This window comes from Sarcophilus harrisii, chromosome 5 (assembly GCF_902635505.1).
Source record: "Sarcophilus harrisii chromosome 5, mSarHar1.11, whole genome shotgun sequence".
Classification (NCBI taxonomy): domain Eukaryota; kingdom Metazoa; phylum Chordata; class Mammalia; order Dasyuromorphia; family Dasyuridae; genus Sarcophilus; species Sarcophilus harrisii.
This window is the reverse complement of record NC_045430.1, coordinates 287,741,894-287,886,072: the sequence shown is the minus strand read 5'-3', so window position 1 is coordinate 287,886,072 and position 144,179 is coordinate 287,741,894. Positions and strand designations below refer to the sequence as shown.

Sequence of the window (144,179 nt, the reverse complement as noted above, 5' to 3'; positions counted from 1 at the left end):
CAGCCCAGCTAGGAATGGAATAAATAGGGAGGGAACCTCAGAATAAAGGGGAACCCACAATTCTGCCCTGAGGCAGCCAGCAGAGCTGATTAGGGGGCCAGAAGGGACAGAGTCCAGCAGTAATCTGCTTTCCTCACACCCAGGTCACAAATAGACCTGAGAGCAGGAAGTGAATGAGCAGACCACTTTGGATGTAGGCCCCCTTGCTGCCCATGGGGGAAAGTCTGTAATAAAGCAATACTCAGCACCCCAGGAAAACAGCAACAAGAGCAGCCCAGACCTTCCCTCCAGGACTGATGCAGAGCCCAGCTCCATCTTCAAGTCTGACCTGAAGAAATGGGCCAGAATGGGCGAACCAAGGAGCAAACAGACCCTCCCCATGATCAGCCCTAATGTTAATTGAGATACTGAGGCAGAAATGCAGAGGAGGGACTCCTGTCTCCAAGCCCTGCCCCTTTGTTTGGCCATAAATCCAAGTAGCTTCTTAGAAAATGAAGAGCAGGAGGAGACATGGTGATGATGCAATGGAAGTAAGTATCCAGGAGTTCCTAAGACCTTGCCCACACATCAAACTCTCTACAGATTTGTGGGGGCCAAAGGGCAGCCACGAGGCCAGGACAAATACTGAGGCAAATTAAGGAGACTTAAAAGGGAAGACAGTAAAGGGAAAGCTTCTCAGAGGGAAAACAAGTCAGCCAGAAGAGACCAAGAGCAAACTTCCCTATCACCAGACTGTGAGAACACCATTAAAAAGCAGCTGAGACACAAGACTGCAAGCTTTAGTCCCCACATACTTGTTATTATTTGCTTTTGGTGAGGCAGCTGGGGTTAAGTGTCTGCGGCCATATTTGAACTCGGGTTGTTGAGGTGTAGACCACATGTTGAGGTGTAGATTTGGGGTACCTAAATGAAATTAGGGTTTAGTTAAGGTCTAGTGGCAGCTTTGGGGTACAGGGAGTCAGAGTTCCCCTGCAACCCCCTTAGATTCGGCACAAGGATATGGAGGTATTTGAGGTCTAGTAGCGGCACGAATTCCCAATAAAAGCATTTATTGGCCCAGAGAGCTAGATTGATAAAAGAGGTTTATTGAGTTTAGAAGTAGGAGATAGGTGAAGATAGAGATAAGGAGGGCACTGGACAGAAGGTCCTGCATGGCCCGCATGTTTGGAATCTCTGCAAAGTGGGGTTCCCAGCGTGGCCCTTTTAAGTCCGAGACTTAGCTCCAGGGGCTTTAGGGTGTAGCCCCAAAGTTGGCTAAGATCTGGGTGGGGCTGGGACAGGTCCACATCTTCTATTGGAATTCAAAGGGACCAGGATTTGTGAGTCAAAGGGTAATTTACATTAACTAGGGGGGGTTGGGAATCAAAGATTGGAATCTTTCCCCCATCAGGGTTGTCCTGATTTCAGGGCTGGTGCTCAGTCCCCAAGGTTGCAGAGGAACAATGAGAAGAAACACGCTGCCTGCCATTTAAAGGTGGAAGACTGGTGGACTGAGGAGCATTTTGTAGGATATAGTCACTGGGTTTTGCTTTACTTTTCAGATTCATGGTATGTTGCATGTAATGGAGTTTGTTTTACTTGTTTTATCAGTGGCGGGGAAGCAAATAATGTTAAAAAGGGGAATCTTGATTGATACAAATGTGCATGTATGTGTGTGTGTGTGTGTGTGTGTGTACAGGTGTATCCATAGGATATGCATTCTTGTATGTATAAAAATTCTGATCAATGCAGTGACCAATCATTTCCTGAGAACTCAGGATGGTTTGCTGCCTACAGCCTGATAGAGAGCTGATTCGCCAGATATTGTTAGTGCTACCGAGGGCCTAGTGGATCAGCTTGCAACACAGAACTGAGGAGTGTTGTTCCTACAGTGTTATACCTAATAAAGGATCTGTACATAAAGCGTTGCCAGCTTCACACACCATCATCTGTATCTGCGGAAATGCTTGCGACTGCTTATGGTGCTCAGATCATGGATGGACTGCACTCACCTGAGGAAGAGGTCTGAGGCTTCCAGGACACATTCCCTCTGGGTCCCTATGGAGGTAGCAAAGTGTCCAAAGTGACTCCATTTTGTCAAGTTCCTCCACCTGGTCCCTGGCCTTTACCTCAGAGACCACTGCCCCCACCCTTTATAGGGGCACTTTCCACTTTTTCTTTTTTAAAAGTATCAATTTATATCCCAAAATCCTAGTTGTTCCCAGTATAGGAAGTTTGTCCCTGATCTGCCTTCCCCTTGCCCTCAAATTCCATCATGAATAGTGGGAAAGAGGTGAAAGGGAATAAGCATTTCTTTTCAACTACCATTGCCAAGTCTTGTGCCATCTGTTTTCTTTACAATATATTGCCAACAATAGTATATAAGAACAACTTACAGGAAATGAACTATTTGACTATTGTAAGTCCCCAAATTATAGATAAAGAAGGAAATATTCTACTTACATCCAGATAAAGAACTAATAGGTAGAAAGAAGTATAGTAAAATTTTACACATTTATATGTGTTTTTATATATATATATATATATATGTATGTATGTATGTATTTGTGTGTATATTTATATAATGGTAGCCATCTCTAGCATGGGGATGGGCAAAATCAAGGAAAAAAATCTACTTGATAATTTGGCAAGTTGTACATTGTAGATTTGCAGTTTCGTGTTCAATCTTCTTGTTTATTGTATTATGTTATAGAAATGCTTGTTTGTAAATGAAAGATAAAGCAGAATTTGTCAATTTATGTCATATTAACCTTCCCAGTTAGATGATACTGTTATCCCCATTGAAGAGCTGAGGAAACTAAGGCAAACAGATTTAATTGACTTACAAAGGGGTATACAGTTAGTAACAGCCTGAGGCTTAATTTAAACTAAGATACATTATATCTATCTCCACTGCACTACTGGCTCCCCTTAAATTTTTAGATAATTTTCAGATAATAGATAATGTAAACTATAGGATGAATTTCTCCTTCTATGAAGAAGGGGTTGTAAGACCAAGGTCCATATTGATCAGCCTCAAGCCATCTCAAGTCCATTAACTCTTTTTACCCAGGATAAAAGTTTCTGCCAGAATGGAGCCTAAAAGGAGAAGTATGGGAAGAGCATTTGGCTCTTTCTAAAAACAAGTGGTACAGTAGGAGAATGGGGCACATCCTATTGGGAGTTCCTTGCTTGATAAGCACTAATGGATGAGTATAGACTGATATGTGTGAATGTAACAGGGCAAATCTCAAAATGGAGGCAGCTCTGGATCTTCATCCTTTCCCTCAGTAGAACTAAATGACAAAATTCTCTCCATCTTCCCTGATTTCCTTCTTCAGGGCTTCTAGTTCCCAGTGAATATGTGATCTCTTATTTTAAGCAAAGAAAATCACAATGGATGCTGGACCAGGAAGGCCTGAGGAGCTGCTCTCCAGGTGAGTGGGTGCCAACACGGCTATGAAAGTTGTGGTGCCTGAGGCTTCAAGGAGTTACCCTGAAGTCAGTGCTACATTTTAGAGAGAAAGACAATGACATTTTTAAAAGAAATAAGTAATGGCCATCTCAAAAAAAAAAAGGGGGGGGGGGGGGAGAAGGAAGGGATCAGAACTAAATCACATATGCCTTAGATAAAAAGAAAAAAAAAAAAACTTGTGAAAAGCAAGAGTGTTAGTATTGTGAATGTGATCTCAGACAATGTAGAAAAAATAAATAAAATTAAAGTGATTACCTGCAAGTTCAGATAATGAAAGGGAAAGGGGTAAATTGAGAGTGGAGATAATTTATCAAATGCAATAGTGAGAGCATACCCATCCACAGGGTGTGAATTCCAGTCTCATCTGCTGGGATTTGGTTCAACTCCCTCAACCATTCTGAGCTGAGCGTACAGTCAGAATGAAGGCACTTTCTTTATCGTCACAGGCTTACTGTAAGGAGACAATGTATTTGAGCACAAAGCCCTTTAAAAATTAAATCATCCTTGGGATGTGAGCTAATATGATTTTTAAGTGACTGATTATGGACATTTAATGGCTATTTTGGGAAATAGAAAATTACTGAGTTTCTATTCTACTGATGGAGGAAAGAGGGTCTGTATTTGTTTTATTGTTGTCTTCTTTTTTTTTTTCCCAGAAAGAAAAATCGGGCTTGAAATGAAAGAATATACTCCAGAGCTAAGTCTTCCTTTATTAGAAACCCACAAGCCAAGATTCATTAATGATGGTCCTGGTCACTTCTCTTGGAGAGATATCTGTGATATACTTGAGAAAATCCACAGTGGAGAGAAATCGAATGAAGATAATCAAAGTGGGAAAGTTTTCACAGAAAGATGGGCTCTTACTGGACTTAAGAGAATCCACATTACAGAGAAATCTATTGAATGTAACCAATATGGAAAGTCTTTCAAATATAAAAATAATTTTCCTCTTCATCATAAAATCCATGCTGCAGAGAGACCTTATGAATATAACCAGTGTGGAAAAGCTTTTATACATAAGGTATCTTTTATTGGACATCAGAGAATCCACACTGGACAGAAACCTTATGAATATAACCAATATGGAAAGGTTTTTAGACATAAGGAAGCTTACTGCACATCAAAGAATCCACACTGGACAGAAACCTTATGAATGTAACCAATGTGGAAAGGCTTTTAGAGACAAGAGAGCTCTTACTGTACAGAGAACCTTATAATTAACCAGTGTGGAAAGCTTTTATACATAAGGTTCTTTATTGACATCAAGAACCACACTGGAAGAAACCTTATGAATTAACCAATTGGAAAGGTTTTAGAATGAATGTAACCAATGTGGAAAGGCTTTTAGAGACAAGAGAGCTCTTACTGTACATCATAGAATCCACATTGGAGAGAAACCTTATAAATGTAACCAGTGTGGAAAGGCTTTTATACATAAGGTCTCTCTTATTGCACATCAAAGAACCCACACTGGAGAGAAACCTTATGAATGTAACCAATGTGGAAAGGGTTTTAGAGACAAGAGAGCTCATATTGTACATCAGAGAATCCATACTGGAGAAGAACCTTATAAATGTAACCAGTGTGGAAAGGCTTTTACAGAAAGTAGTGGTCTTAAGAGACATCAGAGAATCCACACTGGAGAGAAACCTTATGAATGTAAGCAATGTGGAAAGGCTTTCACAAAAAAGGCATGTCTTACTATACATCAGAGAATCCACGCTGGAGAGGAACCTTATAAATGTAACCAATGAGGAATGACTTTTACAAAAAACCAGAATCTCTTACTCAAAATCAGAGGATCCACACTGGAGAAAATGTCACCTCATAAATGTCACCAGTGTGGAAAGGCTTTCAGAAGAAAGAATTCTTTTACTATACATCAGAGATTCCACACTGGAGAGGAACCGTATAAATGTAACCAATGTGGAAGTGCTGCCTTTTTTTTTTTTTTTTTTTTTTTTTTTTTTTTTTTTTTTTTTTTTTTTAAAGAGAATTGGTTCTTGCCAGATTTATGAAGAAAAGTAAAAACATTAAAATAAGGAGGAAAATGGCTTGGGTAGAAAATTGTGAAGACCGTGTATTTTTAAATCAGCAGGAGTCAGGAATTCAGGTTAGGGGAAAATCGTCTATCTTTATTCTCAGTGAAGAAGGATCGGAGGTGGAAGAGAATCGGCGATAGCAATGTGTGCAGCTGAGTCAAGAAGCTAGCTAGACCAGCAACCACACGACCAGCAGCTAGGAGTATGGAACCCAGGCCCAATCTCCCACAGCTTCTCTTCTTGTCTCTCTCTGCCTCCACCCACCAAAATTGTCATTTCCTATACAACACATCAGGACTTGCATGGAGAGTGGGCAGGGACCATTCTTTATCCAATCATGTATATTATTAGAGTATAGCCCAATTACTATTTAGCCTCACAGACTTGGGACCTTAGTGCATCAACTCAAACCTCAGCCCATTACAGAAAACATTGAGGCAAGATGTGTGCGAATTTTAGGGCCTTACTTAGCTATAACATTACTTGGAGGATGAGGGAAAAAAAAATAAAAGATGACTGGGAATGGGTTCTTAGCCATATTGGATCCTTCTTTTCCACCCGGTCACCTACTTGCAAGGCAGCATGATATAATGGAAAGATCCCTACATTTGGACTCAGAAGACTTGGGTTGATATTCTAACACCGCTCTTCCTTAGAACTTCAATTTAAGAAGCATTTATGAGCCTGATATATGCCAGGCCCTGGCATGTAGGAACCAAAAGAGAGTTGTAAAGGGTGTCCCCTGCTCCTATGGAGATCACAAACTGGTGGGACTAACAACACAAACCACTAGATGGAAATTCACTATGGACCAGATAGTGTCTCACTAAATCACTATCAATATTGTCTTACTTTATCCTTGTGAGAACCCATTTTATAGAGAAAGAAACCGAGATAATCAGAGACCCTTTGGCTTGACTATCAAGTTTCTAAGTTGAGATTAAAACTGGGGTCTGCATGTCTTAAGGCCTACCAGTCTATCTACTGCACTATCATCTATATTCTGAATTTTAAAAGAATATTATAAAACCGTTAACACATGTGGGAAGTCAAAAAATAAAAGAAAAATTGGACAAACCCCCACTTAGAGATAGAAATTAATTCTTTTCAACTCTAATTAAAAGCTAATTACTAGATTTATATTTTTATTGATTCATGACATGCATTGGATTAAATGACACATGTACACAAAGGGCAATTGCAAATAATGCTTTGTGTTGTTGGGTTATTTTTTCCCACATTTTTTCATTGTTTTCTTTATTTTTTTTTAAATAAATCTTTTTTATTTACAAAACATATGCATGGATAATTTTTTCAGCATTGACCCTTGCCAAACCTTTTGTTCCAAATTTTCCCCTCCTTCCCCTAACTGGCAGGCTGTCCAATACATGTTAAATGTTAAAATACATGTTAAATCATATATATATATATATATATATATATATATATATATATATACACACACATATTTATACAGTTATCTTGCTGCACAAGAAAAATCGGATCAAGAAGAAAAAGAAAAACTGAGAAGTGTAATGGGCTGAAGCTCGAGCTGATGCACTGAGGTCCCAAGCACATGAGGCTAAATAGTAATTAGACCACACTCTATTAATATATATGCTTGCACAAAGAATGGCAAGCAAATACCAACAGAGAGAGTGAGAAAGCTATATTGTGGTCCACACTCAGTACCCACAGTTCTCTCTCTGGGTTTAGATGGCTCTCTTCATCACTGAACAAGTGGAACTGGTTTGAATCGTCTCGTTGAAGAAAACCACATCCATCATAATTGATCATTGTATAGTCTTGTTTCTGGTTCTGCTCATTTGACTGGGCATCAGTTCATATATGTCCCTCCAGGCCTTTCTGAAATCCTATTGGTCATTTCTTGCAGAACAATAATGCCCCATAATATTCATATACCACAACTTATTCTGCCATTCTCCAATTGATGGGCATCCACTCAGTTTCCACTTTCTTGCACTACAAAAAGAGCTGCCACAAACATCTTGGCACATGTGGGTCCTTTTCCCTTATTTAAGATCTGTGGGATATTATCCCAGTAGAAACACTGATGGGATCAAAGGGTATGCACGATTTGAAAACTTTTTCAGGATAGTTTCAAATTGCTCTCCAGAATGGTTGGATCCATTCAGTCCCCTAACTGCCCCTGTTAGTAATATTCATAAACTAAGGAAGAGTTTAGCATGTCTCCTCTACCTTTAGATCATTTTGACCAATCTGATAGGTGTAAAATGGCATTTTAAAGTAATTTTAGTCTACATTTAATCAATGATGATCTAGATCCTTTTTTTACATATGACTAAATTCTTTTGATTTTTTTCCTTCAAAAACTGCCCATTCATTTCATTCATCAATTGGGGAAATGACTTGTGTTCTCATAGATTTAACAAAGTTCTGTTTACCTTTTGAATCTTCCTCTTATGATTACTCCCTATTTTTCTTTGAAATCTCCCTTTTTGCTCTGTCCCTGCTACTTTCTCTTTGTTTCTTAGCCTCATTCTTTATTTAACTCAAACTTTTAAGTTTACTTGGCTTATCTTCTCCCTACTTTCCTAATTTTATTTCATATACCCTTGAAAAAGCCCCAATCTCATCCTACCCCTCAGTTTTTTTTTTTAAACCTTGGGGAGCAACTGGAATTAAGTGACATGTCCAGCGTCACACAGCTAGTATGTGTTAAGTGTCTTGGGCTGGATTTGAAGTTGGGTCCTCCTGATTCCAGGGCTGCTGTTCTATCCACTGTACCATCTATCTGTCCCAAGTTCAGAAGACTGCTAGACCTTTCCACTTGTGGATGTTGTTTCCTTTTCAGCCCAGATGAGATTAACACTAACATTGCCAGCCTTCCACCCCCACTTCCATTTTTTTTATTAGTTCTTATTTCCGTTTCTCATTTTTATGAGGTAATTGCTCTTTTTTACCTGCTACTACCCAGTTTTGTTCTTTAGAATCACCCCATCCTGCATAAGTCAGTCACAATCTTTCTTTCAAACTACCTTAGTAGTGATAAGTTTGAAAAATACTACCAGCAATAATAACCAGTAATTATTCATATTAATAACATTAATCATACCATAAGCAAACTGTTTGCTCTTAATCAGTGCCTTATAAAAAGTCTTATAAAAAAAAAAGTTTCCCTGTATTTCTTCTCACACCACAGGCAGGAAGCCAGCTTTCAAACTCCTTTTTTTCAAGCTCTCGAGAGCCTTCTTCATTTCTTTTCACTCTCTGCCATCAGAGTGGTTCCATCTGCCTATCTGAGCCTGGCTTTGTTGATATTTCTCCTGGCAACTTTAATTTCAGCTTTGGAGTCCTACATCCTGGCATTTCACACAAAATACTTTGCATACAAGTGAAATAAACAAGGTGACTGTACAACCTTGCAGGGCTCCTTTCCCAATCTTAAATCAATCAGTTTGTTCTACATTCAATTTTAGCTATTGCTTCTTGGCACCCATGAGGGTTCCTCAGAAGACAAGATGATCTGATTCTCCCATCTGTTTGAGGACTCATCACATTTTGTTGTGATCCATACTGTCAAAGGCTTTAGTCTAAATCAGTTAACCAAAAGTAAATTTCCCCCCCCTGAAACTCCCTTACTTTCTCTTTACTCCATTTGTTCTCTAGTTGCTCAGAGTCTTTGAAAACCATCTGGCTCTTCTGTTAAGTCTCAATTCACATGTTGCTGAAGCCTAACCTGAAGAATCTTCAGTCTAGGTTTACTGGTATGTGAAATGATATCTCTAATTCTCTTGGAGAGATATCTTGTCTTTCCCATTCTGTTGTTTTCTTCTGTCTCTTGATTTCTCATTTAAGCAATCCTTATTTCTCCATAATATTCTGGATTCTGAGTTCAGTGAGTTATATCTTAGTCTTTTTTCCTTTCCCTTTCCTTCTTTCCTCAGCTATTTGTGAAGCCTTATTAGACGGTCATTTTCTTTTCTTGCTCTTCTTTTTTTCCTTTGGAAAGTTTGTTCCAGTTGCTGCTGCTGCTGCCTAATTCTTCAAATACTCTATCTACTAGTTCCAGTTCCTTGAGTTTATTCATCATGTCCACAACCATATTCTTAAGTGTGGTCATTTAGCTCACACCTCTATGTTCTGATGATTTTCCCTATTTATAAAACATATTCAGGGAAAAGTTCTGCCAATAGTATCTTTTGAGGATGGGTACAGTTATGTGATCTTCTCAAATCTTATCCTGTCAACTGGCAGTTAGACCAGTTCTGCTCAAGGAAGGAGTAACATTTCAAATCAAGGTTAGGATCTCCTGAGACTAAGGTGGCTCAATGGTATAATTTCCCTATATACCCTTCCAAATTCTGTTTCATAATTTTCACCATCAGTAGTCAATCTGTCATAGTAAAATCATTTCCACATTAGAAATAAACTTCTAAATAAAAATACCCCTGGATACTGAGAGAACTTAGTTATTTATTTAGTACCAGAAAATCTTTTAGCAACGTCTTCCCCAGGGATCATAAGGTTTTTTGACTTTTTCCAAAAAGAAGGTCCCAAGTCATCTATTAAGTCCCCAAAGGGATAGGAGAGTTTTTGAGGACTTCTTCACTTTTGCCAATCAGTAAGTTATCATTATTTGTTTCTAAACAAAGCTTCCCCAATTGAAACTCAAGTTTTTAAACATTGTAAGCCCACTTTGGATTAGCTCAATTTATCGCAATAAAGATATGATTGCATGACCCTCTAGAGACAATTTTTTCATTAGCAGCACCTCCTAGCCAATGGTTTCCCCACGATTCCAAACAAGAAAAATTAGAATGTAATAACTGATTTTATGGATTTGTAATATAAAACAGCTATTTGTTGGGGTTCGCCCCAACTCCCGAGTGAAACAGACCTTATGTGACCAGAACTGCCTGTTCACCTGAGTAATGAAGACTGTGAGCAATGAGGGGTGAGAGTCAGGGTGGTGTGAGACTCCCTTTATTACAAAGACAGCAAGTCCTTTTATCTCCTCAGTGTATGCCTCTAGTTCCTATATCTTAATGTAAGCACACCCTAACCTATAGCAGATACATGATTCTCTACAGGAAGCTGCATGCAGATACAGAGTGAGCGTTCCTTTCCTAATAGGGTACGTGGTCACTATACTCTCCTCCAATGTGTGGCAAGCCTGTCCTGGGAACTGCCACATTGCTCCTTTGGGTGGGACCCCCTTCCTCCCTACGCCATCTTGTTCACCCTTACAAGGCTATGCTCAGTTTACCTGAGCCGTGCCCTGTGTGATGTCCAAGGCTGGGGGAAGGTTAGCAAGTCCTCTTACAGTTATTGACACTCAAATGACATCAGTTCAGTTTATTGTATCACTGCATGCATCTATCCATCTGAAGCCCTGAACTGATTGCCCTCAGTGAGCAGTGTAGCAGACTTTAGATCACTGAAAAAGTTATGCCTAGGGCTTTTCTCACTCCATAAAGCATATGTGTTGCCCAGCTCCTCTCAGTTTCTAGGAGTGGGAGTTAATTAAATACTTGGCAGACAGAATTTATACCTCATGTCTATGGGAAGGGATTACTGTGAAAGGAGCTAACAGAATGGATTCCAGCTGAACTTTATTCTTTTTGTTCCAGATTTCTTCTCAAATGTCAAGTTAGTCTTCCACAGATAATGCATTTTATATTGTATGTGATTCTGGATAGGTCATGGATAATCTCAGGCAAGGGCTCTGAATGAGAACAATTACTGCTTTGGAGGAGATATGTAATTTTTTTTTTTTTTTTAAGGCTTGCTTTGATCAGCCACAGCTACCTAGCTAGCATATCATTGTCCTAATTAGCATGTGTTCAAATCCCACTGGTGTTTCAATCGCCTCCATGTCTAAATTCCCAAATCTATCCATCTCATTGACAGGCCTCTAACTAGAAGCATCCTCCTGGACATGCTGGCCTGTCACATAAAAAGTCCCAGCTTAAAAAGTGTCCCCACCTTAGTTGTAAGCCCACTGTTTTCTCAAGGGGCTAGGCTAAGGGCTACAGTACTCCAAACGTGCCATGCTGGAGAGATTGTGCTTTTGTGAGCCCCATCTCCCCACTTCCCTGTGAGCATGTCAGTCTTCATCAAAAAAGGAATAATCAATGTATGTTCTGATATTACCAGAACACAAGTTTGGATGTGTCTTAGCAACTTACGGAAATAATTGTTCTGCCCCAAGGGAACAGCTGAATCCTCAGCTTTGGAGGGGACACTATAGATAATCTGGCAAAGAAGGAGGGAAAAGGTCCATACTAATACAAGATGCTAAGACTTTGTCATCGAATCCAACAGACAACTACCCAAGTACACACTAACTCTCTGCCATTAAAGCCAACTACCCAACCCAGACATACCAGTTACACAATAATGCTTCCATCAGTGGTAACAATATGCCAATGACGTCTTAGCAACATGACGATTGTATGACCATTACCCGCAGACACACTGGATCCAAGGAATCAGAACTTGCCCTCAGGCAGCTTCCCTACTACTAAGCCAAAGTATTTTGCTGGGGCTGCTGCTGCTACTTCTGCATGGTGTTGGGAGAGTTCTGTTATATAATAAGAAATGATAAGCCAGATATTGTCAGAAAAACATGGGAAGACTTACATGAAGTTAGCAGAATGAGGACAACAGTGCACTTGGTAACAGCAAGATTGTTCAATGAAGAACTGGGAATGACGTAGCTATTCTGACAAATATGAAGGACTTATTGTGAAAAATGCTCTGCACTTCCAAAAAAAGAACTGATGAAGGTAGAGGCATATGTTTTACTTTATTTCTCTTACATTTATTTAATCTGCATATAACTATGTTTTGCATGACTGCAAATGTATAATCTTTATCAAATTGCTTGCCTTTTCAAAAGGTGGAAAGGACAGGGAGGGAAGGTAATAGAGAATTTGTACTTCAAAATTTAAAAAAAATGAATGTCAAAATTTGTTTTTAAACACTAGCAGGGGGGAAATTAAACATTTATAAATAATACTTTCCAGATTTGTTTGTGAGGATCAAGTGAATTAACATCTGTAAAGTACTTTGCAAAACTTAAATTGCCTCAGAAATTCTAGCTATAAGTATAGAACCAGAATAGGGAGCCATTATTAAGCTTATAAAAGGTCATGGGCATTAGAAGAAGAAAGAGATAGCAAAATAGTACAAGAAAAGGGAACCATAATGTGGCAGAAAGAAATAAAGAAATTCAGATGGTTACATTACTCTACTATGCACCAAACTAGTGAAACTCTTTTCATTTCAGTGAATCACCTCTGGCAACAATAGCAAACGCTATGGTTTTGAGATGAAGAGCACACAAGATCTGTCAGATACTCATTATCCTTTACAAGTTATCACTGAATTACTGGCAGGGGATGAATAATTATATTTAAAAAGAACTTGTGTTCCACAGGGTGGACCTTCCCGGAGAAGGTGAGTCTATGGAAGGTTTTCACAACTGCTAGAGGCCATTTAAAGCACTTGAGTATGGTTATCAGTGGTATACTGGTAAATGTTTAAATGGCTCTCCAATGGGAAAAAAAAATATGTGTGTAGTTTGCCAATTTCCAAGGTGTAACTAGTAACTCCCAGGTGTTTTCCTGTAGACCTGGAAATGTGCTGATTAGCCCTACTGGATGATAAATTGTAAACATGGAGAACAGTACAAAAATATTTCCCTGAAATCTCAAGAGCACTCTCAGAACCCTGAGGGCATCTTATAGTTGGAAGCAGGTTTATCATTGGAATTAATTAAGATACTAACTCCAGAGCATGGGCTCAATTCCAAGATTCAGCCCTTTGCCTCCAAGTCACAAAAGTGGAAATCTCCAAATGCAAAGCTCTTTTTACTGAAACCTATTGTCTCTAATACAGTGCAAAGGCATACTGTGTAAGAGTAGCAGATAGCCTAGTAGTCCTAGAGTCAGAGCAACCTGGATTCAAATCCTGCCCCTGATATTAAGTCAGTAGTGGTGTTTATTTCCTCAATGTAGCAGTTAATGACTCTCAACCTCAGTTTGCTAACTATAAACTGGGAATAAGAACACCTGTTACAACCACCACACAGGGAATGAGATAACATCTACTGCTACTTAAATCACATGGAATATTTCTCTGTTATAAGAAATGACAAGGGGTAAGCTAGGTGGCTCAGTGGATAGAGCACCAGCCCTGAGGTCAGGAGGACCTGAGTTCCAATCTGGCCTCAGACACTTAACACTTCCTAGCTGTGTGACCCTGGGCAAGTCATTTAACCTCAATTGCCTCAGGAAAGCAAAAAAAGAATTAAAGAATAAGAAATGACAAGGGGAATGGCTTCAGAAATACCTGGGGAGACTTTCATGATCTGATATAAACTCCAGTGGGCAGAACCAGAACATGGTATACAAAAACAGCAATCCTGTAGCATAATCAATTGGGAGAAAGACTTAGCTATTCTACTCAATGCAATGATCCAAGTCACCTAATGTCCATCTTCTGCAAGAAGTCTGATCACAACCTCTCAGAATCAGAGGTTAGATGACCTCAACTATCTAATCCAAGATAACAGTGACAGAATAATAATCCTATCAGCATTATATACTTAACAAACTGCCATCTTTGCTCTGATTAAAAAATCTCTAGGCAGGGGGATCCTACGACTTCTCCAAATTCCACCTTAGCATATCTCCAAATTGTTAGAAAGATTTTCCCAGACTGGCACTTAAGTTTCCATGTGGTGATGAATGAGTCACCTGATGTTGTGGACATAGTTTCTTCATCATTAGAATGAGAAGAGGGGAGGTGACATGGAAGGGTAGGAGTTGTCACTGAACCTCTTGCCCAAAGTAATGGCTTCTCTCCCCCTGCAGTCAAGACTCCCTCAGCAGACTCCTACTGGGAACCGAGGACTTCTTAATTGCTAAAACTTGAGAGCCCCTTGGAGTTGCCTTCAATTCTCCTCCTCAAGCTCCAGCATCAGGTTTTTTACTCTATCATTTCTTCTTCCTAATTCTCATACATTACAGCAGAGCCTCCAAATATTAATGGAATCATGTTTCCTGCACATATTCACAACTTCCCAAACTTTTCATAATCAATTGTCTTTTAAAAAACATACCTCAATCCCAAAATGTTTATGTCATTTCCTTTCTTTTGAGGTTTTACCCAAAGTTGAAAAGTTACTTACAATTGAACTGAAATATGGACCATGCTGGTAGCTGGGAAGCTTTCCCATGAGCATCCATCCGTTTAGTACCTCAACACTGTCTTCCTATACATTCTTTTATCTAGTTTTTAATAAATGAAAGATCTTTTCCTGCCTACTCAAAATGTGAAACTGCTCCCAAACAAGTGAGGTGTCATTTATATCATTCACAAAGAAATTTGAGTCTTTTTAAATCATGTACCACAAGGTGTTTTTTATCCAAATCTATTTATTTGAAAGCTGTTTGTGCGTGTGTGTGTGTGTGTGTGAGAGAGAGAGAGAGATTGTGTATGTGTGTGTGTGTGAGAGAGAGAGAGATTGTGTGTGTGTGTGTGTGAGAGAGAGAGATTGTGTGTGTGTGTGAGAGAGAGAGAGAGAGAGAGAAAGAGAGAGGAGAGAGAAAGAATGCGTATTAGTGGTATATTTTAAAATAAGATCCTTTTGTTTCTCTTTAGGATCAATCATCACTTGGAACAGACACAACGTCTTACAGCATTTTATAATCAACTTCAGTCTTTTCCTTCACACAGAAATGTTCTCTGCCCTTTTCATCCCCAGATTGCAGTGTATCTTCCACTCTGAATGAGTTTCTAAATATCACATGAACGTACCTGAGTCAGACCTATGGTCTGTATCCATGGAAGGAGAACCCGAAAGGTGGAATGACTAAGCATCATCCCCCACGCTACGCCCACCTAAGACTCCCTATTGTTCATGCTTTAGGACAAAGAACTCTTTTTTTAATGAATTCTTCATGGAAACAACTAAGCTCCTGGAAGGGTCAGCTCAAGAACCACTTGTATTAAGGCCTTTCTGGATTTTCCCTGGGTGTCGGTGGCCTCTCTCCCTGTCACCACAGACTCCAGAAAGTTTCCAGACCTCAGTAGCTCAGTACAATAAAACATGGGAGCCACAACCAGAAAATAAAGTAAGCCCCATTTTAGCATTAGAAGGAATTTTTACTGAGGTCTTGCTCTGGCCTTCCAGCAAGTCAACGAGAGGACTGTGTTCCTTACACAGCACAAAAAACCCTGACAGATTCTTCCCCCCCCCTCCGTGTGCGCTCACCTGGGGAGGACTTGAAGCCCCCGAGAAGCCTGTAAGCTCGCTGTCCCTCTTGACCCTTCAGGTCCTAAGCTGCAAGGACAGCGCCCACAAGCAGGGAAGACTTGGGCAGGGAGGCTGGGGCGGGTTGGACCTGCCTGTGTTCAGTGACTCCTCCCCTCTCAAAAGTCTCTGAGCTGCAACACCTGGGGCTTCCTGCAAGATACAGAATCACCACCCTTCCCTGCCCCCCATCCTGTAAGTGTCTGTATCAGCCATGTAGGGATCTTGGGGAGTCTAGCCTCCACTCCCCCACCTCTGCCACTGCAGCAGCTGCGCACTCGCCGCAGCCTTGCCCACCCAGAGCCAGACTGGAGACTAAACATGATGCCCTTACCTCTTTCTCTACATTTTTAATTTGAAAACCTCTCTCTGGCTCCAATCCTACCCCTGCCCACCCCTGCCACCTATCCTGAGGCCCCAAGAAATGAAGAAGATGCTCACTGTACCTGAGATGACCTATTAGAAATACTCCCATGTGTCCACATCTTAAGGGATCAGGGCAGGGCAATGGTCAGGGAACAAGCGATCTACCCACTGGTTTGGTCCTGGTTTCTCTGAGAAGAAAAAGACAAAAGACCCAAGCCATGCTGCTGTCAACCACCCAAAGAACTTGGGGAATCCTTCCTCATTTTCCCACTGCCCAGATCTGATGTGGAGAAGACAAAAAAAGTATTTTTCTTTTTAATTTCTCTAATATTCATTTCTCTTTTCAGTTTAACAAATCCTCTCTCTACATCACTACTTGCTTCCAGAAACACCCACCACCACCACCACCAATACCACTGAGAGGAATAGAAATAAATAAAATTGATTTGACATAGGGAGCAGAGGAAAATAAAAACATATCCCACATCATCCATGTACCCATGGAAGGGAAGTAAGGGGGAGGGAGAAGGAGGGTCAGAAACAAGTTGGTTTTTCTTTCAGATATGGAACAATGCCACAAGAAACCTTTTTATGCTAAAACGATAAAGAATTATAGACTGATTACTAAAGAATCCAGCACTAACATTTCCCTGTCCAGGTCACTCAAATGAGGTGCCTGAGGCTGGATTTGAACTTCCGGACTGCAGGCTAAATGCTCTGTGCACTGTGGCTCCCCCCAGCTGCCCCATTTATTTTAATAGCTCCCACCGTGGTTTCAGATACCTTGATTTGGATGGCCAGCTGGGTTGCTCTGCCTCCATACTCCCCTCACGCCAATGCATCCTCCATGTAGCCAACAAAGTGATTTCCCCCAGGCGCTGCTCTGCCCCATCACTCCCCTACTCCACATATTCCAAGAGTTCCCAATCCCCTCCAGGATCAAATGCAAAATCCTCCTTCATTCAAAGCCCACCTTGGCTTAGACATGGCTACTTGACCAGCCTTCTCCTCCCTTCCTTCCTGCCCCCCACCCATGGATTTGATGACTCTCACCTTGCTCTTCTGGGATGTAGGCAGTCACCTCTCAGTTCAGATCATTCCCTCTGGCTGTCCCCCGGGACTGGAATCCTCTCTTCTTGGTCCAAGTCCCAGTTAAAAACCTCATTTGCCACAGGAAGCCTTTCCCAATCCTGGGTAATTGGGGGAACTCCCCACCTTTTACCATCTTAGTTATCCCACAGAGCTGGTTTGCACACATTTGTTTGCTTGTTGTGTGGCTCTCCCCCCTCCCTTACCCCTTTAGGCCGGGAGCTTCTTGAGGGCAGGGATTGTCCTCTGCCCCTTTCTACCAACCTAATTCCAATACCTAATAGATAGTAGGCACTGAATAAAACTTTATTGACTGTTCCCATTTGATTCATCTCAAAAACAATTCCTGCTTCCTCCACTCTCACAAACTCCCTCTGTTGATGGGTTCGATTCCACTGCTTTCTACCTGTTTTAACTTTGGCACCTCAATCACTCCATTCCCCACCTCCACCCCCCTCAAGTTTCCCCACTTATGGGTTCCTTTGCAACCTGCCAATGTCCCTCCTCCTTGAAGACACTTCACTGGACCCTAAATATGCACTTTTGAGCTGTCACTGAACAACATGGAACAAATGCAAATGACTGAGCTCTTCTCAGCCTGACCATGAACTAAGGGAATTCCGAAGGATTCCTGGTGGAACGTGTTATCTACCTGCAGGGAAAGAACTGAGCGACTCCAAAGGCAGGTGGAAGCAAGCTATTTTCACCTTATTTTGCGTGTGTTTTTCCTTTGGGCTGCTTCTTCTTTCATAATTCTTACATGGCAATATGTTTCACATGACTGTACATACATAGTCTTTATCAAATTGCTTACCAATTGCTTATTCTTTTGAAGAAGGGAGGGAGAAAAAAGGAAATGCAAAATTTTGTAAAAGTGAACGTTAAAAATTGTCTTTACAAGAGAAGGTCAATGAATTGGGCTTGCAACTAAAAATGCTAGAAAAGGAATAAATTAAAAACCCCCAGTCAAACACTAAACCTTGAAATTCTAAAAATAAAAGGAGAGATCAATAAAATTGAAAGTAAAAAACTATTGAATTAATTAATAAAACTAAGAGTTAGTTCTATGAAAAAACCAACAAAATAGACAAACCCTTAGTAAATCTGATTAAAAAAAGGAAAGAGGAAAATCAAATTGTTAGTCTTAAAAATGAAAAGGGAGAACTCGCCACTAATGAAGAGGAAATTAGAGCAATAATTAGGGATTATTTTGCCCAACTTTATGGCAATAAATTTGACAACTTAAATGAAATGGAAGAATACCTTCAACAATATAATTTGCCCAGATTAACAGAGGAAGAAGTCAATATCCTCAACAGTCCCATCTTAGAAAAAGAAATAGAACAAGCTATTAGCCAACTCCCTAAGAAAAAATCCCCAGGACCAGATGGATGTACATGTGAATTCTACCAAACGTTTCAAGAACAATTAACCCCAATGCTATATAAACTATTTGAAAAAATAGGGACTGAAGGAGTCCTACCAAACTCCTTTTACGACACAGACATGGTACTGATACCTAAACCAGGTAGGCTGAAAACAGAGAAAGAAAATTATAGACCAATCTCTGTAATGAATATCGATACTAAAATCTTAAATAAAATATTAGCAAAAAGATTACAGAAAATCATCCCCAGGATAATACACTATGATCAAGTAGGATTTATAACAGGAATGCAGGGCTGGTTCAATATTAGGAAAACTATTAGCATAATTGACTATATCAATAGGCAAACTAAGAAAAACCATATGATCATCTCAATAGATGCAGAAAAAGCATTTGATAAAATCCAACATCCATTCCTAATAAAAACACTTGAGAGTATAGAAATAAATGGACTTTTTCTTAAAATAGTCAGGAGCATATATTTAAAACCATCAGTAAGCATCATATGCAATGGGAAAAACTGGAATCTTTCCCAGTAAGATCTGGAGTAAACAAGGTTGCCCTGTCACCATTATTATTCAATATTGTATTAGAAACACTAGCCTCGGCAATAAGAGTCGAGAAAGAGATTAAAGGAATCAGAATAGGCAGTGAGGAAACCAAACTATCACTCTTTGCAGATGATATGATGGTATACTTAGAGAATCCTAGAGATTCTATGAAAAAGCTTTTAGAAATAATCCATAACTTTAGCAAAGTTGCAGGTTATAAAATAAATCCCCATAAATCCTCAGCATTTTTATACATCACCAACAAAATCCAACAGCAAGAGATACAAAGAGAAATTCCATTCAGAATAACTGTTGACAGCATAAAATATTTGGGAATCTATCTACCAAAGGAAAGTCAGGAATTACATGAGCTAAATTACAAAAAACTTTCCACACAAATAAAGTCAGACTTAAACAATTGGAAAAATATCAAGTGCTCCTGGATAGGTCGAGCGAATATAATAAAGATGACAATACTCCCTAAACTAATCTATTTATTTAGTGCTATACCAATCAGACTTCCAAGAAAATATTTTAATGATCTAGAAAAAATAACAACAAAATTCATATAGAAAAATAAAAGGTCAAGAATCTCAAAAGAATTAATGAAAAAAAAAATCAAATGAAGGTGGCCTAGCTGTACCTGATCTAAAACTATATTATAAGCAGCAGTCACAAAACCATTTGAGTATTAGGCTAAGAAATAGATTAGTTAGGTCAGTGGAACAGGTTAGGTTCACAAGACAGAATAGTAAATATATAGCAATTTAGTGTTTGACAAACCCAAAGATCCTCACTTTTGGGATAAGAATTCATTATTTGACAAAAACTGCTGGGATAACTGGAAATTAGTATGGCAGAAATTAGGCATGGACCCACACTTAACATATACCAAGATAAGATTAAAATGGGTCCATGATTTAGACATAAAGAACGAGATTATAAACAAATTGGAGGAACATAGGATAGTTTATCTCTCACACTTGTGGAAGAGAAGAAATTTGTGATTAAAGACGAACTAGAGACCATTATTGATCACAAAATAGAAAATTTTGATTACATCAAATTAAAAAGCTTCTGTACAAACAAAACTAATGTAAACAAGATTAGAAGGGAAGCAACAATGATCTCTAGTTCTTCTTTGGTCATAAAGACCTTCCCCTTCCACAGGTCTGAGAGGTAAACTATCCTGTGTTCCTCTAATTTATTAATAATTTCATTCTTTATGCCTAGGTCATGAACCCATTTTGACCTTATCTTGGTGTCAGGCGTTAAGTATGGATCAATGCCTAGTTTCTGCCATATTAGTTCCAATTTTCCACAATTTTATCAAACAGTAAGTTCTTATCCCAAAAGCTAGATCTTTGGGTTTATCAAGACTAGATTGCTATATTTGATTCGACTGTTTTATCCTTGAGACCTAATCTATTCCACTGATCAACTAATCTATTCCTTAGCCAATACCAAATAGTTTTGGTAACTGCTGCTCTATAATATAATTTTAGATCTGGAGAGACTTACACGAACTGATGCTGAGTGAAATGAGCAGGACCAGGAGATCATTATATACTTCAACAACAATACTATATGATGACCAGTTCTGATGGACCAGGCCATCCTCAGCAATGAGATCAACCAAATCATTTCCAATGGAGCAGTAATGAACTGAACCAGCTATGCCCAGAAAAGAACTCTGGGAGATGACTAAAAACCATTACAGTGAATTCCCAATCCCTATATTTATGCCTACCTGCATTTTGATTTCCTTCACAAGCTAATTGTACAATATTTCAGAGTCTGATTCTTTTTGTAACAGCAAAATAACAGTTTTGGTCATGATATACTTATTGTGTATCTAATTTATATTTTAATATATTTAACATCTACTGGTCATCCTGCCATCTAGGGAGGGGTGGAGGGTAAGAGGTGAAAATTGGAACAAGAGGTTTGGCAATTGTCAATGCTGTAAAGTTACCCATGCATATATCCTGTAAATAAAAGGCTATTAAATAAAAAAAAAAAAAAAAAAAAAAGAAGGGAAGCAACAAACTGGGAAAAAATCTTCACAGTTAAAGGTTCTGATAAAGGCCTCATTTCTAAAATATATAGAGAGCTGACTCTAATTTATAAGAAACCAAGCCATTCTCCAATTGATAAATGGTCAAAGGATATGAACAGACAATTTTCAGATGATGAAATTGAAATCATTACCATTCATATGAGTGTTCCAAATCATTATTAATCAGAGAAATGCAAATTAAGACAACTCTGAGATACCACTACACACCTGTCAGATTGGCTAAGATGACAGGAAAAAATAATGACGAATGTTGAAGGGGATGCAGGGAAAACTGGGACACTGATACATTGTTGGTGGAGCTGTGAATGAATCCAACCATTCTGGAAGACAATCTGGAATTATAGCCCAAAAGTTATCAAACTTGCATACCCTTTGATCCAGCAGTGTTTCTACCGGGCTTATACCCCAAGGAGATACTAAAGAAGGGAAAGGGACCTGTATGTGCCAAAATGTTTGTGGCAGCCCTGTTTGTAGTGGCTAGAAGCTGGAAACCGAATGGATGCCCATCAATTGGAGAATGGTTGGGTAAATTGTGGTATATGAATGTTTTGGAATATTATTGCTCTGTAAGAAATGACCAGCAAGATGAATACAGAGAAGCTTGGAGAGAATTACATGAACTGATGCTAAGTGAAATGAGCAGAACCAAGAGATCATTATATACGTCAACAACGATACTGTATGATGATGTAATCTGATGGAAGTGGATTTCTTTGACAAAGAGACCTAATTCAGTCTCAATTGATCAATGATGGACAGAAGCAGCTACACCCAAAAAAAAAACAAAACACTGGGAAATGAATGTAAACTGTTTGCATTTTTGTTTTTCTTCCTGGGTTATTTCTACCTTCTGAATCCAATTCTCCCTGTGCAACAAGAAAACTGTTTGGATCTGCACACATACATTGTATCTAGGATATACTAGGACATATTCAACATATATATAGGACTGCTTGCCATCTAGGGGAGGGGGTGGAAGGTGGGAGGGAAAAATTAGAACAGAAGTGAGTGCAAGGGATAATGTAAAAAAAATTGCCCTGGCATGGATTCTGTCAATAAAAAGTTACTATATTAAAAAAAATTGTCTTTACATATAGTTGGAAAAATAAAATACTATTTTAAAAAGATTTCTGTCACATGTGAATCCTTTGAAAGGAAATAAGGGCTGACTTTTTTTTTTTGAAGCCTGGCTATAATGATTACATTGCCAAAGTTTTTCCACAGTGTGGATTCTGTTGTGTACAATAAAACCACCCCTCTGGGTAAAAGCCATTCTACACTGGTTACATTCACAGGATTTCTATCCAGTGTGGAATGTCTGATGTACAGGAAGCCACATTGGAAAGATTTTCCACATTGATTCCATTCCTAATGTTTCTCTACAGTGTGAATTGTCTGGTATACAGTAAGACCACACTTGCGTGTAAAAGCCTTTCCAGGCTGCCTATATTCATAACGTTTCTCTCCAGTGTGGATTCTGTGATGTACAACAATCCCAGATCTAGTTCTGAATGTCTTTCGACATTGATTACATTCATAGGGTTTCTCTCCACTGTGAATTCTCTGATGTACAGGAAAACTAGAACTATATTTAAAAGATTTTCCACATTGATGTACTTATAGGGTTTGTCTATGGTGTGGATTCTCTGATGTTCATTAAGACTGGAGTGAACACGTGAAAGTCTTTCCACAAGTTGTGAACGAATCCAACCATTCTGGAGAGTAGTTTGGAACTATGCTCAAAAAGTTATCAAACTGTTCATACCCTTTGATCCAGCAGTGTTACTACTGGGCTTATATCCCAAAGAGATACTAAAGAAGGGAAAGGGACCTGTATGTGCACGAATGTTTGTGGCAGCCCTGTTTGTAGTGGCTAGAAACTGGAAACTGAATGGATGCCCATCAGTTGGAGAATGGCTGAATAAATTGTGGTATATGAAAATTATGGAATATTATTGTTCTGTAAGAAATGACCAACAGGATGATTTCAGAAAGGCCTGGAGAGACTTACACGAACTGATGCTGAGTGAAATGAGCAGGACCAGGAGATCATTATATACTTCAACAACAATACTATATGATGACCAGTTCTGATGGACCTGGCCATCCTCAGCAATGAGATCAACCAAATCATTTCCAATGGTGCAGTAATGAACTGAACCAGCGATGCCCAGAGAAAGAACTCTGGGAGATGGCTAAAAACCATTACATTGAATTCCCAATCCCTATATTCATGCCTACCTGCATTTTTGATTTCCTTCACAAGCTAATTGTACAATATTTCAGCGTCTGATTCTTTCTGTAAAGCAAAATAACAGTTTGGTCATGTATACTTATTGTGTATCTAATTTATATTTTAACATATTTAACATCTACTGGTCATCCTGCCATCTGGGGGAGGGGGTGGGGGGGTAAGAGGTGAAAAATTGGAACAAGAGGTTTGGCAATTGTTTATGCTGTAAAGTTACCCATACATATAATCTATAAATAAAAGGCTATTAAATTAAAAAAAAAAAAAAGAAAAAAAAAGAAAGTCTTTCCACAGTGATTGCATTCATAAGGTTTCTCTCCATTGTGGATTCTCTGATGTACAGGAAGACTAGAACTACATCTAAAAGTCTTTCCATATTGATTACACTTATAAGCTTTCTCTCCAGTTTGGATTCTCTGATACACACTAAGATTGGAGCTGTATCTGAAAGTCTTTTCACACTGATTGCATTTAAACAGTTTCTCTCCAGTGTGGGTTCTTTGGTATAAAGTAGGACCACCCTTCTGTGTAAAATCTTTTCTACATTGACTACATTTATAAGGATCCTGCTCAATTCTCTGATATACAGTACAGATTCCTCAACAACTGGAGTCACAAGGCCCATCAGTCATGAATTTGTGTTGTGAGTTTCTTCCATAAAAAGGTTTATCTCTGAAGTAGCCTCTTTCAGTTGAAATCTGATCTTTCTTTCTGAAAAAAAAAAATATACATACAAAGTCACATACATACATATATTTAAGTCCCTTTCCTCCATTGGCAAAATGTAAACTGGCTTACACTCTAGTCCCCTGGACAAAGAAAATCTGCAAACTTAAACAGGCAGAATCATCTCTTTGAAAATGCCACTGGCTCACATCTGATGGATGCTTTCATTTATAAAAAGCTGCATTCACAATCATGTTGGATCCTCACAACAAACCTCAGGCCATGAAGTCAGGAGGGCCCAATGACATTGACTAAAATTCAGTAGCTGAGACAAGAACTGAAGCCAAGTGACTGGGCACGTACAAGACACATTGCTTCCACTTTCAATCTGGTCTCTTCCCTTTCATTGTCCATACGTTAAAAAAAAATTTAATTATGCTCTCTCGTGTACATACACTAGGTATTCACATTATTTTATGATCTATCACATCTATAATCATAATGTATTTTCCCTGGTGATCATTTTCACTTTTTTTTCTTCCTGCTACAGTACAAGATCACATGATGAATGTCAACCCTGTTTTTGTATATGTACCTGAAGCATGAGAGATTTTGTTCTGGCTCAATGCTTTTGGGGGATACACATTACATTATTTCTTTTGGGAAAAAATATCTTTAAATAACTCTCCTCATCAGAATAAAAATAAATCTTTTGTAATAAACACAACTGGAAAAATGCATTTCCCATGTCTGAAAATGTCTTATATGGGAAGTCAAGTTCAGTCTCTTTTTCTAAGGAAATGAACAATAAGCTTCACTATTAGTCCTCCTTCAGCCTACATAATTAATACTCCACATTGTGTGTAGAGCTGTCCATCTTTCTTTTAGGTTGTCTTTTGTTCTCTGCTGTGCACTTTTTACTTTATGCCTTTTTTGTACATGTACACTTAGATGTTCTCAAAGCCTTTGGAGATTCGAGATAGCGGTCCAAAGAATTTAGCATTTAAAGCAGGAAATAATCACCAAATTTTGTTACAAAGATATTTTTCTTTGGGGCAACGAAGCACGTGCACGTTTCAGCCACAAAAGGATTCTTTGTGCAGTGATTCTAAATCATCACGATCAGGTAATAATGCTTTTGGAAATAAAGCAATTATAATGTCAAACTGACTGCTTGCAAGGGCAGCCTAATCTTTTGGTTTCTCATTATGACATCAAATTGTTTCCAGAGTTTCAGAAAAATGGAACATCCATATACAAACATGCAAAGAGTCTCCCTAGCTGTCTGTCTGGTTCCTGCAATCTTCTAATTGTATCTTGTTCAAGCTGTAGTCACCAGATGAAAATTTTATTTGGCTTTTCATTCTGAGTGGAGATGGAAGACTTTTTGAAAACCATGGACTCTGGGCACATCCAGTAGAGCCTCCAATGAAACCATCATGGACCACAACCAGCTTTCTATAAAAATAGACCATAAAGTGCCATTCATTGCAATGCAAAGGCATTGTCTGATTTGAACCTATCCTCTCCTGATGTTGCTATTTGTCTCACCGGCAACTTCTTAGGGGAATTGGTTGACAACACAGATGAATCACTCAGTGGAATTTCAATGTGTGTCAAATTTTTTTTAATGTAAAAAAAATTGTTTTCAATGTAACTGGGGAAAATATTTTAAAAAAGAATAAAACAGAAACTTTATAGTCTAGTTCCCAAATTCATTGTTCAACTGTAAATTCTATCGCTAAATTTACACAGCAGAACACAAAAGCAGATTCAGAATATGAGAAAATAAATTTCCACTTCAAGAAAGAAAGCCTATATAATTAATACTATACCTTGTGTTTAGAGCTGTCTGTCTTTTCTTCCTTTTAGCTTTTCTTTTGTTGGCTGCTGTGCACTTTTTACTTTATTCTTTTTTTTCCCCCCTTTCTCCTCCAAAGCTCCCACAAAATGGCTATAATTAAGCAAGGATATATTCTTATGTACTTATACACAGACACACATATGCCCATAAACACACACACATATATACATATAGATACAGATTAACTATAACAACGAACATACACATGTACATTCATATACATCTATGTAAAGCCATACTAGACTTGTTTGTCCTGTTTCTCTGAAAGTGGATAACATCATCCTTCACAAGTCCAAGTCTTTCCATATTTTTCTAAAGCCAGAACTCATCATTTCCTACTCCACAGCAATATTCCAACCTTATAGTATCTAATGATTTTAAATAACCCAAAACAATATTGATTAATAAGGCTAACATATGGAGTAATTTCCCTACTTTTTGTTTTACATCTATTTTAGCCTTAACTTACAATTCGGGAAGGGCAGACAGCTTATACTGTAGACCAACAGAAAAACTGCTTCACTTGCACTTATGTCTCAGGACACCATAGATAGGAAACTAGAAGCTAAAGTTAATGCTCTTGAAGAAACTGTACTTTATTTAGGAGAACAATTGCAGGAATTAAAAGTTCATCAATTCTCTCGCTGTCATTACCAATTAAAATACATTTGTGTTACACTCCTACCTTATAACTCCTCTTACTCACCTTGGGATAATGTTAGAAACCACCTCTTAGGTATATGGATTCATTCAGATCTCTCTCTAGATATTACCAAATCCCTTGATGACATACAAGGCCTTAAGGACTCACCCTCTGCACTGCTTTCCCCTTCAGCAGTTACTGAAAAGTTTTTGCCAATTTATCCTCCTTCATCTCCAGTAATAGATTCAAACATTTAAAAAAATAAATAAATAAAGGGGAAATGTTAGGAGCCGCAATTTCTAAGCTGATTGGCAAAGCCCAGCACTGAGATCAAATATGCACAGCCCTCATGCAGGAACAACATTTCCTTCTATGATTCTCATTAGTGCACTACTATTTCCTATATTATTTATAATTGGCTTGATTACAGCTCTAAACATTATCTAAAAAAATCTGGTGACAAGGAGAACGACAGTGATTTCTGCTTGCAAATCAGGCGAGATACAATTGATAATATAATAATCTACACAAGTGACATTAAAAACATCTTTTGAAACCTCATATATCACAATGGAGGAAAAGTCATCAGAAATAAGGAGGGCATAAGGAGCTGAAACACAAGAACGAACATAGTAGGTAGAGGCAGGATAGTTTGGCCTTTGAAGTGTAAATGGTGCAGAGGTCATAGCTAGCTGGCCAAGATGTGGTTGGGAAAATAATGTTTTGTTTAAGGAGATAAGTAGTTCCGACATGACCCATCCAGGGCCAATATTCCATCTACTGATAGGTTCTGATTTGGGGACCAATTGGTCTAATGGGGTCCAGTTAAACATTTTAGAATTATTACAACCTCCATAAAGAATGGGTAGAAATGGAGAAATCAGAAATGGTAAAAGTTAGTATATAGTAGGGGGTAGGATATACCTTTTAAAGAAAAACCACAAGATTTCCAATGAGGAAATGCAGTTTGGGAGTGGATGAGACCCCATTCATCATCTGTTAAAGTGAGACCCTTACAATTTGTGATGGAAGGTGGCATTTTTAAAGAAGAAACATGATTATCAAAGCTAATAAAAGAGGAAATAGGCACTTTTACTGTCATTACCCAAACTGCTCTTGGGTAGGAATTAGGGAATTTTTTAGAAGTGGGGGAATCAGTAATAAAATGTCTGGTATCAAAAGGAATGCATGAGGTTACACAGGATTCTTTTTTAAAGCAGAGACAAATGGGGGCGGGGGAAATGAGAAAGGCCAGTGAAGTTATATATCGCTGAATTTTTAACAGTAATAAATGAATCACAAGAGCCACCAGTCAGGGAGGTGTAATTAGTGAAGACAGATACAGGCAATCACCAGGGGTCACATGAAACATAGAAGGCTTTGGGACATAAGTCCAATATACATTAGCAATAATAGGGGTTACCTGATGAGTGGCAATAGCAATCATAGCAATAAAGAGCAAAAGAGGATTTAAAGGTTGCCCATGTGCAATGACCACATTGCATCAGCTGCTTCAGAGTCCCTTGTTTTGTCCCCAGGTTGGTGGCACAGCTTGTCTTGTAGCTGTAGATAAGCATCTGCCTTGGCAAGAGGGCGAGAATGAGTCTTCAAGTGAAAGGTTTCTGATTGTTAATTCGATTTCAGGCAGCAATACAGGATTCGTCAGAGGGGTGGGGGAAGGTCCTTTTGCTCATGGTATCTGATAAGGCCATCAGGAATCCACACAGGTGTGTGGCTGTCCTGTAGAAAGACACAAGCATATCCTCGGCCCGAAGTTAGCAAGACATCTGGCCCTCTCCATGTACCAGAGAGTAAATCTTTCCATTTCACCATCAGTTTGGGAAGAGCACAGGAATCATTCCAGTGCCTATAGGCTGGGGAAAAACCAGAGTCATTCAGGGATAAATGATTCAGAACAAAAAGCACATGAGAGACAATTTGGTGGGGAGAAGAATATTTATAACCATTATCTTGTAACTTATTTGAGCCTTAAGGATTTGATTCGATCTTTCTACTATGGCTTGTCCTTGAGGGTTATAGAGAATGCCAATAATATGTGATATATGGAATTTAGAGCAAAAATCAGAAAAGGCTTTAGAAGTATATGCAGGCCCATTATCTGTTTTGATACCTTTTGGCATTCCCATAATAGAAAAGCAAAGAAATAAATTTTGTGATACATCTTTAAAGGCTTCACTGGTCCTTGGGGAGACGACAATATAGTGGGAGAATGTGTCCACAATAACATGTAAATAAGAAATCTTTCCAAAGGACGAGACATGTGTAACGTCCATTTGCCAGACATCATTGGCTCTTTAGACCTCTGGAATTTACTCCAAATGGGAGGGTGGGCAAAGATGTAGGACATGTGGAACATTTTTTTTTTTTTTTACATTGGCTCCTGCTGTTTCTCTAATTAACCTGAATTATTTTCTTAATGTGGCTGCTGATTGATGGTGGAAAGCATGACTAGAGAAAGCATGACTAGAGATAGAGATAAGTGTGGGTTAAAATCAAGGCTTAGTTAAACTGTCTACGATAAGGTTGCCTCAGTGTATAGGACCAGGAAGGTGTGTGTGTGCAAGGACCTGTCCTATGAAGTAGGGTCCTTTTCTTAATAGCTATTTGTAAAGCTGTAAGTAGGGAGAAAATAGTGGTCATGGCTTCTGGAAGTGAAACTGTTTCAATGTCTGGAAACAATTTAACTATATACAGGGAATCGGTATACAACTGAAAAGAGTATTAGGAAATTTGTTAAACGCTTCTATAACTCACAAATCTCAGCTTTTTGAGCGGAGTTATGTGGAATAGCTAGGATAAAATGATCATTTTCTGTGACTATGGAGGCTCTACCGAAGCATAGCCATCAGTTAAAATCGAGATAGCCCGGGGTGGTAGAGGTGAATAAGAGAAATGTCTGGGGAAAACAAGATCTTGTGTTTTTAAAAAATTGGAGTAGTAGGTGTGAGACTAAGTGAAAAAGTAATTCTCCTGAGAAGCCTGAGAGAAAAATCTGCCAATTAGTATTATAACGGAATAATGAGTCAATTTGCTGTGAAGTGAAAGGGACAATAATGATATCTGGGTCTTTCCCAAAAAGTTCCCTGCTTCTGCGTCTGCCTTTACCCATCAGGGTAGAAACTAGATCAGGGTATGAAGAGACAACTTTCTTGTGTGTGGAGGGTAAGTGAAGCCATTCTAAGGGCCCGTCGCCATAGCATGGCCATGGGCATGTAGGTAGTAGGAAGCAGAATAAGAAAAAAAGGAACCGTATGATCTATTCATTGTAGAAATTGATTAGCAATTGATTTTTCTATTAATGATAAAGACTGTTTAGTTTTTGATGTTAAGGTTCTTGGAGATATGGGTGACTTAAAGCAGGTAAAAGGGGGTTTTAGATCAGAGGTGGGTAGTTTTAAGTAAGGCCTGATCCAGTTAATATCTCCTAAGAACTTTTGGAAATCTTTAAGTGTTTTCAACTTGTCAGTCCTCAATGAAAATGACTGAAAAGAGACTATGTTATCTTTTGGTAAAATTCTCCCTAGGAAGGAAAATGATGGATTTTATCAGGAACTATGATGAGGCCATATTTATTTAAAGCTATAGTGACATCTTGCAGGATATTATTAAGCTGCATTCTATCCGGGTGTGCCATAAGTATATCACCCATGTAATGGCTCTTTATACTAGTTCTAATATCCTTTAATGCAATGTCTACAAATTTTTGGTACAACGTAGGGCTGTTTTTCATGCCCTGAGGTAAAACTTTCCATTGAAATCTTCTGTAAGGTCTGTGAAAATTAGTTACTGGTAGGTTAAGGGCAAAGTATTTCCTCTCTTGTTTAGCTAAAGGGATAGTATAGAAACAATCCTCTAAATCTATGACTATAATTGAAATTTTTTTTGGTATAGCAACTGGTGATGGCAAACCTGGTTGCAAAGTTCCCATAGGCTCCATAATTTTATTAACTGCTCTCAAATCTTGGAGAAGTCTCCATTTTCCACTTTTCTTCTTAATAACAAAAATGGGCACATTATAAGGACTAGAGGAAGGTTCAATATGTCCCAATTGTAATTGTTCCTTAAGTAATAATTCAGCTGCCTGTAACTTTCCTGAGGGGAGAGGCCATTGTTCTATCCATGCAGGTTCATGTAGGTTCTATGATATAAGATCTGCAGAAAGTCTCTCAACAAAAACTATTACAAAATAATGTCTGACTCATCTACAAAGAACATGGTCAGCTCTCCCTCTCATTGTCTCAACTCCCCAGGTAATTATGCAGGATTATTTGGCACATTTACTTTCATTGAGAAAGGCAAATGTATAAATCAGGTGTAAATTCCATTTATGTCTATTATTTTTCTTTCTTTCTTTCTTTCTTTCTTTTTTTTTTTTTTTTGCTTAGGCAATTGGGGTTAAGTGACATGCCCAGGGCCACACAACTAGGAAATGTTAAGTGTGTTGGTTATCTGTCTTTGTTTATTTCTGTGAGATCCAGATAGAAAGCATCAATATATTCAAGAGGACCAGAGGGATTGTTAGGGATTCACATTTCAGACTTTCCATCAGCTGTATTATCCCTGCCCCGTGATGCTATCAGTCCTTAACCATTTATATTGTTTCTCCCCATGTCCCAGCTTCTGTTCTTTGTTCTGGCCTTTAAAATGGGGAGAGGGAGACAGGCTGCCTTTCATTCCCCATGTCTTTAAGCTCAGTAGGGAAGCCACTGGCCCTTTTCATCAGTAAATCCATGCTTAGCTAATAGATTACTAGTGTTCAGAGATTTGTGCTTTACTTGATTTGATTTCACGTGTGACAAGGAGGCTTAGTGGTCTTTACATGTCACAGCGACCACACTTTCCGGGTTCTTGTGGGCTACCTTTCAGCCAGGCAAGACCGCCCACCTTCCATGTCACACATGATCCACTGTATTGTTCTCTCCGGCCCCTACAAAGAACTAAAGACAGATAATGGGCCTGCTTATACCTCTAAAACGCTTGCACTCTTCCTTCAAGAGTTCTCCATCTCCCACATCACTGACTTCTCACAGTCCCACCAGTCAGGCTATCATGGAAAGGGAAAATAGGACATTAAAAATCCTTCTTATTAAACAGAAAGGAGGAGATGGTGATATAAGCAAACAAAGACTACAGCCCACACAGACCGACCTTGATGTGGCCTGTTACACTCACAACTTCCTCCAATTTTCAAAAAATTATACCACTCCAACCATGCGATTTTTCCACTATTTCAAAGGGCCCCCCAATGAAAGAAGAGCACAGGTAAGTATGGAAGGGATCCGTGTGGTCTGGAAAACCTCTCAAGGAACATGGGAAGGGCCAGGTAGAATAGTGGCATGGGGACTGGGGTATGCTTTTGTCATTTCAGAAGCAGCAACAGAACCCGGAGCTGGTACGTGGGTCCTGACCCAGTGTTTGCGAATATTGGGAGGAGAAAAAGAGAGCCAAGTAAAGGAGGAGGAGAAGGAGGAGACGCCCTTGAGGAAGGTGTCAGAGGATAAGGATGCTGAGATCGCCAGTAACAGCATTGGCTGCCCTGTCCTTGCTGCCTCCAGCACACGCTCTCAACTGGACAACCCTCATGGATGCTGAACAAGGAGACAAGGATACGAAGGGACAATGGACATGGGCTCTGCTTCCACATCCCCCCACTGTCCACCTGGTAGGATGGGGAGAGAGAACCTCGGATTTTCCCTTAGAGGGGAATGGGAACTAAACTGGTTGGGGAACAGGCAAGACCGGACCATTGGTGGGAAGGTAAGGTTCCCCTACCCCTCCTGTCTTATTCCCCACCGATATGCCTCTAAAGGTCCAGACACAGCACACGAACCAGGGCGCCTTCCACTGATGCCACAGAACTTCACCAGTGGATGGCAGGCGGCTACTTTGGGACAACATCCCACAGATGTGAACACTACCATGTATACTGTCTCACATTCTGTAAAGAATTGTGGTGAATTCTCCCAGTGGCACAGGAATTATAACACAACCATCAGGTTAAAACTGTGTGTTAGAGGGCCCCCAGATGTGTGGATGCCCTGTGCTCCTGGTTCCACTGGCATCCCCTCCTGTTTAGATGTATCTCAGTTTAATAGCCCTGTGAGCCTCACCTTCTGGGATGGGGATGCTCCTGATATTATCTTCTATGTATAAGCCCCGGCACCATCCCCATTTGCGGGTCCGGAAGGGGTTCCCCACATGGCTCTATGGAAGGTAGGGCTGGCCTGGGGGGGCTAACGCTTTGGTTGCATTGGGTAAATGCCCAGAGGAGGATGTTGGAAGGAATTGCTCTGATTACCCATATGAAGTGTGGAACGCTGTATTTGGGGATGGCCTGAATTATACCAGAGACCACACATCTCATTGTGATATTTTTAGATACAATTTTACTACCATTGTTCTTGCTGCACACCCATATGCCTTTTCAGTCTGTACTCAACTTAACATTACCCGCTTCTCTAATTCATCCATAGATATCTGGCAGATGAATGGGAATGTTTATTCCCTAAGAAATTACCTCTGGGATAACCCTGGTGGTTGCGTGATGATTGTGAAAAGACCCTTCTGTGTCTTAATAGTGACCAAATCTGCCATTCCCTGGATTCAATAGCCCTCTGATCAGCATTGGTGGAAGATCAGAGAGGCTTTCAAGAGAACGAGTGGGACGGGGTTGGAATGTTTCTTGGCACTGCAAATCTGGCATTATCCCTTTTTGAGGAGTTCCAGATACAGCAACTCCAAGAACAGGTTGGGCACCTTGCCTCATAAAGGTTACAAACCTTTATGGTAAAAAGGGCACAGCCTTGGACCCGTCGGGTTAACATTGATATCCACCTCCAATGGGAGAGCAATGCCCTTGAAGAAGTCATAGAATGGCTGGGAAATGAACTGGCCCTATGGACCCTTTTGTCCTCGCTCCCAGGAGGGAGGCCAGTCTGTGGAACCCCATTACTCCTTAATTTGACTGATACATCCTCCATAGCCAGCGGGGACCATGTAAAAGACCATCTTAGAGGTGCCTTACAGGCTGCTAACGTAACTGAAGAAGTTGAACAGCTTGCTCGCCTTGTGGCAGAGATAGAGAAATTTGCCCATAATATGACACTCCCTTCTAGTGCCTCTGGTGATTTTATACATTGGCTTCCGCATCAGCAACTTCAATTGCCTCAGTGGGTCATATCATTGATATCTACTGAACTTGGGTTATCTTGCTTTGTATTTCCTGTCTCTTACGCTTCCTGTTGAATGTATTTCATAAACTTGCTTTGCAACTTAAGGCTGACCTGATGTTCCCTATCAAAGAAAGACAAGCCCCCTCAATATAAAAAGGGGGAGTTGTTGGGCCCTGAAACCTTCTACTCCACCTGTTTTTCATTGCCCCTGTAGCACAATGCCTTGGCTACAGTACAAACCAGAAATGGGTTGAGGCACTCTGGCATGTATTCTGCTGACAGGTGTGCACTAGGGGTTCCAGCAAGAGAATTAAAGGTACAGACAGTCATGCATTGAATACGTGCCAAGAACAGGGCAAGCACTCCCCTCCTCTGGAAGGATGGTTGGGGAGAAGATAAAAGGGACAAGGGATGAGGGAGAAAGAGAGAGACATCATGGTAGACATCATGAGCTGCACCAAATAAAGTGCCTGCTGCAATCTTTGGGTGTGGTGACTGACTGTCTCCTCTCCTGTAACTGGAGACATCCAAAGAGTCATTGTGGGATTGGGTAAGGAAAGATCCCGCCCAGTTAGGAGTAGCCTAACAATGGATCTGTAATATGAAATAGCAATTGACATTCAAATGACATCAATTCAGTTCATTGTATCACTCCATGCATCTATCCATCTGAAGCCCTGGACTGATTGCCCTCAGTGAGCAGTGTAGCAGACTTTAGATCACTGAAAAATCATGCCTAGGGCTTTTCTCCCTCTAGAAAGCATATGTGTTGCCCAGCTCCTCTCAGTTTCTAGGAGTGCAGTCAATTAAGTACTTGGCAGACAGAGAATTTATACTTTATGTCTATGGGAGGTGATTACTGGGAAAGGAGCTAACAAAATGGATTCCAGCATAACTTTATTCTTTTTGTTCCAGATTTCTTCTCAGGTGACAAGGGGAAACCCCCTAAGATGGTCTTCCACAGACAATGCATTTTATATTGGGTGAGATTCTGGATGGGCATGGATCATCTCAGACAAGGGTTCTGAATGAAAAGAATCACCACTTTGGGGGAAATATGGATTTTTTTAAAAAGGCTTTCTTTAATCAGCCACAGCTACCCAGCTAGCACATCAATGTCCTAATAAGCCTATGTTCAAGGCCCACTGATGTTTCAGTCTTTTCCATGCCTAAATTCCCAAATCTATCCATCTCACTGATAGACCTCTTACCAGAAGAATCCTCCTGGATATGCTGGCCTCTTACATAAAAAGTCCCAGCTTAAAAAGTGTCCCCAGCTTAGTTGTAAGCCCACTGCTTTCTCAAGGGGCCAGGCTAAGAGCCATAGTACCCCAAAGGTGCCATGCTGGAGAGATTGTGCTTTTGGGATCCCCATCTCCCCACTTCTCTGTGAGCATGTCATTCTTCATCAAAAAAGGGATAATCAATGTATGTTCCAATATTCTCAGAACGTAAGCTTGTGATGGGTCTTAGCAACCTACAGAAATCATTGTTCTGTCCCAAGGAAACAGTCAAATCCTCAGCTTTGGAGGGATGAGAAGAAAAACTTGAAACAGTATAGGCAGTCTGGCAAATAAGGAGGGAAAAGTTCCATACTAATACAAGATGGTAACACTTTTTATCAAATCCAGAAGATACAGGCCGACTACACGAGTACACGCTAACTTTCTGCCATTAAAGCCAACCACCCAACCCAGATATACCAGTTACACAATAATGCTTCCATCAGTGGTAACAATATGCCAATGACATGTTAGCAACATGCAGATTGTAGGACAATTACTCCCAATCACACTGAATCCAAGGACTCAGAACTTGCCCTCAGGCAGCTTCCCCACTACTGAGCCAAAGTATTATTGCTGCTGCTGATGCTACTTCTGCACAGTGTTGGGAGAGTTCTGTTATACAATAAGAAATGATAAGCCAGATACTGTCAGAAAAACCTGGGAAGACTTACATGAAGTTAGCAGAATGAGGAGAATAGTGCATTCGTAACAGCAAGATTGCACAGTGAAAAACTGGAAATGACGTAGCTATTCTGACAAATATGAAGGACTCATCGTGAAAAATGCTCTGCACTTTCAGAAAAAGAACTGATGGAATCCTGATGAAGGTAGAAGCATCCGTTTTACTTTATTTCTCTTACATTTATTTAATCTGTATGTAATTATGTTTTGCATGACTGCAAATATATAATCTGTATATTAAAATCTATGAACTAAAAAGGCATCTCTTACTGTACATCAGAGAATCCACACTGGCCAGAAACCTTGTGAATGTACCCAATATGGAAAGCCTTTTAGACATAAGTGAACTCATAATGTACATCAGAAAATCTGTGCTGGAGAAAAACCTTATGAAGGGAACCAATATGGAAAGACTTTTACTCATAAAGAACTCTTATTATACATCAGAGAAACCAGACTGCAGAAATTTCAATTTGAAGTCCCTCCCAACAATGCAGATGCATGTCCTCTGTGCATTCTGTGCGACCATGACCTGTGTCTCACCTAAGTTCACCAAAGAGGATCCATCCAATATGATAAATTCACCAGAAAGAGCAAGAGAGGGAAACAAGAAGTGAGAAAGACAGATCAAGAGAAACAGAGAGACAGACAGAGCCAGAGAGTGAACATAGTGTAAGAAAGAAACAGAGAGAGGTAGCAGGACAGAGACAGAAATTTTCACTTCTCCATGTGTGAATTAATTGAATGTAGGTTGTGAAAATTCAATTTAGCTGCTCTTAGCGATTGCTAACACTGGAGGGAGACATTCATGTGTCTGTTTTGGGTTTTTTTATGTGTTTGTTTGTTTGTTTTTATTTACCCAAATCCACAGTCATTTATCTTCATCCAGAAGGGAGAAACCTATGGTTTTATTTTTCTTTGCTTGGTTTTTAGGTTTGAGTTTTGGCATGCCAATGGCAAGCCTATTACATGCCAAGAAAACCATGTCAAAAATTCAACATGCCGATGGAACTCCAGGAAAAATGTCAACAATATGACACACCAAGATCTGTATCCAAATGCAACATATAAATGACATGCCATGAAACCATGTCAAAAATTCAACACCCCAGATGCCAGCACTCCAAAAAAATCTCTACAAACTTTCATTTGGAGATGATCTCTTATGCCTTTGAATTGAAAAGCAACTTCTCTTATTTCTTCTTCATGATTTCTCTTGGATTCTAGTTATTTAAACCCAAGGTACCACACTTAGTAATTTGCGGGTTCCAGGAATGCTCTACGAATTTCTCAGACTTTTTTATATCCAGCTTTCCATTTCCCTCCTCTTTATATCATAGTGTTCTCATAGTAGCACTTCCATTAATTTCTGTGAATCAGTTGAGGAACAACCAGTGATTTGGGGTTAGATTAAAGAGAGAGGAGTGGTAAAAATAAAAAGAGAGAATGAGGAATGGAGAGAGTCTGAAAGAAAGAGAGAAAGAGCCAAATAGACAGACTGATAGAAAAAGTGAGAGAATGCCAGAGAGAACAATTCATCGTGAGATAGAGAAACAGAGATACAGAGACAGAAACACAGAGAGGTGAGGAGCCAGAATGAGGAAGTGAGAAAGAGAAAAAAGAGCAATTCAGTGAGACAGAGAAACAGACCAATAGAAACAAAGAAAGAGCCAGAGAGAGCAAGCCTTGAGATAAAAGGAGATAAAATACCAGGGGAAAAGAGAGCCAAATTGTGAGAGAGAGAGTGAAAAAGAAAAAGTAAAAAAGTCAAGCAGATATAAACAGAAAAAGAGAGCAACAGAGTAAGAGGGGAAAAGACAGACTGAGAGAAAGAAATAAAGTAAAAAAAAGAAATAAAAAAGGAGAGAAAAAACATAAAGTGAGAAAGAGAGAAATAGAATTAAAGAGAGAGAAGGAGTGGGGGAATGGAGACAAAGTGCCAGGATAACAACTGAGAGGTAGAGAAGGAGCCAGAGCAAGCCAGAGAGACAAGAGATTGAATGGGCCAGAGGGAGAGGGAGAGACAGCCAAAGAGAGAGTGAGAAAGAAACAGAGACAGACATATAAATAGTAAGAGGGGATGTAATAGGCCAGGTTCTTACAAGGTGTTAACTCAGTGGAATTGTAAGACAATGTTTATCTAATTTAGCATGATGATTAACAGTTCTCTAGTTCTGTACATGTACTTAGTATTTGATATAACAATTGACACCTACGATGATATAATTATAATAGAGAATAGAAGCTGGGACAAACTCAGCCAGAGACATTCATTCCATCTCCCACCTTTGTGGTGGCTGGAGGCTGGAGCACAAGCCCTCAGACTCAGACATTCCTTCCATCTCCCACCACCGTGGTGGATCGAACACAGTCGGGAAAGACAGAGGATTGGAGGCTGGAGCACAAGCTCCTGGACTCATGGAGACTTCAAGACAGAGACCGTCATGTTGGTCCTCCTACCTCCTCCACAGAAAACAAGACACATTCAGGAGGACCTCCAGAAACCTAGTCCAGGTCCCCAGGCAAGGAGACAAGACTGTGAAGAAAACAATTAAAGAATTTGGACTTTATCCCTGGCTATTCTTGTGGTGATCACTCTGCTAAAAGGAAGGCTGGTCCAAAGACCTCCAGAAAACCAACCAGAACATTACAAGGGGAAGCCAGAGAAAGAGAGAAATAGTGTTACAGCATCTATAATGTGTTCTTTAGTATAAGTACTGAATCAGTCAATGCAACAGGTGAGTGAATTAAAATGAAATCTTTTAAAGGTGAATTGCTCAAGAATGTTTGTGGCAGCCCTCTTTGTAGTGGCCAAAAACTGGAAACTGAGTGGATACACATCAATTGGACAACGGCTGAATAAATTGTGGTATATGAATATTATGGAATATTATTGTTCTGTAAGAAATGACCAGCAAGATGATTTCAGAAAGGCCTGGAGAGACTTACATGAACTGATGCTGAGTGAAATGAGCAGGACCAGGAGATCATTATCTACTTCAACAACAGTACTATATGATGATCAATTCTGATGGACATGCCCCTCTTCAACAATGAGATGAACCAAATCACTTCCAATAGAGCAGTAATGAACTGAACCAGCTACACCCAAGGAAAGAACTCTGGGAGATGACTATGAACCACTACATAGAATTCCCAATCTCCCTATTTTTGTCTGCCTGCATTTTTTATTTCTGTCACAGGCTAATTATACGCTATTTCAAAGTCTGACTCTTTTTATACAGCAAATTAACTGTTTGGACAAGTATACATATATTGTATTTAACATGTATTAGTCAACCTGCCATCTGGAGGAAGGGGTGGGGGGAAGGAGGGAAAAAGTTGGAACAAAAGGTTTTGCAACTGTCAATGCTGAAAAATTACCCAGGCATATAACTTGTAAATAAAAAGCTATATAAAAAAAAATAAAAAAGAAAATGAATCAATGCTGAAAAATTATCCATGCATATAACTTGTAAATAAAAAGCTAAAATAAAAAAAAAAAGTGAATTGCTCAATTATTTGATAAATTGACTTGTACCAAGACTTGAAAAAAAAAGTTGAAAATAGAATTAGTAATTATTCAAGCTGTTAATGTTCAGAAACATGCATGGGAAATGAGACAAACAGAGAGACAGAGACAGATTCAAAGATAGCAAGCCAGAGCAAGTCAGAGAAGGAGAGAAAGAAAGTGTCAGAGGAAAAGAGAGAGCCAGAGAGTGAAAGAGAATGTAAGAACGAAAAAGAGAAATTCAGAGAGAGAGGGAAGTAGGGAGAGAGAAAATGAGATAATGTGTAAGAAAGATAAAGAGAAAACAAAAGAAAGAAGGCCAAAGAGAAAAAGAAACAGAGGCAGTGAAAATGAGCTAGCATAAATGAGAGGGAGGGGATGAATGTGACAGTGGGAAAGAGGAAGAGAGAGAGCCAGAGAGTGAGAAAGAGAAACAGAGACAGAGACAGAGAAACAGAGAAGGGAGCCAGAGTGAGAGAGACTTTAAAAAAGAGCAACTCAGAGACAAGGAGGGAAACAGTGACACAAAGAGTCAGAGAGAGCAAGCCACAAATAGAAAAAAAGGAGAGAAAGAAAGTGCCAGAGGGAGAAAGAGAGAGCCACACAATGAAACAGAGAATAAATAGGAGAAAAAGAAACAGAAGGTGAGAAAAACAGAAAGAGAAGACAATGACAGAGACAAGTAAAAGAGAAACAATTGAAAAAGAGAGTGAGATAGAAAGAAACAGAGGCAGAAAGACAGAGAGAGAGAAATTTTAGTTGACTTCTTTATGTGAAAATTGGTTAAATATACAGTTTGGCAATTTTATGTAGCTCTTCCTACAGATTACTACCACTGAAGGGAGACACTGACTCTTTGGATATCTAGAAGAATCCACAGACAACTATCTTAAATCAGAAGGGGAAAACCTGTGGGGGTTTTGTTTGTTTGTTTTTTAAATTTGATTTTTGGCATCAGAAATTATGTCAGAGACAACTTATTGTTAATGTGAGGGACTCTCTGAGAGAGAGAGAGAAAGAGAAAAAGAGACAGAAAAAAAGAAGAATCTAAAAGAAAAAGATAGAAACAGAAAGAGAGCAGAAGCCAGAGAATGAGAGAGAGAAAGAAATAGTGAGAGTGAAAGAGAAAAAGAGAGACTGAGACAGACACAAACCAAGAAAGATATGTCAGAGTGAGAGAGGAGAATAGAAACAAAGTACCAGAGGGAGAAAGAGACCCAGAAAGTAGGAGAGAGAGAGTAAATAAGAGAAAAAGAAACAGAGGGTCACAGAAAAAGGAACAGAGTCAGAAAGAGAGACAGGCAAAGATTTTCCGAGAGTGAGAGTAAAAAAGATAAGAAGAAAGAGAGAGTTGGAGAGAGAATGTGAGAGAAGAACAGAAAGGGTCTGAGAACAAGAGAGAAAGAGGCCAACAAACAGACAGAAAGAGTGAAAGAATATCGCAGGGATCCAGAGTGAAAGAAAGGATAAAGAAAAGAAAAAGCAACAGAGGGTCACAGAATGGAATAGAGTCAGCAAGAGAGAGAGAGACAGGCAGAGATTTTCAGAGAGTGAGAGTGGAAAAGATAGGAAGAAAAAGAGTTAGAGAAACAGAGAATGTGCGAGAAGAATAGAAAGGGTCTGAGAAAAAGAGACAAAGAGGACAACAGACAGACAGAAAGAGTCAGAGAATATCACAGGGACCCAGAGAGTGGAAAAAAAAAAAGAATAAGGAAGAGAAAAAGAAACAGAGAGGCAGAGAGAAATAGACGGGACAAAAGAGAGAATCAGAGACAGACTAACAGATGAGGCAAGGCAAAGAGTGAGAAAGAGAGAGACAGAGACAGAGACAGAGAGAATTTCACTCAGCATTGCAATTCTCATTACATTATCTTTGTCTCTAAACCGAGGCCTTTCCTGAACTTTTTTATTTTTGTCACAGTAATACACACAATCGTATATAGGATTGATCTGTAACAATATACATCATTATACTTCTCATCACCCAAGTTTGAAATCTGAAGTGCTAATTTTGATATCTCACCTTTGCATACCCCACATATATGAGCTGCTGCTAAATCTTAGCATTTCTAACTCTATTTTATGTCTTTAAAAACTATTGCATTTTTAATTTATGGAATAAAACAAGCATTTCTCTCTAAGATTACAATAACAAAACTGACTGTATGTGAAACTATAAATCTGTTATATACAACTTCCTATTTAAAAGATATCATAAAATTCTTAAGGAAATTTCATTTCCCCCCTCACCCATCTAGAGATACCTACCATTAAACACCAATACATACACACACACACACACGTAAAATTATTTTATAATTCTTTTATTGATCAGTTTTTTCTCTGGATATGGATATAGCATTTATAGTTAATTTGAGTATTTATAATAGACAAAATAACTTGTTCACTCAAAGTCATTCTTAAAACAATTTTGCTGAAATAACTGTATGGACATGTATACATATATTGTATTTAACATATACTTTAACATATTTAACATGTATTGGTCAACCTGCCATCTGGGGGAGGGGGTGGGGGAAGTAGAGGAAAAATTGGAACAAAAGGTTTTGCAAGGGTCAATGTTGAAAAATTACCCATATATATAACTTGTAAAAAATATTATATATATATATATATATATATATATATATATATATATATATATATATATATATATATATATATATATATGAATTACTGATGGCAGCTAGATGGCTCGATGGACAGAGCAGCATCCCTGAAGTCAGAAGGACCTGAGTTCAAATCTAGCCTCAGATATTTAACATGTCCTAGCTGTGTGACCCTGGGCAAGTCACTTAATCCCAATTGCCTCAGAAGCAATATATATATATATATTGTTGTTAAAGTTTACAATATTTTCTTGCTTCTGCTCATTTTAATCTTTATTATTTCAACAAGTATTTCCATGTTTTGTTTTTAATTTACTTATTTACAAAGAAAATGCATGGGTAATTTTTCCAACTTTGATCCTTGCAAAACCTTCTGTTCCAAATTTTCCCCTCTCTCCCCCCCACCTCCTCCTCTAGCTGGCAGGTAATCCAATACATATTACATACGATGAAATACATATTAAATCCAATATAGTCCATGTGTTTTGTTTTTTTTCTGAGATCACTGAGCTCATTATTTCTTACAGCACAGTAGGATTCCTTCAGCACCATATATCACAACTTGTTCAGTCAATCCCCAATGAATGGGCAGCCCTGCAGCTTTCCAGTACTTTCCCACCACTACAAACACTTTAGAAGATGTCTTGCCTCAATCCTCTTCTCTCTGCTCACAGAGCTGCTACCATTTTCAGGCCCTTACAAACTCTCATTTCCTCTCTAATTTTGAGTGTGATTTTTTTTTTTTGTAGCTTTCTGTGACACTTCGTGACCTTATTTGAGGTTTTCATGCCAAAGATAGTGGAGTGCTTGGCCATTTCTTCCTCCAGCTCATTTTACAATTGAGGAAGCTGAGGCACAGGCAAAATGACTTGCCCAAGGTCTAGGGCCGGATTTGAGCTCAGAAATAGGAGTCTTCCTGCTCAAAGTCTCTCTACTGTGCCACCTAACTGCCCTAGGATTCCACAAATCTTTACTGATTGAGAAACATTCAGAAACATGGTCTGATATTAGTGTTTTATTCATTGGCCCATCACTTAGGATCATTAGGTGACCCTCCACACCCTCAACAATTTGGAAATTGCATTGCCCATTTAAGAAGGCTTATTTCAAACACTATAAAAAGGGGCACAAAGTACTTTGCACAATTGTCTTTGCAATCTGTCACTTCCCAGCAAAATTTCCCATATTGCCTCTTACACTGGGAACGCCAGTGCAGCTGAAGTAATCAGCTCTTCTGGTTTGGAAAATTCTCCCTTAAAATCTTAGATCAGGACAGTTATGCTTCAGAGAATGTCCAGGAACACAACTACTACTGGGAGTCAAAGAAACAGGACTGGGTCCTCCTGAAGGCAGACTCTCCTCTCTCCAAGCTTGTCAAATGATATTCTGAATGCCAGACTTGACCATATTTTGCTCCTTGAGGTCAGGAAATGAGCTTTGTAATTGCTCTATAGCAATAGAACTTGCTTTCCTCTTTCTTCCTTTTCAACTTTGAAAAACTCTCTGGGATCAAAAACTTCTAGTTGTCTCTGTCTATTTCTATCTCTATCTCCATTTCCTTCCTCCCTCCCTCCCTGACTCCTTCCACACCCTCATTAAAAGGATTTTTTTTTTCTTTTGCACCTCTGAACCCTCCCAGGATATCTTGGGGTTTACTGGCAAGACTTATTTCTTAAAGACAAGGCCTTAGTTCATGATCTAGACATAAAGAAAGATACTATAAACAAATTAGAAGAACACAGGATAGTTTACCTCTCAGATTTGTTGGGGAGGAAGGAATCTATGACCAAAGAAGATTGAGGGATCTTTATTGATCATAAAATAGATAATTTTGCAAGTTAAAAAGGTTTTGTACAAACAAAAGTAATGCAGAGAAGATTAGAAAGGAATCAATAAACCAGGAAAACATTTTTACATCTAAAGGATGATAAAGGTCTCATTTCTAAAATAAATAAAGAATTGGCTCAAATTTATAATAGTTGAAGCCATTTTCCAATTGATAAAGGGTCAAAGGACATGAACAGACAATTTTCAGATGAAGAAATTGAAACTATTTGTAGCCACATGAAAAGGTGCTCAAAATCACTATTAATGAGAGAAATGAAAATTAAGACCAATCTGAGATACCACTACACACTTGTCAGATTGGATAAGATGACAAGAAAAGATAATGACAAAGGTTGGAGGGGATGTGGGAAAAGTGATACATTCTTAGTAGAACTGTGAATGGATCCAACTATTCTGGAGAGCAGTTTGGAACTATGATCAGACAATTAGGGACAGAAAATCCTGAGTTTAAAAAAATATATTTACCCTGGGCAGTGATTATACAGCTAGCTGTTATTGCCTCAATTACAGTGATCCTCCACCTAATCAGACCTGCCTTAGTCAATGTATAAGCACTTATTAAGTGCCTGTTTTGTTCCAGGCACTCTATTAAGCACTAGAGGGGCTGCACTGAGTTCCAGAGGGAGAAACCTGCCCCTAAATCCCCATCTTCTGATTCATAGGAGTTCTAATCAATATACAAAGTTTAACTCACTTTTTACTCGTAGGTGATATGGAACAATGGAATCAGTGCTGATCTGAAGGCAGAGAACCCGAGTTTTAATCTTAGCTCTGTCACCTGGTATTTATGGGATGTTCAGTAAGTCATTTAATCTCATTGGGTCTCAGATCTTACAGCTTTAAAATGAGTGGAGTGGACAAGGTGATTTCCTAAGACCCCTGCCAGCTCTCAATCTTTGATTTGATATTAAGGAAATGCAGCTTCCCTGCAGTTTTGATTGTCTGATTTTTTAAGGTAAATCAGAAGTCCATGTTCATTTTTCAGAGACATGTTTTAAAACTGAAACATTTTTTAAAATTACATTGGATATTTCTGAGGGAGAAGGATATACTTTTATACATTTTACCCTTTAAAAATATCCTAGTTGGGTTATTCACCAACTCATACGAAAACAGAAAAAAAAAAGTTTCCCTAATGTTCAATTTCTTCCTCTAAAATCAAAGATTTTACCCAAGAGGCCAAAAACAGAAATTAAGATCCAACATGGAGCCAGGTACTGATAGCAGTACTCTCTGGAAGCAAAGATCTAGGACAAAAGGAATGTCCCCCATCAGGGGAATGTTTGAAAAAATGATGACATGTGAATGGAATAGGAACTTCTTATTCAGGGACAAGTGATGTATCCATGGGAGAAATATGGAAAAGACCCAGGGATACATGTCTGCATATACATATATGGAAATATAGGTGCACATACACACATATATGGGAATGCATATATGTGAATATACATACTAATGGGAACACATAGGGCAATATTTAAATATATTCACATTTATGGGAATCTATGTATATATACATATGGGAATAAATGTATATATACACAAATATAGGAATACATACACAAGCAGGAATATACATGTATATGTGTGTGTGTGTATGTGTGAATGTGTATATACATATACAAAAAAGGAAAATTGTATGAACCAATTTAGCATGAAAATAGGGACTAAGTGACCAGCTTCAGATACTAATCAGATATGTGATCCTAGGCAAGTCACTTAACCAAACCAAATCCTGAGCAACCAAAATCCAAAACTATCCTATAAAATACATAACAAAGGAAACCTCCCTCCTCACCAAGGAGATACAGGGATGCCTACCTATATTTTAGGGTTCAGAAACCTACTTATAGTGTCAGATGCAGTTATTGTATGCAATGTTTTTGCTTTTCATTTTGTTGTTTTGTGTGAATTAATGAAAAAGAGGTTTGGGCCTTTTAATTTATCTGTTCTTACAGATTGTTGCCACTGGAGGGAGAAACTCAGTTTTTGGTATTTAGTAGAATCCAGACACCTATCTTAAACCAGAAAAGAGAAACCCATGGAGTTTTTTGTTTGTTTATTTGTTTGTTTTTGTTTTTTAAATTTGAGTTTTGGCATCAGAGATTGTGTCAGACACAATTTATTGTTAACATGAGGGACTCTCTGAGAGAGAAAAAAAAATAAACCAGAAAACCAGAGACACAGAAAAAGAAGGGGCAGAACAAAGATAGGCAGAAAAAGAGAGAGGAAAGAAGCCACAGAGTGAGAGAGAAAAAAGAGAAAGAGAGAGACAGAAAATGCAAGCCAGAGAAAGAGAAGAACAGAAAGAAAAAAGAGATTAAATAAGAAATAGAGAATATAAGAAAATTCAAGAAATAGAGAGGGTTAGAGAATGAGAAAGAGAAAAGGAAAGGAACAGAGTCAGATAGACAGGCAGGAACAGTAAGAGAGAGGCAGAGAGACTAAAAATAGAGAAAGAAACAGTCAGAGAAATAGAGTGCACATATATGTACACACATGAGAGAGAGAAAGAAAGATATAAAGACAAAGAGACAGAGAGAGAGAACGAAAGCAAAAGTGAGAATGAGAAACAGAGAGGGCCATAAAGGCAAACACGCAGACAGACAAATAGAGAATGAGAGAGAGAAACAGAGAAAGTAAAAAAAAAACAAAAAAAAAACCAAGGGGAGGGAAAGAGAAAAAAGACAGAAAGAGACAGAGGCATGGAAAGACTGGCAAAATGAATAAAACATAGAATGAGTGAGTGAGAGAAAAAGAAAAAGAATGATTAAAGGAGATTGAGTGGAGAGAGACAGAGAGAGAGAGCGAGAGCGCCAGAGAAAGCAAGACAGAGTGAACCAGAGAGAGAAAACAGATAAAGGAAGTGACTGAAGAGAGACTGAGCCAGAGAGTGAGAGCATAAAAAAGAAGAAATAGAGAAAGAGAAACAGAGTCAGAGAATGAGAGAATGAAAAAAAAAAAAAAGAAACACAAGAAAAGAGAGAAACAGAGGAAGAAAGATACAAACAGACAAGAGAAAGGGTAAAAGAGAGCCAGAAAGTGAGAGAATGAGACAGAGAACAAGAGAGAAAGAAACAGAGTCAGAAAAACAGAGAGAGACAGAAACAGAGACAGAGGCACAGAGAACAAGGCAGAAAGAGAGAGACAGAGACAGAGAGACAGCAAGCCAGAGTGAGTCAGGGTGAAAAAGAAAAAGAAAAAGAAAAAATGGTAAGATTGTAAATTAAAATTGTAAAGCCTGTTGTGATGATTATAGATAGCTAATTATAGAACAAAGAATCAGGAAAGACTGGGTTCAAACTGTGCTTCAGATATTGACTAGCTTTGTGATGCTGGGCAATTCACTTATGTGTATATGTATATGCACATATATACATAAACATACAAATATGTATACACATATCTATCTATGCATTTACTATTTCTACATTTGTGCATTTGATTTTGAGGGTTTTATGCCCTAATGTATGGTCAATTTTTGTATTAGTTCCATGTACTGCTGAGGAAAAAGTATATTCCTTTCTGTCTTCATTCAACTTTTTCCAAAAGTCTATAGAGCTAACTTTTCTAGAATTCTATTTACTCCTTAACTTCTTTCTAATTTATTTTGTGGTTCGATTTATTTAGTTCTGAGACCAAGGTTGAGATCCCTGCCCCAGCTCTTTGCTCTGGGCTCCTTAGCCTGTGGTCTGGGCTCAGCAGACTGTTCCCCTGACCAATTGGAACAGAACAGTTTTGAAGTTCTTCCAAAGTTTCTTCTGAAATGGACAAAAGACTGGCCCCCTCATCCCTGGGTCAAGGGGCCTCAGGCTTATAGGCAGATGTTGCTCAAACACTTTTTGTTATTGTTTGCTTGCATTTTCTTTTGCTTCTTTCTCTCTCCTTTGTTTTTCACTGGTTTGATTTGATTTTTCTTATGTAGCATGATAACTGTAATATAAATCCATATATTGGATTTAACATATTTCTACCATGTTTAACATATATTGAACTGCTGGCCATGTAAGGGAGGGAAGGGGAGGGAAATTGAAACACAAGGTTTTGCAATAATTGTCCAAACATAAGACTTGAAAAATAAAAAGCTTTAATAAAAAGAAAAGTTAAAATCATTAAAATGAGAAGGAAAATGAATTAGACAGAGAACATTGAGAGAAGACTGGTATTGCTGCTGCCCTCTATACTTAACTTTCTCTAGTCACAACCTTAATGGGAGCAGGAAGGAGGGAAAAGAAAAGATGACTAGAGATAGCAGATAGCTTCTTAGGCATGTGGAATCCTTCTTTTCTACCTTGAGGCCTATAGGAAAGACAGTGTGAAGGATGTAGAAGATCCTTATCCAAAATGACTACTAAAAGATCACTCAGTAGAAAGCAAAAAAATTGTTTATTAAAACCTCCGGAGGATGAGCTGTCCCATCACTAGATAAGAAAGAAAGAGAAAGCTCATGGTTGGAGGGCTAAAGAAGTAGTAAAGACACACAGCTTTTATACAAGAGATTACATCACAATTAAGAGAGCATTGAGAAGGGGAGGGGGAGGCATCTAATTGATTGCTGTTATCTGGAGAGATTGGAATGGAAGGTTTCTGTTTCCCTGAAATCACCTGGTTTCTAAGAAACAGAAAATCAGGCCATCAGGCTTCAGATAGACAGTGGTCAAGCTAATAGACTAAATATCGATAAATGTCAAATACTGATAAATGTCATCAGCTCAGGTTAGGTAAATATGTTTATAGCTGGCCAACGCTCAAGTAAATATGGGCCTGTACATACTATAACATTCATAGGGGAAAAACAGAAATAATGAAAATAAAATACAGTAAAAGAATTCACATAGTCCTTTAAGTTCTTCACCTTATCTCTCTATTCCACACAACAGTATAGTGGCATAGAAAGGTGACTAGGATTTTGAATCAGAGGACATGGGTAGAATCCTGGCTCTGTGCCTCTCTGGTTTGGGGGGAGTAACTGCAATTAACTGGCTCTCATTGCATTTATGTGAAGGTTAAGGTGTCCTCTAGTTCTAAATCCTTTGATCCTGTGGATGTGAGAAGCCAAAGAGGAACCTGAAGGTAAACCCAACCCTCAAAGTCACTTCCTGCTGAGGGCTCATACTTCAGACGAGCTCACTTAGCCTTCTGGATGTGATTGGCACTTGAGAGAGGCAGCAAGATATGGGAAATTATAAACCTAGATCTTTGTTGAATTAGCAAACTTGCACGTCTATAAAGAGCTGAAACTCTGAATAGGTGCACTGGAATCAGACAGCTGAGCACTTAAGGCTAATTACCTATTGGACAATAACTCTATTAGCATATGCTTGGAAAATGGCCGTTCCCACTATTCTGTGCTGGCTCAATCTTTTGGTGTATACAGAGAATTGTGGAAGGGATTGGGGGTGGAATGAGACAAGCCAGAGTCACTTTGGAGGAGGACCAGGAGAAGGGAGGTTGGTAGAGAGCTTGTGGCACTTTTGTCCATCCCCTTTACTTCTTTCCCTAAAGACCAAGGACTTTTGCTTATCCTGACTCCAGCTGATTCTGAAGCCTGCAGGGCTTTAGGGAGCTAACCCAGACTTCACACACATCATTCTTAAATAAGGAGCTCTTTCTGTGAAACTAATGAAGCAGGTTCCTTGCCATATTTATTCAGGCAGAAAGATGTTTTCAACGATGAAATATTTCAACTCTGAGGCTACAGTGTACATTCATGAGACTGACAGTGATAACCTTAAAAAAATGAAATATAATTAGGGGATTAGAGAATCAGAGGCAGAGTAATTAACATACAATGTCTGTAGCTATGAATTGGTCCAACTTTTCTGAAAAGCCAGTTGCTATTAGGATTTACTAAAAGGTGATCAAATATGCCACAGAGACCCCAGTACAATGCACAAATTCAAAGGAACTGAGGGAGAGAAAGGTAGATGCAAAAGAGAAACAAAATAGATGCTCTTCAGTTGAAGGATGTCTAACAAATTGTGGTACATGAACATGTTGGACTGCATGAAAGCCATCGTCATCCACTTAAACCCGATGGTCTCCAGGCCATCACAGCAGTTTCATGTGATTTCTGGTTCAGTCATTTCTGTGGTGACAAAGATGCTAGAGTGGTTTGTGGGTTCCCTCTCCAGCTCATTTTACAGATGAGGAAACAGGCAAACAGGCTTGAGTGACTTGGCCAGGCTGACACATCTGTTAAGTGACTGAGGCAGGATTTAAACCTCTGAAGTTGAGTATTCCTGATTCCAAAGCCAGGGCTCTGGGGGCTGTGGCGCCCCCAGCAGGGTTCACTCTCACCTTAAGGGAGGCTGTGAGCTGACAACTTTTGTTGTTGCTATTATTGAGTCATTCAGTTGTATCCGACTCTTTGGAGGGTTGGGAAAGGCCTGTCCTCCAATTCAATCTTATTGTCTTCAGGGGCTCACAGCAGCTTCACCTGATTTCTCCTGTCATCCTGTCAGTTGCCAGGTGATTGTATCAACTCTGCCCACTTTGAATCAAGGCCAGGGCCTGCTGAGACTAAAGGTGCCTAAAGGGAGAACTGCCATACAAACTTTTCCACATTCAGTGTTATAATTAATTTTTACCATCAAGAGTCAATCTATCAGATAATATATATATATATATATTACATATTATTATATATTAAAAACACACATCTAAACCCCATCACCATGGATACTGAGAGGTCTCTCTTAGACAGAATGGGACAACATTCTTTTAGCGCCCTCTTCTTCTAGCAGGGAAGTCCTTCTGCTCAGGAGGAGGTGAGTCTGGGAGCAAAGGAGGAGCTGTCACAGATGACCAGCCAGGGAGGTGACAACCCATGAGGAGTGTGAGCCTGGGGTGGAGTTTGGAGGCCTGGGAAGAGTTTTGTTTGTGTGTTGGGAGGGAGAGGGAGTGAAGGTGAAGAGATCGGGGCAGGGATCACGTGGGAGACAGTGAGAATCCTTAAATCCTGCCGCTGGATGTGATTGGATGAATGTGTTTCCTGGGGGAAGGAGCTTAAGCAGGAAGTCTCAGAGCTGAGATCCGTCTCTTCCATCCACCTCAGATCTCTTGCCTGTTTTTCCCTTCCAGCTACGATCACTTTGTCATCTGGAAGCCAGCCCAGTGCTTGCAGCTCCCAGGTAGGTCTGAGCCAGCATCCCTTGTATTTCCTGGCTTCTGTTCACTGCTCTTGCCACTGGGTCTCATTCTCCTCTTTTCTGACCTGTGGTGAGTGTCCTCCAGGAACATCCCTTTCCTCCAAGCCTTCCTCTTGATGAGCTCCTCACCCTTAAACCTTTTCCAGACTCCCAACCCCTTGCACAGCTGACTGGCTCCCCCTGCCCGGATTTGCCTTCCAGACTTCAGACTTTGTCCGGAGGAAGAATCCAGGAGCGCAGGTTTCCGTCTTCTGCTCAGGGCCCCGGCGCCCGGCCCCCCCCCCCCCCCCCCCCCCCCCCCCCCCCGCCCCCCCCCCCCCCCCCCCCCGCCCTCCCCGCCCCCACCTCTTGCTTAGAGATGCGATGTCCTCCTTCAGACCCAACCCTCTTTAGGGATCCTTGAGTCCCGTCTACCTCCCCTTCCCCCACCCTGGAAACCGCGACCAAAGCTCTTTTCTGCTATCCATTAACTGAACCCAGGGCTCTTGGGCTGGTTCCCTATCAGGCCCAGGTATGTTGTTCCCTGTCTCTTCTTTCCCTTTAGGGATCCCAAGCCCAGGCTCCACCAGAGTGTCCCAGGTGTCCTCTCTGGCTCCTGGTTTAACCTTGGAACATGGACTCCCTGCTTTCCCAGGATCAGCAGCCCCCCTGGAGCACTTTTGTCAATCTAGTATCCCCGACTTCCCAGCCATGACTTATATTCGTCCCTCTTACTTCCCAGGTGCTCCCCTCGCTTCCCAGACCTCTTGCTTCTCTGACCTCTCTTTTTCCAGAGTCTTTGGAGCTGAATCCCAGATTGGATTTTGTCTTCCTATCTCAGGCTTACCCTGCTCATTTCCTGGTGCACAGTCTTCCCCATCCCCACCTTCCCTGGCTACCTTCCCTCCTACATCAAGGAGTCACTCTATTATCTAGAATTATGTGTGTGTTAGTTGGGGAGAAGGGGATACCGTGGAGGGAGAGCTCTGACTCAGGAGCCATTGAGGCATAGACTGGTCTCCTACCTGGGATACCAAGCCCCTTGTATCTCTGGGGTTTCTGTAAGAGGACAGGGAGAGGAAGGACAAGAAGAGGAGAAAGAGAGGGAGAGGGTGGGTTTTGCTGTTCAGACCATTTTCATTTTCCATCCTGTCCCTACCCTGCCTGCTGCCTGACTTTTCCCTGAAGCCAGGACCAGTCTCACCCCCTGTAAGTCTCTGGAGATTTGCTTCCTGCCTATGTAAACCCCTTTCCCCTTCTGGGATGGTTTTCCCTCTCCAGTTCAGTCTTCAGGGGACCAAGGCCTGGCCAAGTAAGTACTGGGACAAATTTAAACACCAAAATTGGAAGGAAATTGGAACGGTTTTATTATTAGGGTCCCAAATAGAGGTCACCTAGACTATGAACAAGAAAGAAGAGAAGCAGCCTGGGACTAAGATGATAGAGTGGGTAAGATGGGTTTTTCTATGCAGTGGTAATTAAGTAGAAGGACTCTGCCAGGAGCTCTAGGACTTTCTCTTAGTTTTCAAAGACACTTAGAATTAAAGTCTCCCTCAGTTATCTGTGACCATGGTTAGTAAGAGCTTCAGTTGTTGCTTCATTTGTAGCGCTATAAAGGGTGGGGGCAGTGGTCTCTGAGGTAAAGGCCAGGGACCAGATGGAGGAACTTGACAAAACGGAGTCACTTTGGACACTTTGCTACCTCCATAGGGAGCCTGGAGCCAGAGGGAATGTGTCCTGGAAGCCTCACATCTCTTCCTCAGGTGAGTGGAGTCCATCCATGATCTGACCACCATCAGCAGTCACAAGCACTTCCACAGACACAGAAGGTGGACAGTGAAGCTGGCAACGCTTTATGTATGGGTCCTTTCTTTACAAAAGAGGAATTAGATGGAACACTGTAGGAACAACACTCCTCTGCTCTGTGTTTTAAACTGGCCCACTGGGTCCTCGGCGTCTTGAGCAACATCTGGAGAATCAGCTCTCTATCAGGAGGTAGGCAGCAAGTCATCCTGAGTTCTCAGGAACTGATGGGTCACTGCATTGATCAGAATTTTTATACATACAAGTGTACGTATCCTGTGGATACACCTGTACACACACACACATACATACATACACATTTGTATCAATCAAGATTCCCCTTTTTTACATCACCCGCTCCCCCGCCATTGACAAAACAAGTAAAACAAACTCCATTACATGCAACACACCATGAATCTTAAAAATAAAACGGAACACAGTGACTATATCCTACAAAATGCTCCTCAGTCCACACCAGTTTTCCACCTTTAAGTGGCAGGCAGCGTGTTTCTTCTCACTGTTCCTCTGGAATCTTGGTGGGTCTTTATTCTCCTCTGGGTGCAGTGCCCTTGTTTTCCATTTTTTTAATGGAATCTCCTTCTTCACTCAATCCCCATTCACAGCTAATCCCCATATTCCCCTCTCACCTCCAGGAGATCAGTATATATTCCTTTACCTCCTTTGAGTTTGTTTTTCTTAGGACTAATCCCTCACTTAGTCCATCTTCCCTGGAGTTCCCCCTCCCTGTTTTCTTCTTCCCCCTTTTCACTGGTGAGTAAAATGTATTTCTCTCTTCATCTCTATATATGTGTATTCTTCCTCCCTTTGACTAGATGAATCAAGTTCAGACATTGGATGTCCCCACTCATTCCTTCCTCCCTTGCTGAAATGTCTAATTGTGGACCTCCTTACTTCAGATAACATTTCCCAGCCCTCCTTTCTCTCCATCACCTTAGGGTATTCCTCTTTCCTTCTTTCCAGTCTCTCCTTGAGATTATCAAGATATAACAAAACCCCTCCCATCTTTATTCTACTTTGATTCCCTCTGTGAGCCCCAATAGGGATCCCAGGGGACACATCATTTCACCATAATTGAATATGAGTAATTTGTCCTTTTATTTTGAGTCCCTGAGGCTAGTTCATCCTGGATTACTTTTTTGATATTTCTCTTCCCTTGTGCTTGAACTTCTAAGGTTTTCTCTATTTATGATTTTTTTTTTTTTAAATCAGAAATGCTTTTAAGGTCCTTTTCCCCCTTTTCATTATATTCAGTTTTGTTTCGTAGATTCTTTTTGGGTCCGAGAGCGTGTCCTTTGCTTTCTGGCATGTCCTCTTCCAAGTTCTGTGCTTCTTAACAATGTTGCTGTCAAGTTTTGTGTGTCCTAAGGGTGGCTCCTTGGTACCTGAATTGCACTGGACTTTCTTTCCGGCACCTTGCAGAGTTTTCTCCCTGACCTGGAAGCTCTGCATTCTGTGATGTTTCTGGGAGTTTACATTCCAGGCTCTCTTTCAGGAAGTGATCTGTGTTTTCTTGGCCATCAGGAGCTCACATAAAAGCATAGAGGCCAGTCATGGGAGAGGTAAGCAAGGCGGGAGAGCAAAGGAGGTTGCCCATCCTGGGACATTCTGGCACTTTCCCAAGGCTAGGACAGGAGAGGGATCCATAACGTGGGCTCCTGTGACCCCTAAGACTGTTGTTCCTGGACTTTACCTGGGAAAGGAAAGTTCTTTTGACTCCACAAGGTTCTGGGAAGAGCAGCTGAAAGCACTTTCTGAGGCAAAATTCAGGGACTATCTCATGGCAGTGATCTGAGGTTTCTTTATTTCTACTTTATTCTCTCTAGAAGATATTGGGGGCCCGGAGGGGAGAGTAAATGGGAGAAAGAAAGAGTATGTTGATGAGATGGTAAGGTGAACTGAACACCAGCCCTGAAATCGGGAAGACCTGAGTTCAAATCTGGTCTCAGACACTTAACCCTTGCTAGCTGTGACACTTAGACCCAGCTGCCTCACCAAAAGTAAATAATAACTATGTGGGGGCCAAAGCTTGTAGTTTTGTGTCTTGGCTGCTTTTAATGGTGTTCTCACGGTCTGTTGATAGGTAAGTTTGGTCTTGGTCTCTTCTGGCTGACTTGTTTTCCCTCTGAGAAGCCTTCCCTTTACTGTCTTCCCTTTTATGTCTCCTGAATTTGCCTCAGTACTTGTCCTGGCCTCTTGGCTGCCCTTTGGCCCCTACAAATCTGTAGAGTCTGATGTGTGGGCAAGGTCTTAGGAACTCCTGGATTCTTTTTCCATTGGGTCATCACCATGTCTCCTCCTGCTCTTTCTTTTCTAAGAATCTGCTTGAGTTTATGGCCAAACAAAGGGGCAGGACTTGGACACAGGAGTTTCTCCTCTGCATTTCTGCCTCAGTGTCTCAGATAACATTAGGGCCGATCATGGGGAGCGTCTGTTTGCTCCTTGGTTCACCCATTCTGGCCCATTTCTTCAGGTCAGATCTTTTTGAAGATAGAGCTGGGCTCTACAGCAGTTCTGGAGGGAAGGTCTGGGCTGTTCTTGTTGCTGCTTTCTTGGGGTGCCAAGTATTGCTTTATTACAGACTCTCCCCCGTGGACAGCAAGGGGGCCTACACCCAAAGTGGTCTGCTCATTCCCCTATTCTGAGGTCTGTGTTTGTGACCTGAGCGTGAAGAGAGCACATTACTGCTGGACTCTGTCCCTGCTGGCCCCCTAATCAGCTCTGCTGCCTGGCTCAGAGCAGAATGTGGGTTCCCCTTTATTCTGAGATTCCCTCCTTAATTCTTCCAGTTTTGGCTGGGCTGGAGTAAAGACCCTTCCTTGTAGCCCAAGCCTGAGACATGGCCCTGCTTCTGCTAACCCTAACTTTCTGGCTTCTTGCCCCAGGGCTTCGATTCCCAGGACAGATTCCCTTGATCCTGGTTATGTGACTGGGACCTGGATCAAGGGCAACAAAACATCTTGTTGCAGCTTCCTAATGTGGATCGGAGTCTTATTGCCTTGTTACACAGGATCTGACTGCAGGAATACTCCCTGTAAGGTATCTTCCTCACCAGACTTTTCCCCAGGATTTACAACCTTCCCTTCTCTCCCTTGTCCCCCCTGCTTTGAGCCAAACTGGATGACGGACTTTGATTTTTCTGAGTTTCCTCATTAAAACCCAATCACTCAGTGACACTGTCCAGACCTCTTAGGAGTCTTTGGAGCGGACTTCACTACATTGCTCCCCCTTCAATTCGCTCCCCCTTCTCCCTCTGCCATCCTGGCTTAGCTACCCCAAAAGTGTTGTTTTCATGTTCTTTGGTTTATATAAGATGCAAAAACTGAGACAGGTGTTCAGTAGTTTGCCCAGGGTCACACAGCCATTAAGTGTCTTGAAGCTCCTTGGAAACTAAGGTCTTCCCCAAATTGTAAAATTTGAATCAAAATGTTAGTATAACAGTAAAGGTTTAAATTATATTGGTGGGGGCTGAGGGTGGGGGCAGCTAGGTGGTGCAGTGGAGAGAGGACCAGCCCTGAAGTAAGGAGAACTGAACAAATTTGGCCTCAGACACTTAACACTTCCTAGCTGTGTGACCCTGAGCAAATCATTTAACCCTAATTGCCTCAGAAAAGAAGAATTAAAATTATATTTGGTGGTATTTGTCATTTTTATTATGTTGACACAACCTAGTCATGGGCACTGATGATTCTTCTACCTTTTACATTGTCTTGCATTTCTTTAAGGATTGCTTTGCAATTGAATTTAGACAACTCTTTTAATTCCTAGATGCTGTCTGCATATTTTACTTATTTTGATGGGATTTCTCTCAATTACTCGTGTACTTTGTTAGTATTTCCTAGAAATGCCCTTAACTTAGGAGGATTCATTGTGTATCCTGCAACTTTCTATAAACTATTAACTATCACACTTAATGTGTGGTTGTAGGTCTGTGTTTCCCTCTGAGGACTCCATTAGTTGATTCCCAGAAATTTGGGAATATTGTTTAATCATTCTCATTTCCTTTCGCAAAGTTATCATTTCTTAGATGCATGAATCCTTGTTCTCTAATTCAGTCATTAAAACGTCACTGGTAAATCTCCATTTAGGTTTCTGTCATTTATTGCTGATCCCTGTATCAATTTCTATTCTTTATTCATTAGGAAGTAGAAGAAACAGAATCTCTTCCCAAGAACTCCACTGATTCACTGATAAATACAGGAAACATTTCTTTTACCTTCTTGCAAGACCTTTGAGACTTCAAAGGCTGCATTTTATTTCATTTTCTGAAGCCCAATCCCTCCCCTCATTCCCTATTAATTGGATGTTACAGAAGTTACAGGACATGTGTCTCTGCTCCCATACATAGCCCACAGGTACTTACATTCTAGAGGAGGAAGGTAATTGAGGAGGGCCGGGGGCAAAGACCAAGATATTCTTTTCAGATCTCAGGCCACTGCCCCTAATTACAAAAATTGGGCCCTGCTACATTCTCTTGGGAGAAGATGACCTCCACCTTTGATTCTTTTCTGATGGCGTTGTGGGTTTCAGGTTTCTAATTTAAGTTTCATTTCTCCATTTAATTCTCACAACGGGGGAAACCAAATAAATATCCATCCATTTCTCACAGGGAATGAAAAGATGTTTAATTATTTGTACCTTTTTACATTTGGGTGCAGTCTCTCTTTACACTAGTGCTTAATTTATGTAGAAGTTCCATATGTTGCAAAGAAATTTGTATATTCCTGTTGTCCCATTTGGAAGATGTTGTATGTCCTTTACCTCCAGTTTCACTAAACATGTGTTCATCTCTTAAATTTCATCCATTTTTCCTCCCCTTTCTAATGAGGATTTCTCTCCTTCCCACATGAAGCATGTTTTTTTTAACAATCATTGACAGACAGATTGTCAGAACAATAGCACCCTAAGGCCAGGGGGACCTTGGGATCACTGATTCTAAAGCCAGAAGGCTCCTGACTTCTTGACATATTGTTACAACAGAAGCATCCAAAGGTCAGGGAATCTTGAAATTATTGCTATATTTCCCCTAGGAAATTTAGGATTTAGGGGTTCTCCCTTTCTGCTAGGTAACTGAGTTCCTCTGAGGAACTTCTCACATGCTCTCCCAACTCTATTTCATTTGGACCATTCCCAGTGTCTATTATATCCCTTCATTTTGCCTTTTATCTGTTCCCCTAAATAAATCTACATTTTCTCAGAGTGTGACCAGAGTGAATTCTTCATGTGACCAAACCTCAACTTTGGATGCCTGCCATCATTTGGCAACAAACCCCACACCATAGATCACATCAACAGAAAAGGCAAACATAAGATGGAAAACCATCAGAGTCTAAGTGCATTGGCCAAACACATGGTGTCCACGTAGCAGGCTGGAAATAGAGATAAGCCTTATGTGAAGGATGTAGAAGACCCTTACCCAAAATGACTACTCAAAGATCGCTCAGTAGAAAGCAGAAAAGTTGTTTATTAAAACCTCCAGAGGATGAGCCATCTCAACACGAGATAAGAAAGAGAAAGCTCCTGGCAGGAGGTCTAAAGAAGTAGTAAAGATATACAGCTTTTATAGGTTCTGTTATAAAGGATTATATCATAAGTTGGGGAGCACTGAGAAATAGGTGCCCTCTCCCTTAATTGAATGTTAAACATCGGTACAAAAGGCACATTAGAATGGAATGGTTTGTTTCCCTTTTTCTGAGAGAAATCATCAATCAGACCTTCAGACTTCAGATTACTGAGCTGAAATCATTTAAATAAATCATCTAAATATTGATAACATTGAACAAGGATAAATGTCATCATTTCTGGTTAAGTAAATATATCTAAAGTTTTAAGTAAATATTGACTTGCACACACCGTACGTATATAGCTAACAGAGACATAGAAATAATAAAAAATAAAATATAGAAAAAGAATTCACCTTATCTCTTTATTCCACACACTTGCTAAGCAGAAGGACATTCTCAGATCTGTCTGTCTTTCCCAATATCTTGTCTGTCTGTTGGCTTTTTAACTCAATTTCGGGATTCTTCTTCTCCCAACATGATAGATTTCCAGGCATCTCTTTAAAACATGCTTCTCATAAAGAATCTGGCAATATTGTGCTCATGAATTGGTTTTTAATAATGAAGGAAGCCTCTTTTCTAGTTACTCTTGCTTTTCTTTAATGCAATATTATAATTAAGGAACAAATGCTTTAAACAAATGAAAGCAATTACAAATAATTACAAATGTGAGCTGTTTTACCCATGACAGCATCATATCCAGAGTGACCTCAGGCCTTCAGTATGACAACAGGAAATTCTATTTGACTCCATGGGAAACTATCTCCTACCACATAGTGCAGGCCAAATCCTGATGAATATCTCTTCAGAATCCTCATTTTTCATCAGATAAGACTTTATTCCAGCTTCTCAGAAATATTATATATATATATATATATATATATATATATATATATATATATTTTCTTTAATTCTGTTCTCTTTTAAATGATCACATAAATGTTTTTTCTCCTAGAGTATTGTGTACTTGCCAGCTTCTCACAAACTCTTTGCAGAATTTTCTTTAGACTACATCACTGGAATCAGTTCTGCTAAGGAAGAAATTTCCCATCACCCCTCTAGTTCTCCCCAGATCCATCTATCTCCCAGATAAAACACAAACTTTCTTCCCGATTCCACATAAAACATTTCTCAGGTTTGTTTTTTCCCCAACTGATCCTATAAAATGCTTTCCTCAAAATTCAAGAAGACTCTTACTGACCATGGTTCCAGAACCTGACTCTGACACTCCAAAATGGTATGACCTTTGAGCAAATCCATTCTCTGTGCTTCAGTTTCCTTCTGGAAATTGAAGAGGTTTGGATTCTTGAATTCTGAAAGGAATTTTGGCTCCATATCTCATGCTTTTTGTTGGTTTAGGAGTCGGTGACATTCAGGGACGTGGCTGTGGACTTTACCCAGGAGGAATGGGGCCTCTTGGATGATCCTCAGAAGAAGCTGTACAAGGAGGTCATGTTGGAGAATGCCTGGAACCTGCTCTCCCTGAGTAAGGACATTTCCCTGGGTAACTCTGAACCTGCAATCAAAGGGAATATCTTTGGGTCCAGGGTCTAGTGGGGAAAAGGGGGTTCTCAAAATGAGGAAATTGCTGGTCTCCTGTGTTCAAGAGACAGGATCCTCCTGCAGTGTTTTGCATTGTATCATTGGAATCTGAGGGTATCCTTTGTTTCTCCTGAAGCTGTCTCTTACCAGGTTTTAGGAAGCTTCAAGTCAGAGATCAAATCAGTGTAGAAGCATCTCAGACATGGAACTAATCTCAGAGGTTATGTTGTCTAACCTCTACTTGGACACAAATTTATTTCCAAAGCTCTGAAAATTGCTCAATCAGGTTTTCCTTACAAACCATTCTTCTTTGGGATGGTTCTAGCATTTGCCAAGTGTTGTACCATCTGCTTTCTTTACAATATATTCCCAACAATATTATTATATAAGAACAACTTCCAGGAAATGAGCTATTTTGACTACTGTAAGTCCCCAAATTACAGATAAAGAAGGAAATAAAGATTCTATATATATCCAGATAAAGAACTAATAGGTAGAAAGATGTACAGTAGAATTTTGCACATCTATATGTTTATATATATGCTTATATGTATTTGTGTGTATATGGATTTATGTAATGGTAGCCATCTCTAGCATGGGGATGATCAAAGTTGAGGAAAAAAATCTACTTGATAATTTGGTTGTCCATTTAAAAGAAATAGCAAGTTGTACATTGTAGATTTGCAGTTTTGCGTTCAGTCATCTTTTTTATTGGACTATGTTATAGAAATACTTGTTTGTAAATTAAAGATAAAGCAGAATTTATCAATTTATGTCATATTAATCTTCCAAGTTAGGTGATACAGGTTTAATTGACTTACAAAGGGGTATACAGTTAGTAACAGTCTGAGGCTTAATTTAAACTTGGGTACATTATGTCTATCTCCACTGCACTACTGGCTCCCTTAAATTTTTAAATAATTTCTAGATAATGGATAATGGAAATGATGGGATGAGTCTGTCCTTCTGTGAAGAAGGGTGGCAAGACTAAGGTCCCTGTTGATCAGGCTCAAGGCCTCTCAAGCCCAATAACTATTTACCCAGGTTAAAAGTTTCTGCCAGAATGGAGACTACAAAGAGAGGGCATGGGGGAAGAGCACTTGGCTCTTTTTTAAAGAAAAAAGGAGTGGATCAGAACTAAATCACTTATGCCTTAGATAAAAAGAAAAAAAAAACTTATGAAAAGCAAGAGTGTTAGTATTGTGAATGTGATCTCAAATAATGTAGAAAAAATAAATAAATACAATTAAATGTAATCACTAGAAAGTACAGATAATAAAAGGGAAAGGGGAAAATTGAGAGTGGAAATAATTTATATCAAATGCTATAGTGAGAGCATACCCATCCAGAGGGTATGAATTCCAGTCTCAGCTGCTGTGATTTGGTTCAACTCACTGAACCATTCTGAGCTGTTGGACTAAGTAAGGCACATAGTGAGAACGAAAGCACTTTCTGTATTGTCACAGGCTTACTATAAGGATCCAATGTATTTGAGCAGAAAACTCATTTGAAATTAACTCATCCTTAGGATGTGAGCTAATATGATTTTTAAGTGACTTATTATGGATATTTAATGGCTATTTTGGGAAAAAGAAAATTACTGAGTTTCCATTCTACTGATGGAAGAAGATATAAATATAGATGTGTGGGAATGTACAATGTTTCGTTTTTTTGTTTTGTTTTTTTCCAGAAAGAGAAATCATACTTGAAATGAAGGAAAGTACTCCAGAGCTAAGTCTTTCTGTAGAAACTTACAAATCAAGATTCATCAGTGATAGTCCTGGTCACTTCTCTTGGAAAGATATCTGTGATATACTTGAGAAAATCCACAGTGCAGAGAAATCTTATGTACATAATCAAAGTGGGAAAGTTTTCACAGAAAGGTGGGCTCTTCCTGAACATGAGAGAATCCACATTACAGAGAAACCTATTGAATGTAATCAGTATGGAAAGTCTTTCAAATATAAAAATAGTTTTCCTCTTTATCATAAAATCGATACAACAGAGAAACCTTATGAATGTAACCAATGTGGAAAAGCTTTTAGGCGTAAAGGATATCTTACTGTACATCAGAGAATCCACACTGGAGAGAAACCTTATGAATGTAACCAATGTGGAAAGACTTTTACACAAAGTGGAGCTCTTAATAGACATCAGATAATCCATACAACAGAGAAACCTTATAAATGTAACCAATGTGGAAAGATTTTTAGTCGTAAAGAATATCTTACTGTACATCAGAGAATCCACACTGGAGAAAAACCTTATAAATGTAACCAATGTGGAAAGGCTTTTAAACATAAGGTATCTCTTACTGCACATCAGAGAATCCACACTGGAGATAAACCTTATAAATGTAACCAATGTGGAAAGGCTTTTATAGGTAAGGTCTCTCTTACTGCACATCAGAGAAACCACACTGGAGATGAACCTTATAAATGTAACCAATGTGGAAAGGCTTTTAGAGACAAGGGAGCTCTTACTGTACATCAGAGAATCCATACTGGAGAGGAACCTTATAAATGTAACCAATGTGGAAAGGCTTTTACAGAAAGTGGAGCTCTTAATAGACATCAGCGAATCCACACTGGAGAAAAACCTTATGAATGTAACCAATGTAGAAAGGCTTTCATAAAAAATGTACATCTTACGTTACATCAGAGAACCCATACTGGAGAGGAACCTTATAAATGTAACCAATGTGGAAAGGCTTTTAGAGATAAGGCAGCTCTTACTATACATCAGAGAATCCACACTGGAGAGAAACCTTATAAATGTAACCAATGTGGAAAGGCTTTTACAGAAAATAGAGGTCTTAATAGACATCAGCGAATCCATACAGGAAAGAAACCTTATAAATGTAACCAATGTGGAAAGGCTTTTAAACATAAGGTATCTCTTATTGCACATCAGAGAATCCACACTGGAGATGAACCTTATAAATGTAATCACTGTGGAAAGGCATTTATAGGTAAGGTCTCTCTTACTGAACATCAGAGAATTCACACTGGAGATGAACCTTATAAATGTAACCAATGTGGAAAGGCTTTTATACGTAAGGCATCTCTTGTTGTACATCAGAGAATCCACACTGGAGAGAAGCCTTATAAATGTAACCAATGTGGAAAGGCTTTTAGAGACAAGGTAGTTCTTACTAGACATCAGAGAATCCACACTGGAGAATCACTGTGGAAAGGCATTTATAGGTAAGGTCTCTCTTACTGAACATCAGAGAATTCACACTGGAGATGAACCTTATAAATGTAACCAATGTGGAAAGGCTTTTAGAGACAAGGTAGTTCTTGTTGTACATCAGAGAATCCACACTGGAGAGAAGCCTTATAAATGTAACCAATGTGGAAAGGCTTTTAGAGACAAGGTAGTTCTTACTAGACATCAGAGAACTCACACTAGAGAGAAACCTTATGAATGTCACCAGTGTGAAAAGGCTTTTACAGAATGTAGAGCTCTTGATAGACATCAGAGAATCCATACAGCAGACAAACCTTATAAATGTAACCAATGTGGAAAGATTTTTAGTCGTAAAGGAAATCTTACCGTACATCAGAGAATCCACACTGGAGAGAAACCTTATGAATGTAACCAATGTGGAAAAGCTTTTAGAGACAAGAGAGTTCTTATTCGACATCAGAGTATCCACACTGGAGAGGAACCTTATGAATGTAACCAATATGGAAAGGGTTTTTTTATAAAAAAGAGGATTGGTTCTTGCCAGATCTATGAAGAAAAGTAAAAGCATCAAAATAAGGAGGAAAATTACTTAGGTAGAGAATATTGGGACAAGATGTGCTAGTGCTGATGCCTTTCATACTTAGCCTTCCTTAGCTATAACACTACATGGAACATGAGGAAGGAAAAATAAAAGATGACTTGGGGATGGCCGACAGCTTCTTAGCCATATTGGATCATTCTTTTTTACCCACTCGCCTACTTGCAAGGCAGCATGGTATAATGAAGTGATCCCTACATTTGGACTCAGAAGACTTGGGTTGATATCCTAGCACCGCTCTTCCTTAGAACATTTTCAAGTAAACAAGCATTTATGAGCCTGATATATGCCAGGCCTTGGCATGTAGGAACCAAAAGAGAGTTGCAAAAGGTGTCTCCTGCTCCTATGGAGATCACAGACTGGTGGGATTGACAACAAACCGCTAGGTGGAAAGCCACCTTGAACCAGATAGTACCTCATTAAATCACTGTATCAATATTGTCTTGCTTTATCCTTGTGAGAACCTATTTTACAGAGAAAGAAACTGAGATAAACAGAGACCCCTTGGCTTGACTATCAAGTAACAGAATATTATAAAAAAAATTTTCCCCACATATGTGAGGTCAAAAAATAGAAGAAAAATTGGACAAACTCCCTCTTGGAGATAAAAATTCTTTTCAACTCTTAATTAAAAGCTAATTACTATTAAATAGATTTGTGTTTCTATTGATTCATGACATGCATTGGATTAAATGACACATGTAAACAAAAGGCAATTGCAAAAAATGCTTTGTGTTGTTGGGGGGGAGGTTCTTTTTTTTTAAATTAATTTTAATAAAGATTTTTTTATTTACAAATCATATGCATGGGTAATTTTTTCAACATTGACCCTTGCATGAGCTTTTGTTCCAAATTTTCCTCTCCTCCCCACTCCTTCCCCTAGCTGGCAGGTATCCAATGCATATTAAATTTGTTAAATCCAATATGTGTATACATATTTATACAATCATTTCGATGCACAAGAAAAATCAGATCAAAGAAGGAAGAAAAAGTAAAGCAAAAAACAAAATGGAAGCAAATACCAACAGAGAGAGTGAGAATGCTATATTGTGGTCCACACTCAGTTCCCATGGTTCTTTCTCTGTGTTTAGATGGCTCTCTTCATCACTGAACAAGTGGAACTGGTTTGAATCATCTCATTGTTGAAGAAATCCACATTCATCAGAATTGATCATTGTATAGTCTTGTTTCTGGTTCTGTTCATTTGACCCAGCATCAGTTCATGTAGGTCTGTCCAAGCCTCTCTGTTTTTGTTTGTTTGTTTGTTTCACCCAAGCCTCTCTGAAATCATCCTGCTGGTCATTTTCTTACAGAACAAGAATATCCCAAAACATTTATACCATAATTTATTTAGCTATTCTCCAATTGATGGGGATCCATTCAGTTCCCACTTTTTTGACACTATAAAAAGAGCTGCCACAAACATTTTGGCACATGCCGGTCCCTTTCCCTCATTTAAGATATATGGGATATAATCCCAGTAGAAACATTGATGGATTAAAGGGTATGCAAGGTTTGAAAACTTTTTGAGGATAGTTCCAAATTGCTCTCCAGAATGGCTGGATCTGTTCACAGTTCCACCAACAATGTATCCATGTGCCAGTCCACCTAGCTGCCCCTGTTAGTAAAATTCATAACCTAGGGAAGACTTTAGCATGTCCCCTCTACCCTTAGATTATTTTAGCCAATAGGGTAGCTGTAAGATGGCATTTCAAGGTAATTTTAGTCCACATATATAATCAACGATGTTCTAGAGCCTTTTTTTTATATTTTTGTTTTTTTCCTTCAAAAACTGCTCATTCATTTCATTTATCAGTTGGGGAAATGACTTGTGTTCTCATAGATTTAACAAAGTTCTGTTTACCATTTGAATCTCCCTCTTATAATTACTCCCTATTTTTCTTTGAAGTCTCCCTTTTTTGACTTATCCCTGCTACTTTCTCTTTGCTTCTTACCCTCATTATTAAATCAAAACTTTAAATTTACTTTCCTTATCTTCTCCCTACTTTCCTAATTTTATTCCATATACCCTTGAAAAAGCCCCAATCTCATCCTCCCCTTCAGGTTTTTTTTTTAACCTTGGGGAGCAACTGGGGTTAAGTGACATGTCTAGGGTCAGACAAGCTAATATGTGTAAACTGTCTTAGGCTGGATTTGAAATTGGGTCCTCCTGACTCCAGGACTGCTGCTCTATCCACTGTACCATCTATTTGTCCCAAGTTCAGAAGACTGCTAGACCTCTCCATATGTGGATGTTGTTTCCTCTTCAGCTCAGATGAGATTAACACCAACATTGCCAGCCTTCCACACACACCTCCATCCTTTGTTTTAGTTCTTTCTTCCATATCCTATTTTTATGAGATAATTGCCCTTTTTTACCTGCTACTACCCAGTTTTGTTCTTTAGAATCACCCCATCCTGCATAAGTCAGTCACAATCTTTCTTTCAAACTACCTTAGTAATGATAACAGTTTGAAAAATACTACCAATTAAATTATGGTATATGAATGTTATGGAATATTATTGTTTTGTAAGAAATGGTCAGCAGGATGAATACAGAGAGGCTTGGAGAGAACTACATGAACTGATGCTAAGTGAAATGAGCAGAACCAGGAGATCAGTATATACCTCAACAACAATACTGTATGAGGATGGATTCTGATGGAAGTGGATTTCTTTGACAAAAAGATCTAACCCAGTTTCAATTGATCAAGGATGGACAGAAGCAGCTACACCCAAAAAAAGAACAGTGGGAAATGAATGTAAACTGTTGCCATTTTTGTTTTTCTTCCCAGGTTATTTTTTACTTTCTGAATTCAATTCTCCCTGTGCAACAAGAGAACTGTTCAGTTCTGAACACATATATTGTATCTAGGATATACGGTGACATATTCAACATGTATAGGACTGCTTGCCATCTGGGGGAGGGGATGAAGGAAGGGAGGGGAAAAGTCAGAACAGAAGTGAGTGCAAGGGATAATGTTGTAAAAAAAATTACCCAGGCATGGGTTCTGTCAATAAAAAGTTATAATAATAAAAAAAAAAAGAAAAAGAAAAATACTACCAGTAATAACCAGTAATTATTAACATTAATAACATTTTCATATAGCAAAAGCAATTTGCTCTTAATCATAAAAAGTTTTTACTAGATTCCCTGTATTTTTTTCTCACACCCCAGGCAGGAAGCCAGCTTTCAAATTCCCTTTTTTCAAGCTTTCAAGAGCCTTCTTCATTTCTTTTTACTCTGCCATCAGAGTGGTTCCATCTGCCTATCTGAGCCTGGCTTTGTTGATATTTCGGCTGGCAACTTTAATTTCAGCTTTGGAGTCCTACATCCTGGCATTTCACACAAAATACTTTGCATGCAAGTGAAATAAATAAGGTGACTGTGTGCAAATTTGCAGGGCTCCTTTCCCAATCTTAAATCAATCAGTTGTTCCACATTCAATTCTAGCTGTTGCTTCTTGATTCAAGCTGTTGTCTCTTGAATCAAGAGACAAGATGATCTGATTCTCTCATCTGTTTGAGGACTCACCGCATTTTGTTGTGATCCATACTGTCAAAGGCTTTAGGTCTAATCGGTGTACCAAAAGTAAAATTTTTCCCCCCTGAAACTTCCTTGCTTTCTCTTTAATCCATTTGTTCTCTAATTGCTCAGGGTCTCTGAAAACCATCTGGCTCTTCTGTTAAGTCTCAATTCACATGTTGCTGAAGCGTAACTTGAAAAATCTTAAGCATAGATTTACTAGTATGTGAAATGAGATCTCTAATTTTCTTGGAGAGATCTCTTCTTTTCCATTCTGTTTTCTTCTCTCTTTGGAATTCTCATTTAAGCAATCCTTATTTCTCCATAATATTCTCTGGATTCTGAGTTCAGTGAGTTATATCTTAGTCTTTCTCCTTTCCCTTTCCTTCTTTCCTCAGCTATTTGTACAGCCTTATTAGACGGTCATTTTCTTTTATTGCTCTTCTTTTTTTCCTTTGGAAAGTTTGTTCCAGTTGCAGCTGCTGCTGCTGCCTAATTCTTCAAGTACTCTATCTACTAGATCCAGTTCCTTGAGGTTATTCATCACTTCCACAAGCATATTCTTAAGTGTGGTCATTTAGCTCACACCTCTATGTTCTGATGATTTTCCCTATTTATAAAACATATTCAGGGAAAAGTTCTGCCAATAGTATCTTTTGAGGATGGGTACAGTTATGTGATCCTCTCAAATCTTATCCTGTCAACTGGCAGTTAATCAGATCAGTTCTGCTCAAGGAGGGAGTTACATTTCAAATCAAGGTTAGGATCTCCTGAGACTAAGGTGGCTCAATGGTATAATTTCCCTATATACCCTTCCAAATTCTGTTTCATAATTTTCACCATCAGTAGTCAATCTGTCATAGTAAAATCATTTCCACATTAGAGATAAACTTCTAAATAAAAAATACCCCTGGATACTGAGAGAACTTAGTTATTTATTTAGTACCAGAAAATCTTTTAGCAACGTCTTCCCCAGGGATCATAAGGTTTTTTGACTTTTTCCAAAAAGAAGGTCCCAAGTCATCTATTAAGTCCCCAAAGGGATAGGAGAGTTTTTGAGGACTTCTTCACTTTTGCCAATCAGTAAGTTATCATTATTTGTTTCTAAACAAAGCTTCCCCAATTGAAACTCAAGTTTTTAAACATTGTAAGCCCACTTTGGATTAGCTCAATTTATCGCAATAAAGATATGATTGCATGACCCTCTAGAGACAATTTTTTCATTAGCAGCACCTCCTAGCCAATGGTTTCCCCACGATTCCAAACAAGAAAAATTAGAATGTAATAACTGATTTTATGGATTTGTAATATAAAACAGCTATTTGTTCGGGTTCACCCCAACTCCCGAGTGAAACAGACCTTATGTGACCAGAACTGCCTGTTCACCTGAGTAATGAAGACTGTGAGCAATGAGGGGTGAGAGTCAGGGTGGTGTGAGACTCCCTTTATTACAAAGACAGCAAGTCCTTTTATCTCCTCAGTGTATGCCTCTAGTTCCTATATCTTAATGTAAGCACACCCTAACCTATAGCAGATACATGATTCTCTACAGGAAGCTGCATGCAGATACAGAGTGAGCGTTCCTTTCCTAATAGGGTACGTGGTCACTATACTCTCCTCCAATGTGTGGCAAGCCTGTCCTGGGAACTGCCACATTGCTCCTTTGGGTGGGACCCCCTTCCTCCCTACGCCATCTTGTTCACCCTTACAAGGCCGTGCCCTGTGTGATGTCCAAGGCTGGGGGAAGGTTAGCAAGTCCTCTTACAGTTATTGACACTCAAATGACATCAGTTCAGTTTATTGTATCACTGCATGCATCTATCCATCTGAAGCCCTGAACTGATTGCCCTCAGTGAGCAGTGTAGCAGACTTTAGATCACTGAAAAAGTTATGCCTAGGGCTTTTCTCACTCCATAAAGCATATGTGTTGCCCAGCTCCTCTCAGTTTCTAGGAGTGAGAGTTAATTAAATACTTGGCAGACAGAATTTATACCTCATGTCTATGGGAAGGGATTCCTGTGAAAGGAGCTAACAAAATGGATTCCAGCTGAACTTTATTCTTTTTGTTCCAGATTTCTTTTCAGATGTCAAGGGGAAACCCCCTAAGATGTTCTTCCACAGACAATGCATTTTATATTGGATGTGATTCTGGATGGGCATGGATCATCGCAAGCAAGGGCTCTGAATGAGAACCATTACTGCTTTGGGGGAGATATGGAATTTTTTTTTTAAGGCTTGCTTTGATCAGCCACAGCTACCCAGCTAGCACATCGATGTCCTAATTACTCTATGATCAAAGGCCATTGGTGTTTCAGTTCGCTCCATGCCTAAATTCCCCAATCTATCAATCTCATTGAGAGGCCTCTGACCAGAAGCATCCCCATGGACATGCTGGCGTCTTGCATAATAAAAAGTTCCAGCTTATAAAATATCCCAGACTTAGTTGTAAGCCTACTGCTTTCTTAAGGTGCCAGGCCACAGTACCCCAAAGGTGCCATGTTGGAGAGATTGTGCTTTTGTGATCCTCATTTCCGCACTTCCCTGTGAGCATGTCAGTCTTCATGAAAAAACAGATAATCAATGTATGTTCTAGTATTCTCGGAACGTAAGTTCGTGGTCTGTCTTAGCAAACTATGGAAATAATTGTCCTGCTCCAAGGGAACAGTGGAATCCTCAGCTTTGGAAAGGTGAGAAGGAAAAACCTGAGACAGTATAGACAACCTGGCAAAGAAGGAGGGAAAAGTTCCATACTGATAGAAGATGTTAACAGTTTTTCATCCAGTGCAGATGACATGGGCCGACTACACGAGTACACACTAACTCTGTCATTAATGCCAACCGTCCAACCTAGACATACCAATTACACAATAATGCTTCCATCAGTGGTAACAATATGCCAATGATGTGTTAGCAACATGCCGATTGTATGACAATTACCCACAGACACACTGGTTCCAAGGAATCAGAACTTGCCCTCACGCAGCTTCTCCACTACTGAGCCAAAGTATTATTGCTGCTGCTGCTGCTGCTACTTCTGCAGGGTGTTGGAAGAGTTCTGTTATGTAATAAGAAATGATAAGCCAGATATTGTCAGAAAAACCTGGGAAGACTGACACGAAGTTAGCAGAACAAGGAGAATAGTGCACTCGGTAACAGAAGATTGCACAGTGAAGAACTGGGAATGATGGAACTCCTCTGATAAATATGAAGGACTCATCATGAAAAATGTTCTGCACCTCCAGAAAAAGAACTGACGGAATCCAGGTGAAGGTAGAAGCATACTTTTTACTTTATTTCTCTTACATTTATTTAATCTGCATGTAACTATGTTTTGTATGACTGCAAATGTATAATCTATATCAAATTGCTTGCCTTTTCAAAGGGTGGAAAGGACAGGGAGGGAAGGAAATAGAGAATTTGTACTTCAAAAATTTTAAAAGGTGAATGTCCAAAATTGTTTTTACATGTAACAGGGAGGAAATCAAACAATTACAAATAATACCTACCTTCCAGATTTGTTTGTGAGGATCAAATGAATTAACATCTGTAAAGTACTTTGCAAAACTTAAATTGCTTTAGAAATACTAGCTATAAATCTAGAACCAGAATAGGGAGCCATCATTAAGCTAATAAAAGGTAATGGGTTATGGGCATTAGAAGAAGAAAGAGATAGCAAAATAGTACAAAAGAAGGGAACCATAAGGTGGTAGAAAGTAATAAACAAATTCCGATGGTTACAGTACTCTACTATGCACCAAATTAATGAAATTCTTCTCATTTCAATGAATCATCTCTGGCAACAATAGCAAAGTGGATGTTATGACGGTTTGGAGATGAAGGCACACAAGACCTGTCAGATATTTGCCATCCTTTACAAGTTATCATTGAATTACTAGCAGGGGAAGGCGCTTTGTAAATGGTAACGAAACAGAGTTTGCCTTTAGAGGTGGGGAGCACTCCTTCCTCTTTCAGAGCCCTTATGTTATGTTCCTGTTTAGCAGACTTGCTCTCAGAGAGTTGTTACAGCAAATAGGGAAATTAGAAAGAACTCACAAATTCAGTTCTAGGGAAATGTTAGTTTAAATGCTCCTGACATATTTTCACTCTCCAGGAAATCTATTTTAATGAAAGACTTGATGAGTGAATGGGGCTTAAAGGCTAGAATCCATTGCTGATAAGGGAAATTCAAGCACTTGTGAAGACTCCTCAAGATGGTGCAACAGAAATAGTTTTCCACTTTGAAGAATCATCTTATTGAGACTGAATTTTTTAAATAGCCTTTTATCCAGGAAAAAATAGATCCCAGGAAATCCAGGAAAAGGAGTGTGGGGTAGGGTTCTAGGTTTGCAAGTTTGCTTGTACATCTGAGAGAAAGAGCAAAAATTCACTACCACTTTAAGACTATAGATATTCAGCTACAAAAATACATGAAATCATTGTGAATTCACTTCCAAAATATGTTCCATTTAGCCTTTTTAGCACATCTCTGTCTGTAAATACCATCCTTGTTTATAGTGTTTGTTCTCCCATGTGGTCCTAAGCATTCACTTGGTGCTAGAGACTAGGAATAAAAAGACCAAAACCAAAAAGTCCCTCCTTCGGAGAATTTCCAGTCCTGTGGACTGGATTGGCTATCTTGTTGCTTGTCTTCTCAATGGATGGGCAAGGAGAAGAGATGAGGGAAAGAATGTGGCATCCATAAGTTTAAAAAAAAAAAAAACGTAAAAAATAAATGACTGCGTGGATGGATGAACAATATATTTAAAAAGAACTTGTGTTCCACAGGGTGAACCTTCCCCTGAGAAGGTGAGTCTATGGAAGGTTTTCACAGTTGCCAAAGGCCATTGAAAGCACTTGAGGTATGGTTATCAGTGGTATGCCGGTAAATGTTTAAATGGCTCTTCAAATGAAAAAAAAAAAAAGGTATGTATGTTGTGGTTTGCCAATTTCCAAGGTGCAACTAGCACTTACCGGGTATTTTCCTGTAGACCTGGAAATGTGCTGATCTACTCTACTGGATGATAAATTGCAAGCATGGACAACAGTACAAAAATATTTCCCTGGAATCTCAAGAGCACCCTTAGAACCCTGAGGGCATCTTATAGTTGGAAGCAGGTTTATCATTGGAATTAAGTATTAAGATACTAGCTCCAGAGCTGTAGGTCCTTTGTTTCTAGTCACAAAAGTGGAAATCTCCAAGTGCAAACCTCTTTTTACTGAATCCTATTGTCTCTAATACTGTGCAGAGCCATAGAAAAGTAGCAGATAGCCTAGTAAACAGAACAGCCTGGATTCAAATCCTGCCCCTAATATTTCTTGAATAGTGGCATTTAATTCCTCAATGTGGCAGTTGATGACTCTCAACCTCAGTTTGCTAACTATAAACTGGGTATAAGAACACCTGTTATAACTACCACACAGAGAATGAGATAACATCTACTGCTACTTAAATCACATGGAATATTTCTCTGCTATAAGAAATGACAAGGGGGAAGTTAGGTGGCTCAGTGGATAGAGCATCAGCCCTGAGGTCAGGAGGACCTGAGTTCCAATCTGGCCTCAGACACTTAACACTTCCTAGCTGTGTGACCCTGGGCAAGTCACTTAACCTCAATTGCCTCAGGAAAGAAAAAAAAAAAAACTAAAGAATAAGAAATGACAAGGGGAATGGCTTCAGAAATACCTGGGGAGACTTACATGATCCCATATAAAGGAAAGTGGGCAGAACCAGGATATGGCATACAAAAACAGCACTCCTGATCATTTGGGAGAAAGATTTAGCTATTCTACTCAATGCAATGATCCAAGTCACCTAATGTCCATCTTCTGCAAGAAGTCTGATCACAACCTCTCAGAATCAGAGGTTAGATGACCTCAACTATCTAATCCAAGATAACAGTGACAGAATAATAATCCCATCAGCATTATATACTTAACAAACTGCCATCTTTGCTCTGATTAAAAAATCTCTAGGCAGGGGTATCCTATGACTTCTCCAAGTTCCACCTTAGCATATTTCCAATTGTTAGATTTTCCCAGACTGGCCCTTAAGTTTCCATGTGGTGATGAATGAGTCACCTGATGTGGACATAGTTTGTTCATCATTAGAATGAGAAGAGGGGAGGTGACATGGAAGGGTAGGAGTTGTCACCAAATCTCTTGCCCAAAGCAATGGCTTCTCTCCCCCCAGCAGGTGACACCTATTGGGAACTGAGGACTTCTAATTGTTAGAACCTGAGCGACCTTGAAGCCCTTGGAGCTGCCTTCAATTCTCTTCCTCAAGCTCCAGCATCAGGTTTTTTACTCTATCATTTCTTCTTCCTAATTCTCATACATTACAGGAGAGCCTCCAAATATTAATGGAATCATGTTTCCTGAACATATTCACAACTTTCCAAACTTTTCATAATCAATCAATAGTCTTTTAAAAAAAACATACCTCAGTCTGGATATGTGTATATGATTTCCTTTCTTTGGAAATTTTACCCCAAGTTAAAGAGTTACTTACAATTGAACTGAAATGTGGACCATGCTGGTAGCTGGGAAGCTTTCCCATGAGCATCCATCAGTTTAGTATCTCAACACTGTCTTCCTATACATTCATTTATCTAGTTTTTAATAGACTACTGCCTACTCAAAATGTGAAACTGTTCCCAAATAAGTGAGCTATCATCTTATATCATTCACAAAGAGATTTTATTCTTTTTTTAATCATATACCACAGGGTTTTATTTATCCAAATCTATTTATTTGAAAGCTGTATGAACTGATGCTGAGTGAAACGAGCAGGGCCAAAAGATCATTATATACTTCAACAACAATACTATATGATGACCAGTTCTGATGGACTTGGCCATCCTCAGCAACGAGATCAACCAAATCATTTCCAATGGAGCAGTAATGAACTGAACCAGCTACGCCCAGCGGAAGAACTCTGGGAGATGACTAAAAAACCATTACATTGAATTCCCAATCCCTATATTTTTGCCCACCTGCATTTTGGATTTCCTTCACAGGCTAATGGTACAATATTTCAGAATCTGATTCTTTTTGTACAGCAAAATAACGTTTTGGTCATGTATACTTATTGTGTATCTAATTTATATTTTAATATATTTAACATCTACTGGTCATCCTGCCATCTGGGGGAGGGGGTGGGGAGAAAGAGGGGAAAAATTGGAACAAGAGGTTTGGCAGTTGTCAGTGCTGTAAAGTTACCCATACTTATAACCTGTAAATAAAAGGCTATTAAATAAAAACAAAAAATTTTTTTAAAAAGTGTAAAGTATTTGGAAAGTGACAGTATTAGTTAAACTATATGATATATTTCATAATAGAAATAAAACATTCAAAAGAAAAAAAAGAAAGCTGTATGTGTATATATAGAGATGTGTGTGTGTGTTAAGATCCTTTTGTTCCTCTTTAGGATCAATCATCACTTTTAACAGTCACAATATCTTACAGCATTTAATAATTAACTTCATTTTTTTAATACAGAAATGTTCTCTGCCCTTTTCATCCCAGATTGTGGTGAATCTTCCACTCTGAATGAGTTTCTAAATATCACATGAAAGTACCTGAGTCAGACCTATGGTCTGTATCTGCAGAAGGAGAACCCGAAAGGTGGAATAACTAAGCATCATCCCCCACACTACGCCCACCCAAGACTCCCTATCGTTCATGCTTTAGGACAAAGAACTCACTCATTTTTTAATGAATTCTTCATGGAAACCACTAAGGTCCTGGAAGGGTCAACTCAAGAAACACTTGTATTAAGGCCTTTCTGGATTTTCCCTGGGTGTCGGTGGCCTCTCCCCCTGTCACCACAGACTCCAGAAAGTTTCTAGACATCAGTAGCTCAGTACAATAAAACATGGGAGCCACAACCAGAAAATAAAGTAAGCCAGGTTTGCTGAGCCTTTCTCTGGACTTCCAGAAAGTCAAAGAGGAGTCTATTCTTTACACAGCACAAATAACACTGACAGATTCTTCCCCCCCTCTGTGTGCACTCACCTGGGGAGGACTCGAAGCCCTGGAGAATCCTGTAAGCTCGCTGTCCCTCTTGGCCCTTCAGGTCTTAAGCTACAAGGACAGTGCCCAAAAGCAGGGAAGACTTGGGCAGGGAGGCTGGGGCGGGTTGGACCTGCCCGTGTTCAATGACTCCTCCCCTCTCAAAAGTCTCTAAGCTGCAACACCTGGGGCTTCCTGCAAGATACAGAATCACCACCCTTCCCTGCCCCCCACCCTGTAAGTGGCTGTATCAGCCACGTAGGGACCTTGGGGAGTCTAGCCTCCACTCCCCCACCTCTGCCACTGCAGCAGCTGCGCACTCGCCGCAGCCCTGCCCACCCAGAGCCAGATTCGAGACTAAACATGATGCCCTTACCTCTTTCTCTTTATATTTTTAATTTGAAAATGTTTCTCTGGCTCTAATCCTACTCACTCTGACCCCCCCTCCCCACCACCTATCCTGAGGCCCCAAGAAATGGAGAAGATGCTCACTGTACCTGAGATGACCTGTTAAGAAATACTCCCATGTGTCTACATCTTAAGGGATCAGGGCAGGGCAATGGTCAGGGAACAAGTGATCTATCCACTGGTTTGGTCCTGGTTTTTCTGAGAAGAAAGAGACAAAAGACCCAAGCCATGCTGCTGTGAACCATCCAAAGAACTTGGGGAATGCTTCCTCATTTTCCCACTGCCCACATCTGATGTGGAGAAGACAAAAAGTATTTTTCTTTTTAATTTCTCTAATATTCATTTCTCTGTTCAATTTAACAAATCCTCTCTCTACATCATTACTTGCTTCCAGAAACACCCGCCACACACACACTATCACCACCAATACCACTGTGAGGAATAGAAATAAATAAAATGGATTTGACATAGGGAGCAGAGCAAAATAAAAACATATCCCACATCATCCATGTACCCATGGAAGGGAAGTAAGGGGGACGGAGAAGGAGGGTCAGAAACAAGTTGTTTTTTCTTTCAGATATGGAACAATGCCACAAGAAACCTTGTTATGCTAAACGATAAAGAATTATAGACTGATTCCTATGGAATCCAGCGCTAACATTTCCCTAGTGGCACCACCAGTTGAGGGGTTAATGCTTTAACCTCTTGGGATATTTACAACATGAATTAGTTTACATTTCACTTCTAATGGACACGATGATCGATACCAGGTGACTTCTTTCTCGTACTTTTTCTGCTTATGCACTGACTGAAGGTACAAACAGGAGTGTCCCTAAACTGTACACAGGCTTATGTAGGAATCCATGGCTTCATAGCTTGCAAAGCACTCTAGGGGAAGGAAATACATCCCTCAACTCCAAAGCATGCCACCTTCACCCAACCCTCCAGTACAACTTGCATTTGAAAGTTAGGAGGATACAGAGTATTTCTTGATAAATGTGATTTTTATTTAATTCTAACTTTGACCTAAGCTGGGGGGAGAAAAATAAAAGTTGAAAGTCTCTGTTAGCTTAGAACCTCTTTTTAACTTGATATGTATGGCAATGAACCTCATTTTCTGTTCTTTTCTTTAAAAATAAGTACAGAGTTCTTTTAGGTATAAAGTAACTGTCTAGGAAAACCAAGGAGAGCTAGCACTGATGAAGCATTGAAAGGTTCGCAAAGTTTCCCATATGCTATTTCATCTGATCTCTACAACCACCCAATGAGGTAGTTGACACCCATTTTACAGATGAAGCCAAATTAGTTGAGGAATTGAGTACATTCCAAAAATAAGTTCCCGAGGTGGGCTTAGGACATATGTGTTCTGGGATGCACAGTTAAAGATATTTTCTGTCCCACTACTTCCTGGAGATTATGAACTGATAAACTGCGGTTCTTCCCTTCAAGACTTCTCTTTGAGAATTAGAGGGTGGTGCTGTGTGAAAGAATGTAGATGGGGAATTGGAATTTCAAATCGGGGACTACTATTTGTTACATGTGACCTTGGACAAGTCACTTCTCTCTACAGGACTCATTTTTCTCATCTGTAAAATGAGGGGCTGAAGCAGATCACCTCTATAATTCTCTATGATTCCATGATCTTATGATGGCATAACTGGAACCTGAAATGGTCTAATTCAGCAACTTCTAGAAAGTTAACTCCTTCCATTAATCAATGAGAAAACGATGCCCTGTAAGGGGACGTGAATAGGAGAAAGTCTCACTACTATCTAACAGTTGAATCTGCACCAGAACTTGGGATTCTTGACTACAATAGTCAATGTCAATGAATAGGTTCCCATTTAGGGGCCAATTATGTAGGGCAGTGACCAATCTGGGCCCTCTGCACCCATCTCACCTGACCTCGATTCCTCCTGAATTGGACATTCCAGGCTCGAAGGCTACATTCTCTTTGACTCCCTCTAATTTTGTATGTGAAGCCGATTCTTTGGACAGAACTATGTGTAGTATTCTACCTGATCCCTTCTGTATCAGCAGAGCTATGCAACAAGGTCTAATCTCGACTCTTTGAACCTTGACATGGCATTGAGTGATACATTCTTCATAAATTATCTGCAATGCTTCTGCAGCGGGAATCATGATCTTGATGGATTCACATGCCTCCTGAGTGCCATTTCCACCCAGGGCTCCACTTAACCAGGGTTTCTTCTGTAAAGATTATTTTCTGGAGGCAGTGTTGTAAGGAATAAATCTTTTGGACTCAGAGAGGGAGGAAGTTAAAAGGCTGTTTTATTACACACCTGCAAAAGCCCATGTGTCCTGTATAGAACAGGCACACACTAGGAGAGAAGAGGACTCTATCCTTCTTCCTGGCCACAAAGTCCCTCCCATTTCCCTCTTTGCTGGGTACTCCAGGACATACAACTTCCTGCTTCATCTCACCTATACTTACCTCTGCATATGTTCCCCCTCCCACCACATATTTCTCATGATCATGAAGATGAGCCTGAGCTCCTCCTGGGGAGGAGAAGTTAATATTCCTAAAGAAATTAAGCATGTGACCTACAACTAAGATACAAACTTTACCCTAGTTTTCTGTCTCCACAACCCCCAGCCATTTTAGTCAGGTTTTAATTCTAAATTCAAGTTCTAAGATCTACAAAAGGATGCTCTCTTCCCAAGATTTCTCTCATTTGCATGTTTCTGTGGAAACACAAGGTCCCACACCTCAGGCTGTACAGTGACCACCAGAAGCAACTAGGGTACCAAAGGGATGGCAAGGAGAGTTCAAACCCAGCCTCTGACCTACCGAGGTGACCCTGGGCAAGTCACTTAACCCATTTGCCTCAGTTTCCTCCATTGTAAAATGAGGGAAACAACAGCATCTACCTGCCAGGATAGTTGTGAGGATCAAATGAGATAATACTTGTAAAACGCTTTGCATACATTACTCACTATTTGAAGTTAGTTATTATTGTTATTGGACAGTAAGTGGAACAGCAAATAGAGTACTGTGGATATAGGGAAAACAGTACTGAGCATTAGGTTTGGAACAGAGAAGCCTCGTATTCATCAGTCCAAATCTGACCTCAGACACTCACTAGCTGTATTACTTTGGGTAAGTTACTTAAGTCACCTGTTTCCTCCTCTGTGAAATGAGCCAGGAAGGAAATGTCTACTCTGGAATCTTGGCCAAAAAACCCCCAAAAGCTGTAGGTCATATGCTTAATTTCTTTAGGAATATTAACTTCTCCTCCCCAGGAGGAGCTCAGGCTCATCTTCATGATCATGAGAAATATGTGGTGGGAGGGGGAACATATGCAGAGGTAAGTATAGGTGAGATGAAGCAGGAAGTTGTATGTCCTGGAGTACCCAGCAAAGAGGGAAATGGGAGGGACTTTGTGGCCAGGAAGAAGGATAGAGTACTTGATCCTCCTCTCTCCTAGTGTGTGCCTGTTCTATACAGGATACTAGCACCTGGGAGAAATCACTTTGTTGGCCACGTGAAGGATGCATTGGAGTGAGGGGAGTATGGAGGCAGAGCAACCCAGCGGGACATCCAAATCAAGGTATCTGAAACCATGGTAGGAGCTATTAAAATAAATGGAGGTGGGGGTAGCTGGGGGGCACCATAAGCACCTGCCTGCAATCGGGAAGATTCATCTACCCGAGTTCGAATCTGGCTTCGGACACTTCCTAGCTTATGACCCTGGAAAGTCTCTTCACCCTGTCTGCCTCAGTTTCCTCATCTGAAAAATGAGCTGGAGAAGAAAATGGAAACCCCTCGAGAATCTGCCAAGAAAACCTCCACTAACAGGTCACTAATAGGACTGAAATGACTGGAGGAGAATGACTGGGTGGTATAGTCAAGAAACATTGATTAAGCACAACTCCCTCATCCCATATTAAGCTTTAGCTCCCTACTTAACTGACCTGCTGGCCACACTCCCCACCCAATGACCCATTCACAAGAAGGTCCTGGGTCACAACTTCTTTTCAGAGATACTTCACAGATTCTCTGATTTCAGGAATCGGGTCAGGCCACCCTAGCAACTCAGCAGCTTTTACAATGTGTGGTTTCTCTAATGTAAAGCAAGCCCAGATCTGGTTCTGAATGTCTTTCCACACTGATCATATTCATAAGGTTTTTCCTTAGTGTGGATTCTCCAATGCTGAGTAAGGTTAGAACTGTATCCGAAAGTCTTTCTGCATTGATCATATTCATAAGGTTTCTCTCCAATGTGGATTATCTGAGGTACAGGAAGACTGGAGCTGTATCTGAAAGTCTTTACACATTGATTGTACTCATCAAGTTTCTCTCCAGTGTGGGTTCTCTGGGACAAAGTAGGACCACCCTTCTGTGTAAAAGCTTTTCTTACCTTGACTATATTCATAAGGTTCCTCCTCAACATGGATTCTCTGATTTACATTCTCTCCAACTGGAGTCACAAGGCCCATCACTCATGAATTTGTGTTGTTTCTTCCATAAAAAGGTTTAGCTCTGCAGTAGTCTCTTTCAGTTGAAGTCTGATCTTTATTTCTGAAAAAAATAAATAAAACATACAAACAAAGTCACATTAACACATATATTTAAGTCTCTTTCCCTCCACTGGCAGAATGTAAACTGGCTTACACTATTCCCCTGGACAAAGAAAATCTGCAAAATTAAATGGGCAGAATCAGTTCTTTGAAAATGCCACTGGCTCACATCTGGTGGTTGCTTTCATTTATAAAAAGTTGCATTCACTAATTTATATATTTTAATATATTTAACATCTACTGGTCATCCTGCCATCTAGGGGAGGGGGTGGGAGGGGGTAAGAGGTGAAAAACTGGAACAAGAAGTTTGGCAATTGTTAATGCTGTAAAGTTACCCATTCATATATCCTGTAAATAAAAGGCTATTAAAAAATAAAAAAAATAAAAAAAAAGTTGCATTCACCATCATGTTGGATCCTCACAACAAACCCGAGACAAAGGCAGGGCCAGCACTCTCATCATATTCATACCTCAGGCACATTGCCTCCACTTTCAATCTTGTCTCTTCCCTTTCGTTGTTGATACTTTAAAAAAAAATTAATTATGCTCTCTTGAGTACATACACTAGGTATTCACATTATTTTATGATCTATCATGACTATAATCATAATGTATTTTCCCTGGTGATCATTTTCACTTTTTTTTTCTTTCTGCTACAGTACAAGATCACATGATGAATGTCAACACTGTTTTTATATATGTACCTGAAGCATGAGAGATTTTGTTCTGGCTCAATGCTCTTGGGGAATATACATTACATTTCCTTTGGGGAAAAAATATCTTTAAATACCTTTCCTCAACAGAATAAAAATAAATCTTTTGTAATAAACACAACTGGAAAAGTGCGTTTCCCATGTCTGAAAATGTCTTTTTTGGGAACTCAAGTTCAGTCTTTTTTTCTAAGGAAATGAACCATAAGCTTCACTATTAGTCCTCTTGCAGCCTATATAATTAATACTACACATTGTGTTTAGAGCTGTTCATCTTTTCTTCCTTTTAGGTTGTCTTTTGTTCCAGAACTCATCATTTTCTACTCCACAGCAATATTCCAATGTTATACTCTAGTGATTTTAAATAACCTAAAACAATATTAATAAGGTTAACATATGGAGTAATTTCCCTAATTTTTGTTTTCTATCTCTTTTAGCCTTAACTTTATCTGAGATCAATAATTACTAGTAAATGCTGATTTTTAAAATTAAGTTCTACTCCTGATCATTGTTATGTTTGTATATTTCCTTTCCCTCCTGACTCTTCTGCTTTACTTCCAACCACTACCTTACCTATTACTTAACCTACCCCCACCCCCACCTCCACCAAGGGTCTCTCCTTTATCCTCTCCAAAGCACCAAAAGTCATAGGACATGGAGCTGAAGGACATTTTAGTTTTAAAAAGCTCAACCTGCACCAATTATGGATTCTGAAACAGCAAGGGTTTGCCCAAAGGCCAGAGCCCTGAGGAGTGTCAGAGTGCTCTTCTGAAACCAGTTACCAACCAGATTTTGAGAAAAAGCACTTTGTGTGATCCGTTAGAATAAAGCAGAGAAACGCCTTCCTACAAAAAGTTTCTCCTCCCGTTAAGTTGAGGGAAAGTTACGGAGTAGCCGTCAGCTAGGTGGATCTGTGTAGGAGAAAGAGAGGGCGGTGTGAAGTTCCTGCCTTCTCAGAACTGATGTGTGTGATACATGAGAAAGAAAATTCTGGGAAGAGCTAAGCTGGCAAGCATAGGGAATTTGCGGGGGGTGTGTGGAGGAGAGATGTTTTATGTGATCACTTAAAAGAGAACAAAGTTAAAGAATAGATCCTGTTGTTTCCTGGGAGGCTGGAACAAAGGCTTCTCTGAATGCCAGTGTGGACTGCGTTCCAGGGAGATGGTCATCAGCATCTGGACTGTCCGGGTGATGAGACGGCCTCCTGCCAAGTGAAGAAGGCTTAATTGCTGTTCCATTGAGAGCCTGAGGTCACTCTGGAGATGCCAGCCAAAGCAGCCCATGCCTTTGCTTTATGATTGTTATCATTTGTCTTTGGAAAATATTCCTTAATTATATTGAGTTACATAGAAACAAAAGCAGCTCTGATGATGAGTAAAGCCTTCCTTTTTTTTCTCTTCCCTTGCTCCCACCCTCTCTCCCTCCCTTCCTCCCTCCTTCCTTCCTTCATTGATTAAAAAGGCAGCATTTCATTCACTTTTGTTTGAGCTAAGTCATTTTTTTTATTTTATAGTAACTTTTTATTGACAGAACCCATGCCAGGGTAATTTTTTTACAACATTATCCCTTGCACTCACTTCTGTTCCGATTTTTCCCTCCCACCCTCCACCCCCTCCCCTAGATGGCAAGCAGTCCTATATATGTTGAATATGTCCTAGTGTATCCTAGATACAATGTATGTGTTCAGATCCAAACAGTTTTCTTGTTGCACAGGGAGAATTGGATTCAGAAGGTAGAAGTAACCCGGGAAGAAAAACAAAAATGCAAACAGTTTACATTCATTTCCCAGTGGTTTTTTTTTTCCTTTGGGTGTAGCTGCTTCTGTCCATCATTGATCAATTGAAACTGAATTAGGTCTCTTTGTCAAAGAAATCCACTTCCATCAGATTACATCTTCATACAGTATCGTTGTTGACGTATATAATGATCTCTTGGTTCTGCTCATTTCACTCAGCATCAGTTCATGTAATTCTCTCCAAGCTTCTCTGTATTCATCTTGCTGGTCATTTCTTACAGAACAATAATATTCCATAACATTCATATACCACAATTTACCCAACCATTCTCCAATTGATGGGCAGCCACTCAGTTTCCAGCTTCTAGCCACTACAAACAGGGCTGCCACAAATATTTTGGCACATACAGGTCCCTTTCCCTTCTTTAGTATCTCCTTGGGGTATAAGCCCAGTAGAAACACTGCTGGATCAAAGGGTATGCACAGTTTGATAACTTTTTGGGCATAATTCCAGATTGCTCTCCAGAATGGTTGGATTCATTCACAACTCCACCAACAATGTATCAGTGTCCCAGTTTTCCCACATCCCCTCCAACAATCATCATTATTTTTTCCTGTCATCTTAACCAATCTGACAGGTGTATAGTGGTATTTCAGAGTTGTCTTAATTTGCATTTCTCTGATTAATAATGATTTGGAACACTCTTTCATATGAGTGGTAATAATTTCAATTTCATCATCTGAAAATTGTCTATTCATATCCTTTGATCATTTGTCAATTGGAGAATGGCTTGGTTTCTTATAAATTAGAGTCAGTTCTCTATATATTTTGGAAATGAGCCTTTATCAGAACCTTTAACTGTGAAGATGTTTTCCCAGTTTGTTGCTTCCCTTCTAATCTTGTTTGCATTAGTTTTGTTTGTACAGAAGCTTTTTAATTTGATATAATCAAAATTTTCTATTTTGTGATCAATAATAGTCTCTAGTTCCTCTTTAGTCACAAATTTCTTCCTCCTCCACAAGTCTGAGAGATAAACTACCCTATGTTCCTCCAATTTATTTATAAGAGGTAAGTCATTTTTATGAGAAATAAATGATCTAAATATACCCCCAGAAGTGTAGAAACTTGTGATGACAAGAGCCAAGAGAATGAGTTGAGAAGCCAAGTGATGGGCCATCCGTAAGAGAGGCTGGCCAAATCTGAGAATAATCTGACACTTGGGATGGGTCAACCTGCTGCAGGTACCAGACGGGTTTGGACTTGAGCTCTGATGGCTTATATTTAATTTTCTTCCATTTTCATCTTAATAAATATATGATTCCCTTTATCAGAGATTATGGTAAGATGTGAAAAAAAATTAAGTTTGCCTCAAACTTAAATACAAGATGCGGAAAGGCGAAAAAACGAACCTTTCCAGGTACACATTACAAAATGAGATTCAATATAAAACCATACCTATCATGGGGCAGCTAGGTGACCCAATGGATAGAGCACCAGCCCTGAAGTCAGGAAGACCTGAATTCAAATCTGGCCTCAGACACTTAACACTTCTTGGCTGTGTGACCCTGGGCAAGTCACTTAACCCAATTGCCTCAGCAAAAACAAAAACAAAACCCAAATCCATATGTATCTATTTCCCAAAAGCTATGTAATAAATCCTACACAGTGTTTTCAAAGCAACCCAATTTTTCTGTGCTTCCTTTTCAGTTTTCTTTTTTTTTTTTATGAGTAATCCTAATTTTGTTTTCCTTCCCTGTTTCTTGCTCTACCTCTAGAGAAGACACAATGAAATGTGAATGCACACACACACATATTCATAAGCAAAAATACACACACAGATGCATGTAAGACCACACTATGCAAATTTCTATTGGTCATTTCTTCCTCTGAAAGTGAATAGCATGTACCTTCATAGGTCTAACTTTTTCATGTTTTTCTAAATCAACCAGCTCATCATTTCTGAAATCACAGCAGTATTCCATCCCAACCATACCCTATCTAAGAGACTCTCTATGAAAGTTTCCCCTTACCCCTCCCTTTTCTACTTTTCTTCTACTCTTGGCTACATTGTTTTTGTTTACACATGAAATTTAAAAAACATCTTTCCCTTCCACACTGTAACTTATTTCATTTAGGTTTCACTATATCATGGGTCAGTAGAAGAAATCAAATGGTAATTTTGTAGGAAATGTGGGGAAGCAGAAGAACAGAAAATGTCTAGAAGTTTAGAAATGTACAATGTTTGTATAGTCTTCTATAATTTCAACACAGTTTGTCTTTTCATGCCATAAGAATCCAGATATCTTTTTTGATTGAAAGAAGGACAAAAAATTTTCATGTGGATTTTCCAGCTTTCAAGTATACCAAGAGATGTGGAAATGATTTACTGTAATTGAAAGTATCTATTTCACACTTCAACAATGCTCTAACTAAGCTTATGATATAGTTTAAGGTCAGGTATTGTTACATCTTCCTTTACATCTTTTTCCTTAGCTGCTTTGACATTCTTGACCTTCCCAATGACTCTTATCATTATTTTTTCTAACTCAGTAAACCAATTTTTTAAAGTTTAAATGGCATTGAATATATAGATTCGGAAAAAAAAAACAACCTTTTTTATTATATTAGTTTTACTTACCCATTATTAAATAATAATATCATTAATGAATGTTATGAAGGCCAATTTAGCACCCTAGATGTCTTAGAATCAGCTGGAGTCAGAATAAGCAAAAGTCCTTGGTCTTTATTCTTGGTCTTTAGGGGTAGAAGTGAATTGGGTGGACGCAGGATCTCCACAACTTCTCTTCTCCTCATCCACTGACAAAGTGACTCTGGCTTGTCTTACTCCACCCCCTAATCCCTCCTATAATTCTCTGTATACACCAAAAGATCAAGCCAGTGCAGAATAATGGGAAGGGCCATTTTCCAAGCATATGCTAATAGAGTATTGTCCAATCAGTAATTAGCCTTAAGGGCTCCATTATCTGATTCCAGTGCATCAACTCAAGAGCTTCAGTCCTTAGAATACAGGTGGTCACACCATCCCTGACTTCTCAGAGAGGTGAGAACCCCAAAAAGGAGGTGATCATCCCCTCCCTGACTTCTCAGGAAAGGAGCTGAAAACACCGAAAAGGAGGTGATTACGCACCCCCTAACTTCTCAGAAAGGGAGGTGAAAGCACTAAAAAGGAGATGATCACACTCTCCCTGACTTCTCAGGAAGGGAGATGAAAAGCACCAAAGGGAAATGGGGAGTCAAGCCAGATATTCCTAGTGGGCTTCTGGGCTGAAGGGTATTACTAGAAACAGGCATGCACACCCTCATCAGCATGGGAAGTATTACACAAGCACATAGCAATAACGCACAGACTATTATTGATGACTCTTCCCACAGCTGGTGCAGGCTCAATGTGGCATAACAAACATGAATTGTACATGCAAGTAGTGATATAACAAACAATATGAATCAACATGGTGTTGTAAAAGATTTCCAGAAGTCCTAGAAGGAGGGTAAACAACTATCACACATACGCCTCCTTCAGCAGGCAAGAGATAGTCCAAAACCAATCTATTTTCCATTGCTTCACGTGTCAGGGAATCCAATGATCCCCACAAGTTTTTGAAGTCCTATAACAGTCTTTTTATGTGTTAGGGAAACCAATGATTCCTGTAGATTTTGAAGTCCTGCAACAGTCTTACCATTTCTCAGAAAATCCAATGATTCCTGAGGGTTTTTAAGTCCAACAATTTTTGATGCCCATGAGTCAAATGCCATAACTGCCAGGTTCTTTTAGTGGTGGGCACAGTCAGCGACAGAACCACCCGATATTTTTTGGTCTTCTTCTTTATTTCAAGGGTGTGCTCCATCTCTCTCCAATGGACAAAGTGAATACAGCTCATTGGCACCCATCTGATTCCTTCTCCATCTGTGGAGATAGAAGCAAACCCTCTCCCCCAAGAAGTTAACCTATCTGGTCCCTTGCATTCACCCCTTTCTGGGTCTCTCCACATCACCTGGTGATTATCTAAAGATAGTAGAGCTGCTCGCACTGGACACTGCCCTTCGGATGGGTTATAAAACCTGTCTTCCGGAGGCAGTGCATCTTTGTCAAAAATCAAGAAGTTAATAGTATAAAGAGCTAGATTTAGAAGTTCTCTAGGGTTACCTGTGGCTCCCCCTTTCTTTTGTTTTTGGAGGAGCGTCTTAATATCTCTGTTTCTCCTCTCTACTATTGCCTGTCCTTGAGGATTAAAGGGTATGCCAGTGGTCTATAAAATCTTATACTGTGCACAAAAATATGCAAAATGTTTAGAAGTATATGCAGGTCCATTATCTGTTTTTATTGCTTGTGGCATACCCATAATTGCAAATGCTTGTATAAGGAATTCAGTGACCACTCGGGCTGTCTCTTTTGCTGCTGGTATTGCAAAACTGAATCCTGAAAAGGGTCTACCACAACATGGATAAAAGACAGACAACCAAAAGATTTATAATGGGTCACATCACATTTTACCAATTTCATTGGGTCTCAAACCACGAGGGTTCTTCCCTGGAGGCAATGTAGAAGTGTGGAATGGAAGGCAAGCTGTATAGGCTTTTCCTATGCTCTTAGTTTCCTCTCATTATTCCAAATTGTAAACGTAAAGCTCGAGCAGCCTGATGATATTTAAAACGAGATTCTTGGGCTTCTTGAAATAAAGGAGTATTGGCCAAGCATAGTTAGAAGGCTATCTGCCTTTGAATTACCATCAAAAATGGGACCTGGAAGTCCACTATGAGAGTGGACGTGCAAAATATAAATCTTACCTGGATGCTTTCTCACTTGTTCTTGAAGTTCCTTAAAGAGCTGATATATACTAGAGTCTACAAATTTTATTTGGGCTGTGGCAATTCTTTGTACCACACCTACTGAATGGGCCGAATCAGATATTATATTTATATCTCCTGGATAATAAGTAAGAGCTAGAATGATTGCATACAACTCATTCTGCTGAGTGGACTGAAAAGGAGTTCTGACTACTCTCTTTATTGTTAAGTAACAAGAGTATACAGGGCAAATATTATGTTTGGATGCATCTGTAAAGATAGTTGGTCCTTTAAGAGGAATTTTAGAAACCCTTTCTTCAAGAATCCATCCCCAACTATGTAATAGCCTGGTTATCTTTAATGGAGACCTGTGTGTAAAATTTGGAGCCATGGCTAATAGAATTTGCCACTCTGGGATGGTTTCACAGCACACATTAATTTGTGCATTAGTATAAAAGGTGTATATCTTGTCAGGTCTTATCCCAGATAATTATATTGCACACTTAATGGCCTTTAATAAAATTCTAGCCACAAGCACTAGGTAAGGCATAAGGCTTTCTTCTGGTTGTGCTGGGAGGTTCACCCATTCTATCATACTGTCTCCTTGATGACAGACTGCTATGGGTGCCTCGTGTAGCAAAAACTGATATTTTCAAGGGTTTTTGAGTGACTCTTTCAACCACATTGGATAAAGCCAGTTCAGCTTCTCTCAAAGCCTCTTGAGCTTCTTTTGTAAGATGAAGTGGTGAGTTTAAAGCACTTTCTCCCCTTAAAATGTCATACAATGGTTGCAATTGATAGGTAGTCAAGCCTAACACTGGACGCATTCATTGGATATCTCCTATCAGTTTCTGAAAGTCATTTAAGATGTTTAGCTTCTCTGTTCTTAAGGAAAGTTTTTGTACTGTAAGCACCTTAGGGTATACTTCATATCCTAAATACTGAAAAGGAGCATGTCTTTGAATTTTTTCTGGAGCTATGTGCAATTTGTAGTTCCTTAGTGTTTCTATGGTCTTCTGTTAGACATGCTTCTAACATTTGTTCTTCAGATACACATCCCAATATATCATCCATGTAATGTAATAACATTACTTTTGGAAATGTTTTTCTTACTGGAGTAAGAGCAGCAGCAACACACATTTAGCACATAATAGGACTGTTTTTCATTCCCTGTGGTGAAACTGTCCATTAATGCTTTTTATAAGGCTCAGCTAAGTTAATGCTGGGCACTGAAAAGGCAAATCTTTTCGTATCCTCCTTAGCTAGAGGGATACAATAGAAACAATCCTTATTGTCTATGACCCAAAGAGGCCATTCTCTAGGCAATTGAGTAGGAGATGGAAGTCCAGGCTGAAGAGTTCCCATAGTTTCCATCTGTTCATTTACCTTTCTTAAATCAGTCAACATCCTCCAGTTTCCAGATTTCTTTCTTACAACAAATACAGGGGAATTGCAAGGACTTAGAGAAGGTTGTAAGTGTCCTTGGTCAAGTTGCTCCTGTACTATATCTGATAAGGCCTGAATTTTATCACTAGCTAAGGGCCACTGTTCTATCCACACTGGTGTATCAATTTTCCATTGGATAGGAACAGGTGAAAGTGTTGGCAGGCCTTCAACAGAAGCCCTGCCTAAAAAACCCAAATACTCATTTGTAATCCTAATTGTTGTAAAATGTCTCTTCCCCACAGATTGATGGGGATTTTTTCAACTATAAAAGGAGTAAAAATTCCTATTTCACCTTCAAAAGTCCATCTCAAAGGGGTAGCACTAACTTTAGCTGCTATTTAGCTCCTACGCCAGACATGTAGATGTCTGTCTTAATCTTTGGTCAGTGATTGGGTCAGTTGGTACCTCTAATGACTGTACGATCTGCACCTGTGTCTACTAATCCTTCTAATGGTATGCCATTTATATAGATCGTGAGCATAGGTCGGTCAGCTGTCATAGCTGCTGTCCACTATATTCCTGGATTTTGGTGCTTGGAGTCAGAATCTGGGCGACTATCACCAGATTGCTTATTAGGAGTCTGTATCAGTAAACCTCATGCTACTACTTCTCCTGGGTGATGTCACACATTGTCTACCTGTATTAATGACTGGGATATTATCTACACATTCCCCAGTTTCCACATCCCACATCTAAAATTCCCACTACTAAAATTGTAAAGTCTTTAATTCTGTTACAAAGAAGAGAACAGAAAATCAATCAACAAAATAGCAAATGAGAAAGGTAAAAATCAGAAAAGCCAGAAGAAACAATAAGAAGGACAATCAGAAGATTATGGAAAAGAAACTGAGAACACAGAAGAAACAGGGTAATTCCTCCAAAAACAAAAAAAATGCTTCAACATCAGCGGCCAGAGAGAGATGGTAACAAGGTTAATCTTAGAAAAGGAAGCGACTTAGATGCAAAAGAAGCAAGGGAAAAACCTCCACTACAACATATACATACACACACACACACTTATAAATGTCAAATATGTATAATTGACATTTATGTGAGTGGGGGGGGGGAGTAAGGAAGAAACCCCATAAAACCCTCCCAAACTCCCTTCCAAACAACTAGAAACTGCCTCAGAATTGGTGTAAGAGCAGAGAAGCAGCTTACCAGGCCGGCAGGGGGGAGGTACAGAAGTACAGCAGCAGCAGCAGCCAGGCTCACAGCAGGGAGCTTTGCAGCAGGGCTTCTAGCCCAAGACAATCCAGCAGCCAAAGCCAAAGCTCCTGCCAGCCAGCAGCCTCCAGCCTAAGCAAGCAGCGCGCGCTGCTCGGCAAGACCCTGACCTGTAACCAGCAGACACCTACTTAGAACCGACTGGCCACAAGGTCACTCCTCCAGCACCAGCTCCCACAGCATGGCAGTAGCAAGGCCCCATCAGCAGCAAAAAGACTCCAGGGACTGCTAGTTTCCATAGCAACTCAACAGCAAGGCCCTACCTCTGGGACAAACAAGAAATAAATGAGTTCCAAGTGGATTACGAGTTGTCTCCTGTTTCCTTGGTCCACTCTTGGCACTTCCAGAACCTGCCTACCTGCAGCCTAGTGCTCTCAATGCTTAATAGGGGTCCTTGCTGACTTAAGCCACGAGAAGGTCGGCTCCTAGAGGGGCTGCTGTCATTTCGGTCGCGCCTAACTTTGGGGCCCCCTTGGGCGTTTCTTTGAAAAGAAGTGGCTTCGTCAAGCAGCAGAGTACTTTGCCCTTTCGTCCTGCGGCTCATGTGCCAAGTGAGGAAAACTGAAGTGACTTAAGTGACTTGTCCAGAGCCCCAGCTGGTAAACATCTGAGAGCAGATTGGAACTCATCACCACGGATCTTCCAGGTGCCAAGCCCGGGGCGCTCTCTGCAGGGCCAGACCGCCCCTCCTTGAGGGGAGGGATCTTTCCTGGTATCCTCAGGGCTTAGCCTACTGACTGACACATAGTAGGTGCTCAATAAAGGTTTACTGACTGATGCTTTTCCATTGGGATTGAATCCCTGGATCTAGAGAATACGAAGCATGTTCTTTTCCGCGGGGCAAAGTCAGCTCTAGCGCGGCCAGGAGTCGCAGCGGGGAGGAGGCCGGGCTCCGCAGAGACGGAGGTGGCGAAGGGCGTCCAGCTTCACTCCGAGCAGCCAGCGGGGCTGTTCTGCTTTTCGTGGTCAGACGGCCCGTCGGCTACAAAGCCCTTCTCTCCAGGCCGCTGTTTCCCCGACCTCCCAAGCGGAGAACAATCCCAGGCCGAACACCAACAGAAGCAGGGCCCAGGGTTACAAACGACGCTCGGTCGCCGGCCCGGTGGCATCGGTTCGGCAGAACCGGATCCTCTCACACGGAAAGCCCTTCATCCGCCCGCCCCGGGGACCCAGGTGCTTCGGTTCCCGGAGAAGAGCGCCAGCGGGTCCCGTAGTGCCGAGCAGACAGGTTCCCTCCTCCTCCGGACAGCCCCCGAACCTCTCTCCCTCAGGGGCTGGAGCATCGCGGCCCCAAGGAAGGTCCAAGACCACAACCAGAAGCGGGAGCCCCCAACTACCTTTCGAGGAGATTCCAACCGGGAGAGCGCGGGTCCGCTCCAATCTGCCTCCGCAGTTACCGCAGAACGGAGCATCCCGCCCCCAGGTCCGTCGGCTGCCCGGCACGGCCCCGGGGCTCGGGTGCCCCGATTACTCCGGGCAGGCTTTCTGCTCCCGAGGGGCGGGAGTGGGGGGAGGCGCTCCGAGAGGTGCCCAGCCTGGTGGGTGGAGGCCCAGAGGATGGCGGCCCCGGGGCGGAGCTGGGAGGCTGGGAGGGGTCTCGGGCGGAAGAGGGCGTCGTTCCAGGGGCCCAGGCATTCCCCGGGAAGGAGGGCGGAGCTGCGGGGCAGCGGGAGGCGGGGTCCGGGGGTCCTGGTCTGTGATTGGAGGAAAGCGCCCACGGTGGGGCCTCAGGGGCTGGGCACGGTGGGGCCGGGAGGCGAGGAAGGTCCTCCCAGAGTGGGCTGGCTCAAAGCGGGAACTCTGGGAACGAGCTCTCTCTGCCTCCTTCCCCCGCAGCCGAGACCGCTCTGCCGCCCCTGGAACCGAGATCGCTCCGTCTTCTGGAGCCCGTCTCCGCGGGGGCAGCTCCCGGGTAAGTCGGGGCCAAGTCTGCCGGTTCCCCGTCCAGCCCCCAACCCCCTTTATCTTCTGTCGGCCGCCCGTGCCGTTGGATCTCCTGCTGTTCACCTGGCCTCATGGTGAGTCCTGCAGGTCCGCCCGGAGCTCCCTGCCTCCCCGGCCCGGCTCCCGGACGCACTCCCTGCCCCTCCCCCGTTTCCAGACCCGCCGTCACTTCCCAAAGCTGCGGGGCCCCCTCCCCAGATTCGCCCCTGAGCCGCACTTCCCCAAACTTCAGACTTCGCCCACAGGGACCCAGAAGTCCGGCTTTCGGGTCCCCTTTAAGACCCGCCTCCCTGACACCCTCTGCTGCTTCTGAGCCGATCCCCCGTAAGGATCCACCCCAAGGACCCCACCTTGGATGCAGGAGGCACAGCTCTTCCCCCGCCCCCTTACCTGGGCCGAGGCTCTGGGACCGCTTCCTCACCAGATCCCGGGCGTGCGGCGCCCCGTCTCCGCTCTCCTTTTAGGGACTCCAAGCCTAAGCCCTGCCAGAGGGTCCTAGCCGTGCCCCCCGATCCCAGAGAATCCTCAGGACGCAGTCTTGCTGCTTTCCCAGGCTGAGCCCCCTGCTGCCCCTGCCCTCCCTGCAGTGACTTACCTCCCGGACCTTCCTCTGCTCCCCCACCCCCGCCTCCTCCTTCCCTCTGAGTCCTCAGGTCCCTGCCAAGGGGCTCTCTCCCAGAGTGGATTCCGTCTTCCAGACTCATCTTCCCGGCAGGTCAGAGACCTCCTCCTCCTCCTCCTGCCCAGGCTTCCCCTTTCCTCCTAGATGGAGAAGCCAATCTGTTATCTAGATTGTGTATGGGGGGGTGGGGGGTGGAGCAGAGGCCTGGCTGGAGGGAGAACTCTAACCCAGGGGTCATCCCATCTGGGATCCCCAGCCCCCTCTGCCTCCTGAGTCTCTGTAGGAGGATGGGGAGTAGAGGGAGCAGAAGAGAAGGAGGAAGGGAAGGAGGGAAGCCGGGAAGTCGTTTTCTTGTCCTGACCATCTTCATCTGACTCTCCCTGCTGCCTCCCTCCCTCTGTAGGTTGGAGTCTCTGCCCTGAGGACAGGGACAGGGCCTTTGTAACTTCTGTGGGACCTCACCCTCTGAAAATCCCCAGCCTCCTGCCTAGGAAGGGAGAGGAAAGCCCTGTCCCTCTGGGATCCTTTTCCCTCCCCAGTTCAGTCTGCAGAGGACCAAGGACCGACCCAAGCAGGGAGCCTGGAGCCAGAGGGAATGGCCCCTGAGAGCCAGAGACCCCTACCCCAGGTGAGTGCAGTCCAGCCAGACTTGACCAGCACCAGCCATCCAGACCATTTCCATAGGATTGTGGGTGAAGCTGGCACTGCCGTACTCATGGGTTATTTCTTTATCCAGACAGACATGAGATTGAACGTGGCAGGGACCACAGGCTATGCTCTCTGCTTCTGCTTCTTAAAGTGATTTGTTGGCACCCTGGGATCTCAGGCACTCGCCCCCCTCTTCCCAAATCACTGTCCTCCCCTGTTCCTGTATAAGTTGCCCCTCATTACAGCTGACTCACAGAGATGACCACTTCCCTTATTATTAAATTTTGATTTGTCTTTTTCTGAGAGGGGCTATTGGAGGTCCCCCACTAATATAGTTTGATTTTTCATTTCCTCTTGTAATTCATTCAACTTCTTCAAACTTTAGATGCCATATCATTTGGTGCACCTATATCTAGTGTTGATGTGATTTCATTGTCTTTGATACCTTTCAATTAGTGTCCTTCCTTAATTCTCAATTAAATCGGCTTTTGCCTTTCCTTTGTCTGAGGGCATGATGGCTACCCCTGCTTTCTTTACTTCAGCTGAAGCATAATGGGTTCTTCTCTAGCCTCTTATCTTTACTGTGTGTATCTCTCTGCTTCAAATGTGTTTCTTGTAAATGATATATTGCAGGATTTTGGTTTGATCCAATTTGCTATCTGCGTCTGGATTTATGGATCAATTCATTCCATTCACATTCATAGTTATGATAACTATATTTTCCTCCTCTATGCTATTTTCATTTATTTATCACCTCCTGCCCAATTCCCTTCTCACAAGTGTTTTTACTGTTTATTGCTACTTTATGCAATCCACCTTCTTCCCCCTTTTATCAGTCCTTCCTCCTATTATTCCTGTCCTTTTTTACTTTCTTATAGGATGAGATAGATTTCTATATCCAAATTAATTTGTATACTATTTCCTCTGAGCCAATTTTGATGAAAAGTTTAAGCTTTTCCAGCCATCTTCCCCTCCACTATAATAGCTTTTTCATGCCTTTTCTTTGGGATAGTTTACCCCCATTCAATCTGCCCCCTCCTTCTTCCAGTGTAATTTTCTTTCTCATCCCTTTATTTTGTTACTTGGTATCACTCTACCAAAGTTGTCTTATATCCACATCCTGTGTCTACATATACTCCTTCTAATTGTTCTTATAATTGAGTTCATAAGCTTTACAAATATTATCTTGCCTTCTACCAAAATAGTTTAATCTTATTGAATTTCTTATGTTTTCCTTATTTCCTTTTTTCCCTTTTTATATTTCATTGAGTCTTTTATTTCATTAAATATCCATTTTCTTCCAAAGTTTATATTCACTTTTCCTGGGTAGATGTTTCTTGATTGTAACTTCTTTTACCTTCCAGTATTTCGTATTCTTAGCTGCGAAATCATGTGTCATCTTCATTGTTGCAGCACAATATTTGAATTCTTTTGACTGCTTACACCACCTTTTCTTTGATCTTAAACTCTAGAATTTGGCTGTGATGTTCCTGGCAGTTTTCATGTGGGTGTCTCTTGTAGGGGGTGATCAATGGGATTCTTTCAATTTCTATTTTGCATTTTTTTTCTAATATACCAGGACAGTTTTCTTTGATAATTTTTTGAAAGACATTTTTTTTGAGCTTTTTGAGGGGTGAAGGGATGAGAGCATCATGGCTTTACAATAGTCTAGTAATTCTTATATTAACTCTCCTAAATCTAATTTCCTTTTCTTTTGGTAGTACTCCTCTCCCCCTCTTTTTAATTAAAGCTCTTTATTTTCAAAACATATGCATGGGTAATTTTTCAATATTGACCCTTGCAAATCCTTGTGCCCTAGATGGCAAGTAATCCAATATATATTAAACTTGATAAAAATATATATTAAATCCAATATATATATACATATTTATGCAAATATCTTGTTGCACATGAAAAATCAGATAAAAAAGGGAAAAAATGAGAAAGAAAATAAAATGCAAGCAAACAACAACAAAAAGAGTGAACATGCTATACTGTGATCCACAGTCAGTTTCCACAGTCCTCTCCCTGGGTGCAGATGGCTGTCTTCAAAGCAAGATTTTTGGAACTGGCCTGATTTATCTCATTGTTGAAAAGAGCCATGCTGGATCTATTTTCCAAGTCAGTGTTTTTTTCGATGAGAATTTTCTCATTTTCTTTTTTTACTTTTTTTCATTTTCTTTTGTTGTATCTTGATGTGTCACAATCTCATTAGTTCTACATACTCTGTTCTATTTCCTCTCTATTTATTTTTTTTATTAAAGCTTTTTATTTACAAAACATATGCATGGGTAATTTTTCCAACATTGACCCTAACCCTTTTGTTCCAACTTTTCCACTCCCTCCCCTAGCTGGCAGGTAGTCCAGTACATGTTAAATATGTAGAAATACATGTTAGATCCAATATATGTATATATATTTATACAATTATCTTGTTGTGCAAGAAAAATCAGATGAAGAAGAAAGACAAAGAAAAACTGAGAAAGAAAACAAAAATGCAAGCAAATAACAACAGAGAGAGTGAGAATGCTATGTTGTGTTCCACATACAGTTCCCATGAGAACGCTCTCTGGGTGGAGATGGCTCTCTTCATCACTTCATTGTTGATCAATTCTAATTTTTAAGAAGTCATTTTCTTCAACAAACCTTTGCATTTTTCCATTTAGCCAATTCTATTGGGGGTGGGGATGGGGGTGGTATTTCCTTTGGTAAATTTTTGTATTTTTCCTCATTCTGTTTTTTTTTCATGATTCTCTTGTATTACTATTCATTTCTGTTCTAATTATTTTTTTTTTTGCTTCTCTAATTTTATTTTTAAAATTCTTTTTTAAGTTCTTTGGGAATTTTTTGGGGGGGTCTGAGGCCAAATTACATTTTTCTTTGAAGCTACATATGTAGTCATTTTGACACGATCATCTTCTAAGTTTGTCTTATGGCCCCTTGCCATCCGAGTAACTTTGTATACTCAGGTTCTTTTTTTGTCGTTTGGTTTTTTTTGCTCATTTTTTCTGTCTTTTTGGTGACTTGGTGTTTTTATGTGAGCCTAGGATGCTGGTCCTGCATGGCTTGCTGCTGGCTTCCAATGAGCTTCAGGATTTAGCAGCTGCTTCCCCAACAGGGCAGGCTTCCCTTAAAGTTTGTTCTGAGGCTTGGTATCAGGATGGGGCTTTGCTGCTGTGTTGCTATGGTAACAGTCCTTCTAGTGGCTGGCCCTGAGGAGGGATGTTGTTGCTGGTCTGCCCCAGAGGTGGGGCCTTGCTGTTGAGTTGCTATGGAAACTAGCAGTCCCTGGAGGAGTCTTTTTGCTGCTGATGTGCCTTCAGGTGGGGCCTTGCTACTGCCATGCTGTGGGAGCTGGTACTGGAGGAGTGACCTTGTGGTCAGTCGGTTCTAAGCAGGTGTCCGCTGGTTACAGGTCAGGCAGGGTCTTGCCGAGCAGCTCTCACTGCTTGCTTAGGCTGGAGGCTGTTGGCTGGCAGGAGCTTTGGCCTTGGCTGCTGGATTGTCTTGGGCTAGAAGCCCTGCTGCAAAGCTCCCTGCTGTGAGCTTGGCTGCTGCTGCTGCTGTACTTCTGAATCTCCCCCCTGCCGGCCTGGTAAGCTGCTTCTCTGCTCTTACACCAATTCTGAGGCAGTTTCTAGTTGTTTGGAAGGGAGTTTGGGAGGGTTTTATGGGGTTCCTTCCTCACTCTCCCCCCCACTTACATAAATGTCAACTAACTATACATATTTGACATTTGTAAGTGTGTGTGTGTGTGTGTGTGTGTGTATGTATATGTTGTAGTGGAGGTTTTTCCTTTGCTTCTTTTGCATCTAAGTCGCTTCCTTTTCTAAGATTAACCTTGTCACCATCTCTCTCTGGCCGCTGATGTTGAAGCATTTTTTTGTTTTTGGAGGAATTACTCTATTTCTTCTGTGTTCTCAGTTTCTTTTGCATAATCTTCTGATTGTCCTTCTTATTGTTTCTTCTGGCTTTTCTGATTTTTACCTTTCTCATTTGCTATTTTGTTGATTGATTTTCTGTTCTCTTCTTTGTAACAGACTTAAAGATTTTATCAATTTTAGTAGTCTTATCCAAGAACCAGCTGTTAGTTTTATTGTTTCTATGATTTGGGGGGATTTTCAGTTTATTAACTTCCCTTCCCACTGATTTATCTCCCTATTTACCAATACCAAATGGTTTAGGTAACTGGAGCATGATAACATAGTTTGAGTTTGCAGGTGCTACTCCCTGTGTCTTCACTTCTTTTCATCATTTCCCTTGCTATGGTTGATCTTGGTTTTTTCCAAATGAATTTTGATATGATTTTATTTCACTATAAAATAGCCTTGTAATTTGCTTAATGAAGAAATTAATTCTTAATTCCATATTACATATTTGATTTTACTCAGAGCTTTATTCAGGAACCATGTTCTGGATTCTCTGCGATAAACTGGAAAACCTCATTCTTTGAGAGAAGAAGCTCGTGTGGGCAAAAGTTCAGTGTCTCTCTCTCTTATGGGGTTCAAAAAGATCTTCCTCAGAAATTGTCTGAGATGCTTCTGATCATCAGTATCTTGTTTTTATGAGATCTGGTATGTAGATGCTTCTAGAAAGGCAAAGTCAGATACAGAATCCCATTGGTTGATAGCCTTGTTCTTGAGGGCCAAAAATGATGCATCAGCCCAAAATAAAAAATGGCCAGTTTGCAGGGGTCCCAAGTTGGGCAAATTGTGAGATGTCTCCAATGATTAATGAGAATAAGATAGATAAGTTCCTCCTCGTGTTGGGCAAGAGGCTTCTGCACCATACCATCTACACTAGCCTTGCACATGGAACTTGAGCAAAACAGGACGGAACTCTCTGCCAGCATTCTCGTAGCCGCACAAGTGAGCGTTGTAACTAGTGAAGAAGTGATGAACTTTAAAGTTTTATGAGGCCTACTATGAAAATCCATCACATCCAGTTATTGCTGTGTGGTTTTCTTTAAAATCTGCATTAGTCTATGTTATTCTTGTTTAGCAAGGGACTAAATGTATAGTACTAATTGATTATATCACTTAGTAATTACTATTATCAGCCCTTATGGAATCACACTGAACTAATACTAATTAATTACTAATTGGAATGGAGTAAGACTCCTTAATTGAATCTTTTCTCATATTCTCAAGGTTTAAGTTCATTAATGAAAGAAAATCTCTCCTCAATATTCTGAGAAAACATTTCTCAGCATTTCCTGCAAGATTTGGACCCTTGAGAAGACCTTGTCCCATCTTTAGCAATTTGGACATCTAACCTCCCCCTCCCCTCTTTGGCCAGTAAATCTCTCCCAACTGGTGGTCATCAGTCACCTCAGGGTGCATCTCTGACCTATCAGTTTTCCAAAGCATTCTTGAGAGATGAGGAGCAGTCTTCCTGGGATATGAGGCGCTGTTTTCCTTGACACACACCAGTGATGATTCCTCATCCCTGTGATGCTGATCAATGCTAGAATTTCTGTTCTTCTGTGCTTGTAAAAAATGAGTTGCATCTTCAATCGGGGGTTTTGGGGTCAGAGCGCCATTTATTATCAGGCTGCCTGCCTGTTAGCAAATGATACCTCACTAGAACTGCCTCTGTTTACCCTTTTGTAAAATTTCCCTCCTTTCTTTCTAATGTATCACACACATCAGTTCTGAGAAGGCAGGAACTTCACACCCCCCTCTCTTTCTCCTACACAGATCCACCTAGCTGACGGCTACTCTGTAACTTGCCCTCAACTTAACCAGGAGGAGAAACTTTTTGTAGGAAGGCGTTTCTCGGCTTTATTCCAAGGGATCACACAAAGTGTTTTTTCTCAAAATCTGGTTGGTAACTGGTTTCAGAAGAGCACTCTGACACTCCTCAGGGCTCTGGCCTTTGGGCAAACCCTTGCTGTCTCAGAATCCTCCATAAATTGGTGCAGGTTGAGCTTTTTAAGACTGAAATGTCCCTCAGCAACATGTCCTATGACTTTTGGTATTTCAGGAGTTGGTGACATTCAGGGACGTGGCTGTGGACTTCACCCGGGAGGAGTGGGGCCTCTTGGACCGAGCTCAGAAGGAGTTGTACAAGGAGGTCATGTTGGAGAACGCCCAGAACTTGCTCTCCCTGGGTAAGTATCCTTCCCCTGGTAACTGTGTCTTCAGTCAAAGGCCTATCTTCCTCCCCTGCTGTTCAGGGTTTGGAGCGCTTATCAATTGTAAGAAGGGATCCTGGATCCAAGTGAGCCAACCCCCTGTTGCCTGCCTTGCACATAAAAGGCCTTTCCGGTGTGGTTTCCTTTGTGGCTGTTGAAGCTGCCTCCTGCAGGTTCCTGGTTGCTTCAGGTCCAAGATCCAGTCGGTCCGGAACATCTCCGACATAGAGCCAACCTGGGGGGCTTTGAGTCTAGCTTTGCTGCCAGAGCTCTGCAGGCTGCTGACGCAGCCTTTCCCTGCAGGCCCCTCTCCTGGGAGGGCTCAGTTTGGGGAATTTTCTTTTTGACCAGCATCAGTTTGTGGCTCTCGCCTCCTAGACGTGCCCAGTGGGGTCAGCCTGACCTTCGTGCCCCTTCTCGTTGCCCTAAAATCCCAGCACCGAGGGCGGGAAAGGCAGGGAAGGGAATAAGCATTCCCACTGGCTGCTGTTTGGGAGCTCCCGCACCAGGCGCTTTCCTGACAGCGAGATATCACTTCATGCCCCCAGTGATCCTCCAAGAGAGGCGACGTCCTCATCTCCACCTGGCGGCTGAGAGACCTGAAACAGCCAGAGGTTGGCTTGAACAGGGAGCGCAGAGAGTGACCGGCAGAGGCTCCAGAGTCCTGGGCCCCCGCCTGGTTGGGGAACAACCTTAATCGGCAACCTCCCCGGCTAGGAAGCCCCTGTCGGCACCAGCACTCACAAGCTGGCCAAGAACCTGGAGCAGCAGGGGTTTGCCGAGTCCTTCAGTGGGAGACTCTCCCCCCAAAAGGCAAAAAGCCTCTCAATGAGCAGGACGTGGGGTTTGTGCAGCTGTCGGGGGTGAGGAGCAGGGTAGGGGGCACAGCAAGGGAAGATTCCTCAATGTCCCTCTGGTTGGGCTTAAGGCGAGCACAGTGACCCTTTTAGCCCACTTTGGGGTTGGGAGTTGGTGCCAGAATGGAACATGGCAGGGTGGGGGGTAGGCATTTGGGCTGTTCCTCAGAACAGGTTGTACAGCACATCCTGTTTGGGTTACTAATCGAGGGATTGTCAGCATGGAGCAGCTCTGGATCCACCCCCTTTCCCGAAAGAGAACTAGGTTACAAGTTTCTCTCCATCCTCATCCCTAACTGATTTCCCTGCCCAGGGCTTCCAGTCCCCAGAGAAGAGGTGATCTCTTATTTGGAGCAAAGGGAAGCACCCTGGATGCTGGAGCAAGAAGACCTGAGGACCGGTTGTCCAGGTGAGTGATGTGAAAGCAGGGGTATTTAAGCCTGTGCTTATGGGGGCTCCTGAGTGTCCTGCTGGATGAAGCAAGTGCCGGATTTGGGGGCAGGAAGAGCTGCCTTGGAATCCCTTTTCAGGCATTTTTAACAGTGGCTTGCTGAGCCACTGCCTGAACCATGGAGCCCCATTTCCTCCATCTGTAAAAACGAGGTAGTTGGACTCCATGGCCTTTCAGCTCCCTTCTAGGGATCAGTCTATGATCCTATAGAAGCCATTATTTGGCATTTGGGGACAGGGAATGCTCTCGAAAGTGTAAAAGTTGTAAATAAATTAATGAGCTCTTTCTTAGACACCCTTAAGACATCTGTCTTAGACTAAGTCAACAAACATTTAAGGAACTGCTACTTGTTTGGCCCTCTTCTAAGTACTAGGAACATAATGATATGCAAGGGATGTCCCTTGTTCTCATGGAGCTCGCTGGGATGGGGCAGGCAACTTGCCAACAACCATGTAGAAACCCTTTATGGACAGGATAAATTGCACCAAGTCCAGAGAGGGAAGGTCCTAGAGTTAAGGAGAACTCAGAAAGCCTCCTTGTGCAAGATGGACTCCAGCTGGGGCTTCAGGGAAGTTAGAGGGAGCTTCTTGGGCAACTGGGATGGGGAGAGAAATCCACCACATCAGAAGGGGGAGTGACCTGTTCACACAGCAGAAAGGAGGCTCATGCCGCATAAGGGAAAAGAAGACTGGAAGATTGGGAGAGGGTCAGGGGACGCGATGCTCTAACAGCCCAGAGAGGATTTGACATTTGATCCTTTTGCTGGGGACCCCCTGGAGGTTATTGAATAGGTGGTGACATGGTCAGGGGAGAGTTGAAGAACTTGACATCTGGAGGTGGCAGGGATTGACTGGGCTGGGAGGAAACTTAAGGCAGCTGGGCCAAGCAGAAGGCTCAGAAAGACTTGAGGCATGAGGTGGCTGGGGACTAGACCAAGGAAGTGACAACGTTGGAAAGGAAGGGGTTATGGGTGAGAGGGGCTATAGAGGTGGAATCAACAGGATTTTCGAGGAGATTAGAATGGGAGGGGGTGGCGCAGTGGATACAGCACCTGAAGTCAGGAGGACCTGAGATCTAAGACACTAAATACTTCCTGGCTTTGTGACCCTGGGCAAGTCACTTAACCCCAATTGCCTCAGCCAAAAAAAAAAAAAAAAAAAATGGGGGGAAGGAGTGTGAAAATGCCTGAGGGAAGAATGCCTAAGACTTTCTCTGTGAGCCCAGACTATGGGGCCCGGCCATACAATGCAGGAAGAAGAGAGGGTTTGTGAAAAGAGAACAAGTTCCATTTTAGATATGGTGGAAGGAGAACCAGAGAAAATCTAGAGAGAAAGGTTTCAAGGAAAGGGGGTCCAGTGGTGTCCAATCCTGGACGGGTGAAAACTCTCAGGTGTCCCAGAGTAGGGGAATGTTCAGGGTCCTCGAAGGAAACTTGCACAAGCCCCGAGCATGCAGAGGAAGGTAAAAGGAGCTCCCAATCTAGGAGATGGTTTGAAAAAAAGCACGAACTTCCCTTGTGACTGGTCTAACCAGAATATTGAGAAAAGGCTCTCATGGCGATTCATTTTTGGTTTTTAGCTCCCTAGTTTAGACAATAGAATGAATCACTGTTACCATGGAAAAGACTTGTTTTTCTACAGGCTCATGACAAGTAGTAAGTGAAATGATAAATACTTGACGGTCAAGTCCACATATTACTTTGGTTTGTTTGGGGTTCGGTTTGGTTTTGACAATGTTTATATTGAAAACCGTCTTTGTGGGGAGAGAACTTTGTCAGACAGAATTGCCTTTTTTTCTACCTGCAACAAACTGCGTTTTGTGGTTGTTTGTCCTTTGTTCTCAGAGAGCACCATGCTATGACATGGAAGTGAACTGGATTGAAGTGAGGGAGGGCTGGGCAAGATCCCCTCTCCTCTGGAACCATCCAGGTCCAGGGGCCAGACAGAGGTCAGGACAACTGGAGATGCAATGGGGGACCTTGGCCCTGAAAACCAAAGTGTGGTTTTCACACTTGGGTTAGCTCATTTAGACCATAGGGACCCTCTTGTGTTCCCCAGCTGTTACCCTAAAAGAAAACTCTTGGGTTAGCTCATTTAAACCATAGGGACCCCCTGTCTGGCTCAGACCATCGGGGGGCCTGGGATGACAGCAGATGTGTGCATTCCAGTCACTTTAACCTAGTTTCCAAGTGGAAATTTACAAGAACCCATTGGTTATGAACCCCAACCCTGAGCATCGTTGCCAGCTACCTCAGAAACAAAAACTGGAGAGCTTTGGGCAATGATACGTGACTGTATGTGACTGTTCTCAAAGGTTTCTACAAGTCTGGTGACCAGGGTAACAGGAAGCAGTTGGAAAGTTTCTAAAGGCTTTTGGAGACTCATCTCGTAGCCTTAGCTATGTACAAGAATGAACTTTGAAAGATTACAAAGCAACATATAACCAACATGGCGGCAATGTTAACAGGAGACTGGAACTCTCGGTGAGAGACTTCAGGCTCCTTTCATGCCCCCAAGAGCAGCTGCAACATTTTGGCTGTGGTTCAAGGAGAGCATTTCCAGAAGAACAGGGCAGGAGGACGGCAGACCCTCCTGAACACCTCCAGAGGGTGGAGCTGACATCTCCAGTTGGAGCTGGAGTTCGTGTTCCCCTTTGAGGCTTCCCCTGAAGGCTTTTCTTTGCTGTTTTCTTCTGGCTTCCTTCCCCATCTCCATAGTGGCTCTCTGTGGTCAGAGCTCTTTTTGCTGTTTCACTCATTTTTAAAGGAGTGCTACTGGAAGGGCCGTTTTGGTAGGAAGGTCTGTGAGGGTTGCACTGGGGCCTCTACTGGACATCCCCAGCATCCTAGAATCTCCCATCTCTCTTCTGAGAACCCAAACCCAAATAGCTCTTCACCTGATGGTTATGGCCTTAATGAGACACAATCAGAAGGTAACCCAGGAACCAGAGGGCTTCTCTGGTTAGAGAAAGAGAGCCAGGGAGAGCTTTGCACGAATGTTCAATCCTGGAAGTTTGGAAACCATTTGATGTTGTGGTGAGGAAGTGAAGTAGCCAGAGTTTGATATAGTGACTGCTTGATCCCCCAAAGCAGTGAATTCCTGATCAAGACAGTTCAGAATCTCTGCAGAAAGAAGCCCATGATGATTGAAATATGCACCTGCTTTATTGTCCCAGGGGAAAATATCTTTGTAGCAAAACTGGACCATTATTTCCTGCTTAAAATGCCAAATCCTTTGGTCCTCTGTCTAGAACCTCAAAGGCCTTTGTGAACCCCTAAATGGAAAGGGCTGCAAGAGGACTAAAACTAAAGCTTGCTGTGTTCACTTCCCTGGCAGAGGACAGTGGACTCAAATTCCCATAGGAGACATTTTCAAACATGGAAAATGCATTTTTTAAGTTTATTACAAAAAATGTCTTTTTATTTTAGTTTGCAGCGGCATTTAAAAATATTTTTTAAAAGAAATAATGCAATGCCTATCTCAAAAAAGCATTGAACTTTTTTGCCTGAGGTGAATACAAGAAAAGTGTCAGCATTCATCATGTGATCTCATACTATAGCAAAAAAAGGAAAGCAATCACCAGAGAAACTACATTATGCTTAGAGCCATGATAGAACATAAAATAATAAGAATATAAGAATATTTAGTATATGTATATCAGCTGGTATAATGTTTGTGAAAAAGGGATTGCAGGTACAGACAATGAAAATAAAGAAGCAAGATTGAAAGTGGACACGATCTGTCTCATACTGTGGACAGAGCATGCCCAGTCACAGGGTTTCAGTTCTGGTTTTAGCCACTGGATTTTGGTCAAAGACACTCAGCCATTCTGGATGAATGTTATGACAAATGCTGGTATGTTAGGAGGATCCCAGGTGGTTATATATGAAGCTCTTTGTAAATAAAATCACCTTTAGATGTGAATTGAATTTTCAACTGATTGATTCTGCCTATTTAAATTCAAAGATTCTCTTTGTTCAGGGGAATAGAATGTAACCATTTTGCTAATGGAAGGAAAGGGATATAATTATATATGTGTGTGTACGTGACTGTGTTTTATGTTTTGTTTTTTCAGAAACAGAGATCAAACTTGAAATGAAAGAAGCTACTGCAGAGCTACACCTTTCTCTGGAAGAAACTCACAAGCATAAATTCATGAGTGATGGTTCTTATGACTTCACTTGGAGAGAAATCTATGATCAGAATATCCATGTTGGGGAGAAACCTTATGAATGTAATCATTATGGTAAAGCCTTCAGGCAGCAGTCATCCCTCATTTATGATCAGAAAATTCATACTGGAGAAAAGCCATATGAGTGTCATGAATGTGGCAAAGCTTTTAGTGAACCCTCATCCCTGATAATACACCAGAGAATCCACACTGGAAAGAAATCTTATGAATGTGATCAATGTGGAAAGACTTTCAGATTTAGGAATGATATTGCTGTACATCAGAGAATCCACACTGGAGAGAAACCTTACGAATGTGATCAATGTGGAAAGGCTTTTACACAGAAGGGTGGTCTCACTGTACATCAGAGAACCCACACTGGAGAGAAACGTTATGAGTGTAATCAATGTGGAAAGACTTTCAGATGTAGCTCCAGTCTTCCTGTACATCAGAGAATTCACACTGGAGAGAAACTTTATGAATGTAACCAATGTGGAAAGGCGTTTACACAGAAGGGTGGTCTCACTGTACATCAGAGAACCCACACTGGAGAGAAACGTTATGAATGCAATCAATGTGGAAAGACTTTCAGATATAGCTCCAGTCTTCCTGTACATCAGAGAGTCCACACTGGAGAGAAACCTTATGAATGTAATCAATGTGGAAAAGGTTTCAGATCTAGCTCCAGCCTTACTCAACATTGGAGAATCCATACTGGGGAGAAACCTTATGAATGCAATCAGTGTGGAAAGACTTTCATAAAAAGGGCCAGTCTTACTTTACATGGCAGAATCCACACTGGAGAGAAACCTTATGAATGTAATCAATGCGGAAAGACTTTTGGTTGCAGTACTAGGCTTGTTCTACATGAGAGAATCCACACTGGTGAGAAGCCTTATGAATGTAACCAATGTGGAAAGGCTTTTACACAAAGGGCCAGTCTTGCTTTACATGAGAGAATTCACACAGGGGAGAAACCTTATAAATGTTATCAATGTGGAAAGGGTTTCAGATCCAGCACCAATCTTGCTGTCCATCAGAGAATCCACACTGGAGAGAAACCGTATCAATGTAATCAATGTGGAAAGACATTTACAGAGAGGAGCAGTTTTACTGTACATCAGAGAACCCACACTAAAGAGAAACCTTATAAATGTGATCAGTGTGGAAAGGCTTTCACACAAAGGGCTAGCCTTGATCATCATCAAAGAATCCACACTGGAGAGAAACCTTATGAATGCAATCAATGTGAAAAGACTTTCAGATACAGCTCTAGTCTTACTGTACATCAGAGAATCCACACTGGAGAAAAACGTTATGAATGTAACCAATGTGGAAAAACCTTTACAGAGAGGAGCAGTTTTATTGTGCATCAGAGAACCCACACTGGAGAGAAACCTTTTGCATGTAATCAGTGTGGGAAGACATTCAGAACCAGATCTGGTCTTGCTGTACATCAGAGAAACCACACTGGGGAAAAACCTTACAAATGTAATCAATGTGGAAAGGCTTATCCACAGAGGGCCAGTCTTGATCATCATCAGAGAATCCACACTGGAGAAAAACCTTATGAATGCAATCAGTGTGGAAAGACTTTCACTTGCCGCTCCAGTCTTACTGTACATCAGAGAATCCACACTGGAGAGAAACCTTATAAGTGTAATCAATGTGGAAAGACTTTTAGATGTAGTTCCAGTCTTCCTGTACATCAGAGAATCCACAATGGAGAGAAACCTTATGAATGCAATCAATGTAGAAAGACTTTCACTCAGAGGGCTGGTCTTACTGTACATCAGAGAATTCACACTGGAGAGAAACCTTAGGAATACAATCATATAGAAAAATCTTCCAAAAGACAGAATCTTGATCAACATTACAGAATCCACCCTGGAAAGAAAATTTAAAAATATAATCAGTGTGGAAAATTTTTCAAATACAGCTCCAATTTTCCTGTACTTTGGAGAATTCACACTGGAGAGAAATCTTATAAATGTAACCAGTGTAGAATGGCTGTATATCAAAGGGCTGGTCTTATTGTATACCAGAGAATTCACACTGGAAAGAAATATTAGGAATGTAATCAATGTGAAAAGTCTTTCAAATGCAGCCCCTGTCTTCCTATACGTTGAAGAATCCACAAAGGAGAGAAATCTTATGAATGTAACCAATATAGAATGGCTTTGTCCCAGAGAGCTGGTCTTAGTATACACCAGAGAATCCACCCTGGGGAGAAACTTTGGGAAAGTAATCAATGTAGCCAGGCTTCAGGAAAAAGTCAGCCCTTATTTCCCCTCAAAGGATACACATGTGATAGAAATCTTTTTTTAAATAGTATTTTATTTTTTCCAATTATATGTAGAGACAATTTTTAATATTCACTTTTACAAAATTTTGATTTGGCTACATATATACAATCATGTGAAACATTTCCATATATGTTGTGAAAGAAGAAGTAGACCAAAGGAAAACACACAAAAGTGAAAATAGCTTGCTTCCACCTGCCTTTGGAGTCGCTCAGTTCTTTCCCTGCAGGTAGATAATTATGTTCCACCATGAATCCTTCAGAATTCCCTTAGTTCATGGTCAGGCTGAGAAGAGCTCAGTCATTTGCATTTGTTCCATGTTGTTGAGTGACAGCTCAAAAGTGTACATTTAGGGTCCAGTAGAGTGTCTTCAAGGAGGAGGGACATTGGCAGGTTGCAAAGGAACCCATAAGTGGGGGAACGAGGGGGTGGAGGTGGGGAATGGAGTAATTGAGGTGCCAAAGTTAAAACAGGTAGAAAGCAGTGGAATCGAACCCATCAACAGAGGGAGTTTGTGAGAGTGGAGGAAACGGGAATCAAATGGGAACAGTCAATAAAGTTTTATTCAGTGCCTACTATCTATTAGGTATTGGACTGAGGCTGGTAGAAAGGGGCAGAGGACAATCCCTGCCCTCAAGAAGCTCCCGGCCTAAAGGGGTGAGGGAGGGGGGAGAGCCACACAACAAGCAAACAAATGTGTACAAACCAGCTCTGTGGGATAACTAAGATGGTAAAAGGTGGGGAGTTCCCCCCAATTACCCAGGATTGGGAAAGGCTTCCTGTGACAGATGAGGTTTTTAACTGGGACTTGGACCAAGAAGAGAGGATTCCAGTCCCAGGGGACAGCCAGAGGGAATGATCTGAGCTGAGAGGTGACTGCCTACATCCCAGAAGAGCAAGGTGAGAGTCATCAAATCCATGGGTGGGGGGCAGGAAGGAAGGGAGGAGAAGGCTGGTCAAGTAGCCATGTCTAAGGCAAGGTGGGCTTTGAATGAAGGAGGATTTTGCATTTGATCCTGGAGGGGATTGGGAACTCCTGGAATGTGTGGAGTAGGGGAGTGATGGGGCAGAGCAGCGCCTGGGGGAAATCACTTTGTTGGCCACATGGAGGATGCATTGGAGTGAGGGGAGTATGGAGGCAGAGCAACCCAGTGGGCCATCCAAATCAAGGTATCTTAAGCCAGGGTGGGAGCTATTAAATGGAGGTGGGGGCAGCTGGGGGCGCAACAAGCACCTGGCCTGCAGTCAGGAAGATTCATCTACCTGAGTTCGAATCTGACTTCGGACACTTCCTAGCTGTGTGACCCTGGAAAGTCTCTTTACTCTGCCTGTTTCCTCATCTGAAAAATGAGCTGGAGAAGAAAATGGCAAACCCCTCGAGTATCTGCCAAGAAAACCTCCAGTGGGGTCACTAACAGGACTGAAATGACTGAAGGAGAATGACTGGGTGGTATAGTCAAGAAACAATGATTAAGCACAACTCCCTCATCCCATATTAAGCTTTAGCTCCCTACTTAACTGACCTGCTGGCCACACTCCCCACCCAATGACCCCTTCACAAGAAGGTCCTGGGTCACAACTTCTTTTCAGAGACACTTCACAGATTCTCTGATTTCAGGAATCGGGTCAGGCCACCCTAGCAACTCAGCAACTCTTACAATGTCCCCCCCAAACTCCTCTGGCCCAAAGCCACCCCTCCTTTTGGCTTAGTCACAAATATTCTGTGTCCTTTCATTCCCTTGGAGAGTCTGTATCAGGGCAGCAAAATTCCTTCCTGATAAAGTCAGTAAACTTCCCAAGAGAAGTTGGATTCTTGTGCTCCTTTGTCACCCGCAGCATTTACCATGTGCCATGCCATTGGGGGTGGTCTGACCATCAGAAATAATTGTATTTGGCAGGGGAGATCCAGCTTAAGCTTGTTGGTGGTTGACAAGACTGAAGTTAACCTGGTTAATAAGGACAGGTCCCAGGATCTTGGAGTCATCTTCCTATCTTTCCTCCCTCCCTCCCTCCCTCCCTTCCTTCCTTCCTTCTTCCTCCCCCTCCCTCCCCCCTCCCTCCCTCCTCCCTCCTCCCTCCCTCCCTCCCTCCCTCCCTCCCTCCCCCTCCCTCCCTCTCCCTTCCCTTCCTTCTTCCTTCCTTCCTTCCTTCCTTCCTTCCTTCCTTCCTTCCCTTCCTTCCTTCCTTCCTTCCTTCCTTCCTTCCTTCCTTCCTTCCTTCCTTCCTTCCTTCCTTCCTTCCTTCCTTCCTTCCATTTCAGTAGTATTTTGTTTTTCCAATTACATGTAAAGATAGTTTTCTCAACATTCATTTTTATAAGATTTTGAGTTACAATATTTTTCTCCCTCCTTTACCTCTCCCCTTCCCAGGACAGTAAGCAATCTGGTTAGCTTATATATGTGCAACCATTTTAAACACAGTCATGTTGTGAAAGAAAAAATCAAAACAAAAGGGAAAAGCCAGATGGAAAAAAAAGGAAACAAATGAAAAAGGTAAAATGGTATGCTTCAGACCAAACTCGGTCTCCATCTTCACTCTCTGGGTACAGATGGCATTTTCTATCCCAGATCTATTGGAATTGTCCTGAATCACTACATAATTCTGAGAAGAGCCAATTGTGTGAATTATCACGCAGTCTTGCTGTTACTGTATACAGTATTTCAGTTTTACTCACTTCACTCTCAGCATCAACTCAAATGTGTCTTTCCAGGCCTCTCTAAAATCAGCTTGATCATCACTGCTTACAGAACAGCAATATTCCATGACATTCATATACTGGAGTTTATTAAGCCATTGTCCCAACTGATGGTCATCCACTCAGTTGCCAGTTCCTTGCCACTCTAAAAAGAACTGTTACAAACTTTTTGTAGCAAACTTCCCCCTCTTTTATGATCTCTTTGGGATACAAACCCAATAGTGACATTGTTGGATCAAAGGGTATGAGTAGGTTTATAGCCCTTAGAGCATAGTTCCAGATTGCTCTCCAGAATGGTAGGATTGGTTCACAACTTCACCAACAATGCATCAGTGTTCCAGTTTTCCCACATCCCCTCCAACATTTATCATGATCTTTTCCCATCATCTTGGCCAATTTGATAGATGTGAGGTGGTACCTCAGAGTTGTTTTAATTTGCATTTCTCTAATCAATAGTGATTGGAACATTTTTAATATGACTATATATGGCTTTAATTCATCTGAAAATTGTCTGTTCATATCCCTTTTCCATTTGTCAATTGGGGAATGACTTGTATTCTTAAAAATTCTAGTCAGTTCTCTATATATCTTAGAAATAAGGCCTTTAGACCAGGAGATCATTATATACTTCAACAACAATACTATATGATGACCAGTTCTGATGGACCTGGCCATCCTCAGCAACGAGATCAACCAAATCATTTCTAATGGAGCAGTAATGAACTGAACCAGCTACTGAGAGAAAGAATTCTGGGAGATGACTAAAACCATTACGTTGAATTCCCAATCCTATATTTAGCCCACCTGCATTTTTTATTTCCTTCACAAGCTAATTGTACAATATTTCAGAGTCTGATTCTTTTTATACAGCAAAATAACGGTTTGGTCATGTATACTTATTGTGTATCTAATTTATATTTTAATGTATTTAACATCTACTGGTCATCCTGCCATCTAGGGGAGGATGGGGGAAGAAGGTGAAAAATTGGAACAAGAGGTTTGGCAATTGTTAACGCTGTAAAGTTACCCATGCATATAACCTGTAAATAAAAGGCTATTAAATTAAAAAAAATTAACTTGTTAGTCAAATATAAAAAAAAAAAAAAGAAATAAGGCCTTTATCAGGAACATTGGCTATAAAAATTGTTTCTCTTCTCTCTGCTTTCCTTCTAATATGGAGTCTGCCCTTATTTCCCTTCAGAGACTTCATATTAGATAGAAATCTTATCACTGTAATGAATGAGGATAGTCATTCAAAGGGTTCGAAGAAAATTTACTTTGGGTATAAGTCATATTATGGACTGAGTGTGGGAGGATTTCCAGCCAGAGACTATCTCTTATTTTACCTCAGAGGATTCACACTGGGAAGATATCTTATGAATGAGCTCAATGAGGATATGCCTTTCTCTGGAAGATGAAGGTTACTAATAAAGGGTAAATTTTGTGTCTGAATGGGGAAATAAGAGGAAATAATTTATGCTGACCCTCCAAGTTGAAAAACAAGGCAATAGAATTGTTCCTAAATTTCAGGATTGTGTGAAAGGAGACACCTGGATGTCCTTGAAAATAGAATGTCTTCAGAATAAGGAAAAGAAGTTGTGTTCACATTATCTTAACTGGTGAAGGGAAGAAATCAGCTGTTTGAGAAGCATCACCTAGATGGTTTCTCCTGATTCAGCACATATTACTGGAGTGTGAATTTTAATTGAATATAAGATAAGATTTAGAAATCATACTCCTTTGATCTTTGAAATAATTTGTACTTAACTTCCAGGTTCCCCTTTGCAACCTTATTTCCAGCTAAGACTTCCTAACTAGAAGGAGGAAGAGGTGAATAGAACAAGATACAATTTTTACACAATCCAACTGGTCCTTGGACCAGCACCCTGTATCACCAAGTCATTAGTTAATCTTAATTAAATCAACCAAATCCCATGAATAGTAGTCATAATAATCTCAAATGATCCTTGCAAGAATTCTGTCCCTTAGAGTGGAAGAATCCAGGAGAAAAGACCCATGAAAACATTCATAGGCCTGATGAGATGTTCTTGATGTCTAGGATGACGCCATTGAGTCTTTACATGGTCTCCTACAGTTTGTGATGAGGACTATTTCCCCCAATGGGACAACATGCTTGCAACAAGCAAAATTGACAGAGCACCATTTCCTCCATGGATGGCTGCTATTGTTCCATCACCTTAGTTCCCAAACTAGGGTGTCCTTCAGCCAATTTGTCAAGTTCTCTGACAATGTCCTCAGGCTGGGCCTTTAGTTCTGCAACAGCCAGCTCTGCATCCTTCAGCTTTCTATGAAACACACCAGGCAACAGGCCCAGGAGGGGTTCCCACCCCAATTAGGACATGTCTGACTGCACACTGGTCATGGTACAAGTTGTCTGAGGGTTTGATGGGTGTTGTTGGAGCATCCTTGTAGAAGCAAGGTCTACCCCTTACTAACTAGGGGGCAAGAAAGACATTGGAGTGCACATAGTGATAAAGTACTGAGGAATTAATTGTGTGCTCACCCACCATGTCCCTTCCAGGCTGTCACTCAGGTGACCAATGGGATGTTGAAATCTGCTCATTCAGTCCAGTGATCATTGGAAGTACATATTTTCAATCTGAAACATCCCATGAAGGCAGTAGCTGGGCAATTTTTGGATACCCACTGGTGTTGTCAGGTATGTCCCACGGAGTCCAGTGCCATTGGGCTGACTAAGATAGTTAGTCCCTGGGCAATGGCTAGCTGAAAACTGAAAGGTGTTTTTTTTTTCCTCATCCAATTGTAAAACTTTAGTGAAGTTAGGTATGCAAGAGTCAGCTGTGGTGACAAAAAGTCCCCTGCCAAATTCTAGCAAGTTATAGCATAGTCAGCACCGTCGGGAGAAATCTGCTGCATTTACCTTTGCTGTGTGGAGATTGCTCCTTGATAGGGAGTGCCTATAGTAGGCCAGCCAGACGAGGGCCAGTCATTTCAGGACATTATCGTAAGAAAAGTTCAGCAAATTGCAAACTATTGACCCAGTTTGGGGATTCATATTCTTTAGGTAGCATATGAAATTCTATTCGTATGAAGGTAGGGGCAGGCACATGGGTCAGCATGGCCCTGTGCCTGGACAGAGTGTTGAGTTAATTGGTTAACATGGGCCAGATCAAGCAGAATAGACCCAGTGAGTGTTCCCGTGTTCCCATGGTTGAGATGATTCAGTTGTGAGGGCTGTAGTTACCAGTTTTGGGGGTCCTGGAAGACAGCACATGGGCCTTCAGCCTTAGAGACTGCTAGATCTCAGGGTCGTTACAGGTAAGATACAGTAAATGATCGCATATGTTCAGTGAGACAGGAGTGCAAGATAAGAGCAGTCTTATCAAGAGGGTGACACTTTTTATAGAAAGAGGGAAGTTTGTAAGAGGGGGCAGGAACAGGGAAAAACTAGGACTTCAGATGTAGACATGAATGGGTAATGGGACTAACATTCAGGTTTTCAGGTCTCAGAGTCATTTATAGAGATGATTCAAGAGAGAGGAAAGCAAAAGACTTAGGGTAAGACCTTGGGGAACATGCACTGCTTTTGTTGGGATGAGGTCCATGGACAATCAAAGAAGACAGAAAATGTGTTAGACAGATAGGAGAGAAAGCAATAGTGAAAATTTCTGAGGAGTGAGAATTCAGGAAGAAAAATTGGTCAGCAATGTCCAGAACAGAGAAAAAGCCATTACATTAGGCAACTAAGAGTTTGATTAAAACTTTAGAGGAAGTATTTCCAGAAGAATGAGGATGAAAACCAACTTGAAAAGAATTTCTGAAGGAAAGAGCAGTAAGTTCAGTCATGGAAATGGGCTAAAAAAACAAACCAAAAAAAAAAAACAGGTGAGAATGTAGCTCAAGACCCCATAATATTCTCATATGGGGTTTTTAAATAGACACTTATATCCCAAAGAGATAGTAAAGAAGGGAAAGGGACCTGTATGTGCCAAAATGTTTGTAGCAGCCAGAAACTGGAAAATGAGTGGATGCCCATCAATTGGAGAATGGTTGGATAAATTGTGATATAAGAATGTTATGGAATATTATTGTTCTGTAAGAAATGACCAGCAGGATGACTACAGAGAGGATTGGCGAGACTTACAGGAACTGATGCTGAGTGAAATGAGCAGAACCAGGACATCATTATATACATCAACAACAATACTGTATGAGGATGTATTCTGATGGAAGTGGATTTCTTTGACAAAGAGACCTAACTCAGTTTCAATTGATCAGTGATGAACAGAAGCAGCTACACCCAAAGAAAGAACACTGGGAAATGAATGTAAACTGTTGGCATTTTTGTTCTTCTTCCCAGGTTATTTTTACCTTCTGAATCCAATTCTCCCTGTGCAACAAGAGAATTGTTCGGTTCTGCACACATATATTGTATCTAGGATATACTATGACTTATTTAACATGTATAGGACTGCTTGCCATCTAGGGGAGGGGTGGAGGAAGAGAGGGGAAAAACTGGAACAGAAATGAGTGCAAGGGCTAATGTTGCAAAAAATTACACTGGCCTGGGCTCTATCAATAAAAAGTTATTATAATAAAGAAAAAATGAAAAAAAAATACACTTCCATTAAAAAAAAAAACCCATATGGTTGGAGGAGACGGGTACATTTGAAGGCAGCAGGAAAGGAACCAGCTGATAAAGGTTAAAAATTTGAGAGAATACAGAGATAATTGAGGCTGCAAACTGTTGGGGAAGACAGGAGAGGCTGGGATCAAATGCCCAGGTAGAGGGTTGGAGTTGATAAAGGACAGACTGTATCTTTAAGGGAGCCTGAAGGTAAAAAGTTACTAGAAGACTAAATGAATGAGTTTTTGATATGGAGAGAATGGGAAACTTAGTCATACAAAAAATATTTTTAAGTGCCTGCCGTATGCCAATAACTATCCAACTCTAAACCTAATCTCAGATGCTTAATGCTGGGGATAAAAAAAAACAACAACAGCAAAAAACCCCAATAATCTCTGCCCTTAAAAAACTGACAAAATAATGGGGAAAACAACAAGTAAACAATATTTGCAAACAAGCTATAGATAGGATAATTATTTGAAAAGAAAAAAGAATGAAGAGTTGTTCAAAAAGGCTTCCTATGGAAAAAGAGATTTTAGGATATAGATATATAGGAGGCAGAAGTGAGGAGGGAGAGCATTTTCCATCATGGAGGATGTTCAGAGAAATTTCATGGAGCTGAGAGATCTTCCTCCTAGAAAAGCAAGGAAGCCTATGCTATCATGTCCAAGGAAATAAGATGGGAGAGAAGTGCAAAATAAGAATTGTCTAGGTTGGGAAGGTCTGGGAATGGAAGGATTTTGTACTTGATCCTAGAGGTGGCAGAGAATCACTGGAGTCTATAGCATAGGGGAGTAACATGGTCAGCAATCCATTTTGCTGACCAAATGGAGGATGCATTCAAGGGCCAGTCTGGAGTCAGAACGACTCACCAGCCTGAGATTACAATAGTTGAAGGGTGAAATGATGAGTCTGCACCAAGAAGGGGGGATATATTTCTGAAATGCTGCAAAGGTAAAATTGATTAAAGGAGAAATTTGAGATATAAGATTTGAAATCAAGTGAGAGATTAGATTTAAGGAGAACAACTTGGTTGTAAGCCTCAGGATCTGGGGGGATGGTGTGGTCCTTGACAGGAAGAGGCAAGATAAGGAGAAAGAAAATGAATTGTTTTGCATGGTTAATTGTAAGACATCTCATAGCAGACATCTAGTTTGAATTGTTTTAATGTAGTTTGAGATACCTAAAAGGCATTTGGGAGCAGAAGGAACTCAAAGTAAATGGCCCTAATTTTTGAAGTATAATAAGACATAAGGAATGCAGATGTGAGTGATCAGATACAATTAGAAATCATCAGTAAACATTTGTTAAGTGCTTTCTATGAACCGTGGACTTCACTAAAGAACTGAAGATTAAAATATGAATAAACATAGACAGTCCCTAGCCTCAAGGCACAATACAGAAAAAGAAGAAAAATGGGGGAAGGGAAAAGGTCTCTAATTTGGGAGCAAGATAGAGAAGTCAGTTTGAAAAAGTCCCAAAGTAGTTGAGGCCAGGTCAGAGATGAAGAGATGTCTGAGATAAGCTTTTTCCTTAAATGGAGTGTTGGAGTTCAAGCCCTGTCTCAAAGGGGTGAATGAATATTCTCTCTTTTTTTTTTTTTAATTTAATAGCCTTTTATTTACAGGACATATGCATGGGTAACTTTACAGCATTAACAATTGCCAAACCTCTTGTTCCAATTTTTCACCTCTTACCCCCCCCACCCCCTCCCCTAGATGGCAGGATGACCAGTAGATGTTAAATATATTAAAATATAACTTAGATACACAATAAGTATACCTGACTCAAAACGTTATTTTGCTGTACAAAAGAATCAGACTCTGAAATATTGTACAATTAGCTTGTGAAGGAAATCAAAAATGCAGGTGGGCATAAATATAGGGATTGGGAATTCAATGTAATAGATCATTATATACTTCAACAACAATACTATATGATGACCAGTTCTGATGAACCAGGCCATCCTCAGCAACGAGATCAACCAAATCATTTCCAATGGAGCAGTAATGAACTGAACCAGCTATGCCCAGAAAAAGAACTCTGGGAGATGACTGAATATTCTCTTGAGAGTGTTTATTAGAGAATCAATTTTTAATCATAAAAGGACTGACTGCTTTCCTATAGTGAGAGCCCATATTGAATAAATCATTTGCATTAAAGATTATTAAGTCTAGAGAGCCCTAGTGTAAAGGAAAGGTTTGTAAATACCTTTTCAAATTTCAAAATGTAGGAAAAATCAATACATTGATTAACTGTTCATAAAATAATTAATACAAATAAAGGACAAAAATGAACTATGGTTTCCAAGTAGAGCATAAATCAGATGTTTAAAGAAGACATCAAAACAATGAAAAAATGAAAATAATTTTATATACACAATAGAGGATTTCTCCCAAGTAATAGAAGTTCAGAGAAGATGAATGATATTACTATAATGGAAATGAAAAAAAAATGCCTAGAAGAGCATCAAATATCAAGGTTCTGCATATAACAGGTTGAAAAAACAGATGATTCCTCCCAAGTATCAAGGTTTTTTTTTTAGATCTAGCTAAGTTCTCCATAATATCTTCCATCATCCTGCTTCACAACTCATTCTCTTTATTCTTGTTTTCCCATGTTCTAGAGTTCTAGGGGTGTATAGAAATCTTTTTTCTCATAAAGAACCTAGTGAGAAATTTCGATTAATTTTACTTTGTAATTGGTTTTATCTTGTGTTGATTTCATATTGTAATTGATTCTGTGTCTGCTTATTTATGTCCTTGAGTTGATCTCAAGAATTGTTTTCCCTCTGAATTATTTTAAAGTTATATTTTATAGGGAAAACTGTTATCTGCCATACTTCTGGCTTCTGGGAAAATTCCAGGACATCGGTTTGTTATCCTTTAAAGAATTACAGATCTGGCATATTTCCACAGGCTATCTTGTCCATTCTTGCCTGTCCTTGTGCAATTAATGAAAGTCTTATCTCCCTAAAAAGCTCTCCTGGAAGCCAAGGAGTCTGCTATCTCTGCTTCACTGACAATGTCCTCAAGAGGGAGATGGGTCCCATAAATTAATCAAGTATTCTTTAATGACATAGAGGGATGGTTGCTAGGCCCAAGGGGCTGCTAGCCCACTTTCCTTGATGTAAGCAGTCATATTGTATCCACCCTCATGATGCTGTCTACCCTATAACCAATTGCATTGTTCTCCCCATCTACTGAGCTCTGTTCTTTGTTCTATAGGAACAATGTAAAGGGTAGTAAGCCCTCCCTTGAAGTCTTTGGTCATTGAGACAGGCCACTGACCCAATTCATTGGTTACTGCTAGTCTAACTAATAAATTGATCATATTCAAAGCCTTGTCTCTCAGCTTATCTTAATTCTCGGACACAGCACTAGCAAGATCTTTCTCATAAATTAGCTCCAATGTCAACCTCGTTTAATAAGATATTTGTTGAGAGAACTGTTCGGCTCTGCACACATATATTGCACCTAGGATATGCTGTGACATATTTAACATGTATAGGACTGCTTGCCATCTGGGGGAGGGGGTGGAGGGAGGGAGGGGAAAAGTCGGAACAGAAGTGAGTGCAAGGATAATATTGTAAAAAAATTACCCGGGCATGGGTTCTGTCAATACAAAGTTATAATTATTTTTAAAAAATAATAAGATATTTGTTGTTGTTCAGTAACTCAGCCATCCAAATTTTCATGACCTCATGTACCATAGCATTTCTGGACCTTCTATCCTCCACTCTCTCTCAAAGTCTATCCATGAACATGTTCATTGTTTCTATGACATTATCCGTCTCATCCTCTGCTATTCTCTTTTCATTTTGAATCCTGTCTTCTCATTATGTGGCCAAAGTATTTCAGTATTTGGCCTTCCAAATGGTAGTAAATTAAATTAAATTCAAATTTTAAAATATTGACTAATTTGATCTTGCTGTCCAATCTTAAAAATCTTCTCCAGCATCACAATTCAAAAGCACTAATTCTGTGATACTCAACTTTCCTTTCAATTCAACTCTTAGAGACATATATTGGTACTGGAAAAAACTATAGTTTTGACTACATGGACTTTTGCCAGGAAGCTGATGTCTCTGTTTTTTAGTGTGCTGTCCAGGTTTCCCATAAATTTCTGTGGGGATTAAAATTATCCCACCTACAATAAGAGAGACCAAGGCAAAGGTCTGAGCCAATAGCACTTTACTAGTAAAGGGTCCACGATTCCCTTTAATGAAGCAGACCTCAGATCTTCCTCATTATCCAAGATGCTTCCTCCTTCCACGGCCCTATTTTTATAAAGCTAGATGTCAAGTCATTCTGGAATACTTCCACTGATTGACATGTGATGCATAAGCTAAAATAAGTGAAATAATATATCAACAGGGTCACAAATTGGGGGAAGTAAGGAATATCGCCACACAAGATTGGCAGGCATCTCCTTAGTTTGCGAAAAGAAATGGTGCAAGCTGTCGGAGACCAGCTCCAGTAAATACCGAGAGTGTAAATCTATACTGAATATTCCACAAGCTAGGTGGGAAAATTTTTCCTTTATGAATCTTAAGTGGCAGAGTTGCTACTCTTTAAGCCAGTGTTGTATTAACACCAGCTACCTCCAGGTGGCACTATGTCCATTCCATGGTTAATGTATAGACCAGACTTCGACATTTCAGTTCCAACTTAAATAGCTATAACAGGATATCTATTGTAACAGGGTCATAAATAACAGCAACTATTAATAACAAGGTATTTGTCAAAACAGCTGTAAATAGCATAGTTGTGATGCCTTGTTTTTGTCACATGCGTTCTCCATTAAGATTATCCTAAATTTATCCCAGGTACGTCTTTCATTTATTGTTAAGGGAGGTGGTGAGCCAATGCTTTGAATTGTTCAACCTTACAGAGAATGAGTCTCAAGTAATACTTGGACTGGGCTCTTCCTGTACATGGACTTATTCAATACAGACCCTCTACAATAAGCTATCACAGTCAGTGACCTAAGCGGTCATAAAATGGTCACCTGATCCTATTGGACAAGGGATTGGTCTGGAAATACAATATTATTTGGGGGGACTTTCCATGTACTTGTCATCTCTGCCATGTCAGGCTTGGTCACCATGACAAGGCAAAGCAAGAGTGGAGGGCCTTTAGTTAACTACCTGTAATTAAGCACATGAACTTAGAATCTGCAACACATAGATCTGAGGCCTTATACACAGAACTTTGATATGATTCTATTAAATTGGTTAATACTGATTAGAATAGCACAGGAGTCCAAATGAATCACCTTTCACATTTCCTTCCAAGGATCAAGTAATTTCATAGTTGCTATCACTGTCTGCAGTGATCTTTGACCCACAAATATAAACTCTGAAACTGCTTTCATGCTTTCTCTATCTACTTTCCAGGAAGTGATGGGACCAATTGCCTAAATTTGAGGGGGGGAGGGGGGATTAAATGTAAAACTTCAAGCCAGCTTTTATACTTTTTTCTTTCACCCTCATCAAGAGGCTTCTTAATTCCTCTTCATTTTCTGACATTAGATTGGTATCATTTACATATCTAAGATTGTAGATACTTCTGGCAACCTTCCTTTGGGTTTTTGATGCTACCATTCTGACATTTTGTGGGATGTGCTCTGAACACAAGTTAAACAAATAAGATGACAATGCAGAGCCTTGATGTACTCCTTGTTCAATCCTAAATCAATCATTGGTTCTATGTTTGGAACTTGACCTGTATGCAGCTTCCTCGGGAGACAAGTACTGAGCTGCTACCCCTATCTTTTTGAGGACTTGACACATTATAGCCAAAGATTTTAGTTGATGTTTGTTTTGGTTTTCCTGGCACTTTTGCTTTCTTCCTAATCCAGTGAATTTTGTCAATTTGATCTCTCCTTGCTCTCCTCTTCCAAAATCAGCCAGCACTTCTGGTAATTCTCAGTTCACATATTGCTGCAGTCAAACTTGTAGACTCTTAAGCATATCATGCTGGCAGGTAAAATCAGTTGTAGGGTAATTAAACATTCTTTGGTATTGCCCTTCTTTACGACTGGGACATAAACTGATCTTTTCAAATCCAGAGGCCACTCTTTGGTTTTCCGAATTGCTGACATAGTAAGGGCAACACTTCAATAACATCGTCTTTTAGAATTTTAAAATTCAGCTGGAATTCTATTACATTCCCTCCCCTGTCAGCAATATTTCCTAAGGACCCCTTGACTTCATTCACCAGGATGACTAGCTCTACAGCAGTAACCACATCATCATGGTTATCGGGATGTCAAGATCTTTCTTGTGTAGGTATATTCCTGCCACCTCCTCTTCATCTCATCTGATTTTTCATGCCTATTTTCACATGAAACTTTCCCTTGATATCTCTCATTTTTATGAAGAGAGAGCTTGTCTTTCCTATTCTATTACCCCATTCCTTGTCCTATTTCTTTGCATTGCTCATTTAAGAAAACCTTCTTATCTCCCCTTGCTATTCTCTGGAATTCTGTATTCGATTGGGTATATCGTTCCCTTTCTCCTTTACTTTTTGCTTTCCTTCCTTCTTCAGCTTTTTGTAAGGCCTCATGAGATAGCCATTTTGCTTTCTTGCTCTTTTTGCTTGAAGTGGTTTTTGTTGCTGCTTCCTGTACAATATTGTGAATCTCTGTTCATAGATCTTCAGATACTCCATCTACCAGATCCCTTAAATCTACTTCATATTCATAAAAGATTCTATTTAGATCATACTTATATGATCTGATGGTTTTCTCTACTTTCTTCAGTTTGTCTGAATTTCATAATAAGAAGCTTTATTTTTAAAAAGTGATAAGTAATGTTTCCCAGAGTAGTTATTCTTATTTCTTTATAATTAATCGATTCATTTAATAAAGGTAAATGAATATGTAGCATTGATAGGGCAGCTAGGTGACAGACAGTGAATAAAACATCAGGTCTAGAGTTAGGAAGCCTTGAATTTAAATCAGGCCTCAGGCACTTACTAGCTGAGTGCTCCAGGCAAATCATTTCCCTCTATTTGTCTCAGTTTCCCCATCTGTAAAATGAGCCAGAGAAGGAAATGGCAAACTATGCCAGTATCTTTGGCAATTAAACCCAAATGGGGTCAAGAAGAGTTGAACAGAGAGGAGCCAAGATGGGAAAGAAAAAACAACTACTCACCTGAACCCTCACTGAAACTCCTTTCAGCACTTTTAATGCCACAAGACCGTTTGAGGAGCAGCAGAACTCACAAGAGGAGAGAGCCAAATCATTTTCCAGCCCAAGACAACTTAGGTCAACAGGAAAGTTCTATCACAGCAGGGTGAGGGTGGAGTCCCCATTCCAGCTTAGCCCCAGTCTCAGTAAACCCGGAGAAAGTCTTGGGAGCCGCTGACTCGGGAGTGGTAGTGATGGGGTCCTTACTAGCCAGGTGAACATGGTCAGAGAGAGCCTGAATTACTGAAAACAATCTGGAAGCCAATCTACTCCCTAAAACAGGCAGGAAGGAGCACTGGTAGGATTATAATAGCATCTTTTTATCCTAAGTAGGCTTTTTACTGCAGTAGGCCTTGGTTGAATTCCTTGTTCAATTCCTTGCATTGACAACTGACAGTTACTGTATCCACTAAGAAGGCCAGGTTATGATGGTAATCCCTGAGGTTATTTCTTTACTATAAAAAACCCTACTGATACCTCAGTCCCTTTTTGGAGCTAGTCAATTATATAATCCTATTACACTAAACAATTGCACTAAACTCCTTTTTAGGCATTTAATCTATCTTTGGCATTGCAGGTTCATTAAGATCCTCCCCTGCAAGTTTATTAGGACTTAGTCTGCCAAATGGTGTCTTCCTCCTGGTTATTTGCATGCTAGGGAACTTAATAACCAAGTCTTTCCCCTTGTTAATGGTTAAGTCCCTTTTGGAACTTAGCATTCCAGTCAATGACATGATAAAACCTTTGCCATTTGATTTGGAGAAGTTTAAGCCTACTGATTCTTTTGAGATACCTTATGACACCAGCCCAACACCCCAGAATCCTTTTGGGATCCAAAATCTCCACTCTCCAAAATTTGCCGTATTACATATAGGAATGCTGAAACCCTGATAGCCTTTTGGAGCTCTCAGACCACAGACTGGAAAGGAGTCAATATGATGTGGTTTGCCTGGTCTAGAGGTCAGTGGCTATAAGAGAGTTGTTAAGAATCCCCTTTAAATCGGCTGCAGGTTTTAGGAGTGAAAGAATTCACTCATTCCCGAATTATTAGTTGCAAAATTAAAGTTTATTGTTGGATAGAAATCAGTTTACCAAGAGATTGACTTCTATAGTGGCAGATCTATGGAAAATGAAGTTTTGCACTGAGAGAATGCTTTCTCAGTGGGTCAAAGGATCCTGACAGCTGAGTGAGCTACCTAGGTCCATCTGCAAAAGACCTTCCTTGAGAATTAGAGTAGGTAATGAGGAAACCAAATTATCACTCTTTGCAGATGATATGATGGTATACTTAGAGAACCCCATAACTTTAGCAAAGTTGCAGGATACAAAATAAATCCATGTAAATCCTCAGCATTTTTATACATCACCAACAAAATCCCACAGCAAGAGATACAAAGAAAAATTCCATTCAAAATAACTGTCAATAGCATAAAATATATGGGAATCTATCTACCAAAGGAAAGTCAGGAATTATATGAGCAAAATTACAAAAAACTTTCCACATAAATGAAGTCAGATTTAAATAATTGGAAAATTATTAAGTGCTCTTGGATAGGCCGAGCAAATATAATAAAGATGACAATATTCCCTAAACTAATCTATTTATTTAGTGCTATACCAATCAGACTCCCAAGAAAATATTTTAATGATCTAGAAAAAATCACAAAATTCATATGGAAGAACAAAAGGTCCAGAATCTCAAGGGAATTAATGAAAAAAAATTAAATGAAGGTGGCCTAGCTGTACCTGATCTAAAACTATATTATAAAGCAGCATTGGTATTGGCTAAGAAATAGATTAGTTGATCAGTGGAATAGGTTAGGTTCACAAGACAAAATACTCAACTATAGCAATTTAGTGTTTGACAAACCCAAAGATCCTAATTTTGGGGATAAGAATTCATTATTTGACAAAAACTGCTGGGAAAACTGGAAATTAGTATGGCAGAAATTAGGCATGGACCCACACTTAACACCGTATACCAAGATAAGATCAAAATGGGTCCATGATTTAGGCATAAAGAACGAGATTATAAATAAATTAGAGGAACATAGGATAGTTTAACTCTCAGACTTGTGGAGAAGGAAGAAATTTGTGACCAAAGATGAACTACAGATCATTATTGATCACAAAATAGAAAATTTTGATTATATCAAATTAAAGAGCCTTTGTACAAACAAAACTGTTCGGGCGCCAAAATGTGAAGGTTTTCCTGGAGGCAGCCTTAGTCTCAGTTGAAATAAATAATTACTCCAAAGTCGCAGCCAGCTGGTAAAAATGCAAACGTTTATTTCTCCTTCCAAATTAGCCCAGTTAGTTGAGGCCCCTATTTCTCTGCCTGGCTCCAAGAGATCTTGCAGCTTTGTCCTTGGCTTCTGCCTCTGCTTTCTTCAGCCTCCAGCCAGCACCAAGTTGGAAAATGCAATGGATCTCTCTTGCCTCGAAGATAGGGCTTGTAGGCTTTTCTTCCAGAGTGTTCTGTTTCAGAGCCCTGTCGATGTTCCGGAGAAATTCTTCCTACCTCCAAGAGCTTCCTCCATATATATCATCTCCCAAAGGTTAACTCCTCCTTCTCGAGGCAGGGATTATGGGTTATCTCACAGAGTGCTCTCTGGTCCTAAGAACTTCAAGGGAGGTGTGAATTCAGACTAAGTCCTACAGGTGTGAACTCCATTGAGTACTTAGACACTTATGAGCTCTCTAAAGGTGTGAACACAAGCATTGTTCAATCAGTTCCACTTAGTACCTAGTTTCAAGTTCTGGCCCAAAATATCTTCTTCTAAGATCAAATCAACTCCAATGTCTGAACACTTTGTAAAGATTCCAACACAAAACTAATGCAAACAAGATTAGAAGGGAAGCAACAAACTAGGAAAACATTTTCACAGTTAAAGGTTCTGATAAAGGCCTCATTTCCAAAATATATAGAGAATTGACTCTAATTTATAAGAAACCAAGCTATTCTCTAATTGATAAATGGTCAAAGGATATGAACAGACACTTTTCAGGTGATGAAAATGAAATTATTTCCACTCATATGAAAGAGTATTTCAAATCACTATTGATCAGAGAAATGCAAATTAAGACAACTCCGAGATACCACTACACACCTGTCAAATTGGCTAAGATGACATGAAAAAATAATGATGAATGTTGGAGAGGATGCGGGAAAACAGGGACACTGATGCATTGTTGATGGAGTTGTGAACGAATCCAACCATTCTGGAGAGCAATCTGGAATTATGCCCAAAAAGTTATCAAACTGTGCATACCCTTTGATCCAGCAGTGCTACTACTGGGCTTATATCCCAAAGAAATACTAAAGAAGGGAAAGGGACCGGTATGTGCCGAAATGTTTGTGGCAGCCCTGTTTGTAGTGGCCAGAAACTGGAAACTGAGTGGATGCCCATCAAATGGAGAATGGTTGGATAAACTGTGGTATATGAATGTTATGGAATATTATTGTTCTGTAAGAAATGACCAGCAGGATGAATACAGAGAGGCTTGGAGAGAACTACATGAACTGATGCTGAGTGAAATGAGCAGAATCAGGAGATCATTATATACTTCAACAATGATACTGTATGAGGATGTATTCTGATGGAAGTGGATTTCTTGGACAACAAGATCTAACTCAGTTTCAATTGACCAACGATGGACAGAAGCAGCTACACCCAAAGAAAGAACACTGGGAAATAAATGTAAACTGTTTGCATTTTTGTTTTTCTTCCTGGGCTATTTTTACCTTCTGAATCCAATTCTTCTTGTGCAACAAGAGAATTGTTCAATTCTGCATACATATATTGTATCTAGGATATACTGTGACATATTTAACATGTATAGGATTGCTTGCCATCTGGGGAGGGGTGAAGGAAGGGAGGGGAAAAGTCACAACAAAAATGAGTGCAAGGGATAATGTTGTAAAAAATTACCAGGTATGGGTTCTGTCAATAAAAAGTTATAATTATTTAAAAAAAAAAAAAAAAGACCTTCCTTGAAGGAAACTGTTATATTGGATCTTAGTGGGAGGCTGGGACAGCCTTAGCAGTTCGGACCCGGTTGGGGGCTGGGACAGCCCAGCTTCCCAAACTTAGATTGTTATCAGCCCGGATCTCCTATTGGACAATTGCTTTTTATTTATCAAGGAAAACTGTTCCTATTATTCTAGACCCAGAGAGTAAAATAGAAATTGAAAGAATCCAATGATCACCTCCTGAAAGAAATTCCAAAATGAAAATTCCCAGGAATACTATTGCAAAATTTCAAACCTCTCAGGTAAAGGAGAAAATACTGCAAGCAGCCAGAAAGAAACAAATTAAGTATTGTGGAGTCAACAGTGAGAATAATACAAGATTTAACAGCTTCTACATGAAAGGATAAGAAGGCTTGGAATAGGATATTCTGAAAGGGCAAAGGATCTTGGATTGTAACCAAGAATCATCTCCCCAGCACAACTGAATATAATCTTTTGAGGGTAGAATAAGCATTCAGTGAAATAAAGAAGTTTTAAGCACTCTTGATGAAAAGACCAGAGATGAATAGAAAATTTGACTTTCAAATACAAGATGCAAAAGAAGCATAAAAAGGTAAATAGTACAAAGAAATCATAAAGGATTCAATAAAGTCAAACTGTTTATATTCCTACATGGGAAAATAATATTTGTAACTCCTAAACAACTTTCTCATTATTAAGAAATATATATAACAGAAGGCATCAGTGTGAGTTGAATATGAAAGATGATGTCTAAAAAAATAAAATTAAAAAGTGAGAGTAATAAGAATTAATAATAATAAATTGAGAGGTCGCATTAATTGGGGAATGGCTGAACAAATTGTGATATGATTTTGATAGAATAATATTGCACTGTAAGAAATGATAAACAGCTCTCAGAAAAAACTTATGGAAGTTGATACAAAGTAATATGTACTGTGTACAAAGTAATAACAATACTTGTAAGATAATGATTTAGTTATTCTCAGCAACACAATGATCCAAGATAACTCTGAAAAACTTATGGTGAAAAATGCTATCCATACCTAGAGAAAGAACTAATGATATCTGAATACATATTGAAGCATATTTAAAAAAATTTTTTCTTGAGGTTTTTTTTCCTATTTTCTATTTTCTTTCCCAACATGACTAATATAGAAATATGTTTTGCATGACTACGCACATAACCTCTATCATCAGATTGCTTGCCTTCTCAATGAGGAGGGTGGATGGGAGAAAGGGAGAGAATTTAAAACTCAAAGTTTAAAAAATTTAAAATTGTTTTTATATGTAGTTGGGGAAAATAAAATACTAAACAGAAAAAAAGGATGAAAAAAGAGTTGGACATTACTGAAATGATGGAGTAACAATATACCATTAAAAAATAAAAGTAATCATTAGTCAAGACAAGACGTTTTGTCTCTGACACATCATAACCAGAGTCTCCTCTCAATATAAAACAATATCTCTTCTTCACTTGGCTAGAAATAGTCCGTATCGTGATTGCTATCACTTCAGAATCCTCTTCACATTTTCATCTAGATCATATTTTATTTCTGACTTTTAGGAAATTAACTAGAATTATTCCTCTATGAAAGGAAGAGAGGAGAGAAGTTCCCTCTTTGGTAATCATAGAAAATGTTTTAGTCTCACAGTACTTGCTAGCTTCTCCCAAACTCTTCAATTTTCTTTTCATACCATGTATGAGAGTTTTGATGAGAAAGATATTTCATATCACCTTCTTTTACTCTGGTGGAAATACTCAGGTCTTACTGATTAAACACATAACTTCTCTGATTCCATAGGAAGAAGCATTTCATACTTAGTTTTAAATTTTATTCCAACTGAAAATATAATTTTTTTTCATTGTCATCTCAGTTAAATCTGACTCTTTGTGACCCCATTTGGGGTTTTCTTGGCAAGGGTAGAACAGTAATTTGCCATTTCCTTCAGCTCATTTTGCAGATGAAACTGAAGTAAACAGAAGTAAGTTTTAGTGTCCTCAAGTATTTAATTTTGCTAAATATGTTTTCTGCTGCTCTAATTAAGCAGAACTTAACTGTTAAATACTAGGGGAAGGAAGGAAGGGTTTGATGTCGTTCCAGTCTATAACCTAAACTTCCAGGCTCATCTTAGAACAGAGGTTGTTGCACCACTCTAGGAAGATGTGATGAAATCCTGAAAGAAAATGGGTGTTTTGTAAGTGTAGGGGAGGGCTCAGATTTGAGTCAAGGTAGCAAAATGGAGAGGAAACCGGCTGGATATTTGGTGTGAGAGAGAGAACATCTCAGGGTAACAGCCACATGATGAACCTGAGAGACTATTAAAACCAGTGGTGCCAGCTATAGAAAGAGAGAAGTTTGGAATACAGGAAGTTGTACAATAAAAAAAAAAAAAAAAAAAAAAACAAAAAACAAAAAATGAGAATTCCAGGTTCAGACATGTCAAAGTTAATTTGTCTTGGAAACACTGTTAGAATTTTCCTGAAGGGGACCTGATGATGGGATGAAAGTCCAGAGGAGATTTTCAGGCTGGCTGTAGAGATCCATGAGTCCTTTGGCTAGAGAAAGTCCTTTTCCAAGAGAAAGAGCAGAAAACTCAGCACAGTACCTTGAGCAACATCCATAATTTGGAGTTGGGATGTAGTTGATGACCCATCAAAGAAGACTGCAAAAGTGTGGTCAGACAGGTGGGGGATAAAGCAGGAAAGAAAATCCTAGAGGTGTGAGGCTTCCAGAAAGGGAGATCACTACTGTCAAATGGAGTAGCTGGTTCAGTAAGAAGTAGCCCTGAGAAAACACAATCAGATTTAGCAATTAGGAGTTCCTTAATGGAGCATCTAGGTGATAGAGCGGATAGAGCACTGGCCCAGAATCAGAAGGACCCGAGTTCAACAGACAGTGAAGAAGAGGGAGAGGATTCCTGCCATGGAAGACAGCCAGAGAAGACGCCCTGAACTGAGAGATAACTGTCTTCTTCCACAATGAGCAAGGGGGTCAGTGTCATGGGATCAATGGGGAGAGGGCAGAAAGGAAGACATGAGAAGACTGGAAATGTAGGTGATGTCTAAGTCATGAAGAGTTTGGAAAGAAGGGGGATTTTGTATTTGATCCTGGAGATGATAGAGAAGACTTGAACTTATCGGGGAGAGAAGAGACATGGGCAGACAAGCACCTTAGGGAAATCACTTTGTTGGCCAAATGGAGGATGCATTGCAGCAGAGGGGGGAGAATTTTGACATGGAGTAACCCACCAGGAGGTGATTGCAATAACACAAAGGTGAGGTGATGAGGGTCTGTAGAATAACGGAGAGAAAGGAGTGTATTTGGGAGATGTTGCCCAGGTGAAATGCATAGGCCTTGACAACTGATTGGATTAAGGGCGGGGTGGGAGGGTTGGGGAGGGAGAAATCGAGAAATAGGAGTTGATGATGACATCTAGGTTGTGAACCTGGGAGCATGGTATTGTTCTTGACAGAAATAGGGAAGGAATAGAGAAGAAAAGAAAATGAGGGAACTTTCGGACATAAATACTAGCTATCCAGCTTGAGGTGTTTGAAACAAAATTGGTAGGGAAAGGAGAGCTGATTGAAATTGCCTCTGTGCCACAGTTCCCTTTTAATATCCTGACTCAGTTTCTCCAATTGTCCTCTGCCTCAGGCTATGAACTTTTCCTCTTAATGTTGATGAGATAAAGGTTTTCTATCTTTAGGCTATAATCATTCCTTCTTAATGTTTGACAGGATAAAGGTCTATCCATTTTAGACATCATTAGAATATCAGTAACCTCTCCAGTACCTCTCTCCATTGTGTCATCCTAGGTGCCTCCCCACCATTAGGTTATCCCCATCCAGGTACCTCCCCCATTATGTCATTGTTCTTGTTATCTTATAAAAATCCTTCTGTCCCAATACTTGGGGCTGGATTCTTTGAGATGATAGTCTCATCCAGCCCTGGGACCAAGATCCATTTGGTCCCAGTATATCTCTCCATTTAATAAACTATTAAATTGGTCTCTAACCTCTGTCTTGCTCAGTTTCTCCAGCATTACACCTCCAGTAAAAGAAGAGAGAGATACCCTGAGCAGAATGATTGGATCACAAACAACTGGCAGAAGTCTCTCCATCTTGGGTTAAGCATTAGCACACCAAAAGACTTTGTCACATTGCCCAGAGCTCCTAGGGGCTAATCTATGTTCTGAGACTTCTGACACTCCCAGATTTCAGTTCAGTCATCATCCCATCGGCCTTCCCAGTCCCCTTTTGCCCAAAGCCTTCCTCTTCTAGGTTAAAGCATGTATATAAATGGTGTCCTTTGCTCCTTTGGGGAGTGTTGGGGAGAGCAGAACAGTCATTATTCTTTCATCACTCCCAGCACATACTCTGGGCTAAGGGACTGGGATGCAAAAGGGAAAAAGGATGAACAATCCCTACCCTGAAGGTACTGACTATCTAATAAAGGAATATGATATGCAAAAGGAAGCTAGAAAGGGAAGTGGAGGGGGGGGGAAGTACCCAATTCAGAGGCCTACTGGACAAATGAATCCATGAAATCTCTAAGAAAGGAAGTCTGGTGAAAGATGGGACCCTGGGCACAGGGCAGAGAGAAAAATTGCTGAACTTTTTCCTTAATTGGAATGAAACTCGGATACGGGAGGGTTAAGAAGGAAAGAGGGTTGGAACAGCTTCCGTTGGGAGTGAGGAACAAAATCAATCATCAAAAGTGTCGTGTTTGGGGTTCAGCGCCAAACGATGAGATTGAGTTTGGGGTTTGATTATTTGAATGTGTGGGATGGCTGCTAGACCCCCCTCCCCAAATTAACTAACCAGAGACATCTTTAGATGCAAAGAAAAAGCATTTATTCAGTCCCTGCAGGGAAAGGTCCAGCACACCCACCCTCAGCTCCCCCCACATGTCTGACCCGACAAGCGGAGAACAGGACAGCTGGTTAGATGGCAAAAGACCCAAGCATTTTCATTGGAGAGAGCTGAAGGAAGTAGCCATCTTTGACCAATGATCACCAGGTTGCTTCCTGTGGGAGACTTAGGGTCTGACCTTTAGAGACCTCAAGGTCTAGAGATCATGTGACTTTCTGTAATCTGGGCTCAAGGCCTGATCATCTGCAAACCCCTGGGAATAGGGATCACATGACTTAGGCCTAGTCTGACCTACTCCATCTCTTAGACTCTTTGAGAAAACTTCACCTGGTCTCACCCATGAAGAACTGACGATGCCCATTGTCTTTGGCAAAAGGTAATAGAGTTAGCAAGGAAAGGGCTTTTGCCAGTTCACCAGGGAAAGGCCAAGTTTCCTCACAGAACTCACAGTTAACCAGGACAGAGGAACCAGTCCAGGAGACTGGCGTGCTCCCTTGGCTGGCAGGCTGCATAGCAAAGAGATTTAGCAGCCTAAAAGCGTTGGTTAGCCAAGTTGGGCCCTGGGCCAGCCCAGGGTCCCTGCGCTCGCCGGACACGGGAGGTTGCCCGGAATCGAGGGGTCCCGGGGCCAGGCTTCTCTCAGCACTTTGTATTTATGGCTTTTGCTTTTCTGAGTAGAATATAGGGACCTCGGGCGCAGGGCGGAGAGAGAAAGTTTGTCCGTCCAAGCAGTGGAAACAGAGGCAGCTCCCAAGCAGCCATGAGGGAGGCTGGGCACTGGCCCCACCAGCACCATGGCTTCCTGGGCTAGGAGGGCAGCTACTACCGAGGAAGCAATCTTGTGTCTCCCTCCCTTTGCCACCCACCTTAAACATAGTTCAATAGAGAGTGAATGCTTGTACAGCTTTCCCCACATCTACCTTATACAAGAGTTATCAAGCCTATTTCACAGAGGAGGGCCAGTAAAAAAAAGGACCTCCCCAACAAGTCGAAGGCCCAAGCTGCCATGCAGACAACCATTCCCAGCAGAGACCCCTCAGCGGGAGTTGGGAGGGGGGCCGCTGGCAGGCAGCCTCCCCATGAGCCACGCCCTGTTGTTCCTGTGGGGCCGGAGCAGGATGACGAAGCATCTAGGCAGGAAGATGAAGCCCAGCAGAGCGGCATTGGAGGCCAGGATGCTGAAGGTCTGGACGGCCGCTGCCACTGCCCGGCCCTGGCTGTGGAGTTGGGCAGGCAGGGAGGCCAGCCACACGCTCACGCACATCGCCATGCTGAGTGAGAGGAGGTGGGCTTCACAAAAGCCCCCGGGAAGCTGGCGCGTCCAAAGGGCCAGCACAAAGCCAGCCAAGGCCAGGAGGCCCAGGAGGACCCAGAAGCCGGGAGGCAAGGCCTCCCGACACTCAGGGGGCACCGTGTTGGGGGCCAGCGATGGACTTCTGCTCTGGCTTTGGGGGGCAACCCCCAGACATGCAATACAGATACAAACCTGGGCCACAAGGGGCCCCGCGACCATGGCTCGGGGCAGGCCAGGCCCCAGACACACCTGCAGGGGGCCACCTGGCTGCACTGCCCGAAAGGCCACGAGGACAGCGGCCGTCCTGGCCAGCACGCAGGACACTGCTGTGGTGAAAGTGAGGCTGAGGACCACCTGGCAGAGCCGGCAATCAAAGGGCCCTCGGGGGCCAAGGAAGAGAAGGGAGCTGAGGCTGCAAAGGAGCAGAGAGCTGAGCAGGAGGGCGCTGAGCCCGGGGCTGCTGGCCCGCACCAGGGGGGTGTGCCGGTGGTAGATGAAAACGCCCAGCACCAGTCCCGTGGCCAGAGACACACAGACCCCTAAAGAGGCCAGGACGGCTCCAAGGGGATCTCCAAACTTCAGGAAGACATCGGGCTGAAGCTCACAGCGATCCCTCGATGGGCTGGGCCAGGTGGTGTCATCAGGGCACTCCTTGCATGCTGGAGCATCTGCTGGAAAGGAAGGGCCATGTTGGAGGGTGGGGCCACTCGGCCTGGAGTAATGGTCCCGGCAGCAGCTCAGGAGAAAGGCTTCAGAGGCTGTTGGCGCGGGGAGGGTGCCACCCGTACCTGTCCATAGGTTAACTAAACGGGGCTTTTTCGGGAGGCAAGGATGGAGCCCTAGAACATGGCCCATACCTTGCCTGAGGAGGCTCTGGTCCCTGTCTGGAGGAGAGCCAGAGAAGGGACCCAGAAGCTCCCCCTCTGACCCGCACAACCATTCTGCCTGCTTTGCCCGGGAGCGGGGCAGGATTGCTTGTCCCGAGCTGCCTACTTGACAGCAGCCCTTTAACCGGACCAGTCTTTCACCCACTGCCTTACTCAGGCCCCACAAAAGCCAATGGCAAGTAAACCTATTTACTCCCATCGAGATCCGAGAGAAATCGGAGCATTTCTACAGAGCAGAAGATCCCCCCAAATGCACAAAGGAATGAGATCGCTCTGCCAAGAGAGGGGCCCCAACCTCACACAAGGGCAAGTTTCTTGGTTTCTAGGGAAGCAAGCCAGAAATCCAGGAAGCCAGTTTTCCCTCCGCTTCTGCCCTACTAGGCTGTCTCTCTCCAGGGGTGTGGAGTGGGTCCCCTAGGCACGGAGACGCTCTCAAAGACAGACTGAATAACGTCTCTCTCCTTCAAAGCTCACGCACCAAATTGTATCCAAGCCAAGCTCACAAAATGTCTCAGTCTTGAAACCCAGGTTACATTAGATTGAAAGATGTCCCAAAGGAAAAAGGGAATGGGGCAAATTCCTCAGCTAAATGGTTTAATTTCTTTTACTGTTTCCTTTTTAAGATATATAGGGGACTTACTGCAATTACATGATTAAGAACTGATGCCTGATTGACAGTCAGAGGGTGGGACCAGGCAGTTTGCAGAGGAATTCTGTGCCCCTGATAACAGGTTGGGGTGGGGGTGGGGTATTCTAAATCTTTTTAATTCCCTAAATGCAAATTTTTAAAAAACTGAGCTTCTACCTCATACCATTGATCAGGGAGGTTGGCAGAAATGAAAAGTGACAAATGTTGAAGGGAAAAGTGGCACATGAATGCACTCTTGGTGGAGCCATAACCCGGGCCAGTCATTCTAGAAAGCAATTTACATTGCTTGAACTAGGTCTTGAAAGCTCTTACATTGTGCTTGCCTTTTGACCCATGGATAGCCAGTTTGGGTCAGTACTCCTAGAGAGATCAAAGAAAGAACAAAAGGACCCTTTGTCCAAACATATTTGTAGCAGAACCTTGTTTGGTGGCAAAGACTTTGAAATTTGGAATTAAAACCGCGTGGCCATCGGTTGGGAGACCGCCAAATGCATTATGATCTCTGACAGCGACGGAATCCCATTGGGCTACAAGGAAGGGCATGACTTCTAGGAATCCAGGAAGGCTTGTGGGAAATCTTGCAGAGTGCAGTGAGCTTAAAATCAGGAGGACAATGGATACAAAAACAATATGGGGAAAACAAACAAACCCTCTGAAGGACTTAGGAGCGCCGACCAACACACTAACCAACCACAATTCCAGAAGACACAAGCTGAAATGTGCTGCCCACCTCCCATAGAGATGACTCAAGGTCTACAGGACACAGGCAATGTTTCATTAGACTATATATTTTTGTAAAAAGGTTTGATTTTTTCCCCTTGCCTTCTCATAATGGTAGTAGAGGAGATGGGAGGAAGAGAAATTGGATCTTCAATTGAAAAGAAATATATAATATAAATTATAATTTAATTTTGAATTCATAACAATGTTATTTATAAGGGGTCCCCTTATTAGATTTACTCGAATTTGCCCCATCACAGCTGAAGAACCCAAAGCCCTTAGAGATGGCAGAGATGTGCCCAAGACCAAATATGTAGTGAGAGTAGAGCTAGTATTTGAAACCAGGTTCTCTGGCTCCAGAGCCCCCTCTTGCTACTCCTCCTCTTCCTTGCTCCCCTCATTCACAGCTTTATAGGTTCCCACACAGACAGACATGAAAGCCAGTGTTTGTCCTAAAACTCACTGAGGCTTTGGAGGTAACCAGGCCCTTCCTGGCCAAGCTGCCTCAGAGTAAAGAAGGCAATAGTGACTTCTCTAGGGGATTGGCCAACAAAAGCCAGGTGAACTTCCTTCAAATCTTGTGTAGACACGGAGATACAATGAAGATATCCTGAGCCTCAGAGGGCTAGCTAGGAGATCCTAGGATTGAGTGGACTCTGTGACAAAGCTGGCAGGAGCAAGAGCTCTGCCCAGCCAACCACAGAGAAGTCCAGTTCTTTGTGAGAAGACCCCAGAGACTCCCCCCCACACACACACACACACATACATGGACAGAGATGACTTTACAGCTGGCCACGGTCATGAGGACCACCCTTAGGGTCTACGTTATGTTCCCACTGATAGCACGCTTTCTTCACAGCAATCTAGCAAGCCTGCAGTGTACAGACCAAGAGTCCTGCTTTCCTGATATGAGAACTAGCACAGAGGCCAGGCTTTGGTCCCCCACTTAGGACATTCAGAGACTCAGGGCTTGGGCACTCCAAATGATCTGTAGGCTCTGCCTTCAGGACCACGAGAAATGAGCAGAGGACAGACCTGGGGCAGCTAGGAGAGAAAGGATGAGCCACTGCTGGTCCCTGGACCAAGGAAAACCTTGTGTGGGATCTATGAGGGAGGGATAGTCAGGAGTACACCTTTCTTCTCACCCCTCCAGTCCCACTGCCCCAAGGCAAGATGAAGGGATCCGGCTAGACAGTGTCAAAGGTCCTTCCCATTTTAAGTCTAGGACCTGATGACAGTGCTCCCTGGAAGAGCGACTTCTGGCTTGGAAAGATCCTTACCTTTGTGTTCAGACACCTGTCCCACGGGGCACTGGAGACAAGCAAAACAGCAGCTTGCCTGGCCAATCTGGGAAGTCCTCCACGTGCCAGGAGGGCAGGTCTTCTGGCAGAGAGAGGAGCCCTGAGAGTGTGCATGGGAATATCATTAATCCAGGAGGCTCTGGACTCCAGCCACCCCACCCCCACCCACAGTATCTCACTCAGATCAGCTTCTGGCCCCCTTTGTCCACAGTGCTCGGCACCTTCCTAACACTGATCTAGCCCCATCAGAGTGATTCAGTGTGTGATTAATGGAAAGTCACACCTTGCACCCCAGGTCTGGGGCTCTCAGAATCCTGGCTGTGCTACTTGCTGCTTGTGGGACCTTTGGCCAATTCCTTCTCTTTAAGAGCTCAGTTTCTTTCTCTGTACGATGGACTAGAGGGCTTCTGCAGTACTTTAAGCACTAGGTCTGATGTTTAAGATGAGGGCTGGACCACAGTCTGAATTGGTTAAGCCACATATACAATTTGAAAACCAGTGACAGAGAAAGGGGCAAGATTAATGCAGCATCTTCTGGCATTGGGAAAAGGGCAAGTTAGGGGAGAATTAATAAAAGCTGGACCTCACTATGGAGTAAGGTCTGATGGAGATTACAGTGCCCCCTAGTGGCTACAAGCCAAACTCCATGATCTCCAAGCCCCTGACCAACCACTTTCTTCTCTTCAGCTAGGGATGATCCTGTTCATTTATTTATTAGATTTGGGGGGTCTATGCTGAAGAGAAGATTCTGTGCCTTAATTTCCCCTTAGCCTCAATTACTGAAAGGGTGCAGCCTCAGTCAAACCAAGACCTGTTGAAGACCTTAGCTTAAAAAGGCCAAGGTCTCCCATTGCATCCAAGGACATCTCTAGTCGTCCTGATCTATATCTGGACCCAAATGGCACTGGAGGGAAAGCGAGGCAGGTGACTTTGCCCAGCCCTCCCTCAGTTCAATCCAATTCACTTGCATGTCACGCCATCACCTCTCTGATGTCATGATGATCTATACTATAGGCCACAGTTGGACTGATCTTTGGACTGCAGTCCAGTAAGCCCCCTAGATCTCTCTCAAACAAACTGCTGGTCCAGCCACAGCACCACTGGGACGTGCAGGCCACGTTTATTTCTCAGCCTTGGTGTAGACAGGGCTTTGTAGAAATGAGACTAAGCATATTCCAGATGCTCCAAAAACATGTTAGGTGGGTAAGCAAATTAAGAAGTGACTTGTTTCTCTACCTGCTTTTCCATCCCTTCCAAAGTGAGTCCACTGGCATTCATCTGCAGCTGGCTTTCCCGGGCTGCCATGTCATTAAAGCGGGCGACTTCTTGGAAGGAAGGGTAGCCCTCGGGGCCAGGCTGCCATCTCATGACATCATAAAGAGCAGGAGGATCTCCATGAGCATCAAAGAGCACCTCTTCCCCATAACTATTTCGGAATCTCACCCTCCTCAGGTAATGAAGGAGCTGGGAGCAAAGATGGGGGGGCGGGGGGAGGAGAAGTGGTGCCGTTACCATCGCTACCATGGCATAGGCCATAAGGAGCACAGTCCCACCACTCTGCAGCCTGCTGCAGAATATTCTAGGACTCCCCTGAGAAACAGAGAGAAACACCCATCCCCATGCACTATCCATTCAAGAGGTAGTTAAAGCTACAGGGGGAACAGGTCAGAGCTGAGGGCTGAGACCAAAGAGGTGGCTAGGGATTCACACTCCTCCTCCCCAAGTCTCAGGTTCCTCAGGCTGTAATTCTTATCCACCTCACAGAGTTGTTATAAGAATGTAAAGGAAGCCTTAGTTGGGTGTCCTGAAGCTCCAAATAAAGACTTTCTTTCCAAGGACCCCCTTGGTGGCTGTATCATATCACAAGACCTGGTAATATTTGGGTGACGTTAAAGACAGAAACGTGAAGAAAAGAGTTAGCGTTCATCTGAATTTATGAGGGTTCCCAACTCCCTCCTTTACAAGGGAGAATTAGAGGGACAGGGTCAGAACTTGGGGGAGAATCCAAAGTACATAAGGAGCAGAAGTTTGGCAGGGGCAGCTTTTCAATCTGCCTCCTCTAGCTCCAAATTCAGAAGACGCTTGCCTTGTCCTGGACGGAAGGTTTGCTTCCTGCACCTGCTCCTTTCCCAGTGCCTGATGTTTATGCCTTTTCCCCAGAGCCAAGTGACTTTTGCATAGCTTTTCACAGCAAACGCAGCCGAGGCTAGAGATTCTCTGCTACAAACTGTGAAGGGAGGCAGGGGTTGGTCCAACATTAACCACAGAGAACTTTGTCTTCCTGGGTTGCTCCATCTGGCACAAGCCAGACAGTGGCCAGGGACTTTCCAGATATGGTGAGCAGTCCATGTGGATCAGAACTAGGAATACGTGGAACCCAGGGGGCTAGGAAATCAAAGGCATTGCTCCAGATTTGGGGGATCCTCAAAGCTCAGGTCTTGTTTTCTCCCTGCTGCTCATAAAAAGGGCAAGGAGTCAGGAGAGAGAGACTCATCACAGAAGAGGATTTCCTTTTCTGTAATGAGGCGGGGGGAGTCCTTGGTCAGGGACATTGTGAGGAAATGCCAGTGACCAAGACAAGTCGGCAGCTTTTTCTGTAACTTGGTGACTCAGGGAGCTGCAAAGCCATGGAACTGTCCAGATATGAAGCCAGAATGTGGCTGAGCTGGAACCTGGCCTGAGGTCTCAATGACCCAGAGGCCAGCTCTCTACCCACTAAGATGTGTTGCCTGGTACTTAGCTCTGAAGCTGAGGAGTAAGGCTGACAACTTCAAATATATCAAGGGCAGCTTCCTAGCCAGGGACAGAGTGCACCTGGGGCTTTTGCCAAACCCTATCAATGTCTAGGCAGCTCCAGGAGAAATTCTGCTCTCAGAAACTTAAAAGTGTGGGTGGGTTCGGGTTCCCCTCGGTTCCATTCTACGGTGTATTCATCTTTGAGGGAAAGACAGAGACAGACAGAGGCAAGAATAGAAGTGGGGTCGAGAAAAGAAGGGGAAGAAAGAGGAAAGGGAGGAGGAGAGGAAAAGGTGACAGGGAGACAATAAAGAAAGAAGGTCAGAGCAGACAGTTCTGATGGTTTATACGCCCTGCAGCTAGGGGCAGCCCCTTTCCCCCCAGCCCAGTCACTTTGAATCAGTGCCAGCCTCTGAATCTTAACCATCGAGTTATCGGACAGCATGCCCACTCTAAAGGAAGACGTCCCTCTGAGATCCCCCTTCAGATCTCTCTCGTTTTACCCTCTCAGGTGAATCTGGGAAACCATCCAATTAGCCAGAACCTCCCCCACACTGCCATTGACCTGAGCTATGGAGAAGTTGTGAGGCTTTCTAGGAGTAAGTGCTTGTCAAAGGGAGAGCTGAATCTGGACCTGAGCTTCCCCATGCCACCGATTCGCTCTCTGCTGGACCACAGTACCCCGTAAAAGGCAAAAATAATGTCACAGCAGGGCAGCGCTTAGGGACCTGATCCTAACCCTCAGGCTAACGCACATGCACTTTGGTCTACAAAACTGCAGAGCGCAGTCCCTCTTTGAGCTCCTTTCCCACTCAGACTTTGAGAATGGAGTGCCCAGTGACAAGCCTGGAGAGGGTGGAGGGAAAAGGGAGAAGAGCCCGGAAGAAGGAAGAAACTAGAAAAGGCTGCCGGTGGGCAAAGGCGTCTGGGGAAGATGAGCCCAAAGTGCCCGCTCCATACCTGCCAGGGCCGAAAATGGGGCACGTCTGCGCAGCGGCCCTCAAAGGGCCCGGTTCCGACCTCGCAGGTGGCCATGTCGTGCAGCGCTTGGGCCACGCTGGCCACGGCATTAGCCACAGCGTAGGTTACGCTCAGATCACTCATGTCCAAAAAGGGGAGCACCTGGCCCTGAAGGGTCTCTTCCCCGGTGCATCTGCGGGCTCCCCTCACAGCCTCCGCTCCTTTCCCCACTTTGCCTCCTCCTCCTTCCTCTCCCCCCAGCCAGCCTCCAGGTACTGCGACTCCTCCCGCCGAAGAGTTGAGGGACCACTGGCAGTGGAAGGTCTCCTCCCAGAAGGGCGGCAGGAACTTGTCCTCGGGGCTGTGTGCTGGGTGCAGCCGCCCTAGGAACTCCAAGAAGCCAGGGAGGCGGCCGCGATGGCCTGAGAAGGACAGCGCCCCGCTCAGGATCCCGCTCAGGGCCAGGGCGGCGGGTAATGCCGGCTCCCAGACCTCGCTGCTGATCCACAGGCGGCCTTGGCCGGTGCCCTGACGCCACAGCTCCACGGCCAGCAACAGAAGCTCCCTGGCCGCGGCAAAGACTAAGAGGACGCGGGGCTGGGCCGCGGCCAGGGTGCAGGCTGCCCGCCTCAGCTTCTCGGGCCTCTGGGAGCGGGGCAGCTCGGTGGCCACGTGCACACACAGGCCGGCCACCTCCAGCTCGAACCGCAGAGCCCGCGCCCCTTGCCGGCCGTACTCATCATCCTGGGCCACAAGCCCCACGGCATACCAGGCCAAGTGGGCCGCCAGGCGCGCCATCCCCCGGGCGCGGGCCTCGTCGGGGGGCAGAGTGCGGAGGAAGGAGGGGAAGCGCAGCTTGTCGCTGAGGAGGGAGACGGTGGACCCGTAGCTCACCTGGGAACGAGAGAATGGGCCCCAGTCAAGGCTGGCACCCTGGACCCGGATCCCATGGGGTTGCCCTCTGGCCTCCAAGTAGTCTGTCTCCCTAAAAACGGCTCAGTAATACTGAAGTGAGGTCGAGGGGAGCCCTGGAGAGTCTTGGGGCTCCACAGATCCAGCCTCTTCCTTTTTTAATAGATGTGGACACTGAGGACCAGAAACATCAAAAACTCATCCAAACCCCGCCCCCCCCCCAATGGAATACAGATGCCTGGTGCTTCCCCATTTCTTTAGGCCCTACACCTCCTCAACAAGTCCAGATAGGACATCAGGCTCTGTTCTTGGATGCTGATTGGGGGGATGAATTAAAGACTCCCCTCTCCAAGACACCCGCCATGCCATGCAAAATTGAGGGTTACTTGGAAATGAGAAATGAAGGAAAGGGTTATTATCCATGTTATCGTAAATGGTTCCCTATTAGCTTTATGGGGAGCTGAAGATTGGAAGTAAGGGTCCACCGAGGTCATTCTATTTCCCACCTCTCTGCCTGATAGGGGCAGCTAAGTGGTACAGCGCATAGAATACCAGGCCCAGCAAGACTCATCTTTCTGAGTTCAAATCTCAGACATTTACTAGCTGAATAGCCCTGAGCAAATCACTTAACCCTTTTTTGCTTCACTTTCCTCATCTGTAAAAATGAGCTGACAAACCAATGTGATATCTCTGCCAAGAAAATCCCAGATGGGGTCACAGAGTCAGAAGTGACTGAAAAATCCCAACAAGCCTGCATGAGGCCATTCTACAGTTTCTGTCTTTACCTGTTCTGGACTAGGGTGGATGCACAATTGAAGGGAGACTTTTTTGGGGGTCCTTATAGTCTGCTGGGAACTTAAGGCATCAACCCAAAGACCCATAATAGTGCATTACTTTTAACCCTGCTTCTGAGGTGGGATCAAAAATGGTGTGAGGCAAGTGCAGAAGTGTTTGTGGCAGCCCTTTTTGTGGGGACAACGAACTGGAAATTGAATGGGTATCCCAAGCTGAGGAATGGCTGAATAAGTTATGGGATATGGATGTTTTGGAATATCATTGTTCTGTAAGGAATGATGAGTGGGCTGATTTCAGAAAAGTCTGGAGAGATTGATATGAACTAATGCCAAGGAGAGCAGAACCAAGAGAATGTTGTTCACAGCAACAAGATCAGGTGATGGTCAACTGTGATGGACGTGTATTTTTTCAACAGTGGGTTTTTTCAAGGTAGTTCTAGTAAGCTTGGGATGGAAAGCACCAACCCCATCCGGAGAGAGAGCTATGGAGACTGAATATGGTGGATCAAAGCATAATATTTTCACCTTTTGTTTGTTGTTTGCTTGTTTGGGGGGGTTTGGTTTGTTGTTGTTGTTGTTTGTGGAGTTTTGGGGGGAGGGTTTTCCCTTTTGATCTGATTTTTCTTGCCTGGTATGATGAATGTGGAAATATGTTTAGAAGAATTGCACATGTTTAAGCTATATCAGATTTTTGCTGCCTTGGGGGTAGGGGAGTGGAGAGAAGGAAAAAACTGGAACACAAGGTTTTGCAAAGGCAACTTTTTTCAAATTTCTTTGCATGCATTTGGGGAAATAAAACAATATTATTGAAAAAACATTTTCAGGAGATGGTGTGAGTTTTTCACTTTCTTGGTGGTATCTGAGCACAGGTTGGACCACTCAGGGGCATTATTTTTGTGTATGATTGTAACTAATGGTCACTGCGCTCTTTTTCAACTCTCTAGTTCAATCAGGCAACAAGTACTTATTAACAAACTATGTGTCAGACTATGTACTCAAATTGCTAGGGATCCAGAAAAGGACAAAATCCCAGTCCTTGGTCTGCAGGAGCTTACAATATAATGTGCTCTGCCTCTCCTCAGGTAGCCCAGGAGCCTTCACACTAGCTTGATTAAATGTCCAATTTGTGCCGGGCACCTTACATTCTTATCTACGAGTAAACATCTCCAAATCAGCTACAGCCCCGGGTTCCAGCCTGTCAAGATCACTTAGAATCTCGACTGGTATTCTGTTCCCTTTCTTTCCTTGGGGAGATTCAGAGGGGTTCAAGCAGGAAGGACCTTTAGAAATCATCTAATTAAACTGGAAAGAGTTTAGAGGGTTTTTTCTGGTCATTTGTTGTTGTTTTACAGATTTTAACAGATAAGAAAACTGAAATCTAGACATTTCAGATGCTAGTTCACTTCAGCTCTTCCTCTGAGGTGACTTTCCTGCCCAGTTGGGAGTCTAGGGCTCAAATGGGTTAGGTATTCTTTGGCCAGACATCTCAGAGTCTTAAATATTTCATTTGTCAGCATCTCTTTTTGACTTCATTCATGGGAGGAAAGAAAGGAAGTAGCTGTGAATTCTGAAAAAAGCTGGAAATTGTAGAAATGTGCATCATTCATTTCTAAATGTGTCTCATCGGTTTCTAAGGGGAACGCCTAAGAGAAGGGGGATTTGAGGAAGAATTAAGTGCTGGGCAGTCAGGGCATGGGGTGGACACTTACCTGGGGAATCCTGTAAAGGCCCAGCCATGTGGCCATGGGGATGGACAGTGCAGACCGATCTTCTCCAAGGATTGCAGCCAGGGGGGTCTCAGGAAGAGTACAATCATAGTTAGGGACAGGGTATCCCTGGCCAGTCAACAGGGCCATGGTCCCCCACAGAGCTCCCAATTCAGAGCTCTCAGAGTCCCAGATGGTGAAGCCCAGAGTAAAATTAGGAAGAAGCTGAGTGTTCTTGTTGATTTCCTCAATGATGAAGACAAAACTCTGGACCATTCGATAATGAGCAGAGGAAAACCTAGATTAGACAGATCCCAACCACATGTACAAGGTAAGCTCTCCATTATCACATAAACCCCCAATTGGAAAAGGCCTTATTAAGCACCTCATCAAACCCAGTTGGAGGTGGGGGAAGCCACTTCGACACCCTGACAACAGGTCATCCATCCACTGTCTCCTGTGAAGGCAGCCTGTTGGACAGTTCTCAAAATTAAGAAACTTTGTCCTTGCATCCAAGCCTAAACTTTCCCATGTGGTAGCTCACTCTACTCCTAAATTTCTAGCTGCTCTTTGGGGTCAATCAATTAATATGTATTTATTAAGTACTTCCCACTTGCCAGGTTCTGTGCTACGTTATGGGGATACAGAGACAAATAAAATGGTTCTTTCTATCTCTATAACACTTTATATTCTATTTGGTGAAACAACAAGAACAACTGTAAGCAGATCAAAAATATATAAAGTAAACATAAGAGAATGACTGTTGAGAGATGCAATCAGCAGGGCTCTCATGGAATAAGTGTGATTTGAGCTGAACCAGAAAAACTAAGGAGGGTGGGGAAGGGCTTGAGCCAGATTGGGAAGGGCTAGCCAAGGACTCTGTGTTTGTTCCCAGAGACAATAGGAAGCTCTTAGAACAAGGGAATGACTGATTACACTTGTGCTTTAGGAAAATCACACTGACATTTTAGGCTGGAGAGGGGAAGAGTCAGAAAGAGCAGTTAGGAAGCCATTGAAACAATGCCAGCAACAACTAGTGAAGACCAAAAATAAGATTGGGTATGGGCTTGGATGGGGGGAAGGGAAGGTGATGTGATGCGGAGAGTTCCAAATATTCCACAGTGGTTTTGAGGGATAGAATCTAGAGGACCATAGGGTCATAAATTTAGGGTTAGAATGGACTTCCAAGGGTATATACCTACCTTTAACCCCCTCCTCACTTCCCGTCCCTTCCCCTGCCTTTTTTTTTTTTCAACAAGGAAATGGAAGCCCTTGGGGGCTTGTAATATGCCAAGTTTCTGATTGGGATTTGAACTTAAGTCACCTGAATCTAGAGCCAGTGCCCTTCCAACTATACCACACTGTCTTCCATGGAAGACTTGTATGATGGCCTAGAAGAGGGCTGGGAGAGGGGAAAGAGTCTCATAGGACTCCAAAACTGCCAAACTGTTTGAAAGGATGTCAGGGCCATCCCAGAAAGAGGCAAGTTCAGAGAAGATGGGGTGCATTTGGCAGAAAGAGGTTAAAGTTGGCTTTGAGCAAATTGAATTTGCGATGCCTATGGGACACCCAGTTTGAGATTTTCCAAAGGCAACTGGCAGTGCAGACCTGGAGCTC

General features: G+C 41.4%; 2 protein-coding genes, 2 long non-coding RNA genes and 1 pseudogene across 7 annotated transcripts; 3 read left to right on the top strand and 2 right to left on the bottom strand.

Annotated features, from left to right (window-relative positions):
- The first annotated feature begins 10,765 nt into the window (after nucleotides 1–10,765).
- LOC116419652 lies at nucleotides 10,766–16,447 on the top strand. Its single transcript, XR_004229917.1, has 4 exons — nucleotides 10,766–12,269; nucleotides 12,773–12,942; nucleotides 14,361–14,470; nucleotides 15,151–16,447. It is a non-coding gene; the product is annotated as an uncharacterized LOC116419652 (long non-coding RNA).
- Nucleotides 16,448–50,807: 34,360 nt separating this feature from the next.
- Nucleotides 50,808–64,485, top strand: LOC100917193 (annotated as a pseudogene).
- Nucleotides 64,486–75,728: 11,243 nt separating this feature from the next.
- On the bottom strand, nucleotides 75,729–91,696 carry LOC116419653. The gene is made up of 3 exons (XR_004229918.1): nucleotides 91,444–91,696; nucleotides 80,022–80,182; nucleotides 75,729–75,837 (listed from the first exon to the last, which is right to left on the bottom strand). It is a non-coding gene; the product is annotated as an uncharacterized LOC116419653 (long non-coding RNA).
- A 196-nt stretch (nucleotides 91,697–91,892) lies between these two features.
- On the top strand, nucleotides 91,893–107,308 carry LOC100915261 (zinc finger protein 160-like). Of its 4 annotated transcripts, none has more exons than XM_031940780.1 (5): nucleotides 91,893–92,018; nucleotides 93,076–93,300; nucleotides 99,306–99,432; nucleotides 100,627–100,722; nucleotides 104,839–107,308. In XM_031940780.1, the coding sequence occupies exons 2-5, from the start codon at nucleotides 93,268–93,270 to the stop codon at nucleotides 106,755–106,757; spliced, it is 2,175 nt and encodes a 724-aa protein (XP_031796640.1). In that variant the 5' UTR covers nucleotides 91,893–92,018; nucleotides 93,076–93,267; the 3' UTR covers nucleotides 106,758–107,308. The 4 variants fall into 4 exon arrangements, with proteins under 4 accessions (XP_031796640.1, XP_031796639.1, XP_023359949.1 ...); XM_031940779.1 differs by having other exon boundaries at nucleotides 91,893–92,124; XM_023504181.2 differs by lacking the exon at nucleotides 91,893–92,018 and adding an exon at nucleotides 92,696–92,765.
- Nucleotides 107,309–131,639: 24,331 nt separating this feature from the next.
- LOC100915522 (extracellular calcium-sensing receptor-like) lies at nucleotides 131,640–142,838 on the bottom strand. The gene is made up of 5 exons (XM_023504184.2): nucleotides 142,566–142,838; nucleotides 139,151–140,044; nucleotides 136,679–136,918; nucleotides 135,434–135,554; nucleotides 131,640–132,568 (listed from the first exon to the last, which is right to left on the bottom strand). Exons 1-5 carry the CDS (start codon nucleotides 142,836–142,838, stop codon nucleotides 131,640–131,642), a joined length of 2,457 nt encoding a protein of 818 aa, XP_023359952.2.
- Between the last annotated feature and the right edge of the window lie 1,341 nt (nucleotides 142,839–144,179).

Excerpts from the sequence above, each read along its gene's own strand:
- LOC100915261 (XM_031940780.1), top strand. The coding sequence starts at position 93,268 with ATGGCCCCTGAGAGCCAGAGACCCCTACCCCAG. Across the intron at positions 93,301-99,305 it reads GCCAGAGACCCCTACCCCAG|GAGTTGGTGACATTCAGGGA; the intron begins GTGAGTGCAGTC and ends TTGGTATTTCAG. Across the intron at positions 100,723-104,838 it reads CCTGAGGACCGGTTGTCCAG|AAACAGAGATCAAACTTGAA; the intron begins GTGAGTGATGTG and ends TTGTTTTTTCAG.
- LOC100915522 (XM_023504184.2), bottom strand. The coding sequence starts at position 142,838 with ATGGTCCAGAGTTTTGTCTTCATCATTGAGGAAATCAACAAGAACACT. Across the intron at positions 140,045-142,565 it reads GCCTTTACAGGATTCCCCAG|GTGAGCTACGGGTCCACCGT; the intron begins GTAAGTGTCCAC and ends TCTCGTTCCCAG. Across the intron at positions 132,569-135,433 it reads ACAGGTGTCTGAACACAAAG|CAGATGCTCCAGCATGCAAG; the intron begins GTAAGGATCTTT and ends CTTCCTTTCCAG.